We start from the raw sequence: 144,179 nt of genomic DNA, 5'->3' as shown, positions 1-144,179 counted from the left end.
TATAAGAAGAATCTTTACTTTGAAACTCTGTTCTTTACCTTTTTCTCACTATGAAACAGCTTTGTATTCACCTTAAACACTGCTTCAGGGCAAGAGATTGTGTTTTAGACTAAAAGGGAATGCATTATAAGAAGAATCTTTACTTTGAAACTTTGTTCTTTACCTTTTTCTCACTATGAAACAGCTTTGTATTCACCTTAAACACTGTTTCAGGGCAAGAGATTGTGTTTTAGACTAAAATAGACTGCATTATAAGAAGAATCTTTACTTTGAAACTCTGTTCTTTACCTTTTTCACACTATGAAACAGCTTTGTATTCACCTTAAACACTGTTTCAGGGCAAGAGATTGTATTTTAGACTAAAATAGACTGCATTATAAGAAGAATCTTTACTTTGAAACTCTGTTTTTTTACCTTTTTCACACTATGAAACAGCTTTGTATTCACCTTAAACACTGTTTCAGGGCAAGAGATTGTGTTTTAGACTAAAAGGGAATGCATTGTAAGAAGAATCTTTACTTTGAAACTCTGTTCTTTACCTTTTTCACACTATGAAACAGCTTTATATTCGCCTTAAACACTGTTTCAGGGCAAAAGATTGTGTTTTAGACTAAAAGGGAATGCATTATAAGAAGAATCTTTACTTTGAAACTGTTTTTTACCTTTTTCACACTATGAAACAGCTTTGTTTCATGAAACAGCTTTGAAACAGCTTTGTATTCACCTTAAACACTACTTCAGGGCAAGAGATTGTGTTTTAGACTAAAAGGGAATGCATTGTAAGAAGAATCTTTACTTTGAAACTCTGTTCTTTACCTTTTTCTCACTATGAAACAGCTTTGTATTCACCTTAAACACTGTTTCAGGGCAAGAGATTGTGTTTTAGACTAAAATAGACTGCATTATAAAAAGAATCTTTACTTTGAAACTCTGTTCTTTACCGTTTTCTCACTATGAAACAGCTTTGTTTCATGAAACAGCTTTGAAACAGCTTTGTATTCAACTTACTGTTTCAGAGCTAGACATCTTGTTTTTAACCAAACTGAATAACTTACAATATGTTAAGAAAACACATATTTCAAATGAAAAGAGTTTATAACAAGGGGAGATCAAGTTGTTTGTAATATGACCAATTAAAGTAATTGCAACTCTGTTTTTACACCTCTAACCACAAGGAGGCAACGTTTCCACGCATTATAATTGGCTTATACATAGTTTCAGAGTAAGAAATATTGTTTTTAACCAAACTGAACAACTAAAATAGACTGCATTATAAGAAGAATCTTTACTTTGAAACTCTGTTTTTTTACCTTTTTCACACTATGAAACAGCTTTGTATTCACCTTAAACACTGTTTCAGGGCAAGAGATTGTGTTTTAGACTAAAATAGACTGCATTATAAGAAGAATCTTTACTTTGAAACTCTGTTCTTTACCTTTTTCACACTATGAAACAGCTTTGTATTCACCTTAAACACTGTTTCAGGGCAAAAGATTGTGTTTTAGACTAAAAGGGAATGCATTATAAGAAGAATCTTTACTTTGAAACTCTGTTCTTTACCTTTTTCTCACTATGAAACAGCTTTGTATTCACCTTAAACACTGCTTCAGGGCAAGAGATTGTGTTTTAGACTAAAAGGGAATGCATTATAAGAAGAATCTTTACTTTGAAACTCTGTTCTTTACCTTTTTCTCACTATGAAACAGCTTTGTATTCACCTTAAACACTGCTTCAGGGCAAGAGATTGTGTTTTAGACTAAAAGGGAATGCATTATAAGAAGAATCTTTACTTTGAAACATTGTTCTTTACCTTTTTCTCACTATGAAACAGCTTTGTATTCACCTTAAACACTGTTTCAGGGCAAGAGATTGTGTTTTAGACTAAAATAGACTGCATTATAAGAAGAATCTTTACTTTGAAACTCTGTTCTTTACCTTTTTCTCACTATGAAACAGCTTTGTTTCATGAAATAGCTTTGAAACAGCTTTGTATTCAACTTACTGTTTCAGAGCTAGACATCTTGTTTTTAACCAAACTGAATAACTTACAATATGTTAAGAAAACACATATTTCAAATGAAAAGAGTTTATAACAAGGGGAGATCAAGTTGTTTGTAATATGACCAATTAAAGTAATTGCAACTCTGTTTTTACACCTCTAACCACAAGGAGGCAACGTTTCCACGCATTATAATTGGCTTATACATAGTTTCAGAGTAAGAAATATTGTTTTTAACCAAACTGAACAACTAAAATAGACTGCATTATAAGAAGAATCTTTACTTTGAAACTCTGTTTTTTTACCTTTTTCACACTATGAAACAGCTTTGTATTCACCTTAAACACTGTTTCAGGGCAAGAGATTGTGTTTTAGACTAAAATAGACTGCATTATAAGAAGAATCTTTACTTTGAAACTCTGTTCTTTACCTTTTTCACACTATGAAACAGCTTTGTATTCACCTTAAACACTGTTTCAGGGCAAAAGATTGTGTTTTAGACTAAAAGGGAATGCATTATAAGAAGAATCTTTACTTTGAAACTCTGTTCTTTACCTTTTTCTCACTATGAAACAGCTTTGTATTCACCTTAAACACTGCTTCAGGGCAAGAGATTGTGTTTTAGACTAAAAGGGAATGCATTATAAGAAGAATCTTTACTTTGAAACTGTTCTTTACCTTTTTCTCACTATGAAACAGCTTTGTTTCATGAAACAGCTTTGAAACAGCTTTGTATTCACCTTAAACACTGTTTCAGGGCAAGAGATTGTGTTTTAGACTAAAATAGACTGCATTATAAGAAGAATCTTTACTTTGAAACTCTGTTCTTTACCTTTTTCACACTATGAAACAGCTTTATATTCGCCTTTAACACTGTTTCAGGGCAAGAGGTTGTGTTTTAGACTAAAAGGGAATGCATTATAAGAAGAATATTTACTTTGAAACTCTGTTCTTTACCTTTTTCACACTATGAATCAGCTTTGTATTCACCTTAAACACTGTTTCAGGGCAAGAGATTGTGTTTTAGACTAAAATAGACTGCATTATAAGAAGAATCTTTACTTTGAAACTCTGTTCTTTACCTTTTTCACACTATGAAACAGCTTTGTATTCACCTTAAACACTGTTTCAGGGCAAGAGATTGTATTTTAGACTAAAATAGACTGCATTATAAGAAGAATCTTTACTTTGAAACTCTGTTTTTTTACCTTTTTCACACTATGAAACAGCTTTGTATTCACCTTAAACACTGTTTCAGGGCAAGAGATTGTGTTTTAGACTAAAAGGGAATGCATTGTAAGAAGAATCTACTTTGAAACTCTGTTCTTTACCTTTTTCACACTATGAAACAGCTTTATATTCGCCTTAAACACTGTTTCAGGGCAAAAGATTGTGTTTTAGACTAAAAGGGAATGCATTATAAGAAGAATCTTTACTTTGAAACTCTGTTCTTTACCTTTTTCTCACTATGAAACAGCTTTGTTTCATGAAACAGCTTTGTATTCACCTTAAACACTACTTCAGGGCAAGAGATTGTGTTTTAGACTAAAAGGGAATGCATTGTAAGAAGAATCTTTACTTTGAAACTCTGTTCTTTACCTTTTTCTCACTATGAAACAGCTTTGTATTCACCTTAAACACTGTTTCAGGGCAAGAGATTGTGTTTTAGACTAAAATAGACTGCATTATAAAAAGAATCTTTACTTTGAAACTCTGTTCTTTACCGTTTTCTCACTATGAAACAGCTTTGTTTCATGAAACAGCTTTGAAACAGCTTTGTATTCAACTTACTGTTTCAGAGCTAGACATCTTGTTTTTAACCAAACTGAATAACTTACAATATGTTAAGAAAACACATATTTCAAATGAAAAGAGTTTATAACAAGGGGAGATCAAGTTGTTTGTAATATGACCAATTAAAGTAATTGCAACTCTGTTTTTACACCTCTAACCACAAGGAGGCAACGTTTCCACGCATTATAATTGGCTTATACATAGTTTCAGAGTAAGAAATATTGTTTTTAACCAAACTGAACAACTAAAATAGACTGCATTATAAGAAGAATCTTTACTTTGAAACTCTGTTTTTTTACCTTTTTCACACTATGAAACAGCTTTGTATTCACCTTAAACACTGTTTCAGGGCAAGAGATTGTGTTTTAGACTAAAATAGACTGCATTATAAGAAGAATCTTTACTTTGAAACTCTGTTCTTTACCTTTTTCACACTATGAAACAGCTTTGTATTCACCTTAAACACTGTTTCAGGGCAAAAGATTGTGTTTTAGACTAAAAGGGAATGCATTATAAGAAGAATCTTTACTTTGAAACTCTGTTCTTTACCTTTTTCTCACTATGAAACAGCTTTGTATTCACCTTAAACACTGCTTCAGGGCAAGAGATTGTGTTTTAGACTAAAAGGGAATGCATTATAAGAAGAATCTTTACTTTGAAACTGTTCTTTACCTTTTTCTCACTATGAAACAGCTTTGTTTCATGAAACAGCTTTGAAACAGCTTTGTATTCACCTTAAACACTGTTTCAGGGCAAGAGATTGTGTTTTAGACTAAAATAGACTGCATTATAAGAAGAATCTTTACTTTGAAACTCTGTTCTTTACCTTTTTCACACTATGAAACAGCTTTATATGCACCTTAAACACTGTTTCAGGGCAAGAGATTGTATTTTAGACTAAAATAGACTGCATTATAAGAAGAATCTTTACTTTGAAACTCTGTTTTTTACCTTTTTCACACTATGAAACAGCTTTGTATTCAGCTTAAACACTGTTTCAGGGCAAGAGATTGTGTTTTAGACTAAAAGGGAATGCATTGTAAGAAGAATCTTTACTTTGAAACTCTGTTCTTTACCTATTTCACACTATGAAACAGCTTTATATTCGCCTAAACACTGTTTCAGGGTAAAAGATTGTGTTTTAGACTAAAAGGGAATGCATTATAAGAAGAATCTTTACTTTGAAACTCTGTTCTTTACCTTTTTCTCACTATGAAACAGCTTTATATTCGCCTTAAACACTGTTTCAGGGCAAAAGATTGTGTTTTAGACTAAAAGGGAATGCATTATAAGAAGAATCTTTACTTTGAAACTCTGTTCTTTACCTTTTTCTCACTATGAAACAGCTTTGTATTCACCTTAAACACTGCTTCAGGGCAAGAGATTGTGTTTTAGCCTAAAAGGGAATGCATTATAAGAAGAATCTTTACTTTGAAACTTTGTTCTTTACCTTTTTCTCACTATGAAACAGCTTTGTATTCACCTTAAACACTGTTTCAGGGCAAGAGATTGTGTTTTAGACTAAAATAGACTGCATTATAAGAAGAATCTTTACTTTGAAACTCTGTTCTTTACCTTTTTCTCACTATGAAACAGCTTTGTTTCATGAAATAGCTTTGAAACAGCTTTGTATTCAACTTACTGTTTCAGAGCTAGACATCTTGTTTTTAACCAAACTGAATAACTTACAATATGTTAAGAAAACACATATTTCAAATGAAAAGAGTTTATAACAAGGGGAGATCAAGTTGTTTGTAATATGACCAATTAAAGTAATTGCAACTCTGTTTTTACACCTCTAACCACAAGGAGGCAACGTTTCCACGCATTATAATTGGCTTATACATAGTTTCAGAGTAAGAAATATTGTTTTTAACCAAACTGAACAACTAAAATAGACTGCATTATAAGAAGAATCTTTACTTTGAAACTCTGTTTTTTTACCTTTTTCACACTATGAAACAGCTTTGTATTCACCTTAAACACTGTTTCAGGGCAAGAGATTGTGTTTTAGACTAAAATAGACTGCATTATAAGAAGAATCTTTACTTTGAAACTCTGTTCTTTACCTTTTTCACACTATGAAACAGCTTTGTATTCACCTTAAACACTGTTTCAGGGCAAAAGATTGTGTTTTAGACTAAAAGGGAATGCATTATAAGAAGAATCTTTACTTTGAAACTCTGTTCTTTACCTTTTTCTCACTATGAAACAGCTTTGTATTCACCTTAAACACTGCTTCAGGGCAAGACATTGTGTTTTAGACTAAAAGGGAATGCATTATAAGAAGAATCTTTACTTTGAAACTGTTCTTTACCTTTTTCTCACTATGAAACAGCTTTGTTTCATGAAACAGCTTTGAAACAGCTTTGTATTCACCTTAAACACTGTTTCAGGGCAAGAGATTGTGTTTTAGACTAAAATAGACTGCATTATAAGAAGAATCTTTACTTTGAAACTCTGTTCTTTACCTTTTTCACACTATGAAACAGCTTTATATGCACCTTAAACACTGTTTCAGGGCAAGAGATTGTATTTTAGACTAAAATAGACTGCATTATAAGAAGAATCTTTACTTTGAAACTCTGTTTTTTACCTTTTTCACACTATGAAACAGCTTTGTATTCAGCTTAAACACTGTTTCAGGGCAAGAGATTGTGTTTTAGACTATAAGGGAATGCATTCTAAGAAGAATCTTTACTTTGAAACTCTGTTCTTTACCTATTTCACACTATGAAACAGCTTTATATTCGCCTAAACACTGTTTCAGGGTAAAAGATTGTGTTTTAGACTAAAAGGGAATGCATTATAAGAAGAATCTTTACTTTGAAACTCTGTTCTTTACCTTTTTCTCACTATGAAACAGCTTTATATTCGCCTTAAACACTGTTTCAGGGCAAAAGATTGTGTTTTAGACTAAAAGGGAATGCATTATAAGAAGAATCTTTACTTTGAAACTCTGTTCTTTACCTTTTTCTCACTATGAAACAGCTTTGTATTCACCTTAAACACTGCTTCAGGGCAAGAGATTGTGTTTTAGACTAAAAGGGAATGCATTATAAGAAGAATCTTTACTTTGAAACTTTGTTCTTTACCTTTTTCTCACTATGAAACAGCTTTGTATTCACCTTAAACACTGTTTCAGGGCAAGAGATTGTGTTTTAGACTAAAATAGACTGCATTATAAGAAGAATCTTTACTTTGAAACTCTGTTCTTTACCTTTTTCACACTATGAAACAGCTTTGTATTCACCTTAAACACTGTTTCAGGGCAAGAGATTGTATTTTAGACTAAAATAGACTGCATTATAAGAAGAATCTTTACTTTGAAACTCTGTTTTTTTACCTTTTTCACACTATGAAACAGCTTTGTATTCACCTTAAACACTGTTTCAGGGCAAGAGATTGTGTTTTAGAATAAAAGGGAATGCATTGTAAGAAGAATCTTTACTTTGAAACTCTGTTCTTTACCTTTTTCACACTATGAAACAGCTTTATATTCGCCTTAAACACTGTTTCAGGGCAAAAGATTGTGTTTTAGACTAAAAGGGAATGCATTATAAGAAGAATCTTTACTTTGAAACTGTTTTTTACCTTTTTCACACTATGAAACAGCTTTGTTTCATGAAACAGCTTTGAAACAGCTTTGTATTCACCTTAAACACTACTTCAGGGCAAGAGATTGTGTTTTAGACTAAAAGGGAATGCATTGTAAGAAGAATCTTTACTTTGAAACTCTGTTCTTTACCTTTTTCTCACTATGAAACAGCTTTGTATTCACCTTAAACACTGTTTCAGGGCAAGAGATTGTGTTTTAGACTAAAATAGACTGCATTATAAAAAGAATCTTTACTTTGAAACTCTGTTCTTTACCGTTTTCTCACTATGAAACAGCTTTGTTTCATGAAACAGCTTTGAAACAGCTTTGTATTCAACTTACTGTTTCAGAGCTAGACATCTTGTTTTTAACCAAACTGAATAACTTACAATATGTTAAGAAAACACATATTTCAAATGAAAAGAGTTTATAACAAGGGGAGATCAAGTTGTTTGTAATATGACCAATTAAAGTAATTGCAACTCTGTTTTTACACCTCTAACCACAAGGAGGCAACGTTTCCACGCATTATAATTGGCTTATACATAGTTTCAGAGTAAGAAATATTGTTTTTAACCAAACTGAACAACTAAAATAGACTGCATTATAAGAAGAATCTTTACTTTGAAACTCTGTTTTTTTACCTTTTTCACACTATGAAACAGCTTTGTATTCACCTTAAACACTGTTTCAGGGCAAGAGATTGTGTTTTAGACTAAAATAGACTGCATTATAAGAAGAATCTTTACTTTGAAACTCTGTTCTTTACCTTTTTCACACTATGAAACAGCTTTGTATTCACCTTAAACACTGTTTCAGGGCAAAAGATTGTGTTTTAGACTAAAAGGGAATGCATTATAAGAAGAATCTTTACTTTGAAACTCTGTTCTTTACCTTTTTCTCACTATGAAACAGCTTTGTATTCACCTTAAACACTGCTTCAGGGCAAGAGATTGTGTTTTAGACTAAAAGGGAATGCATTATAAGAAGAATCTTTACTTTGAAACTCTGTTCTTTACCTTTTTCTCACTATGAAACAGCTTTGTATTCACCTTAAACACTGCTTCAGGGCAAGAGATTGTGTTTTAGACTAAAAGGGAATGCATTATAAGAAGAATCTTTACTTTGAAACTTTGTTCTTTACCTTTTTCTCACTATGAAACAGCTTTGTATTCACCTTAAACACTGTTTCAGGGCAAGAGATTGTGTTTTAGACTAAAATAGACTGCATTATAAGAAGAATCTTTACTTTGAAACTCTGTTCTTTACCTTTTTCTCACTATGAAACAGCTTTGTTTCATGAAATAGCTTTGAAACAGCTTTGTATTCAACTTACTGTTTCAGAGCTAGACATCTTGTTTTTAACCAAACTGAATAACTTACAATATGTTAAGAAAACACATATTTCAAATGAAAAGAGTTTATAACAAGGGGAGATCAAGTTGTTTGTAATATGACCAATTAAAGTAATTGCAACTCTGTTTTTACACCTCTAACCAAAAAGAAACAGGGCTTCTATGCATTGTAATCAGCTTATACACCATTTCAGAGCAAGACATCTTGTTTTTAACCAAACTGAATAACTTACAATATCCTAAGAAAACACATATTTCAAGTGAAAAGAGTTTATCCAGGGGAGAACAATTTGTTTTAACATGGTTCTAATGTGACCCTTGAAAGTAATTGCAACTCTGTTTTTACACCTCTAACCACAAGGAGGCAACGTTTCCACGCATTATAATTGGCTTATACATAGTTTCAGAGTAAGAAATATTGTTTTTAACCAAACTGAACAACTAAAAGGGAATGCATTATAAGAAGAATGTTTACTTTGAAACTCTGTTCTTTACCTTTTAAACACTATGAAACAGCTTTGTATTCGCCTTAAACACTGTTTCAGGGCAAAAGATTGTGTTTTAGACTAAAAGGGAATGCATTATAAGAAGAATCTTTACTTTGAAACTCTGTTCTTTACCTTTTTCTCACTATGAAACAGCTTTGTTTCATGAAATAGCTTTGAAACAGCTTTGTATTCAACTTACTGTTTCAGAGCTAGACATCTTGTTTTTAACCAAACTGAATAACTTACAATATGTTAAGAAAACACATATTTCAAATGAAAAGAGTTTATAACAAGGGGAGATCAAGTTGTTTGTAATATGACCAATTAAAGTAATTGCAACTCTGTTTTTACACCTCTAACCACAAGGAGGCAACGTTTCCACGCATTATAATTGGCTTATACATAGTTTCAGAGTAAGAAATATTGTTTTTAACCAAACTGAACAACTAAAATAGACTGCATTATAAGAAGAATCTTTACTTTGAAACTCTGTTTTTTTACCTTTTTCACACTATGAAACAGCTTTGTATTCACCTTAAACACTGTTTCAGGGCAAGAGATTGTGTTTTAGACTAAAATAGACTGCATTATAAGAAGAATCTTTACTTTGAAACTCTGTTCTTTACCTTTTTCACACTATGAAACAGCTTTGTATTCACCTTAAACACTGTTTCAGGGCAAAAGATTGTGTTTTAGACTAAAAGGGAATGCATTATAAGAAGAATCTTTACTTTGAAACTCTGTTCTTTACCTTTTTCTCACTATGAAACAGCTTTGTATTCACCTTAAACACTGCTTCAGGGCAAGACATTGTGTTTTAGACTAAAAGGGAATGCATTATAAGAAGAATCTTTACTTTGAAACTGTTCTTTACCTTTTTCTCACTATGAAACAGCTTTGTTTCATGAAACAGCTTTGAAACAGCTTTGTATTCACCTTAAACACTGTTTCAGGGCAAGAGATTGTGTTTTAGACTAAAATAGACTGCATTATAAGAAGAATCTTTACTTTGAAACTCTGTTCTTTACCTTTTTCACACTATGAAACAGCTTTATATGCACCTTAAACACTGTTTCAGGGCAAGAGATTGTATTTTAGACTAAAATAGACTGCATTATAAGAAGAATCTTTACTTTGAAACTCTGTTTTTTACCTTTTTCACACTATGAAACAGCTTTGTATTCAGCTTAAACACTGTTTCAGGGCAAGAGATTGTGTTTTAGACTATAAGGGAATGCATTCTAAGAAGAATCTTTACTTTGAAACTCTGTTCTTTACCTATTTCACACTATGAAACAGCTTTATATTCGCCTAAACACTGTTTCAGGGTAAAAGATTGTGTTTTAGACTAAAAGGGAATGCATTATAAGAAGAATCTTTACTTTGAAACTCTGTTCTTTACCTTTTTCTCACTATGAAACAGCTTTATATTCGCCTTAAACACTGTTTCAGGGCAAAAGATTGTGTTTTAGACTAAAAGGGAATGCATTATAAGAAGAATCTTTACTTTGAAACTCTGTTCTTTACCTTTTTCTCACTATGAAACAGCTTTGTATTCACCTTAAACACTGCTTCAGGGCAAGAGATTGTGTTTTAGACTAAAAGGGAATGCATTATAAGAAGAATCTTTACTTTGAAACTTTGTTCTTTACCTTTTTCTCACTATGAAACAGCTTTGTATTCACCTTAAACACTGTTTCAGGGCAAGAGATTGTGTTTTAGACTAAAATAGACTGCATTATAAGAAGAATCTTTACTTTGAAACTCTGTTCTTTACCTTTTTCACACTATGAAACAGCTTTGTATTCACCTTAAACACTGTTTCAGGGCAAGAGATTGTATTTTAGACTAAAATAGACTGCATTATAAGAAGAATCTTTACTTTGAAACTCTGTTTTTTTACCTTTTTCACACTATGAAACAGCTTTGTATTCACCTTAAACACTGTTTCAGGGCAAGAGATTGTGTTTTAGACTAAAAGGGAATGCATTGTAAGAAGAATCTTTACTTTGAAACTCTGTTCTTTACCTTTTTCACACTATGAAACAGCTTTATATTCGCCTTAAACACTGTTTCAGGGCAAAAGATTGTGTTTTAGACTAAAAGGGAATGCATTATAAGAAGAATCTTTACTTTGAAACTGTTTTTTACCTTTTTCACACTATGAAACAGCTTTGTTTCATGAAACAGCTTTGAAACAGCTTTGTATTCACCTTAAACACTACTTCAGGGCAAGAGATTGTGTTTTAGACTAAAAGGGAATGCATTGTAAGAAGAATCTTTACTTTGAAACTCTGTTCTTTACCTTTTTCTCACTATGAAACAGCTTTGTATTCACCTTAAACACTGTTTCAGGGCAAGAGATTGTGTTTTAGACTAAAATAGACTGCATTATAAAAAGAATCTTTACTTTGAAACTCTGTTCTTTACCGTTTTCTCACTATGAAACAGCTTTGTTTCATGAAACAGCTTTGAAACAGCTTTGTATTCAACTTACTGTTTCAGAGCTAGACATCTTGTTTTTAACCAAACTGAATAACTTACAATATGTTAAGAAAACACATATTTCAAATGAAAAGAGTTTATAACAAGGGGAGATCAAGTTGTTTGTAATATGACCAATTAAAGTAATTGCAACTCTGTTTTTACACCTCTAACCACAAGGAGGCAACGTTTCCACGCATTATAATTGGCTTATACATAGTTTCAGAGTAAGAAATATTGTTTTTAACCAAACTGAACAACTAAAATAGACTGCATTATAAGAAGAATCTTTACTTTGAAACTCTGTTTTTTTACCTTTTTCACACTATGAAACAGCTTTGTATTCACCTTAAACACTGTTTCAGGGCAAGAGATTGTGTTTTAGACTAAAATAGACTGCATTATAAGAAGAATCTTTACTTTGAAACTCTGTTCTTTACCTTTTTCACACTATGAAACAGCTTTGTATTCACCTTAAACACTGTTTCAGGGCAAAAGATTGTGTTTTAGACTAAAAGGGAATGCATTATAAGAAGAATCTTTACTTTGAAACTCTGTTCTTTACCTTTTTCTCACTATGAAACAGCTTTGTATTCACCTTAAACACTGCTTCAGGGCAAGAGATTGTGTTTTAGACTAAAAGGGAATGCATTATAAGAAGAATCTTTACTTTGAAACTCTGTTCTTTACCTTTTTCTCACTATGAAACAGCTTTGTATTCACCTTAAACACTGCTTCAGGGCAAGAGATTGTGTTTTAGACTAAAAGGGAATGCATTATAAGAAGAATCTTTACTTTGAAACTTTGTTCTTTACCTTTTTCTCACTATGAAACAGCTTTGTATTCACCTTAAACACTGTTTCAGGGCAAGAGATTGTGTTTTAGACTAAAATAGACTGCATTATAAGAAGAATCTTTACTTTGAAACTCTGTTCTTTACCTTTTTCTCACTATGAAACAGCTTTGTTTCATGAAATAGCTTTGAAACAGCTTTGTATTCAACTTACTGTTTCAGAGCTAGACATCTTGTTTTTAACCAAACTGAATAACTTACAATATGTTAAGAAAACACATATTTCAAATGAAAAGAGTTTATAACAAGGGGAGATCAAGTTGTTTGTAATATGACCAATTAAAGTAATTGCAACTCTGTTTTTACACCTCTAACCAAAAAGAAACAGGGCTTCTACGCATTGTAATCAGCTTATACACCATTTCAGAGCAAGACATCTTGTTTTTAACCAAACTGAATAACTTACAATATCCTAAGAAAACACATATTTCAAGTGAAAAGAGTTTATCCAGGGGAGAACAATTTGTTTTAACATGGTTCTAATGTGACCCTTGAAAGTAATTGCAACTCTGTTTTTACACCTCTAACCACAAGGAGGCAACGTTTCCACGCATTATAATTGGCTTATACATAGTTTCAGAGTAAGAAATATTGTTTTTAACCAAACTGAACAACTAAAAGGGAATGCATTATAAGAAGAATGTTTACTTTGAAACTCTGTTCTTTACCTTTTAAACACTATGAAACAGCTTTCTATTCGCCTTAAACACTGTTTCAGGGCAAGAGATTGTATGTTAGACTAAAATAGACTGCATTATAAGACGAATCTTTACTTTGAAACTGTTCTTTACCTTTTTCTCACTGTGAACCAGCTTTGTTTCATGAAACAGCTTTGAAACAGCTTTGTATTCACCTTAAACACTGTTTCAGGGCAAGAGATTGTGTTTTAGACTAAAAGGGAATGCATTATAAGAAGAATCTTTACTTTGAAACTCTGTTCTTTACCTTTTTCACACTATGAAACAGCTTTATATTCGCCTTTAACACTGTTTCAGGGCAAGAGGTTGTGTTTTAGACTAAAAGGGAATGCATTATAAGAAGAATATTTACTTTGAAACTCTGTTCTTTACCTTTTTCACACTATGAAACAGCTTTGTATTCACCTTAAACACTGTTTCAGGGCAAGAGATTGTGTTTTAGACTAAAATAGACTGCATTATAAGAAGAATCTTTACTTTGAAACTCTGTTCTTTACCTTTTTCACACTATGAAACAGCTTTGTATTCACCTTAAACACTGTTTCAGGGCAAGAGATTGTATTTTAGACTAAAATAGACTGCATTATAAGAAGAATCTTTACTTTGAAACTCTGTTTTTTTACCTTTTTCACACTATGAAACAGCTTTATATTCACCTTAAACACTGTTTCAGGGCAAGAGATTGTATTTTAGACTAAAATAGACTGCATTATAAGAAGAATCTTTACTTTGAAACTCTGTTCTTTACCTTTTTCACACTATGAAACAGCTTTATATTCGCCTTTAACACTGTTTCAGGGCAAGAGGTTGTGTTTTAGACTAAAAGGGAATGCATTATAAGAAGAATATTTACTTTGAAACTCTGTTCTTTACCTTTTTCACACTATGAAACAGCTTTGTATTCACCTTAAACACTGTTTCAGGGCAAGAGATTGTGTTTTAGACTAAAATAGACTGCATTATAAGAAGAATCTTTACTTTGAAACTCTGTTCTTTACCTTTTTCACACTATGAAACAGCTTTGTATTCACCTTAAACACTGTTTCAGGGCAAGAGATTGTATTTTAGACTAAAATAGACTGCATTATAAGAAGAATCTTTACTTTGAAACTCTGTTTTTTTACCTTTTTCACACTATGAAACAGCTTTGTATTCACCTTAAACACTGTTTCAGGGCAAGAGATTGTGTTTTAGACTAAAAGGGAATGCATTGTAAGAAGAATCTACTTTGAAACTCTGTTCTTTACCTTTTTCACACTATGAAACAGCTTTATATTCGCCTTAAACACTGTTTCAGGGCAAAAGATTGTGTTTTAGACTAAAAGGGAATGCATTATAAGAAGAATCTTTACTTTGAAACTCTGTTCTTTACCTTTTTCTCACTATGAAACAGCTTTGTTTCATGAAACAGCTTTGTATTCACCTTAAACACTACTTCAGGGCAAGAGATTGTGTTTTAGACTAAAAGGGAATGCATTGTAAGAAGAATCTTTACTTTGAAACTGTTCTTTACCTTTTTCTCACTATGAAACAGCTTTGTATTCACCTTAAACACTGTTTCAGGGCAAGAGATTGTGTTTTAGACTAAAATAGACTGCATTATAAGAAGAATCTTTACTTTGAAACTCTGTTCTTTACCTTTTTCTCACTATGAAACAGCTTTGTTTCTTGAAACAGCTTTGTATTCAACTTACTGTTTCAGAGCTAGACATCTTGTTTTTAACCAAACTGAATAACTTACAATATGTTAAGAAAACACATATTTCAAATGAAAAGAGTTTATAACAAGGGGAGATCAAGTTGTTTGTAATATGACCAATTAAAGTAATTGCAACTCTGTTTTTACACCTCTAACCACAAGGAGGCAACGTTTCCACGCATTATAATTGGCTTATACATAGTTTCAGAGTAAGAAATATTGTTTTTAACCAAACTGAACAACTAAAAGGGAATGCATTATAAGAAGAATGTTTACTTTGAAACTCTGTTCTTTACCTTTTAAACACTATGAAACAGCTTTGTATTCGCCTTAAACACTGTTTCAGGGCAAGAGGTTGTGTTTTAGACTAAAAGGGAATACATTATAAGAAGAATCTTTACTTTGAAACTCTGTTCTTTACCTTTTTCTCACTATGAAACAGCTTTGTTTCATGAAACAGCTTTGAAACAGCTTTGTATTCAACTTAAACACTGTTTCAGGGCAAGAGATTGTGTTTTAGACTAAAAGAGACTGCATTATAAGAAGAATCTTTACTTTGAAACTCTGTTCTTTACCTTTTTCACACTATGAAACAGCTTTATATTCACCTTAAACACTGTTTCAGGGCAAGAGATTGTATTTTAGACTAAAATAGACTGCATTATAAGAAGAATCTTTACTTTGAAACTCTGTTCTTTACCTTTTTCTCACTATGAAACAGCTTTGTATTCACCTTAAACACTGCTTCAGGGCAAGAGATTGTGTTTTAGACTAAAAGGGAATGCATTATAAGAAGAATGTATACTTTGAAACTGTTTTTTACCTTTTTCACACTATGAAACAGCTTTGTTTCATGAAACAGCTTTGAAACAGCTTTGTATTCACCTTAAACACTACTTCAGGGCAAGAGATTGTGTTTTAGACTAAAAGGGAATGCATTGTAAGAAGAATCTTTACTTTGAAACTCTGTTCTTTACCTTTTTCTCACTATGAAACAGCTTTGTATTCACCTTAAACACTGTTTCAGGGCAAGAGATTGTGTTTTAGACTAAAATAGACTGCATTATAAGAAGAATCTTTACTTTGAAACTTTGTTCTTTACCTTTTTCTCACTATGAAACAGCTTTGTTTCATGAAACAGATTTGAAACAGCTTTGTATTCAACTTACTGTTTCAGAGCTAGACATCTTGTTTTTAACCAAACTGAATAACTTACAATATGTTAAAAAAACACATATTTCAAATGAAAAGAGTTTATAACAAGGGGAGATCAAGTTGTTTGTAATATGACCAATTAAAGTAATTGCAACTCTGTTTTTACACCTCTAACCACAAGGAGGCAACGTTTCCACGCATTATAATTGGCTTATACATAGTTTCAGAGTAAGAAATATTGTTTTTAACCAAACTGAACAACTAAAAGGGAATGCATTATAAGAAGAATGTTTACTTTGAAACTCTGTTCTTTACCTTTTAAACACTATGAAACAGCTTTGTATTCGCCTTAAACACTGTTTCAGGGCAAAAGATTGTGTTTTAGACTAAAAGGGAATGCATTATAAGAAGAATCTTTACTTTGAAACTCTGTTCTTTACCTTTTTCTCACTATGAAACAGCTTTGTATTCACCTTAAACACTGTTTCAGGGCAAGAGATTGTGTTTTAGACTAAAATAGACTGCATTATAAGAAGAATCTTTACTTTGAAACTCTGTTCTTTACCTTTTTCTCACTATGAAACAGCTTTGTTTCATGAAACAGCTTTGAAACAGCTTTGTATTCAACTTACTGTTTCAGAGCTAGACATCTTGTTTTTAACCAAACTGAATAACTTACAATATGTTAAGAAAACACATATTTCAAATGAAAAGAGTTTATAACAAGGGGAGATCAAGTTGTTTGTAATATGACCAATTAAAGTAATTGCAACTCTGTTTTTACACCTCTAACCACAAGGAGGCAACGTTTCCACGCATTATAATTGGCTTATACATAGTTTCAGAGTAAGAAATATTGTTTTTAACCAAACTGAACAACTAAAAGGGAATGCATTATAAGAAGAATGTTTACTTTGAAACTCTGTTCTTTACCTTTTAAACACTATGAAACAGCTTTGTATTCGCCTTAAACACTGTTTCAGGGCAAAAGATTGTGTTTTAGACTAAAAGGGAATGCATTATAAGAAGAATCTTTACTTTGAAACTCTGTTCTTTACCTTTTTCTCACTATGAAACAGCTTTGTATTCACCTTAAACACTGCTTCAGGGCAAGAGATTGTGTTTTAGACTAAAAGGGAATGCATTATAAGAAGAATCTTTACTTTGAAACTGTTCTTTACCTTTTTCTCACTATGAAACAGCTTTGTTTCATGAAACAGCTTTGAAACAGCTTTGTATTCACCTTAAACACTGTTTCAGGGCAAGAGATTGTGTTTTAGACTAAAATAGACTGCATTATAAGAAGAATCTTTACTTTGAAACTCTGTTCTTTACCTTTTTCACACTATGAAACAGCTTTATATTCACCTTAAACACTGTTTCAGGGCAAGAGATTGTATTTTAGACTAAAATAGACTGCATTATAAGAAGAATCTTTACTTTGAAACTCTGTTTTTTACCTTTTTCACAATATGAAACAGCTTTGTATTCACCTTAAACACTGTTTCAGGGCAAAAGATTGTGTTTTAGACTAAAAGGGAATGCATTATAAGAAGAATCTTTACTTTGAAACTCTATTCTTTACCTTTTTCTCACTATGAAACAGCTTTGTATTCACCTTAAACACTGCTTCAGGGCAAGAGATTGTGTTTTAGACTAAAATAGACTGCATTATAAGAAGAATCTTTACTTTGAAACTCTGTTCTTTACCTTTTTCACACTATGAAACAGCTTTGTATTTACCTTAAACACTGTTTCAGGGCAAGAGATTGTATTTTAGACTAAAATAGACTGCATTATAAGAAGAATCTTTACTTTGAAACTCTGTTCTTTACCTTTTTCTCACTATGAAACAGCTTTATATTCGCCTTCAACACTGTTTCAGGGCAAAAGATTGTGTTTTAGACTAAAAGGGAATGCATTATAAGAAGAATCTTTACTTTGAAACTCTGTTCTTTACCTTTTTCTCACTATGAAACAGCTTTGTATTCACCTTAAACACTGCTTCAGGGCAAGAGATTGTGTTTTAGACTAAAAGGGAATGCATTATAAGAAGAATCTTTACTTTGAAACTGTTTTTTACCTTTTTCACACTATGAAACAGCTTTGTTTCATGAAACAGCTTTGAAACAGCTTTGTATTCACCTTAAACACTACTTCAGGGCAAGAGATTGTGTTTTAGACTAAAAGGGAATGCATTGTAAGAAGAATCTTTACTTTGAAACTCTGTTCTTTACCTTTTTCTCACTATGAAACAGCTTTGTATTCACCTTAAACACTGTTTCAGGGCAAGAGATTGTGTTTTAGACTAAAATAGACTGCATTATAAGAAGAATCTTTACTTTGAAACTCTGTTCTTTACCTTTTTCTCACTATGAAACAGCTTTGTTTCATGAAACAGCTTTGAAACAGCTTTGTATTCAACTTACTGTTTCAGAGCTAGACATCTTGTTTTTAACCAAACTGAATAACTTACAATATGTTAAGAAAACACATATTTCAAATGAAAAGAGTTTATAACAAGGGGAGATCAAGTTGTTTGTAATATGACCAATTAAAGTAATTGCAACTCTGTTTTTACACCTCTAACCACAAGGAGGCAACGTTTCCACGCATTATAATTGGCTTATACATAGTTTCAGAGTAAGAAATATTGTTTTTAACCAAACTGAACAACTAAAAGGGAATGCATTATAAGAAGAATGTTTACTTTGAAACTCTGTTCTTTACCTTTTAAACACTATGAAACAGCTTTGTATTCGCCTTAAACACTGTTTCAGGGCAAAAGATTGTGTTTTAGACTAAAAGGGAATGCATTATAAGAAGAATCTTTACTTTGAAACTCTGTTCTTTACCTTTTTCTCACTATGAAACAGCTTTGTATTCACCTTAAACACTGCTTCAGGGCAAGAGATTGTGTTTTAGACTAAAAGGGAATGCATTATAAGACGAATCTTTACTTTGAAACTGTTCTTTACCTTTTTCTCACTGTGAACCAGCTTTGTTTCATGAAACAGCTTTGAAACAGCTTTGTATTCACCTTAAACACTGTTTCAGGGCAAGAGATTGTGTTTTAGACTAAAAGGGAATGCATTATAAGAAGAATCTTTACTTTGAAACTCTGTTCTTTACCTTTTTCACACTATGAAACAGCTTTATATTCGCCTTTAACACTGTTTCAGGGCAAGAGGTTGTGTTTTAGACTAAAAGGGAATGCATTATAAGAAGAATATTTACTTTGAAACTCTGTTCTTTACCTTTTTCACACTATGAAACAGCTTTGTATTCACCTTAAACACTGTTTCAGGGCAAGAGATTGTGTTTTAGACTAAAATAGACTGCATTATAAGAAGAATCTTTACTTTGAAACTCTGTTCTTTACCTTTTTCACACTATGAAACAGCTTTGTATTCACCTTAAACACTGTTTCAGGGCAAGAGATTGTATTTTAGACTAAAATAGACTGCATTATAAGAAGAATCTTTACTTTGAAACTCTGTTTTTTTACCTTTTTCACACTATGAAACAGCTTTGTATTCACCTTAAACACTGTTTCAGGGCAAGAGATTGTGTTTTAGACTAAAAGGGAATGCATTGTAAGAAGAATCTACTTTGAAACTCTGTTCTTTACCTTTTTCACACTATGAAACAGCTTTATATTCGCCTTAAACACTGTTTCAGGGCAAAAGATTGTGTTTTAGACTAAAAGGGAATGCATTATAAGAAGAATCTTTACTTTGAAACTCTGTTCTTTACCTTTTTCTCACTATGAAACAGCTTTGTTTCATGAAACAGCTTTGAAACAGCTTTGTATTCACCTTAAACACTACTTCAGGGCAAGAGATTGTGTTTTAGACTAAAAGGGAATGCATTGTAAGAAGAATCTTTACTTTGAAACTCTGTTCTTTACCTTTTTCTCACTATGAAACAGCTTTGTATTCACCTTAAACACTGTTTCAGGGCAAGAGATTGTGTTTTAGACTAAAATAGACTGCATTATAAGAAGAATCTTTACTTTGAAACTCTGTTCTTTACCTTTTTCTCACTATGAAACAGCTTTGTTTCATGAAACAGCTTTGAAACAGCTTTGTATTCAACTTACTGTTTCAGAGCTAGACATCTTGTTTTTAACCAAACTGAATAACTTACAATATGTTAAGAAAACACATATTTCAAATGAAAAGAGTTTATAACAAGGGGAGATCAAGTTGTTTGTAATATGACCAATTAAAGTAATTGCAACTCTGTTTTTACACCTCTAACCACAAGGAGGCAACGTTTCCACGCATTATAATTGGCTTATACATAGTTTCAGAGTAAGAAATATTGTTTTTAACCAAACTGAACAACTAAAAGGGAATGCATTATAAGAAGAATGTTTACTTTGAAACTCTGTTCTTTACCTTTTAAACACTATGAAACAGCTTTGTATTCGCCTTAAACACTGTTTCAGGGCAAAAGATTGTGTTTTAGACTAAAAGGGAATGCATTATAAGAAGAATCTTTACTTTGAAACTCTGTTCTTTACCTTTTTCTCACTATGAAACAGCTTTGTATTCACCTTAAACACTGCTTCAGGGCAAGAGATTGTGTTTTAGACTAAAAGGGAATGCATTATAAGAAGAATCTTTACTTTGAAACTGTTCTTTACCTTTTTCTCACTATGAAACAGCTTTGTTTCATGAAACAGCTTTGAAACAGCTTTGTATTCACCTTAAACACTGTTTCAGGGCAAGAGATTGTGTTTTAGACTAAAATAGACTGCATTATAAGAAGAATCTTTACTTTGAAACTCTGTTCTTTACCTTTTTCACACTATGAAACAGCTTTATATTCACCTTAAACACTGTTTCAGGGCAAGAGATTGTATTTTAGACTAAAATAGACTGCATTATAAGAAGAATCTTTACTTTGAAACTCTGTTTTTTACCTTTTTCACACTATGAAACAGCTTTGTATTCACCTTAAACACTGTTTCAGGGCAAGAGATTGTGTTTTAGACTAAAAGGGAATGCATTGTAAGAAGAATCTACTTTGAAACTCTGTTCTTTACCTTTTTCACACTATGAAACAGCTTTATATTCGCCTTAAACACTGTTTCAGGGCAAAAGATTGTGTTTTAGACTAAAAGGGAATGCATTATAAGAAGAATCTTTACTTTGAAACTCTGTTCTTTACCTTTTTCTCACTATGAAACAGCTTTGTATTCACCTTAAACACTGCTTCAGGGCAAGAGATTGTGTTTTAGACTAAAAGGGAATGCATTATAAGAAGAAGCTTTACTTTGAAACTGTTCTTTACCTTTTTCTCACTATGAAACAGCTTTGTTTCATGAAACAGCTTTGAAACAGCTTTGTATTCACCTTAAACACTGTTTCAGGGCAAGAGATTGTGTTTTAGACTAAAATAGACTGCATTATAAGAAGAATCTTTACTTTGAAACTCTGTTCTTTACCTTTTTCACACTATGAAACAGCTTTATATTCACCTTAAACACTGTTTCAGGGCAAGAGATTGTATTTTAGACTAAAATAGACTGCATTATAAGAAGAATCTTTACTTTGAAACTCTGTTCTTTACCTTTTTCTCACTATGAAACAGCTTTATATTCGCCTTCAACACTGTTTCCGGGCAAAAGATTGTGTTTTAGACTAAAAGGGAATGCATTATAAGAAGAATCTTTACTTTGAAACTCTGTTCTTTACCTTTTTCTCACTATGAAACAGCTTTGTATTCACCTTAAACACTGCTTCAGGGCAAGAGATTGTGTTTTAGACTAAAAGGGAATGCATTATAAGAAGAATCTTTACTTTGAAACTGTTCTTTACCTTTTTCTCACTATGAAACAGCTTTGTTTCATGAAACAGCTTTGAAACAGCTTTGTATTCACCTTAAACACTGTTTCAGGGCAAGAGATTGTGTTTTAGACTAAAATAGACTGCATTATAAGAAGAATCTTTACTTTGAAACTCTGTTCTTTACCTTTTTCACACTATGAAACAGCTTTATATTCACCTTAAACACTGTTTCAGGGCAAGAGATTGTATTTTAGACTAAAATAGACTGCATTATAAGAAGAATCTTTACTTTGAAACTCTGTTTTTTACCTTTTTCACACTATGAAACAGCTTTGTATTCACCTTAAACACTGTTTCAGGGCAAGAGATTGTGTTTTAGACTAAAAGGGAATGCATTGTAAGAAGAATCTACTTTGAAACTCTGTTCTTTACCTTTTTCACACTATGAAACAGCTTTATATTCGCCTTAAACACTGTTTCAGGGCAAAAGATTGTGTTTTAGACTAAAAGGGAATGCATTATAAGAAGAATCTTTACTTTGAAACTCTGTTCTTTACCTTTTTCTCACTATGAAACAGCTTTGTATTCACCTTAAACACTGCTTCAGGGCAAGAGATTGTGTTTTAGACTAAAAGGGAATGCATTATAAGAAGAATCTTTACTTTGAAACTGTTCTTTACCTTTTTCTCACTATGAAACAGCTTTGTTTCATGAAACAGCTTTGAAACAGCTTTGTATTCACCTTAAACACTGTTTCAGGGCAAGAGATTGTGTTTTAGACTAAAATAGACTGCATTATAAGAAGAATCTTTACTTTGAAACTCTGTTCTTTACCTTTTTCACACTATGAAACAGCTTTATATTCACCTTAAACACTGTTTCAGGGCAAGAGATTGTATTTTAGACTAAAATAGACTGCATTATAAGAAGAATCTTTACTTTGAAACTATGTTCTTTACCTTTTTCTCACTATGAAACAGCTTTATATTCGCCTTCAACACTGTTTCCGGGCAAAAGATTGTGTTTTAGACTAAAAGGGAATGCATTATAAGAAGAATCTTTACTTTGAAACTCTGTTCTTTACCTTTTTCTCACTATGAAACAGCTTTGTATTCACCTTAAACACTGCTTCAGGGCAAGAGATTGTGTTTTAGACTAAAAGGGAATGCATTATAAGAAGAATCTTTACTTTGAAACTGTTCTTTACCTTTTTCACACTATGAAACAGCTTTGTTTCATGAAACAGCTTTGAACCAGCTTTGTATTCACCTTAAACACTGTTTCAGGGCAAGAGATTGTATTTTAGACTAAAATAGACTGCATTATAAGAAGAATCTTTACTTTGAAACTCTGTTTTTTTACCTTTTTCACACTATGAAACAGCTTTGTATTCACCTTAAACACTGTTTCAGGGCAAGAGATTGTGTTTTAGACTAAAAGGGAATGCATTGTAAGAAGAATCTACTTTGAAACTCTGTTCTTTACCTTTTTCACACTATGAAACAGCTTTATATTCGCCTTAAACACTGTTTCAGGGCAAAAGATTGTGTTTTAGACTAAAAGGGAATGCATTATAAGAAGAATCTTTACTTTGAAACTCTGTTCTTTACCTTTTTCTCACTATGAAACAGCTTTGTTTCATGAAACAGCTTTGAAACAGCTTTGTATTCACCTTAAACACTACTTCAGGGCAAGAGATTGTGTTTTAGACTAAAAGGGAATGCATTGTAAGAAGAATCTTTACTTTGAAACTCTGTTCTTTACCTTTTTCTCACTATGAAACAGCTTTGTTTCATGAAACAGCTTTGAAACAGCTTTGTATTCAACTTACTGTTTCAGAGCTAGACATCTTGTTTTTAACCAAACTGAATAACTTACAATATGTTAAGAAAACACATATTTCAAATGAAAAGAGTTTATAACAAGGGGAGATCAAGTTGTTTGTAATATGACCAATTAAAGTAATTGCAACTCTGTTTTTACACCTCTAACCACAAGGAGGCAACGTTTCCACGCATTATAATTGGCTTATACATAGTTTCAGAGTAAGAAATATTGTTTTTAACCAAACTGAACAACTAAAAGGGAATGCATTATAAGAAGAATGTTTACTTTGAAACTCTGTTCTTTACCTTTTAAACACTATGAAACAGCTTTGTATTCGCCTTAAACACTGTTTCAGGGCAAAAGATTGTGTTTTAGACTAAAAGGGAATGCATTATAAGAAGAATCTTTACTTTGAAACTCTGTTCTTTACCTTTTTCTCACTATGAAACAGCTTTGTATTCACCTTAAACACTGCTTCAGGGCAAGAGATTGTGTTTTAGACTAAAAGGGAATGCATTATAAGAAGAATCTTTACTTTGAAACTGTTCTTTACCTTTTTCTCACTATGAAACAGCTTTGTTTCATGAAACAGCTTTGAAACAGCTTTGTATTCACCTTAAACACTGTTTCAGGGCAAGAGATTGTGTTTTAGACTAAAATAGACTGCATTATAAGAAGAATCTTTACTTTGAAACTCTGTTCTTTACCTTTTTCACACTATGAAACAGCTTTATATTCACCTTAAACACTGTTTCAGGGCAAGAGATTGTATTTTAGACTAAAATAGACTGCATTATAAGAAGAATCTTTACTTTGAAACTCTGTTTTTTACCTTTTTCACACTATGAAACAGCTTTGTATTCACCTTAAACACTGTTTCAGGGCAAGAGATTGTGTTTTAGACTAAAAGGGAATGCATTGTAAGAAGAATCTACTTTGAAACTCTGTTCTTTACCTTTTTCACACTATGAAACAGCTTTATATTCGCCTTAAACACTGTTTCAGGGCAAAAGATTGTGTTTTAGACTAAAAGGGAATGCATTATAAGAAGAATCTTTACTTTGAAACTCTGTTCTTTACCTTTTTCTCACTATGAAACAGCTTTGTATTCACCTTAAACACTGCTTCAGGGCAAGAGATTGTGTTTTAGACTAAAAGGGAATGCATTATAAGAAGAAGCTTTACTTTGAAACTGTTCTTTACCTTTTTCTCACTATGAAACAGCTTTGTTTCATGAAACAGCTTTGAAACAGCTTTGTATTCACCTTAAACACTGTTTCAGGGCAAGAGATTGTGTTTTAGACTAAAATAGACTGCATTATAAGAAGAATCTTTACTTTGAAACTCTGTTCTTTACCTTTTTCACACTATGAAACAGCTTTATATTCACCTTAAACACTGTTTCAGGGCAAGAGATTGTATTTTAGACTAAAATAGACTGCATTATAAGAAGAATCTTTACTTTGAAACTCTGTTCTTTACCTTTTTCTCACTATGAAACAGCTTTATATTCGCCTTCAACACTGTTTCCGGGCAAAAGATTGTGTTTTAGACTAAAAGGGAATGCATTATAAGAAGAATCTTTACTTTGAAACTCTGTTCTTTACCTTTTTCTCACTATGAAACAGCTTTGTATTCACCTTAAACACTGCTTCAGGGCAAGAGATTGTGTTTTAGACTAAAAGGGAATGCATTATAAGAAGAATCTTTACTTTGAAACTGTTCTTTACCTTTTTCTCACTATGAAACAGCTTTGTTTCATGAAACAGCTTTGAAACAGCTTTGTATTCACCTTAAACACTGTTTCAGGGCAAGAGATTGTGTTTTAGACTAAAATAGACTGCATTATAAGAAGAATCTTTACTTTGAAACTCTGTTCTTTACCTTTTTCACACTATGAAACAGCTTTATATTCACCTTAAACACTGTTTCAGGGCAAGAGATTGTATTTTAGACTAAAATAGACTGCATTATAAGAAGAATCTTTACTTTGAAACTCTGTTTTTTACCTTTTTCACACTATGAAACAGCTTTGTATTCACCTTAAACACTGTTTCAGGGCAAGAGATTGTGTTTTAGACTAAAAGGGAATGCATTGTAAGAAGAATCTACTTTGAAACTCTGTTCTTTACCTTTTTCACACTATGAAACAGCTTTATATTCGCCTTAAACACTGTTTCAGGGCAAAAGATTGTGTTTTAGACTAAAAGGGAATGCATTATAAGAAGAATCTTTACTTTGAAACTCTGTTCTTTACCTTTTTCTCACTATGAAACAGCTTTGTATTCACCTTAAACACTGCTTCAGGGCAAGAGATTGTGTTTTAGACTAAAAGGGAATGCATTATAAGAAGAATCTTTACTTTGAAACTGTTCTTTACCTTTTTCTCACTATGAAACAGCTTTGTTTCATGAAACAGCTTTGAAACAGCTTTGTATTCACCTTAAACACTGTTTCAGGGCAAGAGATTGTGTTTTAGACTAAAATAGACTGCATTATAAGAAGAATCTTTACTTTGAAACTCTGTTCTTTACCTTTTTCACACTATGAAACAGCTTTATATTCACCTTAAACACTGTTTCAGGGCAAGAGATTGTATTTTAGACTAAAATAGACTGCATTATAAGAAGAATCTTTACTTTGAAACTATGTTCTTTACCTTTTTCTCACTATGAAACAGCTTTATATTCGCCTTCAACACTGTTTCCGGGCAAAAGATTGTGTTTTAGACTAAAAGGGAATGCATTATAAGAAGAATCTTTACTTTGAAACTCTGTTCTTTACCTTTTTCTCACTATGAAACAGCTTTGTATTCACCTTAAACACTGCTTCAGGGCAAGAGATTGTGTTTTAGACTAAAAGGGAATGCATTATAAGAAGAATCTTTACTTTGAAACTGTTCTTTACCTTTTTCTCACTATGAAACAGCTTTGTTTCATGAAACAGCTTTGAACCAGCTTTGTATTCACCTTAAACACTGTTTCAGGGCAAGAGATTGTGTTTTAGACTAAAATAGACTGCATTATAAGAAGAATCTTTACTTTGAAACTCTGTTCTTTACATTTTTCACACTATGAAACAGCTTTATATTCACCTTAAACACTGTTTCAGGGCAAGAGATTGTATTTTAGACTAAAATAGACTGCATTATAAGAAGAATCTTTACTTTGAAACTCTGTTTTTTACCTTTTTCACACTATGAAACAGCTTTGTATTCAGCTTAAACACTGTTTCAGGGCAAGAGATTGTGTTTTAGACTAAAAGGGAATGCATTGTAAGAAGAATCTTTACTTTGAAACTCTGTTCTTTACCTTTTTCTCACTATGAAAAAGCTTTATATTCGCCTTAAACACTGTTTCAGGGTAAAAGATTGTGTTTTAGACTAAAAGGGAATGCATTATAAGAAGAATCTTTACTTTGAAACTCTGTTCTTTACCTTTTTCTCACTATGAAACAGCTTTGTATTCACCTTAAACACTGCTTCAGGGCAAGAGATTCTGTTTTAGACTAAAAGGGAATGCATTATAAGAAGAATCTTTACTTTGAAACTCTGTTCTTTACCTTTTTCTCACTATGAAACAGCTTTGTTTCATGAAACAGCTTTGAAACAGCTTTGTATTCACCTTAAACACTGTTTCAGGGCAAGAGATTGTGTTTTAGACTAAAATAGACTGCATTATAAGAAGAATCTTTACTTTGAAACTCTGTTCTTTACCTTTTTCACACTATGAAACAGCTTTGTATTCACCTTAAACACTGTTTCAGGGCAAGAGATTGTATTTTAGACTAAAATAGACTGCATTATAAGAAGAATCTTTACTTTGAAACTCTGTTTTTTACCTTTTTCACACTATGAAACAGCTTTGTATTCACCTTAAACACTGTTTCAGGGCAAGAGATTGTGTTTTAGACTAAAAGGGAATGCATTGTAAGAAGAATCTTTACTTTGAAACTCTGTTCTTTACCTTTTTCACACTATGAAACAGCTTTATATTCGCCTTAAACACTGTTTCAGGGCAAAAGATTGTGTTTTAGACTAAAAGGGAATGCATTATAAGAAGAATCTTTACTTTGAAACTCTGTTCTTTACCATTTTCTCACTATGAAACAGCTTTGTATTCACCTTAAACACTGCTTCAGGGCAAGAGATTGTGTTTTAGACTAAAAGGGAATGCATTATAAGAAGAATCTTTACTTTGAAACTCTTTACCTTTTTCACACTATGAAACAGCTTTGTATTGAACTTAAACACTGCTTCAGGGCAAGAGATTGTGTTTTAGACTAAAAGGGAATGCATTATAAGAAGAATCTTTACTTTGAAACTCTGTTCTTTACCTTTTTCACACTATGAAACAGCTTTATATTCGCCTTTAACACTGTTTCAGGGCAAGAGGTTGTGTTTTAGACTAAAAGGGAATGCATTATAAGAAGAATATTTACTTTGAAACTCTGTTCTTTACCTTTTTCACACTATGAAACAGCTTTGTATTCACCTTAAACACTGTTTCAGGGCAAGAGATTGTGTTTTAGACTAAAATAGACTGCATTATAAGAAGAATCTTTACTTTGAAACTCTGTTCTTTACCTTTTTCACACTATGAAACAGCTTTGTATTCACCTTAAACACTGTTTCAGGGCAAGAGATTGTATTTTAGACTAAAAGGGAATGCATTGTAAGAAGGATCTTTACTTTGAAACTCTGTTCTTTACCTTTTTCACACTATGAAACAGCTTTATATTCGCCTTAAACACTGTTTCAGGGCAAAAGATTGTGTTTTAGACTAAAAGGGAATGCATTATAAGAAGAATCTTTACTTTGAAACTGTTTTTTACCTTTTTCACACTATGAAACAGCTTTGTTTCATGAAACAGCTTTGAAACAGCTTTGTATTCACCTTAAACACTACTTCAGGGCAAGAGATTGTGTTTTAGACTAAAAGGGAATGCATTGTAAGAAGAATCTTTACTTTGAAACTCTGTTCTTTACCTTTTTCTCACTATGAAACAGCTTTGTATTCACCTTAAACACTGTTTCAGGGCAAGAGATTGTGTTTTAGACTAAAATAGACTGCATTATAAAAAGAATCTTTACTTTGAAACTCTGTTCTTTACCGTTTTCTCACTATGAAACAGCTTTGTTTCATGAAACAGCTTTGAAACAGCTTTGTATTCAACTTACTGTTTCAGAGCTAGACATCTTGTTTTTAACCAAACTGAATAACTTACAATATGTTAAGAAAACACATATTTCAAATGAAAAGAGTTTATAACAAGGGGAGATCAAGTTGTTTGTAATATGACCAATTAAAGTAATTGCAACTCTGTTTTTACACCTCTAACCACAAGGAGGCAACGTTTCCACGCATTATAATTGGCTTATACATAGTTTCAGAGTAAGAAATATTGTTTTTAACCAAACTGAACAACTAAAATAGACTGCATTATAAGAAGAATCTTTACTTTGAAACTCTGTTTTTTTACCTTTTTCACACTATGAAACAGCTTTGTATTCACCTTAAACACTGTTTCAGGGCAAGAGATTGTGTTTTAGACTAAAATAGACTGCATTATAAGAAGAATCTTTACTTTGAAACTCTGTTCTTTACCTTTTTCACACTATGAACCAGCTTTGTATTCACCTTAAACACTGTTTCAGGGCAAAAGATTGTGTTTTAGACTAAAAGGGAATGCATTATAAGAAGAATCTTTACTTTGAAACTCTGTTCTTTACCTTTTTCTCACTATGAAACAGCTTTGTATTCACCTTAAACACTGCTTCAGGGCAAGAGATTGTGTTTTAGACTAAAAGGGAATGCATTATAAGAAGAATCTTTACTTTGAAACTGTTCTTTACCTTTTTCTCACTATGAAACAGCTTTGTTTCATGAAACAGCTTTGAAACAGCTTTGTATTCACCTTAAACACTGTTTCAGGGCAAGAGATTGTGTTTTAGACTAAAATAGACTGCATTATAAGAAGAATCTTTACTTTGAAACTCTGTTCTTTACCTTTTTCCACACTATGAAACAGCTTTATATGCACCTTAAACACTGTTTCAGGGCAAGAGATTGTATTTTAGACTAAAATAGACTGCATTATAAGAAGAATCTTTACTTTGAAACTCTGTTTTTTACCTTTTTCACACTATGAAACAGCTTTGTATTCAGCTTAAACACTGTTTCAGGGCAAGAGATTGTGTTTTAGACTAAAAGGGAATGCATTGTAAGAAGAATCTTTACTTTGAAACTCTGTTCTTTACCTATTTCACACTATGAAACAGCTTTATATTCGCCTAAACACTGTTTCAGGGTAAAAGATTGTGTTTTAGACTAAAAGGGAATGCATTATAAGAAGAATCTTTACTTTGAAACTCTGTTCTTTACCTTTTTCTCACTATGAAACAGCTTTATATTCGCCTTAAACACTGTTTCAGGGCAAAAGATTGTGTTTTAGACTAAAAGGGAATGCATTATAAGAAGAATCTTTACTTTGAAACTCTGTTCTTTACCTTTTTCTCACTATGAAACAGCTTTGTATTCACCTTAAACACTGCTTCAGGGCAAGAGATTGTGTTTTAGACTAAAAGGGAATGCATTATAAGAAGAATCTTTACTTTGAAACTTTGTTCTTTACCTTTTTCTCACTATGAAACAGCTTTGTATTCACCTTAAACACTGTTTCAGGGCAAGAGATTGTGTTTTAGACTAAAATAGACTGCATTATAAGAAGAATCTTTACTTTGAAACTCTGTTCTTTACCTTTTTCTCACTATGAAACAGCTTTGTTTCATGAAATAGCTTTGAAACAGCTTTGTATTCAACTTACTGTTTCAGAGCTAGACATCTTGTTTTTAACCAAACTGAATAACTTACAATATGTTAAGAAAACACATATTTCAAATGAAAAGAGTTTATAACAAGGGGAGATCAAGTTGTTTGTAATATGACCAATTAAAGTAATTGCAACTCTGTTTGTACACCTCTAACCAAAAAGAAACAGGGCTTCTATGCATTGTAATCAGCTTATACACCATTTCAGAGCAAGACATCTTGTTTTTAACCAAACTGAATAACTTACAATATCCTAAGAAAACACATATTTCAAGTGAAAAGAGTTTATCCAGGGGAGAACAATTTGTTTTAACATGGTTCTAATGTGACCCTTGAAAGTAATTGCAACTCTGTTTTTACACCTCTAACCACAAGGAGGCAACGTTTCCACGCATTATAATTGGCTTATACATAGTTTCAGAGTAAGAAATATTGTTTTTAACCAAACTGAACAACTAAAAGGGAATGCATTATAAGAAGAATGTTTACTTTGAAACTCTGTTCTTTACCTTTTAAACACTATGAAACAGCTTTGTATTCGCCTTAAACACTGTTTCAGGGCAAGAGATTGTATTTTAGACTAAAATAGACTGCATTATAAGACGAATCTTTACTTTGAAACTGTTCTTTACCTTTTTCTCACTGTGAACCAGCTTTGTTTCATGAAACAGCTTTGAAACAGCTTTGTATTCACCTTAAACACTGTTTCAGGGCAAGAGATTGTGTTTTAGACTAAAAGGGAATGCATTATAAGAAGAATCTTTACTTTGAAACTCTGTTCTTTACCTTTTTCACACTATGAAACAGCTTTATATTCGCCTTTAACACTGTTTCAGGGCAAGAGGTTGTGTTTTAGACTAAAAGGGAATGCATTATAAGAAGAATATTTACTTTGAAACTCTGTTCTTTACCTTTTTCACACTATGAAACAGCTTTGTATTCACCTTAAACACTGTTTCAGGGCAAGAGATTGTGTTTTAGACTAAAATAGACTGCATTATAAGAAGAATCTTTACTTTGAAACTCTGTTCTTTACCTTTTTCACACTATGAAACAGCTTTGTATTCACCTTAAACACTGTTTCAGGGCAAGAGATTGTATTTTAGACTAAAATAGACTGCATTATAAGAAGAATCTTTACTTTGAAACTCTGTTTTTTTACCTTTTTCACACTATGAAACAGCTTTGTATTCACCTTAAACACTGTTTCAGGGCAAGAGATTGTGTTTTAGACTAAAAGGGAATGCATTGTAAGAAGAATCTACTTTGAAACTCTGTTCTTTACCTTTTTCACACTATGAAACAGCTTTATATTCGCCTTAAACACTGTTTCAGGGCAAAAGATTGTGTTTTAGACTAAAAGGGAATGCATTATAAGAAGAATCTTTACTTTGAAACTCTGTTCTTTACCTTTTTCTCACTATGAAACAGCTTTGTTTCATGAAACAGCTTTGAAACAGCTTTGTATTCACCTTAAACACTACTTCAGGGCAAGAGATTGTGTTTTAGACTAAAAGGGAATGCATTGTAAGAAGAATCTTTACTTTGAAACTCTGTTCTTTACCTTTTTCTCACTATGAAACAGCTTTGTATTCACCTTAAACACTGTTTCAGGGCAAGAGATTGTGTTTTAGACTAAAATAGACTGCATTATAAGAAGAATCTTTACTTTGAAACTCTGTTCTTTACCTTTTTCTCACTATGAAACAGCTTTGTTTCATGAAACAGCTTTGAAACAGCTTTGTATTCAACTTACTGTTTCAGAGCTAGACATCTTGTTTTTAACCAAACTGAATAACTTACAATATGTTAAGAAAACACATATTTCAAATGAAAAGAGTTTATAACAAGGGGAGATCAAGTTGTTTGTAATATGACCAATTAAAGTAATTGCAACTCTGTTTTTACACCTCTAACCACAAGGAGGCAACGTTTCCACGCATTATAATTGGCTTATACATAGTTTCAGAGTAAGAAATATTGTTTTTAACCAAACTGAACAACTAAAAGGGAATGCATTATAAGAAGAATGTTTACTTTGAAACTCTGTTCTTTACCTTTTAAACACTATGAAACAGCTTTGTATTCGCCTTAAACACTGTTTCAGGGCAAAAGATTGTGTTTTAGACTAAAAGGGAATGCATTATAAGAAGAATCTTTACTTTGAAACTCTGTTCTTTACCTTTTTCTCACTATGAAACAGCTTTGTATTCACCTTAAACACTGCTTCAGGGCAAGAGATTGTGTTTTAGACTAAAAGGGAATGCATTATAAGAAGAATCTTTACTTTGAAACTGTTCTTTACCTTTTTCTCACTATGAAACAGCTTTGTTTCATGAAACAGCTTTGAAACAGCTTTGTATTCACCTTAAACACTGTTTCAGGGCAAGAGATTGTGTTTTAGACTAAAATAGACTGCATTATAAGAAGAATCTTTACTTTGAAACTCTGTTCTTTACCTTTTTCACACTATGAAACAGCTTTATATTCACCTTAAACACTGTTTCAGGGCAAGAGATTGTATTTTAGACTAAAATAGACTGCATTATAAGAAGAATCTTTACTTTGAAACTCTGTTTTTTACCTTTTTCACACTATGAAACAGCTTTGTATTCACCTTAAACACTGTTTCAGGGCAAGAGATTGTGTTTTAGACTAAAAGGGAATGCATTGTAAGAAGAATCTACTTTGAAACTCTGTTCTTTACCTTTTTCACACTATGAAACAGCTTTATATTCGCCTTAAACACTGTTTCAGGGCAAAAGATTGTGTTTTAGACTAAAAGGGAATGCATTATAAGAAGAATCTTTACTTTGAAACTCTGTTCTTTACCTTTTTCTCACTATGAAACAGCTTTGTATTCACCTTAAACACTGCTTCAGGGCAAGAGATTGTGTTTTAGACTAAAAGGGAATGCATTATAAGAAGAATGTTTACTTTGAAACTGTTTTTTACCTTTTTCACACTATGAAACAGCTTTGTTTCATGAAACAGCTTTGAAACAGCTTTGTATTCACCTTAAACACTACTTCAGGGCAAGAGATTGTGTTTTAGACTAAAAGGGAATGCATTGTAAGAAGAATCTTTACTTTGAAACTCTGTTCTTTACCTTTTTCTCACTATGAAACAGCTTTGTATTCACCTTAAACACTGTTTCAGGGCAAGAGATTGTGTTTTAGACTAAAATAGACTGCATTATAAGAAGAATCTTTACTTTGAAACTCTGTTCTTTACCTTTTTCTCACTATGAAACAGCTTTGTTTCATGAAACAGCTTTGAAACAGCTTTGTATTCAACTTACTGTTTCAGAGCTAGACATCTTGTTTTTAACCAAACTGAATAACTTACAATATGTTAAGAAAACACATATTTCAAATGAAAAGAGTTTATAACAAGGGGAGATCAAGTTGTTTGTAATATGACCAATTAAAGTAATTGCAACTCTGTTTTTACACCTCTAACCACAAGGAGGCAACGTTTCCACGCATTATAATTGGCTTATACATAGTTTCAGAGTAAGAAATATTGTTTTTAACCAAACTGAACAACTAAAAGGGAATGCATTATAAGAAGAATGTTTACTTTGAAACTCTGTTCTTTACCTTTTAAACACTATGAAACAGCTTTGTATTCGCCTTAAACACTGTTTCAGGGCAAAAGATTGTGTTTTAGACTAAAAGGGAATGCATTATAAGAAGAATCTTTACTTTGAAACTCTGTTCTTTACCTTTTTCTCACTATGAAACAGCTTTGTATTCACCTTAAACACTGCTTCAGGGCAAGAGATTGTGTTTTAGACTAAAAGGGAATGCATTATAAGAAGAATCTTTACTTTGAAACTGTTCTTTACCTTTTTCTCACTATGAAACAGCTTTGTTTCATGAAACAGCTTTGAAACAGCTTTGTATTCACCTTAAACACTGTTTCAGGGCAAGAGATTGTGTTTTAGACTAAAATAGACTGCATTATAAGAAGAATCTTTACTTTGAAACTCTGTTCTTTACCTTTTTCACACTATGAAACAGCTTTATATTCACCTTAAACACTGTTTCAGGGCAAGAGATTGTATTTTAGACTAAAATAGACTGCATTATAAGAAGAATCTTTACTTTGAAACTCTGTTTTTTACCTTTTTCACACTATGAAACAGCTTTGTATTCACCTTAAACACTGTTTCAGGGCAAAAGATTGTGTTTTAGACTAAAAGGGAATGCATTATAAGAAGAATCTTTACTTTGAAACTCTGTTCTTTACCTTTTTCTCACTATGAAACAGCTTTGTATTCACCTTAAACACTGCTTCAGGGCAAGAGATTGTGTTTTAGACTAAAATAGACTGCATTATAAGAAGAATCTTTACTTTGAAACTCTGTTCTTTACCTTTTTCACACTATGAAACAGCTTTATATTCACCTTAAACACTGTTTCAGGGCAAGAGATTGTATTTTAGACTAAAATAGACTGCATTATAAGAAGAATCTTTACTTTGAAACTCTGTTTTTTACCTTTTTCACACTATGAAACAGCTTTGTATTCACCTTAAACACTGTTTCAGGGCAAGAGATTGTGTTTTAGACTAAAAGGGAATGCATTGTAAGAAGAATCTACTTTGAAACTCTGTTCTTTACCTTTTTCACACTATGAAACAGCTTTATATTCGCCTTAAACACTGTTTCAGGGCAAAAGATTGTGTTTTAGACTAAAAGGGAATGCATTATAAGAAGAATCTTTACTTTGAAACTCTGTTCTTTACCTTTTTCTCACTATGAAACAGCTTTGTATTCACCTTAAACACTGCTTCAGGGCAAGAGATTGTGTTTTAGACTAAAAGGGAATGCATTATAAGAAGAATCTTTACTTTGAAACTGTTCTTTACCTTTTTCTCACTATGAAACAGCTTTGTTTCATGAAACAGCTTTGAAACAGCTTTGTATTCACCTTAAACACTGTTTCAGGGCAAGAGATTGTGTTTTAGACTAAAATAGACTGCATTATAAGAAGAATCTTTACTTTGAAACTCTGTTCTTTACCTTTTTCACACTATGAAACAGCTTTGTATTCACCTTAAACACTGTTTCAGGGCAAGAGGTTGTGTTTTAGACTAAAAGGGAATGCATTATAAGAAGAATATTTACTTTGAAACTCTGTTCTTTACCTTTTTCACACTATGAAACAGCTTTGTATGCACCTTAAACACTGTTTCAGGGCAAGAGATTGTATTTTAGACTAAAATAGACTGCATTATAAGAAGAATCTTTACTTTGAAACTCTGTTTTTTACCTTTTTCACACTATGAAACAGCTTTGTATTCAGCTTAAACACTGTTTCAGGGCAAGAGATTGTGTTTTAGACTAAAAGGGAATGCATTGTAAGAAGAATCTTTACTTTGAAACTCTGTTCTTTACCTATTTCACACTATGAAACAGCTTTATATTCGCCTAAACACTGTTTCAGGGTAAAAGATTGTGTTTTAGACTAAAAGGGAATGCATTATAAGAAGAATCTTTACTTTGAAACTCTGTTCTTTACCTTTTTCTCACTATGAAACAGCTTTATATTCGCCTTAAACACTGTTTCAGGGCAAAGGATTGTGTTTTAGACTAAAAGGGAATGCATTATAAGAAGAATCTTTACTTTGAAACTCTGTTCTTTACCTTTTTCTCACTATGAAACAGCTTTGTATTCACCTTAAACACTGCTTCAGGGCAAGAGATTGTGTTTTAGACTAAAAGGGAATGCATTATAAGAAGAATCTTTACTTTGAAACTCTGTTTTTTTACCTTTTTCACACTATGAAACAGCTTTGTATTCACCTTAAACACTGTTTCAGGGCAAGAGATTGTGTTTTAGACTAAAAGGGAATGCATTGTAAGAAGAATCTTTACTTTGAAACTCTGTTCTTTACCTTTTTCACACTATGAAACAGCTTTATATTCGCCTTAAACACTGTTTCAGGGCAAAAGATTGTGTTTTAGACTAAAAGGGAATGCATTATAAGAAGAATCTTTACTTTGAAACTGTTTTTTACCTTTTTCACACTATGAAACAGCTTTGTTTCATGAAACAGCTTTGAAACAGCTTTGTATTCACCTTAAACACTACTTCAGGGCAAGAGATTGTGTTTTAGACTAAAAGGGAATGCATTGTAAGAAGAATCTTTACTTTGAAACTCTGTTCTTTACCTTTTTCTCACTATGAAACAGCTTTGTATTCACCTTAAACACTGTTTCAGGGCAAGAGATTGTGTTATAGACTGCATTATAAAAAGAATCTTTACTTTGAAAATCTGTTCTTTACCGTTTTCTCACTATGAAACAGCTTTGTTTCATGAAACAGCTTTGAAACAGCTTTGTATTCAACTTACTGTTTCAGAGCTAGACATCTTGTTTTTAACCAAACTGAATAACTTACAATATGTTAAGAAAACACATATTTCAAATGAAAAGAGTTTATAACAAGGGGAGATCAAGTTGTTTGTAATATGACCAATTAAAGTAATTGCAACTCTGTTTTTACACCTCTAACCACAAGGAGGCAACGTTTCCACGCATTATAATTGGCTTATACATAGTTTCAGAGTAAGAAATATTGTTTTTAACCAAACTGAACAACTAAAATAGACTGCATTATAAGAAGAATCTTTACTTTGAAACTCTGTTCTTTACCTATTTCACACTATGAAACAGCTTTATATTCGCCTAAACACTGTTTCAGGGTAAAAGATTGTGTTTTAGACTAAAAGGGAATGCATTATAAGAAGAATCTTTACTTTGAAACTCTGTTCTTTACCTTTTTCTCACTATGAAACAGCTTTATATTCGCCTTAAACACTGTTTCAGGGCAAAGGATTGTGTTTTAGACTAAAAGGGAATGCATTATAAGAAGAATCTTTACTTTGAAACTCTGTTCTTTACCTTTTTCTCACTATGAAACAGCTTTGTATTCACCTTAAACACTGTTTCAGGGCAAGAGATTGTGTTTTAGACTAAAATAGACTGCATTATAAGAAGAATCTTTACTTTGAAACTCTGTTCTTTACCTTTTTCACACTATGAAACAGCTTTGTATTCACCTTAAACACTGTTTCAGGGCAAGAGGTTGTGTTTTAGACTAAAAGGGAATGCATTATAAGAAGAATATTTACTTTGAAACTCTGTTCTTTACCTTTTTCACACTATGAAACAGCTTTGTATGCACCTTAAACACTGTTTCAGGGCAAGAGATTGTATTTTAGACTAAAATAGACTGCATTATAAGAAGAATCTTTACTTTGAAACTCTGTTTTTTACCTTTTTCACACTATGAAACAGCTTTGTATTCAGCTTAAACACTGTTTCAGGGCAAGTGATTGTGTTTTAGACTAAAAGGGAATGCATTGTAAGAAGAATCTTTACTTTGAAACTCTGTTCTTTACCTATTTCACACTATGAAACAGCTTTATATTCGCCTAAACACTGTTTCAGGGTAAAAGATTGTGTTTTAGACTAAAAGGGAATGCATTATAAGAAGAATCTTTACTTTGAAACTCTGTTCTTTACCTTTTTCTCACTATGAAACAGCTTTATATTCGCCTTAAACACTGTTTCAGGGCAAACGATTGTGTTTTAGACTAAAAGGGAATGCATTATAAGAAGAATCTTTACTTTGAAACTCTGTTCTTTACCTTTTTCTCACTATGAAACAGCTTTGTATTCACCTTAAACACTGCTTCAGGGCAAGAGATTGTGTTTTAGACTAAAAGGGAATGCATTATATGAAGAATCTTTACTTTGAAACTTTGTTCTTTACCTTTTTCTCACTATGAAACAGCTTTGTATTCACCTTAAACACTGTTTTAGGGCAAGAGATTGTGTTTTAGACTAAAATAGACTGCATTATAAGAAGAATCTTTACTTTGAAACTCTGTTCTTTACCTTTTTCTCACTATGAAACAGCTTTGTTTCATGAAACAGCTTTGAAACAGCTTTGTATTCACCTTAAACACTGTTTCAGGGCAAGAGATTGTGTTTTAGACTAAAATAGACTGCATTATAAGAAGAATCTTTACTTTGAAACTCTGTTCTTTACCTTTTTCACACTATGAAACAGCTTTGTATTCATCTTAAACACTGTTTCAGGGCAAAAGATTGTGTTTTAGACTAAAAGGGAATGCATTATAAGAAGAATCTTTACTTTGAAACTCTGTTCTTTACCTTTTTCTCACTATGAAACAGCTTTGTATTCACCTTAAACACTGCTTCAGGGCAAGAGATTGTGTTTTAGACTAAAAGGGAATGCATTATAAGAAGAATCTTTACTTTGAAACTGTTCTTTACCTTTTTCTCACTATGAAACAGCTTTGTTTCATGAAACAGCTTTGAAACAGCTTTGTATTCACCTTAAACACTGTTTCAGGGCAAGAGGTTGTGTTTTAGACTAAAAGGGAATGCATTATAAGAAGAATATTTACTTTGAAACTCTGTTCTTTACCTTTTTCTCACTATGAAACAGCTTTGTTTCATGAAATAGCTTTGAAACAGCTTTGTATTCAACTTACTGTTTCAGAGCTAGACATCTTGTTTTTAACCAAACTGAATAACTTACAATATGTTAAGAAAACACATATTTCAAATGAAAAGAGTTTATAACAAGGGGAGATCAAGTTGTTTGTAATATGACCAATTAAAGTAATTGCAACTCTGTTTGTACACCTCTAACCAAAAAGAAACAGGGCTTCTATGCATTGTAATCAGCTTATACACCATTTCAGAGCAAGACATCTTGTTTTTAACCAAACTGAATAACTTACAATATCCTAAGAAAACACATATTTCAAGTGAAAAGAGTTTATCCAGGGGAGAACAATTTGTTTTAACATGGTTCTAATGTGACCCTTGAAAGTAATTGCAACTCTGTTTTTACACCTCTAACCACAAGGAGGCAACGTTTCCACGCATTATAATTGGCTTATACATAGTTTCAGAGTAAGAAATATTGTTTTTAACCAAACTGAACAACTAAAAGGGAATGCATTATAAGAAGAATGTTTACTTTGAAACTCTGTTCTTTACCTTTTAAACACTATGAAACAGCTTTGTATTCGCCTTAAACACTGTTTCAGGGCAAGAGATTGTATTTTAGACTAAAATAGACTGCATTATAAGAAGAATCTTTACTTTGAAACTGTTCTTTACCTTTTTCTCACTGTGAACCAGCTTTGTTTCATGAAACAGCTTTGAAACAGCTTTGTATTCACCTTAAACACTGTTTCAGGGCAAGAGATTGTGTTTTAGACTAAAAGGGAATGCATTATAAGAAGAATCTTTACTTTGAAACTCTGTTCTTTACCTTTTTCACACTATGAAACAGCGTTATATTCGCCTTTAACACTGTTTCAGGGCAAGAGGTTGTGTTTTAGACTAAAAGGGAATGCATTATAAGAAGAATATTTACTTTGAAACTCTGTTCTTTACCTTTTTCACACTATGAAACAGCTTTGTATTCACCTTAAACACTGTTTCAGGGCAAGAGATTGTGTTTTAGACTAAAATAGACTGCATTATAAGAAGAATCTTTACTTTGAAACTCTGTTCTTTACCTTTTTCACACTATGAAACAGCTTTGTATTCACATTAAACACTGTTTCAGGGCAAGAGATTGTGTTTTAGACTAAAAGGGAATGCATTGTAAGAAGAATCTACTTTGAAACTCTGTTCTTTACCTTTTTCACACTATGAAACAGCTTTATATTCGCCTTAAACACTGTTTCAGGGCAAAAGATTGTGTTTTAGACTAAAAGGGAATGCATTATAAGAAGAATCTTTACTTTGAAACTCTGTTCTTTACCTTTTTCTCACTATGAAACAGCTTTGTTTCATGAAACAGCTTTGAAACAGCTTTGTATTCACCTTAAACACTACTTCAGGGCAAGAGATTGTGTTTTAGACTAAAAGGGAATGCATTGTAAGAAGAATCTTTACTTTGAAACTCTGTTCTTTACCTTTTTCTCACTATGAAACAGCTTTGTATTCACCTTAAACACTGTTTCAGGGCAAGAGATTGTGTTTTAGACTAAAATAGACTGCATTATAAGAAGAATCTTTACTTTGAAACTCTGTTCTTTACCTTTTTCTCACTATGAAACAGCTTTGTTTCATGAAACAGCTTTGAAACAGCTTTGTATTCAACTTACTGTTTCAGAGCTAGACATCTTGTTTTTAACCAAACTGAATAACTTACAATATGTTAAGAAAACACATATTTCAAATGAAAAGAGTTTATAACAAGGGGAGATCAAGTTGTTTGTAATATGACCAATTAAAGTAATTGCAACTCTGTTTTTACACCTCTAACCACAAGGAGGCAACGTTTCCACGCATTATAATTGGCTTATACATAGTTTCAGAGTAAGAAATATTGTTTTTAACCAAACTGAACAACTAAAAGGGAATGCATTATAAGAAGAATGTTTACTTTGAAACTCTGTTCTTTACCTTTTAAACACTATGAAACAGCTTTGTATTCGCCTTAAACACTGTTTCAGGGCAAAAGATTGTGTTTTAGACTAAAAGGGAATGCATTATAAGAAGAATCTTTACTTTGAAACTCTGTTCTTTACCTTTTTCTCACTATGAAACAGCTTTGTATTCACCTTAAACACTGCTTCAGGGCAAGAGATTGTGTTTTAGACTAAAAGGGAATGCATTATAAGAAGAATCTTTACTTTGAAACTGTTCTTTACCTTTTTCTCACTATGAAACAGCTTTGTTTCATGAAACAGCTTTGAAACAGCTTTGTATTCACCTTAAACACTGTTTCAGGGCAAGAGATTGTGTTTTAGACTAAAATAGACTGCATTATAAGAAGAATCTTTACTTTGAAACTCTGTTCTTTACCTTTTTCACACTATGAAACAGCTTTATATTCACCTTAAACACTGTTTCAGGGCAAGAGATTGTATTTTAGACTAAAATAGACTGCATTATAAGAAGAATCTTTACTTTGAAACTCTGTTTTTTACCTTTTTCACACTATGAAACAGCTTTGTATTCACCTTAAACACTGTTTCAGGGCAAGAGATTGTGTTTTAGACTAAAAGGGAATGCATTGTAAGAAGAATCTACTTTGAAACTCTGTTCTTTACCTTTTTCACACTATGAAACAGCTTTATATTCGCCTTAAACACTGTTTCAGGGCAAAAGATTGTGTTTTAGACTAAAAGGCAATGCATTATAAGAAGAATCTTTACTTTGAAACTCTGTTCTTTACCTTTTTCTCACTATAAAACAGCTTTGTATTCACCTTAAACACTGCTTCAGGGCAAGAGATTGTGTTTTAGACTAAAAGGGAATGCATTATAAGTAGAATCTTTACTTTGAAACTGTTCTTTACCTTTTTCTCACTATGAAACAGCTTTGTTTCATGAAACAGCTTTGAAACAGCTTTGTATTCACCTTAAACACTGTTTCAGGGCAAGAGATTGTGTTTTAGACTAAAATAGACTGCATTATAAGAAGAATCTTTACTTTGAAACTCTGTTCTTTACCTTTTTCACACTATGAAACAGCTTTATATTCACCTTAAACACTGTTTCAGGGCAAGAGATTGTATTTTAGACTAAAATAGACTGCATTATAAGAAGAATCTTTACTTTGAAACTCTGTTTTTTACCTTTTTCACACTATGAAACAGCTTTGTATTCACCTTAAACACTGTTTCAGGGCAAGAGATTGTGTTTTAGACTAAAAGGGAATGCATTGTAAGAAGAATCTACTTTGAAACTCTGTTCTTTACCTTTTTCACACTATGAAACAGCTTTATATTCGCCTTAAACACTGTTTCAGGGCAAAAGATTGTGTTTTAGACTAAAAGGGAATGCATTATAAGAAGAATCTTTACTTTGAAACTCTGTTCTTTACCTTTTTCTCACTATGAAACAGCTTTGTATTCACCTTAAACACTGCTTCAGGGCAAGAGATTGTGTTTTAGACTAAAAGGGAATGCATTATAAGAAGAATCTTTACTTTGAAACTCTGTTCTTTACCTTTTTCTCACTATGAAACAGCTTTGTTTCATGAAACAGCTTTGAAACAGCTTTGTATTCACCTTAAACACTGTTTCAGGGCAAGAGATTGTGTTTTAGACTAAAATAGACTGCATTATAAGAAGAATCTTTACTTTGAAACTCTGTTCTTTACCTTTTTCACACTATGAAACAGCTTTGTATTCATCTTAAACACTGTTTCAGGGCAAAAGATTGTGTTTTAGACTAAAAGGGAATGCATTATAAGAAGAATCTTTACTTTGAAACTCTGTTCTTTACCTTTTTCTCACTATGAAACAGCTTTGTATTCACCTTAAACACTGCTTCAGGGCAAGAGATTGTGTTTTAGACTAAAAGGGAATGCATTATAAGAAGAATCTTTACTTTGAAACTGTTCTTTACCTTTTTCTCACTATGAAACAGCTTTGTTTCATGAAACAGCTTTGAAACAGCTTTGTATTCACCTTAAACACTGTTTCAGGGCAAGAGGTTGTGTTTTAGACTAAAAGGGAATGCATTATAAGAAGAATATTTACTTTGAAACTCTGTTCTTTACCTTTTTCTCACTATGAAACAGATTTGTTTCATGAAATAGCTTTGAAACAGCTTTGTATTCAACTTACTGTTTCAGAGCTAGACATCTTGTTTTTAACCAAACTGAATAACTTACAATATGTTAAGAAAACACATATTTCAAATGAAAAGAGTTTATAACAAGGGGAGATCAAGTTGTTTGTAATATGACCAATTAAAGTAATTGCAACTCTGTTTGTACACCTCTAACCAAAAAGAAACAGGGCTTCTATGCATTGTAATCAGCTTATACACCATTTCAGAGCAAGACATCTTGTTTTTAACCAAACTGAATAACTTACAATATCCTAAGAAAACACATATTTCAAGTGAAAAGAGTTTATCCAGGGGAGAACAATTTGTTTTAACATGGTTCTAATGTGACCCTTGAAAGTAATTGCAACTCTGTTTTTACACCTCTAACCACAAGGAGGCAACGTTTCCACGCATTATAATTGGCTTATACATAGTTTCAGAGTAAGAAATATTGTTTTTAACCAAACTGAACAACTAAAAGGGAATGCATTATAAGAAGAATGTTTACTTTGAAACTCTGTTCTTTACCTTTTAAACACTATGAAACAGCTTTGTATTCGCCTTAAACACTGTTTCAGGGCAAGAGATTGTATTTTAGACTAAAATAGACTGCATTATAAGAAGAATCTTTACTTTGAAACTGTTCTTTACCTTTTTCTCACTGTGAACCAGCTTTGTTTCATGAAACAGCTTTGAAACAGCTTTGTATTCACCTTAAACACTGTTTCAGGGCAAGAGATTGTGTTTTAGACTAAAAGGGAATGCATTATAAGAAGAATCTTTACTTTGAAACTCTGTTCTTTACCTTTTTCACACTATGAAACAGCTTTATATTCGCCTTTAACACTGTTTCAGGGCAAGAGGTTGTGTTTTAGACTAAAAGGGAATGCATTATAAGAAGAATATTTACTTTGAAACTCTGTTCTTTACCTTTTTCACACTATGAAACAGCTTTGTATTCACCTTAAACACTGTTTCAGGGCAAGAGATTGTGTTTTAGACTAAAATAGACTGCATTATAAGAAGAATCTTTACTTTGAAACTCTGTTCTTTACCTTTTTCACACTATGAAACAGCTTTGTATTCACCTTAAACACTGTTTCAGGGCAAGAGATTGTATTTTAGACTAAAATAGACTGCATTATAAGAAGAATCTTTACTTTGAAACTCTGTTTTTTTACCTTTTTCACACTATGAAACAGCTTTGTATTCACCTTAAACACTGTTTCAGGGCAAGAGATTGTGTTTTAGTCTAAAAGGGAATGCATTGTAAGAAGAATCTACTTTGAAACTCTGTTCTTTACCTTTTTCACACTATGAAACAGCTTTATATTCGCCTTAAACACTGTTTCAGGGCAAAAGATTGTGTTTTAGACTAAAAGGGAATGCATTATAAGAAGAATCTTTACTTTGAAACTCTGTTCTTTACCTTTTTCTCACTATGAAACAGCTTTGTTTCATGAAACAGCTTTGAAACAGCTTTGTATTCACCTTAAACACTACTTCAGGGCAAGAGATTGTGTTTTAGACTAAAAGGGAATGCATTGTAAGAAGAATCTTTACTTTGAAACTCTGTTCTTTACCTTTTTCTCACTATGAAACAGCTTTGTATTCACCTTAAACACTGTTTCAGGGCAAGCGATTGTGTTTTAGACTAAAATAGACTGCATTATAAGAAGAATCTTTACTTTGAAACTGTTCTTTACCTTTTTCTCACTGTGAACCAGCTTTGTTTCATGAAACAGCTTTGAAACAGCTTTGTATTCACCTTAAACACTGTTTCAGGGCAAGAGATTGTGTTTTAGACTAAAAGGGAATGCATTATAAGAAGAATCTTTACTTTGAAACTCTGTTCTTTACCTTTTTCACACTATGAAACAGCTTTATATTCGCCTTTAACACTGTTTCAGGGCAAGAGGTTGTGTTTTAGACTAAAAGGGAATGCATTATAAGAAGAATATTTACTTTGAAACTCTGTTCTTTACCTTTTTCACACTATGAAACAGCTTTGTATTCACCTTAAACACTGTTTCAGGGCAAGAGATTGTGTTTTAGACTAAAATAGACTGCATTATAAGAAGAATCTTTACTTTGAAACTCTGTTCTTTACCTTTTTCACACTATGAAACAGCTTTGTATTCACCTTAAACACTGTTTCAGGGCAAGAGATTGTATTTTAGACTAAAATAGACTGCATTATAAGAAGAATCTTTACTTTGAAACTCTGTTTTTTTACCTTTTTCACACTATGAAACAGCTTTGTATTCACCTTAAACACTGTTTCAGGGCAAGAGATTGTGTTTTAGTCTAAAAGGGAATGCATTGTAAGAAGAATCTACTTTGAAACTCTGTTCTTTACCTTTTTCACACTATGAAACAGCTTTATATTCGCCTTAAACACTGTTTCAGGGCAAAAGATTGTGTTTTAGACTAAAAGGGAATGCATTATAAGAAGAATCTTTACTTTGAAACTCTGTTCTTTACCTTTTTCTCACTATGAAACAGCTTTGTTTCATGAAACAGCTTTGAAACAGCTTTGTATTCACCTTAAACACTACTTCAGGGCAAGAGATTGTGTTTTAGACTAAAAGGGAATGCATTGTAAGAAGAATCTTTACTTTGAAACTCTGTTCTTTACCTTTTTCTCACTATGAAACAGCTTTGTATTCACCTTAAACACTGTTTCAGGGCAAGAGATTGTGTTTTAGACTAAAATAGACTGCATTATAAGAAGAATCTTTACTTTGAAACTCTGTTCTTTACCTTTTTCTCACTATGAAACAGCTTTGTTTCATGAAACAGCTTTGAAACAGCTTTGTATTCAACTTACTGTTTCAGAGCTAGACATCTTGTTTTTAACCAAACTGAATAACTTACAATATGTTAAGAAAACACATATTTCAAATGAAAAGAGTTTATAACAAGGGGAGATCAAGTTGTTTGTAATATGACCAATTAAAGTAATTGCAACTCTGTTTTTACACCTCTAACCACAAGGAGGCAACGTTTCCACGCATTATAATTGGCTTATACATAGTTTCAGAGTAAGAAATATTGTTTTTAACCAAACTGAACAACTAAAAGGGAATGCATTATAAGAAGCATGTTTACTTTGAAACTCTGTTCTTTACCTTTTAAACACTATGAAACAGCTTTGTATTCGCCTTAAACACTGTTTCAGGGCAAAAGATTGTGTTTTAGACTAAAAGGGAATGCATTATAAGAAGAATCTTTACTTTGAAACTCTGTTCTTTACCTTTTTCTCACTATGAAACAGCTTTGTATTCACCTTAAACACTGCTTCAGGGCAAGAGATTGTGTTTTAGACTAAAAGGGAATGCATTATAAGAAGAATCTTTACTTTGAAACTGTTCTTTACCTTTTTCTCACTATGAAACAGCTTTGTTTCATGAAACAGCTTTGAAACAGCTTTGTATTCACCTTAAACACTGTTTCAGGGCAAGAGATTGTGTTTTAGACTAAAATAGACTGCATTATAAGAAGAATCTTTACTTTGAAACTCTGTTCTTTACCTTTTTCACACTATGAAACAGCTTTATATTCACCTTAAACACTGTTTCAGGGCAAGAGATTGTATTTTAGACTAAAATAGACTGCATTATAAGAAGAATCTTTACTTTGAAACTCTGTTTTTTACCTTTTTCACACTATGAAACAGCTTTGTATTCACCTTAAACACTGTTTCAGGGCAAGAGATTGTGTTTTAGACTAAAAGGGAATGCATTGTAAGAAGAATCTACTTTGAAACTCTGTTCTTTACCTTTTTCACACTATGAAACAGCTTTATATTCGCCTTAAACACTGTTTCAGGGCAAAAGATTGTGTTTTAGACTAAAAGGGAATGCATTATAAGAAGAATCTTTACTTTGAAACTCTGTTCTTTACCTTTTTCTCACTATGAAACAGCTTTGTATTCACCTTAAACACTGCTTCAGGGCAAGAGATTGTGTTTTAGACTAAAAGGGAATGCATTATAAGAAGAATCTTTACTTTGAAACTCTGTTCTTTACCTTTTTCTCACTATGAAACAGCTTTGTTTCATGAATCAGCTTTGAAACAGCTTTGTATTCACCTTAAACACTGTTTCAGGGCAAGAGATTGTGTTTTAGACTAAAATAGACTGCATTATAAGAAGAATCTTTACTTTGAAACTCTGTTCTTTACCTTTTTCACACTATGAAACAGCTTTGTATTCATCTTAAACACTGTTTCAGGGCAAAAGATTGTGTTTTAGACTAAAAGGGAATGCATTATAAGAAGAATCTTTACTTTGAAACTCTGTTCTTTACCTTTTTCTCACTATGAACCAGCTTTGTATTCACCTTAAACAGTGCTTCAGGGCAAGAGATTGTGTTTTAGACTAAAAGGGAATGCATTATAAGAAGAATCTTTACTTTGAAACTGTTCTTTACCTTTTTCTCACTATGAAACAGCTTTGTTTCATGAAACAGCTTTGAAACAGCTTTGTATTCACCTTAAACACTGTTTCAGGGCAAGAGATTGTGTTTTAGACTAAAATAGACTGCATTATAAGAAGAATCTTTACTTTGAAACTCTGTTCTTTACCTTTTTCACACTATGAAACAGCTTTATATTCACCTTAAACACTGTTTCAGGGCAAGAGATTGTATTTTAGACTAAAATAGACTGCATTATAAGAAGAATCTTTACTTTGAAACTCTGTTTTTTACCTTTTTCACACTATGAAACAGCTTTGTATTCACCTTAAACACTGTTTCAGGGCAAGAGATTGTGTTTTAGACTAAAAGGGAATGCATTGTAAGAAGAATCTACTTTGAAACTCTGTTCTTTACCTTTTTCACACTATGAAACAGCTTTATATTCGCCTTAAACACTGTTTCAGGGCAAAAGATTGTGTTTTAGACTAAAAGGGAATGCATTATAAGAAGAATCTTTACTTTGAAACTCTGTTCTTTACCTTTTTCTCACTATGAAACAGCTTTGTATTCACCTTAAACACTGCTTCAGGGCAAGAGATTGTGTTTTAGACTAAAAGGGAATGCATTATAAGAAGAATCTTTACTTTGAAACTCTGTTCTTTACCTTTTTCTCACTATGAAACAGCTTTGTTTCATGAATCAGCTTTGAAACAGCTTTGTATTCACCTTAAACACTGTTTCAGGGCAAGAGATTGTGTTTTAGACTAAAATAGACTGCATTATAAGAAGAATCTTTACTTTGAAACTCTGTTCTTTACCTTTTTCACACTATGAAACAGCTTTGTATTCATCTTAAACACTGTTTCAGGGCAAAAGATTGTGTTTTAGACTAAAAGGGAATGCATTATAAGAAGAATCTTTACTTTGAAACTCTGTTCTTTACCTTTTTCTCACTATGAAACAGCTTTGTATTCACCTTAAACACTGCTTCAGGGCAAGAGATTGTGTTTTAGACTAAAAGGGAATGCATTATAAGAAGAATCTTTACTTTGAAACTGTTCTTTACCTTTTTCTCACTATGAAACAGCTTTGTTTCATGAAACAGCTTTGAAACAGCTTTGTATTCACCTTAAACACTGTTTCAGGGCAAGAGGTTGTGTTTTAGACTAAAAGGGAATGCATTATAAGAAGAATATTTACTTTGAAACTCTGTTCTTTACCTTTTTCACACTATGAAACAGCTTTGTATTCACCTTAAACACTGTTTCAGGGCAAGAGATTGTGTTTTAGACTAAAATAGACTGCATTATAAGAAGAATCTTTACTTTGAAACTCTGTTCTTTACCTTTTTCTCACTATGAAACAGCTTTGTTTCATGAAACAGCTTTGAAACAGCTTTGTATTCAACTTACTGTTTCAGAGCTAGACATCTTGTTTTTAACCAAACTGAATAACTTACAATATGTTAAGAAAACACATATTTCAAATGAAAAGAGTTTATAACAAGGGGAGATCAAGTTGTTTGTAATATGACCAATTAAAGTAATTGCAACTCTGTTTTTACACCTCTAACCACAAGGAGGCAACGTTTCCACGCATTATAATTGGCTTATACATAGTTTCAGAGTAAGAAATATTGTTTTTAACCAAACTGAACAACTAAAAGGGAATGCATTATAAGAAGCATGTTTACTTTGAAACTCTGTTCTTTACCTTTTAAACACTATGAAACAGCTTTGTATTCGCCTTAAACACTGTTTCAGGGCAAAAGATTGTGTTTTAGACTAAAAGGGAATGCATTATAAGAAGAATCTTTACTTTGAAACTCTGTTCTTTACCTTTTTCTCACTATGAAACAGCTTTGTATTCACCTTAAACACTGCTTCAGGGCAAGAGATTGTGTTTTAGACTAAAAGGGAATGCATTATAAGAAGAATCTTTACTTTGAAACTGTTCTTTACCTTTTTCTCACTATGAAACAGCTTTGTTTCATGAAACAGCTTTGAAACAGCTTTGTATTCACCTTAAACACTGTTTCAGGGCAAGAGATTGTGTTTTAGACTAAAATAGACTGCATTATAAGAAGAATCTTTACTTTGAAACTCTGTTCTTTACCTTTTTCACACTATGAAACAGCTTTATATTCACCTTAAACACTGTTTCAGGGCAAGAGATTGTATTTTAGACTAAAATAGACTGCATTATAAGAAGAATCTTTACTTTGAAACTCTGTTTTTTACCTTTTTCACACTATGAAACAGCTTTGTATTCACCTTAAACACTGTTTCAGGGCAAGAGATTGTGTTTTAGACTAAAAGGGAATGCATTGTAAGAAGAATCTACTTTGAAACTCTGTTCTTTACCTTTTTCACACTATGAAACAGCTTTATATTCGCCTTAAACACTGTTTCAGGGCAAAAGATTGTGTTTTAGACTAAAAGGGAATGCATTATAAGAAGAATCTTTACTTTGAAACTCTGTTCTTTACCTTTTTCTCACTATGAAACAGCTTTGTATTCACCTTAAACACTGCTTCAGGGCAAGAGATTGTGTTTTAGACTAAAAGGGAATGCATTATAAGAAGAATCTTTACTTTGAAACTCTGTTCTTTACCTTTTTCTCACTATGAAACAGCTTTGTTTCATGAATCAGCTTTGAAACAGCTTTGTATTCACCTTAAACACTGTTTCAGGGCAAGAGATTGTGTTTTAGACTAAAATAGACTGCATTATAAGAAGAATCTTTACTTTGAAACTCTGTTCTTTACCTTTTTCACACTATGAAACAGCTTTGTATTCATCTTAAACACTGTTTCAGGGCAAAAGATTGTGTTTTAGACTAAAAGGGAATGCATTATAAGAAGAATCTTTACTTTGAAACTCTGTTCTTTACCTTTTTCTCACTATGAAACAGCTTTGTATTCACCTTAAACACTGCTTCAGGGCAAGAGATTGTGTTTTAGACTAAAAGGGAATGCATTATAAGAAGAATCTTTACTTTGAAACTGTTCTTTACCTTTTTCTCACTATGAAACAGCTTTGTTTCATGAAACAGCTTTGAAACAGCTTTGTATTCACCTTAAACACTGTTTCAGGGCAAGAGATTGTGTTTTAGACTAAAATAGACTGCATTATAAGAAGAATCTTTACTTTGAAACTCTGTTCTTTACCTTTTTCACACTATGAAACAGCTTTATATTCACCTTAAACACTGTTTCAGGGCAAGAGATTGTATTTTAGACTAAAATAGACTGCATTATAAGAAGAATCTTTACTTTGAAACTCTGTTTTTTACCTTTTTCACACTATGAAACAGCTTTGTATTCACCTTAAACACTGTTTCAGGGCAAGAGATTGTGTTTTAGACTAAAAGGGAATGCATTGTAAGAAGAATCTACTTTGAAACTCTGTTCTTTACCTTTTTCACACTATGAAACAGCTTTATATTCGCCTTAAACACTGTTTCAGGGCAAAAGATTGTGTTTTAGACTAAAAGGGAATGCATTATAAGAAGAATCTTTACTTTGAAACTCTGTTCTTTACCTTTTTCTCACTATGAAACAGCTTTGTATTCACCTTAAACACTGCTTCAGGGCAAGAGATTGTGTTTTAGACTAAAAGGGAATGCATTATAAGAAGAATCTTTACTTTGAAACTCTGTTCTTTACCTTTTTCTCACTATGAAACAGCTTTGTTTCATGAATCAGCTTTGAAACAGCTTTGTATTCACCTTAAACACTGTTTCAGGGCAAGAGATTGTGTTTTAGACTAAAATAGACTGCATTATAAGAAGAATCTTTACTTTGAAACTCTGTTCTTTACCTTTTTCACACTATGAAACAGCTTTGTATTCATCTTAAACACTGTTTCAGGGCAAAAGATTGTGTTTTAGACTAAAAGGGAATGCATTATAAGAAGAATCTTTACTTTGAAACTCTGTTCTTTACCTTTTTCTCACTATGAAACAGCTTTGTATTCACCTTAAACACTGCTTCAGGGCAAGAGATTGTGTTTTAGACTAAAAGGGAATGCATTATAAGAAGAATCTTTACTTTGAAACTGTTCTTTACCTTTTTCTCACTATGAAACAGCTTTGTTTCATGAAACAGCTTTGAAACAGCTTTGTATTCACCTTAAACACTGTTTCAGGGCAAGAGGTTGTGTTTTAGACTAAAAGGGAATGCATTATAAGAAGAATATTTACTTTGAAACTCTGTTCTTTACCTTTTTCACACTATGAAACAGCTTTGTATTCACCTTAAACACTGTTTCAGGGCAAGAGATTGTGTTTTAGACTAAAATAGACTGCATTATAAGAAGAATCTTTACTTTGAAACTCTGTTCTTTACCTTTTTCACACTATGAAACAGCTTTGTATTCACCTTAAACACTGTTTCAGGGCAAGAGATTGTATTTTAGACTAAAATAGACTGCATTATAAGAAGAATCTTTACTTTGAAACTCTGTTTTTTACCTTTTTCACACTATGAAACAGCTTTGTATTCACCTTAAACACTGTTTCAGGGCAAGAGATTGTGTTTTAGACTAAAAGGGAATGCATTGTAAGAAGAATCTTTACTTTGAAACTCTGTTCTTTACCTTTTTCACACTATGAAACAGCTTTGTATTCACCTTAAACACTGCTTCAGGGCAAGAGATTGTGTTTTAGACTAAAAGGGAATGCATTATAAGAAGAATCTTTACTTTGAAACTGTTTTTTACCTTTTTCACACTATGAAACAGCTTTGTTTCATGAAACAGCTTTGAAACAGCTTTGTATTCACCTTAAACACTACTTCAGGGCAAGAGATTGTGTTTTAGACTAAAAGGGAATGCATTGTAAGAAGAATCTTTACTTTGAAACTCTGTTCTTTACCTTTTTCTCACTATGAAACAGCTTTGTATTCACCTTAAACACTGTTTCAGGGCAAGAGATTGTGTTTTAGACTAAAATAGACTGCATTATAAGAAGAATCTTTACTTTGAAACTCTGTTCTTTACCTTTTTCTCACTATGAAACAGCTTTGTTTCATGAAACAGCTTTGAAACAGCTTTGTATTCAACTTACTGTTTCAGAGCTAGACATCTTGTTTTTAACCAAACTGAATAACTTACAATATGTTAAGAAAACACATATTTCAAATGAAAAGAGTTTATAACAAGGGGAGATCAAGTTGTTTGTAATATGACCAATTAAAGTAATTGCAACTCTGTTTGTACACCTCTAACCAAAAAGAAACAGGGCTTCTATGCATTGTAATCAGCTTATACACCATTTCAGAGCAAGACATCTTGTTTTTAACCAAACTGAATAACTTACAATATCCTAAGAAAACACATATTTCAAGTGAAAAGAGTTTATCCAGGGGAGAACAATTTGTTTTAACATGGTTCTAATGTGACCCTTGAAAGTAATTGCAACTCTGTTTTTACACCTCTAACCACAAGGAGGCAACGTTTCCACGCATTATAATTGGCTTATACATAGTTTCAGAGTAAGAAATATTGTTTTTAACCAAACTGAACAACTAAAAGGGAATGCATTATAAGAAGAATGTTTACTTTGAAACTCTGTTCTTTACCTTTTAAACACTATGAAACAGCTTTGTATTCGCCTTAAACACTGTTTCAGGGCAAGAGATTGTATTTTAGACTAAAATAGACTGCATTATAAGAAGAATCTTTACTTTGAAACTGTTCTTTACCTTTTTCTCACTGTGAACCAGCTTTGTTTCATGAAACAGCTTTGAAACAGCTTTGTATTCACCTTAAACACTGTTTCAGGGCAAGAGATTGTGTTTTAGACTAAAAGGGAATGCATTGTAAGAAGAATCTTTACTTTGAAACTCTGTTCTTTACCTTTTTCTCACTATGAAACAGCTTTGTATTCACCTTAAACACTGCTTCAGGGCAAGAGATTGTGTTTTAGACTAAAAGGGAATGCATTATAAGAAGAATATTTACTTTGAAACTCTGTTCTTTACCTTTTTCTCACTATGAAACAGCTTTATATTCAACTTAAACACTGCATCAGGACAAGAGATTGTGTTTTAGACTAAAAGGGAATGCATTGTAAGAAGAATCTTTACTTTGAAACTCTGTTCTTTACCTTTTTCTCACTATGAAACAGCTTTATATTCGCCTTAAACACTGTTTCAGGGCAAAAGATTGTGTTTTAGACTAAAAGGGAATGCATTATAAGAAGAATCTTTACTTTGAAACTCTGTTCTTTACCTTTTTCTCACTATGAAACAGCTTTGTATTCACCTTAAACACTGCTTCAGGGCAAGAGATTGTGTTTTAGACTAAAAGGGAATGCATTATAAGAAGAATCTTTACTTTGAAACTGTTCTTTACCTTTTTCTCACTATGAAACAGCTTTGTTTCATGAAACAGCTTTGAAACAGCTTTGTATTCACCTTAAACACTGTTTCAGGGCAAGAGATTGTGTTTTAGACTAAAATAGACTGCATTATAAGAAGAATCTTTACTTTGAAACTCTGTTCTTTACCTTTTTCACACTATGAAACAGCTTTGTATTCACCTTAAACACTGTTTCAGGGCAAGAGATTGTATTTTAGACTAAAATAGACTGCATTATAAGAAGAATCTTTACTTTGAAACTCTGTTTTTTTACCTTTTTCACACTATGAAACAGCTTTGTATTCACCTTAAACACTGTTTCAGGGCAAGAGATTGTGTTTTAGACTAAAAGGGAATGCATTGTAAGAAGAATCTACTTTGAAACTCTGTTCTTTACCTTTTTCACACTATGAAACAGCTTTATATTCGCCTTAAACACTGTTTCAGGGCAAAAGATTGTGTTTTAGACTAAAAGGGAATGCATTATAAGAAGAATCTTTACTTTGAAACTCTGTTCTTTACCTTTTTCTCACTATGAAACAGCTTTGTTTCATGAAACAGCTTTGAAACAGCTTTGTATTCACCTTAAACACTACTTCAGGGCAAGAGATTGTGTTTTAGACTAAAAGGGAATGCATTGTAAGAAGAATCTTTACTTTGAAACTCTGTTCTTTACCTTTTTCTCACTATGAAACAGCTTTGTATTCACCTTAAACACTGTTTCAGGGCAAGAGATTGTGTTTTAGACTAAAATAGACTGCATTATAAGAAGAATCTTTACTTTGAAACTCTGTTCTTTACCTTTTTCTCACTATGAAACAGCTTTGTTTCATGAAACAGCTTTGAAACAGCTTTGTATTCAACTTACTGTTTCAGAGCTAGACATCTTGTTTTTAACCAAACTGAATAACTTACAATATGTTAAGAAAACACATATTTCAAATGAAAAGAGTTTATAACAAGGGGAGATCAAGTTGTTTGTAATATGACCAATTAAAGTAATTGCAACTCTGTTTTTACACCTCTAACCACAAGGAGGCAACGTTTCCACGCATTATAATTGGCTTATACATAGTTTCAGAGTAAGAAATATTGTTTTTAACCAAACTGAACAACTAAAAGGGAATGCATTATAAGAAGAATGTTTACTTTGAAACTCTGTTCTTTACCTTTTAAACACTATGAAACAGCTTTGTATTCGCCTTAAACACTGTTTCAGGGCAAAAGATTGTGTTTTAGACTAAAAGGGAATGCATTATAAGAAGAATCTTTACTTTGAAACTCTGTTCTTTACCTTTTTCTCACTATGAAACAGCTTTGTATTCACCTTAAACACTGCTTCAGGGCAAGAGATTGTGTTTTAGACTAAAAGGGAATGCATTATAAGAAGAATCTTTACTTTGAAACTGTTCTTTACCTTTTTCTCACTATGAAACAGCTTTGTTTCATGAAACAGCTTTGAAACAGCTTTGTATTCACCTTAAACACTGTTTCAGGGCAAGAGATTGTGTTTTAGACTAAAATAGACTGCATTATAAGAAGAATCTTTACTTTGAAACTCTGTTCTTTACCTTTTTCACACTATGAAACAGCTTTGTATTCACCTTAAACACTGTTTCAGGGCAAGAGATTGTGTTTTAGACTAAAAGGGAATGCATTGTAAGAAGAATCTACTTTGAAACTCTGTTCTTTACCTTTTTCACACTATGAAACAGCTTTATATTCGCCTTAAACACTGTTTCAGGGCAAAAGATTGTGTTTTAGACTAAAAGGGAATGCATTATAAGAAGAATCTTTACTTTGAAACTCTGTTCTTTACCTTTTTCTCACTATGAAACAGCTTTGTATTCACCTTAAACACTGCTTCAGGGCAAGAGATTGTGTTTTAGACTAAAAGGGAATGCATTATAAGAAGAATCTTTACTTTGAAACTGTTCTTTACCTTTTTCTCACTATGAAACAGCTTTGTTTCATGAAACAGCTTTGAAACAGCTTTGTATTCACCTTAAACACTGTTTCAGGGCAAGAGATTGTGTTTTAGACTAAAATAGACTGCATTATAAGAAGAATCTTTACTTTGAAACTCTGTTCTTTACCTTTTTCACACTATGAAACAGCTTTATATTCACCTTAAACACTGTTTCAGGGCAAGAGATTGTATTTTAGACTAAAATAGACTGCATTATAAGAAGAATCTTTACTTTGAAACTCTGTTTTTTACCTTTTTCACACTATGAAACAGCTTTGTATTCACCTTAAACACTGTTTCAGGGCAAGAGATTGTGTTTTAGACTAAAAGGGAATGCATTGTAAGAAGAATCTACTTTGAAACTCTGTTCTTTACCTTTTTCACACTATGAAACAGCTTTATATTCGCCTTAAACACTGTTTCAGGGCAAAAGATTGTGTTTTAGACTAAAAGGGAATGCATTATAAGAAGAATCTTTACTTTGAAACTCTGTTCTTTACCTTTTTCTCACTATGAAACAGCTTTGTATTCACCTTAAACACTGCTTCAGGGCAAGAGATTGTGTTTTAGACTAAAAGGGAATGCATTATAAGAAGAATCTTTACTTTGAAACTCTGTTCTTTACCTTTTTCTCACTATGAAACAGCTTTGTTTCATGAAACAGCTTTGAAACAGCTTTGTATTCACCTTAAACACTGTTTCAGGGCAAGAGATTGTGTTTTAGACTAAAATAGACTGCATTATAAGAAGAATCTTTACTTTGAAACTCTGTTCTTTACCTTTTTCACACTATGAAACAGCTTTGTATTCATCTTAAACACTGTTTCAGGGCAAAAGATTGTGTTTTAGACTAAAAGGGAATGCATTATAAGAAGAATCTTTACTTTGAAACTCTGTTCTTTACCTTTTTCTCACTATGAAACAGCTTTGTATTCACCTTAAACACTGCTTCAGGGCAAGAGATTGTGTTTTAGACTAAAAGGGAATGCATTATAAGAAGAATCTTTACTTTGAAACTGTTCTTTACCTTTTTCTCACTATGAAACAGCTTTGTTTCATGAAACAGCTTTGAAACAGCTTTGTATTCACCTTACTGTTTCAGAGCTAGACATCTTGTTTTTAACCAAACTGAATAACTTACAATATGTTAAGAAAACACATATTTCAAATGAAAAGAGTTTATAACAAGGGGAGATCAAGTTGTTTGTAATATGACCAATTAAAGTAATTGCAACTCTGTTTGTACACCTCTAACCAAAAAGAAACAGGGCTTCTATGCATTGTAATCAGCTTATACACCATTTCAGAGCAAGACATCTTGTTTTTAACCAAACTGAATAACTTACAATATCCTAAGAAAACACATATTTCAAGTGAAAAGAGTTTATCCAGGGGAGAACAATTTGTTTTAACATGGTTCTAATGTGACCCTTGAAAGTAATTGCAACTCTGTTTTTACACCTCTAACCACAAGGAGGCAACGTTTCCACGCATTATAATTGGCTTATACATAGTTTCAGAGTAAGAAATATTGTTTTTAACCAAACTGAACAACTAAAAGGGAATGCATTATAAGAAGAATGTTTACTTTGAAACTCTGTTCTTTACCTTTTAAACACTATGAAACAGCTTTGTATTCGCCTTAAACACTGTTTCAGGGCAAAAGATTGTATTTTAGACTAAAATAGACTGCATTATAAGAAGAATCTTTACTTTGAAACTGTTCTTTACCTTTTTCTCACTGTGAACCAGCTTTGTTTCATGAAACAGCTTTGAAACAGCTTTGTATTCACCTTAAACACTGTTTCAGGGCAAGAGATTGTGTTTTAGACTAAAAGGGAATGCATTATAAGAAGAATCTTTACTTTGAAACTCTGTTCTTTACCTTTTTCACACTATGAAACAGCTTTATATTCGCCTTTAACACTGTTTCAGGGCAAGAGGTTGTGTTTTAGACTAAAAGGGAATGCATTATAAGAAGAATATTTACTTTGAAACTCTGTTCTTTACCTTTTTCACACTATGAAACAGCTTTGTATTCACCTTAAACACTGTTTCAGGGCAAGAGATTGTGTTTTAGACTAAAATAGACTGCATTATAAGAAGAATCTTTACTTTGAAACTCTGTTCTTTACCTTTTTCACACTATGAAACAGCTTTGTATTCACCTTAAACACTGTTTCAGGGCAAGAGATTGTATTTTAGACTAAAATAGACTGCATTATAAGAAGAATCTTTACTTTGAAACTCTGTTTTTTTACCTTTTTCACACTATGAAACAGCTTTGTATTCACCTTAAACACTGTTTCAGGGCAAGAGATTGTGTTTTAGTCTAAAAGGGAATGCATTGTAAGAAGAATCTACTTTGAAACTCTGTTCTTTACCTTTTTCACACTATGAAACAGCTTTATATTCGCCTTAAACACTGTTTCAGGGCAAAAGATTGTGTTTTAGACTAAAAGGGAATGCATTATAAGAAGAATCTTTACTTTGAAACTCTGTTCTTTACCTTTTTCTCACTATGAAACAGCTTTGTTTCATGAAACAGCTTTGAAACAGCTTTGTATTCACCTTAAACACTACTTCAGGGCAAGAGATTGTGTTTTAGACTAAAAGGGAATGCATTGTAAGAAGAATCTTTACTTTGAAACTCTGTTCTTTACCTTTTTCTCACTATGAAACAGCTTTGTATTCACCTTAAACACTGTTTCAGGGCAAGAGATTGTGTTTTAGACTAAAATAGACTGCATTATAAGAAGAATCTTTACTTTGAAACTCTGTTCTTTACCTTTTTCTCACTATGAAACAGCTTTGTTTCATGAAACAGCTTTGAAACAGCTTTGTATTCAACTTACTGTTTCAGAGCTAGACATCTTGTTTTTAACCAAACTGAATAACTTACAATATGTTAAGAAAACACATATTTCAAATGAAAAGAGTTTATAACAAGGGGAGATCAAGTTGTTTGTAATATGACCAATTAAAGTAATTGCAACTCTGTTTTTACACCTCTAACCACAAGGAGGCAACGTTTCCACGCATTATAATTGGCTTATACATAGTTTCAGAGTAAGAAATATTGTTTTTAACCAAACTGAACAACTAAAAGGGAATGCATTATAAGAAGAATGTTTACTTTGAAACTCTGTTCTTTACCTTTTAAACACTATGAAACAGCTTTGTATTCGCCTTAAACACTGCTTCAGGGCAAGAGATTGTGTTTTAGACTAAAAGGGAATACATTGTAAGAAGAATCTTTACTTTGAAACTCTGTTCTTTACCTTTTTCTCACTATGAAACAGCTTTGTTTCATGAAACAGCTTTGAAACAGCTTTGTATTCACCTTAAACACTGTTTCAGGGCAAGAGATTGTGTTTTAGACTAAAATAGACTGCATTATAAGAAGAATCTTTACTTTGAAACTCTGTTCTTTACCTTTTTCACACTATGAAACAGCTTTGTATTCATCTTAAACACTGTTTCAGGGCAAAAGATTGTGTTTTAGACTAAAAGGGAATGCATTATAAGAAGAATCTTTACTTTGAAACTCTGTTCTTTACCTTTTTCTCACTATGAAACAGCTTTGTATTCACCTTAAACACTGCTTCAGGGCAAGAGATTGTGTTTTAGACTAAAAGGGAATGCATTATAAGAAGAATCTTTACTTTGAAACTGTTCTTTACCTTTTTCTCACTATGAAACAGCTTTGTTTCATGAAACAGCTTTGAAACAGCTTTGTATTCACCTTAAACACTGTTTCAGGGCAAGAGGTTGTGTTTTAGACTAAAAGGGAATGCATTATAAGAAGAATATTTACTTTGAAACTCTGTTCTTTACCTTTTTCACACTATGAAACAGCTTTGTATTCACCTTAAACACTGTTTCAGGGCAAGAGATTGTGTTTTAGACTAAAATAGACTGCATTATAAGAAGAATCTTTACTTTGAAACTCTGTTCTTTACCTTTTTCACACTATGAAACAGCTTTGTATTCACCTTAAACACTGTTTCAGGGCAAGAGATTGTATTTTAGACTAAAATAGACTGCATTATAAGAAGAATCTTTACTTTGAAACTCTGTTTTTTACCTTTTTCACACTATGAAACAGCTTTGTATTCACCTTAAACACTGTTTCAGGGCAAGAGATTGTGTTTTAGACTAAAAGGGAATGCATTGTAAGAAGAATCTTTACTTTGAAACTCTGTTCTTTACCTTTTTCACACTATGAAACAGCTTTGTATTCACCTTAAACACTGCTTCAGGGCAAGAGATTGTGTTTTAGACTAAAAGGGAATGCATTATAAGAAGAATCTTTACTTTGAAACTGTTTTTTACCTTTTTCACACTATGAAACAGCTTTGTTTCATGAAACAGCTTTGAAACAGCTTTGTATTCACCTTAAACACTACTTCAGGGCAAGAGATTGTGTTTTAGACTAAAAGGGAATGCATTGTAAGAAGAATCTTTACTTTGAAACTCTGTTCTTTACCTTTTTCTCACTATGAAACAGCTTTGTATTCACCTTAAACACTGTTTCAGGGCAAGAGATTGTGTTTTAGACTAAAATAGACTGCATTATAAGAAGAATCTTTACTTTGAAACTCTGTTCTTTACCTTTTTCTCACTATGAAACAGCTTTGTTTCATGAAACAGCTTTGTATTCAACTTACTGTTTCAGAGCTAGACATCTTGTTTTTAACCAAACTGAATAACTTACAATATGTTAAGAAAACACATATTTCAAATGAAAAGAGTTTATAACAAGGGGAGATCAAGTTGTTTGTAATATGACCAATTAAAGTAATTGCAACTCTGTTTGTACACCTCTAACCAAAAAGAAACAGGGCTTCTATGCATTGTAATCAGCTTATACACCATTTCAGAGCAAGACATCTTGTTTTTAACCAAACTGAATAACTTACAATATCCTAAGAAAACACATATTTCAAGTGAAAAGAGTTTATCCAGGGGAGAACAATTTGTTTTAACATGGTTCTAATGTGACCCTTGAAAGTAATTGCAACTCTGTTTTTACACCTCTAACCACAAGGAGGCAACGTTTCCACGCATTATAATTGGCTTATACATAGTTTCAGAGTAAGAAATATTGTTTTTAACCAAACTGAACAACTAAAAGGGAATGCATTATAAGAAGAATGTTTACTTTGAAACTCTGTTCTTTACCTTTTAAACACTATGAAACAGCTTTGTATTCGCCTTAAACACTGTTTCAGGGCAAGAGATTGTATTTTAGACTAAAATAGACTGCATTATAAGAAGAATCTTTACTTTGAAACTGTTCTTTACCTTTTTCTCACTGTGAACCAGCTTTGTTTCATGAAACAGCTTTGAAACAGCTTTGTATTCACCTTAAACACTGTTTCAGGGCAAGAGATTGTGTTTTAGACTAAAAGGGAATGCATTGTAAGAAGAATCTTTACTTTGAAACTCTGTTCTTTACCTTTTTCTCACTATGAAACAGCTTTGTATTCACCTTAAACACTGCTTCAGGGCAAGAGATTGTGTTTTAGACTAAAAGGGAATGCATTATAAGAAGAATCTTTACTTTGAAACTCTGTTCTTTACCTTTTTCTCACTATGAAACAGCTTTATATTCAACTTAAACACTGCATCAGGACAAGAGATTGTGTTTTAGACTAAAAGGGAATGCATTGTAAGAAGAATCTTTACTTTGAAACTCTGTTCTTTACCTTTTTCTCACTATGAAACAGCTTTATATTCGCCTTAAACACTGTTTCAGGGCAAAAGATTGTGTTTTAGACTAAAAGGGAATGCATTATAAGAAGAATCTTTACTTTGAAACTCTGTTCTTTACCTTTTTCTCACTATGAAACAGCTTTGTATTCACCTTAAACACTGCTTCAGGGCAAGAGATTGTGTTTTAGACTAAAAGGGAATGCATTATAAGAAGAATCTTTACTTTGAAACTGTTCTTTACCTTTTTCTCACTATGAAACAGCTTTGTTTCATGAAACAGCTTTGAAACAGCTTTGTATTCACCTTAAACACTGTTTCAGGGCAAGAGATTGTGTTTTAGACTAAAATAGACTGCATTATAAGAAGAATCTTTACTTTGAAACTCTGTTCTTTACCTTTTTCACACTATGAAACAGCTTTATATTCACCTTAAACACTGTTTCAGGGCAAGAGATTGTATTTTAGACTAAAATAGACTGCATTATAAGAAGAATCTTTACTTTGAAACTCTGTTTTTTACCTTTTTCACACTATGAAACAGCTTTGTATTCACCATAAACACTGTTTCAGGGCAAGAGATTGTGTTTTAGACTAAAAGGGAATGCATTATAAGAAGAATCTTTACTTTGAAACTCTGTTCTTTACCTTTTTCTCACTATGAAACAGCTTTGTTTCATGAAACAGCTTTGAAACAGCTTTGTATTCACCTTAAACACTGTTTCAGGGCAAGAGATTGTGTTTTAGACTAAAATAGACTGCATTATAAGAAGAATCTTTACTTTGAAACTCTGTTCTTTACCTTTTTCACACTATGAAACAGCTTTGTATTCATCTTAAACACTGTTTCAGGGCAAAAGATTGTGTTTTAGACTAAAAGGGAATGCATTATAAGAAGAATCTTTACTTTGAAACTCAGTTCTTTACCTTTTTCTCACTATGAAACACCTTTGTATTCACCTTAAACACTGCTTCAGGGCAAGAGATTGTGTTTTAGACTAAAAGGGAATGCATTATAAGAAGAATCTTTACTTTGAAACTCTGTTCTTTACCTTTTTCTCACTATGAAACAGCTTTGTTTCATGAAACAGCTTTGAAACAGCTTTGTATTCACCTTAAACACTGTTTCAGGGCAAGAGATTGTGTTTTAGACTAAAATAGACTGCATTATAAGAAGAATCTTTACTTTGAAACTCTGTTCTTTACCTTTTTCTCACTATGAAACAGCTTTATATTCGCCTTAAACACTGTTTCAGGGCAAAAGATTGTGTTTTAGACTAAAAGGGAATGCATTATAAGAAGAATCTTTACTTTGAAACTCTGTTCTTTACCTTTTTCTCACTATGAAACAGCTTTGTATTCACCTTAAACACTGCTTCAGGGCAAGAGATTGTGTTTTAGACTAAAAGGGAATGCATTATAAGAAGAATCTTTACTTTGAAACTGTTCTTTACCTTTTTCTCACTATGAAACAGCTTTGTTTCATGAAACAGCTTTGAAACAGCTTTGTATTCACCTTAAACACTGTTTCAGGGCAAGAGATTGTGTTTTAGACTAAAATAGACTGCATTATAAGAAGAATCTTTACTTTGAAACTCTGTTCTTTACCTTTTTCACACTATGAAACAGCTTTATATTCACCTTAAACACTGTTTCAGGGCAAGAGATTGTATTTTAGACTAAAATAGACTGCATTATAAGAAGAATCTTTACTTTGAAACTCTGTTTTTTACCTTTTTCACACTATGAAACAGCTTTGTATTCACCATAAACACTGTTTCAGGGCAAGAGATTGTGTTTTAGACTAAAAGGGAATGCATTATAAGAAGAATCTTTACTTTGAAACTCTGTTCTTTACCTTTTTCTCACTATGAAACAGCTTTGTTTCATGAAACAGCTTTGAAACAGCTTTGTATTCACCTTAAACACTGTTTCAGGGCAAGAGATTGTGTTTTAGACTAAAATAGACTGCATTATAAGAAGAATCTTTACTTTGAAACTCTGTTCTTTACCTTTTTCACACTATGAAACAGCTTTGTATTCATCTTAAACACTGTTTCAGGGCAAAAGATTGTGTTTTAGACTAAAAGGGAATGCATTATAAGAAGAATCTTTACTTTGAAACTCTGTTCTTTACCTTTTTCACACTATGAAACAGCTTTATATTCGCCTTAAACACTGTTTCAGGGTAAGAGGTTGTGTTTTAGACTAAAATAGACTGCATTATAAGAAGAATCTTTACTTTGAAACTCTGTTCTTTACCTTTTTCTCACTATGAAACAGCTTTGTTTCATGAAACAGCTTTGAAACAGCTTTGTATTCACCTTAAACACTGTTTCAGGGCAAGAGATTGTGTTTTAGACTAAAATAGACTGCATTATAAGAAGAATCTTTACTTTGAAACTCTGTTCTTTACCTTTTTCTCACTATGAAACAGCTTTGTATTCACCTTAAACACTGCTTCAGGGCAAGAGATTGTGTTTTAGACTAAAAGGGAATGCATTATAAGAAGAATCTTTACTTTGAAACTGTTCTTTACCTTTTTCTCACTATGAAACAGCTTTGTTTCATGAAACAGCTTTGAAACAGCTTTGTATTCACCTTAAACACTGTTTCAGGGCAAGAGATTGTGTTTTAGACTAAAATAGACTGCATTATAAGAAGAATCTTTACTTTGAAACTCTGTTCTTTACCTTTTTCACACTATGAAACAGCTTTATATTCACCTTAAACACTGTTTCAGGGCAAGAGATTGTATTTTAGACTAAAATAGACTGCATTATAAGAAGAATCTTTACTTTGAAACTCTGTTTTTTACCTTTTTCACACTATGAAACAGCTTTGTATTCAGCTTAAACACTGTTTCAGGGCAAGAGATTGTGTTTTAGACTAAAAGGGAATGCATTGTAAGAAGAATCTTTACTTTGAAACTCTGTTCTTTACCTTTTTCACACTATGAAACAGCTTTATATTCGCCTTAAACACTGTTTCAGGGTAAAAGATTGTGTTTTAGACTAAAAGGGAATGCATTATAAGAAGAATCTTTACTTTGAAACTCTGTTCTTTACCTTTTTCTCACTATGAAACAGCTTTGTTTCATGAAACAGCTTTGAAACAGCTTTGTATTCACCTTAAACACTGTTTCAGGGCAAGAGATTGTGTTTTAGACTAAAATAGACTGCATTATAAGAAGAATCTTTACTTTGAAACTCTGTTCTTTACCTTTTTCACACTATGAAACAGCTTTGTATTCACCTTAAACACTGTTTCAGGGCAAGAGATTGTATTTTAGACTAAAATAGACTGCATTATAAGAAGAATCTTTACTTTGAAACTCTGTTGTTTACCTTTTTCTCACTATGAAACAGCTTTGTATTCACCTTAAACACTGCTTCAGGGCAAGAGATTGTGTTTTAGACTAAAAGGGAATGCATTATAAGAAGAATCTTTACTTTGAAACTCTGTTCTTTACCTTTTTCTCACTATGAAACAGCTTTGTTTCAAGAAACAGCTTTGTATTCACCTTAAACACTGTTTCAGGGCAAGAGATTGTGTTTTAGACTAAAAGGGAATGCATTGTAAGAAGAATCTTTACTTTGAAACTCTGTTCTTTACCTTTTTCACACTATGAAACAGCTTTATATTCGCCTTTAACACTGTTTCAGGGCAAGAGGTTGTGTTTTAGACTAAAAGGGAATGCATTATAAGAAGAATATTTACTTTGAAACTCTGTTCTTTACCTTTTTCACACTATGAAACAGCTTTGTATTCACCTTAAACACTGTTTCAGGGCAAGAGATTGTGTTTTAGACTAAAATAGACTGCATTATAAGAAGAATCTTTACTTTGAAACTTTGTTCTTTACCTTTTTCACACTATGAAACAGCTTTGTATTCACCTTAAACACTGTTTCAGGGCAAGAGATTGTATTTTAGACTAAAATAGACTGCATTATAAGAAGAATCTTTACTTTGAAACTCTGTTTTTTTACCTTTTTCACACTATGAAACAGCTTTGTATTCACCTTAAACACTGTTTCAGGGCAAGAGATTGTGTTTTAGTCTAAAAGGGAATGCATTGTAAGAAGAATCTACTTTGAAACTCTGTTCTTTACCTTTTTCACACTATGAAACAGCTTTATATTCGCCTTAAACACTGTTTCAGGGCAAAAGATTGTGTTTTAGACTAAAAGGGAATGCATTATAAGAAGAATCTTTACTTTGAAACTCTGTTCTTTACCTTTTTCTCACTATGAAACAGCTTTGTTTCATGAAACAGCTTTGAAACAGCTTTGTATTCACCTTAAACACTACTTCAGGGCAAGAGATTGTGTTTTAGACTAAAAGGGAATGCATTGTAAGAAGAATCTTTACTTTGAAACTCTGTTCTTTACCTTTTTCTCACTATGAAACAGCTTTGTATTCACCTTAAACACTGTTTCAGGGCAAGAGATTGTGTTTTAGACTAAAATAGACTGCATTATAAGAAGAATCTTTACTTTGAAACTCTGTTCTTTACCTTTTTCTCACTATGAAACAGCTTTGTTTCATGAAACAGCTTTGAAACAGCTTTGTATTCAACTTACTGTTTCAGAGCTAGACATCTTGTTTTTAACCAAACTGAATAACTTACAATATGTTAAGAAAACACATATTTCAAATGAAAAGAGTTTATAACAAGGGGAGATCAAGTTGTTTGTAATATGACCAATTAAAGTAATTGCAACTCTGTTTTTACACCTCTAACCACAAGGAGGCAACGTTTCCACGCATTATAATTGGCTTATACATAGTTTCAGAGTAAGAAATATTGTTTTTAACCAAACTGAACAACTAAAAGGGAATGCATTATAAGAAGAATGTTTACTTTGAAACTCTGTTCTTTACCTTTTAAACACTATGAAACAGCTTTGTATTCGCCTTAAACACTGTTTCAGGGCAAAAGATTGTGTTTTAGACTAAAAGGGAATGCATTATAAGAAGAATCTTTACTTTGAAACTCTGTTCTTTACCTTTTTCTCACTATGAAACAGCTTTGTATTCACCTTAAACACTGCTTCAGGGCAAGAGATTGTGTTTTAGACTAAAAGGGAATGCATTATAAGAAGAATCTTTACTTTGAAACTGTTCTTTACCTTTTTCTCACTATGAAACAGCTTTGTTTCATGAAACAGCTTTGAAACAGCTTTGTATTCACCTTAAACACTGTTTCAGGGCAAGAGATTGTGTTTTAGACTAAAATAGACTGCATTATAAGAAGAATCTTTACTTTGAAACTCTGTTCTTTACCTTTTTCACACTATGAAACAGCTTTATATTCACCTTAAACACTGTTTCAGGGCAAGAGACTGTATTTTAGACTAAAATAGACTGCATTATAAGAAGAATCTTTACTTTGAAACTCTGTTTTTTACCTTTTTCACACTATGAAACAGCTTTGTATTCACCTTAAACACTGTTTCAGGGCAAGAGATTGTGTTTTAGACTAAAAGGGAATGCATTGTAAGAAGAATCTACTTTGAAACTCTGTTCTTTACCTTTTTCACACTATGAAACAGCTTTATATTCGCCTTAAACACTGTTTCAGGGCAAAAGATTGTGTTTTAGACTAAAAGGGAATGCATTATAAGAAGAATCTTTACTTTGAAACTCTGTTCTTTACCTTTTTCTCACTATGAAACAGCTTTGTATTCACCTTAAACACTGCTTCAGGGCAAGAGATTGTGTTTTAGACTAAAAGGGAATGCATTATAAGAAGAATCTTTACTTTGAAACTCTGTTCTTTACCTTTTTCTCACTATGAAACAGCTTTGTTTCATGAAACAGCTTTGAAACAGCTTTGTATTCACCTTAAACACTGTTTCAGGGCAAGAGATTGTGTTTTAGACTAAAATAGACTGCATTATAAGAAGAATCTTTACTTTGAAACTCTGTTCTTTACCTTTTTCACACTATGAAACAGCTTTGTATTCATCTTAAACACTGTTTCAGGGCAAAAGATTGTGTTTTAGACTAAAAGGGAATGCATTATAAGAAGAATCTTTACTTTGAAACTCTGTTCTTTACCTTTTTCTCACTATGAAACAGCTTTGTATTCACCTTAAACACTGCTTCAGGGCAAGAGATTGTGTTTTAGACTAAAAGGGAATGCATTATAAGAAGAATCTTTACTTTGAAACTGTTCTTTACCTTTTTCTCACTATGAAACAGCTTTGTTTCATGAAACAGCTTTGAAACAGCTTTGTATTCACCTTAAACACTGTTTCAGGGCAAGAGGTTGTGTTTTAGACTAAAAGGGAATGCATTATAAGAAGAATCTTTACTTTGAAACTCTGTTCTTTACCTTTTTCACACTATGAAACAGCTTTGTATTCACCTTAAACACTGTTTCAGGGCAAGAGATTGTATTTTAGACTAAAATAGACTGCATTATAAGAAGAATCTTTACTTTGAAACTCTGTTTTTTACCTTTTTCACACTATGAAACAGCTTTGTATTCACCTTAAACACTGTTTCAGGGCAAGAGATTGTGTTTTAGACTAAAAGGGAATGCATTGTAAGAAGAATATTTACTTTGAAACTCTGTTCTTTACCTTTTTCACACTATGAAACAGCTTTGTATTCACCTTAAACACTGCTTCAGGGCAAGAGATTGTGTTTTAGACTAAAAGGGAATGCATTATAAGAAGAATCTTTACTTTGAAACTGTTTTTTACCTTTTTCACACTATGAAACAGCTTTGTTTCATGAAACAGCTTTGAAACAGCTTTGTATTCACCTTAAACACTACTTCAGGGCAAGAGATTGTGTTTTAGACTAAAAGGGAATGCATTGTAAGAAGAATCTTTACTTTGAAACTCTGTTCTTTACCTTTTTCTCACTATGAAACAGCTTTGTATTCACCTTAAACACTGTTTCAGGGCAAGAGATTGTGTTTTAGACTAAAATAGACTGCATTATAAGAAGAATCTTTACTTTGAAACTCTGTTCTTTACCTTTTTCTCACTATGAAACAGCTTTGTTTCATGAAACAGCTTTGTATTCAACTTACTGTTTCAGAGCTAGACATCTTGTTTTTAACCAAACTGAATAACTTACAATATGTTAAGAAAACACATATTTCAAATGAAAAGAGTTTATAACAAGGGGAGATCAAGTTGTTTGTAATATGACCAATTAAAGTAATTGCAACTCTGTTTGTACACCTCTAACCAAAAAGAAACAGGGCTTCTATGCATTGTAATCAGCTTATACACCATTTCAGAGCAAGACATCTTGTTTTTAACCAAACTGAATAACTTACAATATCCTAAGAAAACACATATTTCAAGTGAAAAGAGTTTATCCAGGGGAGAACAATTTGTTTTAACATGGTTCTAATGTGACCCTTGAAAGTAATTGCAACTCTGTTTTTACACCTCTAACCACAAGGAGGCAACGTTTCCACGCATTATAATTGGCTTATACATAGTTTCAGAGTAAGAAATATTGTTTTTAACCAAACTGAACAACTAAAAGGGAATGCATTATAAGAAGAATGTTTACTTTGAAACTCTGTTCTTTACCTTTTAAACACTATGAAACAGCTTTGTATTCGCCTTAAACACTGTTTCAGGGCAAGAGATTGTATTTTAGACTAAAATAGACTGCATTATAAGAAGAATCTTTACTTTGAAACTGTTCTTTACCTTTTTCTCACTGTGAACCAGCTTTGTTTCATGAAACAGCTTTGAAACAGCTTTGTATTCACCTTAAAGACTGTTTCAGGGCAAGAGATTGTGTTTTAGACTAAAAGGGAATGCATTGTAAGAAGAATCTTTACTTTGAAACTCTGTTCTTTACCTTTTTCTCACTATGAAACAGCTTTGTATTCACCTTAAACACTGCTTCAGGGCAAGAGATTGTGTTTTAGACTAAAAGGGAATGCATTATAAGAAGAATCTTTACTTTGAAACTCTGTTCTTTACCTTTTTCTCACTATGAAACAGCTTTATATTCAACTTAAACACTGCATCAGGACAAGAGATTGTGTTTTAGACTAAAAGGGAATGCATTGTAAGAAGAATCTTTACTTTGAAACTCTGTTCTTTACCTTTTTCTCACTATGAAACAGCTTTATATTCGCCTTAAACACTGTTTCAGGGCAAAAGATTGTGTTTTAGACTAAAAGGGAATGCATTATAAGAAGAATCTTTACTTTGAAACTCTGTTCTTTACCTTTTTCTCACTATGAAACAGCTTTGTATTCACCTTAAACACTGCTTCAGGGCAAGAGATTGTGTTTTAGACTAAAAGGGAATGCATTATAAGAAGAATCTTTACTTTGAAACTGTTCTTTACCTTTTTCTCACTATGAAACAGCTTTGTTTCATGAAACAGCTTTGAAACAGCTTTGTATTCACCTTAAACACTGTTTCAGGGCAAGAGATTGTGTTTTAGACTAAAATAGACTGCATTATAAGAAGAATCTTTACTTTGAAACTCTGTTCTTTACCTTTTTCACACTATGAAACAGCTTTATATTCACCTTAAACACTGTTTCAGGGCAAGAGATTGTATTTTAGACTAAAATAGACTGCATTATAAGAAGAATCTTTACTTTGAAACTCTGTTTTTTACCTTTTTCACACTATGAAACAGCTTTGTATTCACCATAAACACTGTTTCAGGGCAAGAGATTGTGTTTTAGACTAAAAGGGAATGCATTATAAGAAGAATCTTTACTTTGAAACTCTGTTCTTTACCTTTTTCTCACTATGAAACAGCTTTGTTTCATGAAACAGCTTTGAAACAGCTTTGTATTCACCTTAAACACTGTTTCAGGGCAAGAGATTGTGTTTTAGACTAAAATAGACTGCATTATAAGAAGAATCTTTACTTTGAAACTCTGTTCTTTACCTTTTTCACACTATGAAACAGCTTTGTATTCATCTTAAACACTGTTTCAGGGCAAAAGATTGTGTTTTAGACTAAAAGGGAATGCATTATAAGAAGAATCTTTACTTTGAAACTCAGTTCTTTACCTTTTTCTCACTATGAAACACCTTTGTATTCACCTTAAACACTGCTTCAGGGCAAGAGATTGTGTTTTAGACTAAAAGGGAATGCATTATAAGAAGAATCTTTACTTTGAAACTCTGTTCTTTACCTTTTTCTCACTATGAAACAGCTTTGTTTCATGAAACAGCTTTGAAACAGCTTTGTATTCACCTTAAACACTGTTTCAGGGCAAGAGATTGTGTTTTAGACTAAAATAGACTGCATTATAAGAAGAATCTTTACTTTGAAACTCTGTTCTTTACCTTTTTCTCACTATGAAACAGCTTTATATTCGCCTTAAACACTGTTTCAGGGCAAAAGATTGTGTTTTAGACTAAAAGGGAATGCATTATAAGAAGAATCTTTACTTTGAAACTCTGTTCTTTACCTTTTTCTCACTATGAAACAGCTTTGTATTCACCTTAAACACTGCTTCAGGGCAAGAGATTGTGTTTTAGACTAAAAGGGAATGCATTATAAGAAGAATCTTTACTTTGAAACTGTTCTTTACCTTTTTCTCACTATGAAACAGCTTTGTTTCATGAAACAGCTTTGTATTCACCTTAAACACTGTTTCAGGGCAAGAGATTGTGTTTTAGACTAAAATAGACTGCATTATAAGAAGAATCTTTACTTTGAAACTCTGTTCTTTACCTTTTTCACACTATGAAACAGCTTTATATTCACCTTAAACACTGTTTCAGGGCAAGAGATTGTATTTTAGACTAAAATAGACTGCATTATAAGAAGAATCTTTACTTTGAAACTCTGTTTTTTACCTTTTTCACACTATGAAACAGCTTTGTATTCAGCTTAAACACTGTTTCAGGGCAAGAGATTGTGTTTTAGACTAAAAGGGAATGCATTGTAAGAAGAATCTTTACTTTGAAACTCTGTTCTTTACCTTTTTCACACTATGAAACAGCTTTATATTCGCCTTAAACACTGTTTCAGGGTAAAAGATTGTGTTTTAGACTAAAAGGGAATGCATTATAAGAAGAATCTTTACTTTGAAACTCTGTTCTTTACCTTTTTCTCACTATGAAACAGCTTTGTTTCATGAAACAGCTTTGAAACAGCTTTGTATTCACCTTAAACACTGTTTCAGGGCAAGAGATTGTGTTTTAGACTAAAATAGACTGCATTATAAGAAGAATCTTTACTTTGAAACTCTGTTCTTTACCTTTTTCACACTATGAAACAGCTTTGTATTCACCTTAAACACTGTTTCAGGGCAAGAGATTGTATTTTAGACTAAAATAGACTGCATTATAAGAAGAATCTTTACTTTGAAACTCTGTTGTTTACCTTTTTCTCACTATGAAACAGCTTTGTATTCACCTTAAACACTGCTTCAGGGCAAGAGATTGTGTTTTAGACTAAAAGGGAATGCATTATAAGAAGAATCTTTACTTTGAAACTCTGTTCTTTACCTTTTTCTCACTATGAAACAGCTTTGTTTCAAGAAACAGCTTTGAAACAGCTTTGTATTCACCTTAAACACTGTTTCAGGGCAAGAGATTGTGTTTTAGACTAAAAGGGAATGCATTGTAAGAAGAATCTTTACTTTGAAACTCTGTTCTTTACCTTTTTCTCATTATGAAACAGCTTTGTATTCACCTTAAACACTGCTTCAGGGCAAGAGATTGTGTTTTAGACTAAAAGGGAATGCATTATAAGAAGAATATTTACTTTGAAACTCTGTTCTTTACCTTTTTCACACTATGAAACAGCTTTGTATTCACCTTAAACACTGTTTCAGGGCAAGAGATTGTGTTTTAGACTAAAAGGGAATGCATTATAAGAAGAATCTTTACTTTGAAACTCTGTTCTTTACCTTTTTCTCACTATGAAACAGCTTTGTTTCAAGAAACAGCTTTGAAACAGCTTTGTATTCACCTTAAACACTGTTTCAGGGCAAGAGATTCTGTTTTAGACTAAAAGGGAATGCATTATAAGAAGAATCTTTACTTTGAAACTCTGTTCTTTACCTTTTTCACACTATGAAACAGCTTTGTATTCACCTTAAACACTGTTTCAGGGCAAGAGATTGTATTTTAGACTAAAATAGACTGCATTATGAGAAGAATCTTTACTTTGAAACTCTGTTCTTTACCTTTTTCTCACTATGAACCAGCTTTGTTTCATGAAACAGCTTTGAAACAGCTTTGTATTCACCTTAAACACTGCTTCAGGGCAAGAGATTGTGTTTTAGACTAAAAGGGAATGCATTGTAAGAAGAATCTTTACTTTGAAACTCTGTTCTTTACCTTTTTCACTCTATGAAACAGCTTTATATTCGCCTTAAACACTGTTTCAGGGTAAGAGGTTGTGTTTTAGACTAAAATAGACTGCATTATAAGAAGATTCTTTACTTTGAAACTCTGTTCTTTACCTTTTTCTCACTATGAACCAGCTTTGTTTCATGAAACAGCTTTGAAACAGCTTTGTATTCACCTTAAACACTGTTTCAGGGCAAGAGATTGTGTTTTAGACTAAAAGGGAATGCATTGTAAGAAGAATCTTTACTTTGAAACTCTGTTCTTTACCTTTTTCTCACTATTAAACAGCTTTGTATTCACCTTAAACACTGCTTCAGGGCAAGAGATTGTGTTTTAGACTAAAAGGGAATGCATTATAAGAAGAATCTTTACTTTGAAACTCTGTTTTTTACCTTTTTCTCACTATGAAACAGCTTTATATTCAACTTAAACACTGCTTCAGGGCAAGAGATTGTGTTTTAGACTAAAATAGACTGCATTATAAGAAGAATCTTTACTTTGAAACTCTGTTCTTTACCTTTTTCTCACTATGAAACAGCTTTGTTTCATGAAACAGCTTTGAAACAGCTTTGTATTCACCTTAAACACTGTTTCAGGGCAAGAGATTGTGTTTTAGACTAAAATAGACTGCATTATAAGAAGAATCTTTACTTTGAAACTCTGTTCTTTACCTTTTTCACACTATGAAACAGCTTTATATTCACCTTAAACACTGTTTCAGGGCAAGAGATTGTATTTTAGACTAAAATAGACTGCATTATAAGAAGAATCTTTACTTTGAAACTCTGTTTTTTACCTTTTTCACACTATGAAACAGCTTTGTATTCACCATAAACACTGTTTCAGGGCAAGAGATTGTGTTTTAGACTAAAAGAGAATGCATTATAAGAAGAATCTTTACTTTGAAACTCTGTTCTTTACCTTTTTCTCACTATGAAACAGCTTTGTTTCATGAAACAGCTTTGAAACAGCTTTGTATTCACCTTAAACACTGTTTCAGGGCAAGAGATTGTGTTTTAGACTAAAATAGACTGCATTATAAGAAGAATCTTTACTTTGAAACTCTGTTCTTTACCTTTTTCACACTATGAAACAGCTTTGTATTCATCTTAAACACTGTTTCAGGGCAAAAGATTGTGTTTTAGACTAAAAGGGAATGCATTATAAGAAGAATCTTTACTTTGAAACTCAGTTCTTTACCTTTTTCTCACTATGAAACACCTTTGTATTCACCTTAAACACTGCTTCAGGGCAAGAGATTGTGTTTTAGACTAAAAGGGAATGCATTATAAGAAGAATCTTTACTTTGAAACTCTGTTCTTTACCTTTTTCTCACTATGAAACAGCTTTGTTTCATGAAACAGCTTTGAAACAGCTTTGTATTCACCTTAAACACTGTTTCAGGGCAAGAGATTGTGTTTTAGACTAAAATAGACTGCATTATAAGAAGAATCTTTACTTTGAAACTCTGTTCTTTACCTTTTTCTCACTATGAAACAGCTTTATATTCGCCTTAAACACTGTTTCAGGGCAAAAGATTGTGTTTTAGACTAAAAGGGAATGCATTATAAGAAGAATCTTTACTTTGAAACTCTGTTCTTTACCTTTTTCTCACTATGAAACAGCTTTGTATTCACCTTAAACACTGCTTCAGGGCAAGAGATTGTGTTTTAGACTAAAAGGGAATGCATTATAAGAAGAATCTTTACTTTGAAACTGTTCTTTACCTTTTTCTCACTATGAAACAGCTTTGTTTCATGAAACAGCTTTGAAACAGCTTTGTATTCACCTTAAACACTGTTTCAGGGCAAGAGATTGTGTTTTAGACTAAAATAGACTGCATTATAAGAAGAATCTTTACTTTGAAACTCTGTTCTTTACCTTTTTCACACTATGAAACAGCTTTATATTCACCTTAAACACTGTTTCAGGGCAAGAGATTGTATTTTAGACTAAAATAGACTGCATTATAAGAAGAATCTTTACTTTGAAACTCTGTTTTTTACCTTTTTCACACTATGAAACAGCTTTGTATTCAGCTTAAACACTGTTTCAGGGCAAGAGATTGTGTTTTAGACTAAAAGGGAATGCATTGTAAGAAGAATCTTTACTTTGAAACTCTGTTCTTTACCTTTTTCACACTATGAAACAGCTTTATATTCGCCTTAAACACTGTTTCAGGGTAAAAGATTGTGTTTTAGACTAAAAGGGAATGCATTATAAGAAGAATCTTTACTTTGAAACTCTGTTCTTTACCTTTCTCTCACTATGAAACAGCTTTGTTTCATGAAACAGCTTTGAAACAGCTTTGTATTCACCTTAAACACTGTTTCAGGGCAAGAGATTGTGTTTTAGACTAAAATAGACTGCATTATAAGAAGAATCTTTACTTTGAAACTCTGTTCTTTACCTTTTTCACACTATGAAACAGCTTTGTATTCACCTTAAACACTGTTTCAGGGCAAGAGATTGTATTTTAGACTAAAATAGACTGCATTATAAGAAGAATCTTTACTTTGAAACTCTGTTGTTTACCTTTTTCTCACTATGAAACAGCTTTGTATTCACCTTAAACACTGCTTCAGGGCAAGAGATTGTGTTTTAGACTAAAAGGGAATGCATTATAAGAAGAATCTTTACTTTGAAACTCTGTTCTTTACCTTTTTCTCACTATGAAACAGCTTTGTTTCAAGAAACAGCTTTGAAACAGCTTTGTATTCACCTTAAACACTGTTTCAGGGCAAGAGATTGTGTTTTAGACTAAAAGGGAATGCATTGTAAGAAGAATCTTTACTTTGAAACTCTGTTCTTTACCTTTTTCTCACTATGAAACAGCTTTGTATTCACCTTAAACACTGCTTCAGGGCAAGAGATTGTGTTTTAGACTAAAAGGGAATGCATTATAAGAAGAATATTTACTTTGAAACTCTGTTCTTTACCTTTTTCACACTATGAAACAGCTTTGTATTCACCTTAAACACTGTTTCAGGGCAAGAGATTGTGTTTTAGACTAAAAGGGAATGCATTATAAGAAGAATCTTTACTTTGAAACTCTGTTCTTTACCTTTTTCTCACTATGAAACAGCTTTGTTTCAAGAAACAGCTTTGAAACAGCTTTGTATTCACCTTAAACACTGTTTCAGGGCAAGAGATTCTGTTTTAGACTAAAAGGGAATGCATTATAAGAAGAATCTTTACTTTGAAACTCTGTTCTTTACCTTTTTCACACTATGAAACAGCTTTGTATTCACCTTAAACACTGTTTCAGGGCAAGAGATTGTATTTTAGACTAAAATAGACTGCATTATGAGAAGAATCTTTACTTTGAAACTCTGTTCTTTACCTTTTTCTCACTATGAACCAGCTTTGTTTCATGAAACAGCTTTGAAACAGCTTTGTATTCACCTTAAACACTGCTTCAGGGCAAGAGATTGTGTTTTAGACTAAAAGGGAATGCATTGTAAGAAGAATCTTTACTTTGAAACTCTGTTCTTTACCTTTTTCACACTATGAAACAGCTTTATATTCGCCTTAAACACTGTTTCAGGGTAAGAGGTTGTGTTTTAGACTAAAATAGACTGCATTATAAGAAGATTCTTTACTTTGAAACTCTGTTCTTTACCTTTTTCTCACTATGAACCAGCTTTGTTTCATGAAACAGCTTTGAAACAGCTTTGTATTCACCTTAAACACTGTTTCAGGGCAAGAGATTGTGTTTTAGACTAAAAGGGAATGCATTGTAAGAAGAATCTTTACTTTGAAACTCTGTTCTTTACCTTTTTCTCACTATTAAACAGCTTTGTATTCACCTTAAACACTGCTTCAGGGCAAGAGATTGTGTTTTAGACTAAAAGGGAATGCATTATAAGAAGAATCTTTACTTTGAAACTGTTTTTTACCTTTTTCTCACTATGAAACAGCTTTATATTCAACTTAAACACTGCTTCAGGGCAAGAGATTGTGTTTTAGACTAAAATAGACTGCATTATAAGAAGAATCTTTACTTTGAAACTCTGTTCTTTACCTTTTTCTCACTATGAAACAGCTTTGTTTCATGAAACAGCTTTGAAACAGCTTTGTATTCACCTTAAACACTGCTTCAGGGCAAGAGATTGTGTTTTAGACTAAAAGGGAATGCATTATAAGAAGAATCTTTACTTTGAAACTCTGTGCTTTACCTTTTTCTCACTATGAAACAGCTTTGTTTCAAGAAACAGCTTTGAAACAGCTTTGTATTCACCTTAAACACTGTTTCAGGGCAAGAGATTGTGTTTTAGACTAAAAGGGAATGCATTGTAAGAAGAATCTTTACTTTGAAACTCTGTTCTTTACCTTTTTCTCACTATGAAACAGCTTTGTATTCACCTTAAACACTGCTTCAGGGCAAGAGATTGTGTTTTAGACTAAAAGGGAATGCATTATAAGAAGAATATTTACTTTGAAACTCTGTTCTTTACCTTTTTCACACTATGAAACAGCTTTGTATTCACCTTAAACACTGTTTCAGGGCAAGAGATTGTGTTTTAGACTAAAAGGGAATGCATTATAAGAAGAATCTTTACTTTGAAACTCTGTTCTTTACCTTTTTCACACTATGAAACAGCTTTGTATTCACCTTAAACACTGCTTCAGGGCAAGAGATTGTGTTTTAGACTAAAAGGGAATGCATTATAAGAAGAATCTTTACTTTGAAACTCTGTTCTTTACCTTTTTCTCACTATGAAACAGCTTTGTATTCACCTTAAACACTGCTTCAGGGCAAGAGATTGTGTTTTAGACTAAAAGGGAATGCATTATAAGAATAATCTTTACTTTGAAACTCTGTTCTTTACCTTTTTCACACTATGAAACAGCTTTGTATTCACCTTAAACACTGCTTTAGGGCAAGAGATTGTGTTTTAGACTAAAAGGGAATGCATTATAAGAAGAATCTTTACTTTGAAACTCTGTTTTTTACCTTTTTCTCACTATGAAACAGCTTTGTATTCACCTTAAACACTGTTTCAGGGCAAGAGTTTGTGTTTTAGACTAAAATAGACTGCATTATAAGAAGAATCTTTACTTTGAAACTCTGTTCTTTACCTTTTTCTCACTATGAAACAGCTTTGTATTCAGCTTAAACACTGCTTCAGGGCAAGAGATTGTGTTTTAGACTAAAAGGGAATGCATTATAAGAAGAATCTTTACTTTGAAACTCTGTTCTTTACCTTTTTCTCACTATGAAACAGCTTTGTATTCACCTTAAACACTGCTTCAGGGCAAGAGATTGTGTTTTAGACTAAAATAGACTGCATTATAAGAAGAATCTTTACTTTGAAACTCTGTTCTTTACCTTTTTCTCACTATGAAACAGCTTTGTTTCATGAAACAGCTTTGAAACAGCTTTGTATTCACCTTAAACACTGTTTCAGGGCAAGAGATTGTGTTTTAGACTAAAATAGACTGCATTATAAGAAGAATCTTTACTTTGAAACTCTGTTCTTTACCTTTTTCACACTATGAAACAGCTTTGTATTCATCTTAAACACTGTTTCAGGGCAAAAGATTGTGTTTTAGACTAAAAGGGAATGCATTATAAGAAGAATCTTTACTTTGAAACTCAGTTCTTTACCTTTTTCTCACTATGAAACACCTTTGTATTCACCTTAAACACTGCTTCAGGGCAAGAGATTGTGTTTTAGACTAAAAGGGAATGCATTATAAGAAGAATCTTTACTTTGAAACTCTGTTCTTTACCTTTTTCTCACTATGAAACAGCTTTGTTTCATGAAACAGCTTTGAAACAGCTTTGTATTCACCTTAAACACTGTTTCAGGGCAAGAGATTGTGTTTTAGACTAAAATAGACTGCATTATAAGAAGAATCTTTACTTTGAAACTCTGTTCTTTACCTTTTTCTCACTATGAAACAGCTTTATATTCGCCTTAAACACTGTTTCAGGGCAAAAGATTGTGTTTTAGACTAAAAGGGAATGCATTATAAGAAGAATCTTTACTTTGAAACTCTGTTCTTTACCTTTTTCTCACTATGAAACAGCTTTGTATTCACCTTAAACACTGTTTCAGGGCAAGAGTTTGTGTTTTAGACTAAAATAGACTGCATTATAAGAAGAATCTTTACTTTGAAACTCTGTTCTTTACCTTTTTCTCACTATGAAACAGCTTTGTATTCACCTTAAACACTGCTTCAGGGCAAGAGATTGTGTTTTAGACTAAAAGGGAATGCATTATAAGAAGAATCTTTACTTTGAAACTCTGTTCTTTACCTTTTTCACACTATGAAACAGCTTTATATTCGCCTTAAACACTGTTTCAGGGTAAGAGGTTGTGTTTTAGACTAAAATAGACTGCATTATAAGAAGAATCTTTACTTTGAAACTCTGTTCTTTACCTTTTTCTCACTATGAAACAGCTTTGTTTCATGAAACAGCTTTGAAACAGCTTTGTATTCACCTTAAACACTGTTTCAGGGCAAGAGATTGTGTTTTAGACTAAAATAGACTGCATTATAAGAAGAATCTTTACTTTGAAACTCTGTTCTTTACCTTTTTCACACTATGAAACAGCTTTGTATTCATCTTAAACACTGTTTCAGGGCAAAAGATTGTGTTTTAGACTAAAAGGGAATGCATTATAAGAAGAATCTTTACTTTGAAACTCAGTTCTTTACCTTTTTCTCACTATGAAACACCTTTGTGTTCACCTTAAACACTGCTTCAGGGCAAGAGATTGTGTTTTAGACTAAAAGGGAATGCATTATAAGAAGAATCTTTACTTTGAAACTCTGTTCTTTACCTTTTTCTCACTATGAAACAGCTTTGTTTCATGAAACAGCTTTGAAACAGCTTTGTATTCACCTTAAACACTGTTTCAGGGCAAGAGATTGTGTTTTAGACAAAAATAGACTGCATTATAAGAAGAATCTTTACTTTGAAACTCTGTTCTTTACCTTTTTCACACTATGAAACAGCTTTATATTCACCTTAAACACTGTTTCAGGGCAAGAGATTGTATTTTAGACTAAAATAGACTGCATTATAAGAAGAATCTTTACTTTGAAACTCTGTTTTTTACCTTTTTCACACTATGAAACAGCTTTGTATTCAGCTTAAACACTGTTTCAGGGCAAGAGATTGTGTTTTAGACTAAAAGAGAATGCATTGTAAGAAGAATCTTTACTTTGAAACTCTGTTCTTTACCTTTTTCACACTATGAAACAGCTTTATATTCGCCTTAAACACTGTTTCAGGGTAAAAGATTGTGTTTTAGACTAAAAGGGAATGCATTATAAGAAGAATCTTTACTTTGAAACTCTGTTCTTTACCTTTTTCTCACTATGAAACAGCTTTGTTTCATGAAACAGCTTTGAAACAGCTTTGTATTCACCTTAAACACTGTTTCAGGGCAAGAGATTGTGTTTTAGACTAAAATAGACTGCATTATAAGAAGAATCTTTACTTTGAAACTCTGTTCTTTACCTTTTTCACGCTATGAAACAGCTTTGTATTCACCTTAAACACTGTTTCAGGGCAAGAGATTGTATTTTAGACTAAAATAGACTGCATTATAAGAAGAATCTTTACTTTGAAACTCTGTTGTTTACCTTTTTCTCACTATGAAACAGCTTTGTATTCACCTTAAACACTGCTTCAGGGCAAGAGATTGTGTTTTAGACTAAAAGGGAATGCATTATAAGAAGAATCTTTACTTTGAAACTCTGTTCTTTACCTTTTTCTCACTATGAAACAGCTTTGTTTCAAGAAACAGCTTTGAAACAGCTTTGTATTCACCTTAAACACTGTTTCAGGGCAAGAGATTGTGTTTTAGACTAAAAGGGAATGCATTGTAAGAAGAATCTTTACTTTGAAACTCTGTTCTTTACCTTTTTCTCACTATGAAACAGCTTTGTATTCACCTTAAACACTGCTTCAGGGCAAGAGATTGTGTTTTAGACTAAAAGGGAATGCATTATAAGAAGAATATTGACTTTGAAACTCTGTTCTTTACCTTTTTCACACTATGAAACAGCTTTGTATTCACCTTAAACACTGTTTCAGGGCAAGAGATTGTGTTTTAGACTAAAAGGGAATGCATTATAAGAAGAATCTTTACTTTGAAACTCTGTTCTTTACCTTTTTCTCACTATGAAACAGCTTTGTTTCAAGAAACAGCTTTGAAACAGCTTTGTATTCACCTTAAACACTGTTTCAGGGCAAGAGATTCTGTTTTAGACTAAAAGGGAATGCATTATAAGAAGAATCTTTACTTTGAAACTCTGTTCTTTACCTTTTTCACACTATGAAACAGCTTTGTATTCACCTTAAACACTGTTTCAGGGCAAGAGATTGTATTTTAGACTAAAATAGACTGCATTATGAGAAGAATCTTTACTTTGAAACTCTGTTCTTTACCTTTTTCTCACTATGAACCAGCTTTGTTTCATGAAACAGCTTTGAAACAGCTTTGTATTCACCTTAAACACTGCTTCAGGGCAAGAGATTGTGTTTTAGACTAAAAGGGAATGCATTGTAAGAAGAATCTTTACTTTGAAACTCTGTTCTTTACCTTTTTCACACTATGAAACAGCTTTATATTCGCCTTAAACACTGTTTCAGGGTAAGAGGTTGTGTTTTAGACTAAAATAGACTGCATTATAAGAAGATTCTTTACTTTGAAACTCTGTTCTTTACCTTTTTCTCACTATGAACCAGCTTTGTTTCATGAAACAGCTTTGAAACAGCTTTGTATTCACCTTAAACACTGCTTCAGGGCAAGAGATTGTGTTTTAGACTAAAAGGGAATGCATTATAAGAAGAATCTTTACTTTGAAACTCTGTTCTTTACCTTTTTCTCACTATGAAACAGCTTTGTTTCAAGAAACAGCTTTGAAACAGCTTTGTATTCACCTTAAACACTGTTTCAGGGCAAGAGATTGTGTTTTAGACTAAAAGGGAATGCATTGTAAGAAGAATCTTTACTTTGAAACTCTGTTCTTTACCTTTTTCTCACTATGAAACAGCTTTGTATTCACCTTAAACACTGCTTCAGGGCAAGAGATTGTGTTTTAGACTAAAAGGGAATCCATTATAAGAAGAATATTTACTTTGAAACTCTGTTCTTTACCTTTTTCACACTATGAAACAGCTTTGTATTCACCTTAAACACTGTTTCAGGGCAAGAGATTGTGTTTTAGACTAAAAGGGAATGCATTATAAGAAGAATCTTTACTTTGAAACTCTGTTCTTTACCTTTTTCACACTATGAAACAGCTTTGTATTCACCTTAAACACTGCTTCAGGGCAAGAGATTGTGTTTTAGACTAAAAGGGAATGCATTATAAGAAGAATCTTTACTTTGAAACTCTGTTCTTTACCTTTTTCTCACTATGAAACAGCTTTGTATTCACCTTAAACACTGCTTCAGGGCAAGAGATTGTGTTTTAGACTAAAAGGGAATGCATTATAAGAATAATCTTTACTTTGAAACTCTGTTCTTTACCTTTTTCACACTATGAAACAGCTTTGTATTCACCTTAAACACTGCTTCAGGGCAAGAGATTGTGTTTTAGACTAAAAGGGAATGCATTATAAGAAGAATCTTTACTTTGAAACTCTGTTTTTTACCTTTTTCTCACTATGAAACAGCTTTGTATTCACCTTAAACACTGTTTCAGGGCAAGAGATTGTGTTTTAGACTAAAAGGGAATGCATTGTAAGAAGAATCTTTACTTTGAAACTCTGTTCTTTACCTTTTTCTCACTATGAAACAGCTTTGTATTCACCTTAAACACTGCTTCAGGGCAAGAGATTGTGTTTTAGACTAAAAGGGAATGCATTATAAGAAGAATATTGACTTTGAAACTCTGTTCTTTACCTTTTTCACACTATGAAACAGCTTTGTATTCACCTTAAACACTGTTTCAGGGCAAGAGATTGTGTTTTAGACTAAAAGGGAATGCATTATAAGAAGAATCTTTACTTTGAAACTCTGTTCTTTACCTTTTTCTCACTATGAAACAGCTTTGTTTCAAGAAACAGCTTTGAAACAGCTTTGTATTCACCTTAAACACTGTTTCAGGGCAAGAGATTCTGTTTTAGACTAAAAGGGAATGCATTATAAGAAGAATCTTTACTTTGAAACTCTGTTCTTTACCTTTTTCACACTATGAAACAGCTTTGTATTCACCTTAAACACTGTTTCAGGGCAAGAGATTGTATTTTAGACTAAAATAGACTGCATTATGAGAAGAATCTTTACTTTGAAACTCTGTTCTTTACCTTTTTCTCACTATGAACCAGCTTTGTTTCATGAAACAGCTTTGAAACAGCTTTGTATTCACCTTAAACACTGCTTCAGGGCAAGAGATTGTGTTTTAGACTAAAAGGGAATGCATTGTAAGAAGAATCTTTACTTTGAAACTCTGTTCTTTACCTTTTTCACACTATGAAACAGCTTTATATTCGCCTTAAACACTGTTTCAGGGTAAGAGGTTGTGTTTTAGACTAAAATAGACTGCATTATAAGAAGATTCTTTACTTTGAAACTCTGTTCTTTACCTTTTTCTCACTATGAACCAGCTTTGTTTCATGAAACAGCTTTGAAACAGCTTTGTATTCACCTTAAACACTGTTTCAGGGCAAGAGATTGTGTTTTAGACTAAAAGGGAATGCATTGTAAGAAGAATCTTTACTTTGAAACTCTGTTCTTTACCTTTTTCTCACTATTAAACAGCTTTGTATTCACCTTAAACACTGCTTCAGGGCAAGAGATTGTGTTTTAGACTAAAAGGGAATGCATTATAAGAAGAATCTTTACTTTGAAACTCTGTTTTTTACCTTTTTCTCACTATGAAACAGCTTTATATTCAACTTAAACACTGCTTCAGGGCAAGAGATTGTGTTTTAGACTAAAATAGACTGCATTATAAGAAGAATCTTTACTTTGAAACTCTGTTCTTTACCTTTTTCTCACTATGAAACAGCTGTGTTTCATGAAACAGCTTTGAAACAGCTTTGTATTCACCTTAAACACTGCTTCAGGGCAAGAGATTGTGTTTTAGACTAAAAGGGAATGCATTATAAGAAGAATCTTTACTTTGAAACTCTGTTCTTTACCTTTTTCTCACTATGAAACAGCTTTGTTTCAAGAAACAGCTTTGAAACAGCTTTGTATTCACCTTAAACACTGTTTCAGGGCAAGAGATTGTGTTTTAGACTAAAATAGACTGCATTATAAGAAGAATCTTTACTTTGAAACTCTGTTCTTTACCTTTTTCACACTATGAAACAGCTTTGTATTCACCTTAAACACTGCTTCAGGGCAAGAGATTGTGTTTTAGACTAAAAGGGAATGCATTATAAGAAGAATCTTTACTTTGAAACTCTGTTCTTTACCTTTTTCTCACTATGAAACAGCTTTGTATTCACCTTAAACACTGCTTCAGGGCAAGAGATTGTGTTTTAGACTAAAAGGGAATGCATTATAAGAATAATCTTTACTTTGAAACTCTGTTCTTTACCTTTTTCACACTATGAAACAGCTTTGTATTCACCTTAAACACTGCTTCAGGGCAAGAGATTGTGTTTTAGACTAAAAGGGAATGCATTATAAGAAGAATCTTTACTTTGAAACTCTGTTTTTTACCTTTTTCTCACTATGAAACAGCTTTGTATTCACCTTAAACACTGTTTCAGGGCAAGAGTTTGTGTTTTAGACTAAAATAGACTGCATTATAAGAAGAATCTTTACTTTGAAACTCTGTTCTTTACCTTTTTCTCACTATGAAACAGCTTTGTATTCACCTTAAACACTGCTTCAGGGCAAGAGATTGTGTTTTAGACTAAAAGGGAATGCATTATAAGAAGAATCTTTACTTTGAAACTCTGTTCTTTACCTTTTTCTCACTATGAACCAGCTTTGTTTCATGAAACAGCTTTGAAACAGCTTTGTATTCACCTTAAACACTGTTTCAGGGCAAGAGATTGTGTTTTAGACTAAAAGGGAATGCATTGTAAGAAGAATCTTTACTTTGAAACTCTGTTCTTTACCTTTTTCACACTATTAAACAGCTTTGTATTCACCTTAAACACTGCTTCAGGGCAAGAGATTGTGTTTTAGACTAAAAGGGAATGCATTATAAGAAGAATCTTTACTTTGAAACTCTGTTTTTTACCTTTTTCTCACTATGAAACAGCTTTATATTCAACTTAAACACTGCTTCAGGGCAAGAGATTGTGTTTTAGACTAAAATAGACTGCATTATAAGAAGAATCTTTACTTTGAAACTCTGTTCTTTACCTTTTTCTCACTATGAAACAGCTTTGTTTCTTGAAACAGCTTTGTATTCACCTTAAACACTGCTTCAGGGCAAGAGATTGTGTTTTAGACTAAAAGGGAATGCATTGTAAGAAGAATCTTTACTTTGAAACTCTGTTCTTTACCTTTTTCTCACTATGAAACAGCTTTGTATTCACCTTAAACACTGCTTCAGGGCAAGAGATTGTGTTTTAGACTAAAAGGGAATGCATTATAAGAAGAATATTTACTTTGAAACTCTGTTCTTTACCTTTTTCACACTATGAAACAGCTTTGTATTCACCTTAAACACTGTTTCAGGGCAAGAGATTGTGTTTTAGACTAAAAGGGAATGCATTATAAGAAGAATCTTTACTTTGAAACTCTGTTCTTTACCTTTTTCACACTATGAAACAGCTTTGTATTCACCTTAAACACTGCTTCAGGGCAAGAGATTGTGTTTTAGACTAAAAGGGAATGCATTATAAGAAGAATCTTTACTTTGAAACTCTGTTCTTTACCTTTTTCTCACTATGAAACAGCTTTGTATTCACCTTAAACACTGCTTCAGGGCAAGAGATTGTGTTTTAGACTAAAAGGGAATGCATTATAAGAATAATCTTTACTTTGAAACTCTGTTCTTTACCTTTTTCACACTATGAAACAGCTTTGTATTCACCTTAAACACTGCTTCAGGGTAAGAGATTGTGTTTTAGACTAAAAGGGAATGCATTATAAGAAGAATCTTTACTTTGAAAGTCTGTTTTTTACCTTTTTCTCACTATGAAACAGCTTTGTATTCACCTTAAACACTGTTTCAGGGCAAGAGTTTGTGTTTTAGACTAAAATAGACTGCATTATAAGAAGAATCTTTACTTTGAAACTCTGTTCTTTACCTTTTTCTCACTATGAAACAGCTTTGTTTCATGAAACAGCTTTGAAACAGCTTTGTATTCACCTTAAACACTGCTTCAGGGCAAGAGATTGTGTTTTAGACTAAAAGGGAATGCATTATAAGAAGAATCTTTACTTTGAAACTCTGTTCTTTACCTTTTTCTCACTATGAAACAGCTTTGTTTCAAGAAACAGCTTTGAAACAGCTTTGTATTCACCTTAAACACTGTTTCAGGGCAAGAGATTGTGTTTTAGACTAAAAGGGAATGCATTGTAAGAAGAATCTTTACTTTGAAACTCTGTTCTTTACCTTTTTCTCACTATGAAACAGCTTTGTATTCACCTTAAACACTGCTTCAGGGCAAGAGATTGTGTTTTAGACTAAAAGGGAATGCATTATAAGAAGAATTTTTACTTTGAAACTCTGTTCTTTACCTTTTTCACACTATGAAACAGCTTTGTATTCACCTTAAACACTGTTTCAGGGCAAGAGATTGTGTTTTAGACTAAAAGGGAATGCATTATAAGAAGAATCTTTACTTTGAAACTCTGTTCTTTACCTTTTTCACACTATGAAACAGCTTTGTATTCACCTTAAACACTGCTTCAGGGCAAGAGATTGTGTTTTAGACTAAAAGGGAATGCATTATAAGAAGAATCTTTACTTTGAAACTCTGTTCTTTACCTTTTTCTCACTATGAAACAGCTTTGTATTCACCTTAAACACTGCTTCAGGGCAAGAGATTGTGTTTTAGACTAAAAGGGAATGCATTATAAGAATAATCTTTACTTTGAAACTCTGTTCTTTACCTTTTTCACACTATGAAACAGCTTTGTATTCACCTTAAACACTGCTTCAGGGCAAGAGATTGTGTTTTAGACTAAAAGGGAATGCATTATAAGAAGAATCTTTACTTTGAAACTCTGTTTTTTACCTTTTTCTCACTATGAAACAGCTTTGTATTCACCTTAAACACTGTTTCAGGGCAAGAGTTTGTGTTTTAGACTAAAATAGACTGCATTATAAGAAGAATCTTTACTTTGAAACTCTGTTCTTTACCTTTTTCTCACTATGAAACAGCTTTGTATTCACCTTAAACACTGCTTCAGGGCAAGAGATTGTGTTTTAGATTAAAAGGGAATGCATTATAAGAAGAATTTTTACTTTGAAACTCTGTTCTTTACCTTTTTCACACTATGAAACAGCTTTATATTCGCCTTAAACACTGTTTCAGGGTAAGAGGTTGTGTTTTAGACTAAAATAGACTGCATTATAAGAAGATTCTTTACTTTGAAACTCTGTTCTTTACCTTTTTCTCACTATGAACCAGCTTTGTTTCATGAAACAGCTTTGAAACAGCTTTGTATTCACCTTAAACACTGTTTCAGGGCAAGAGATTGTGTTTTAGACTAAAAGGGAATGCATTGTAAGAAGAATCTTTACTTTGAAACTCTGTTCTTTACCTTTTTCTCACTATTAAACAGCTTTGTATTCACCTTAAACACTGCTTCAGGGCAAGAGATTGTGTTTTAGACTAAAAGGGAATGCATTATAAGAAGAATCTTTACTTTGAAACTCTGTTTTTTACCTTTTTCTCACTATGAAACAGCTTTATATTCAACTTAAACACTGCTTCAGGGCAAGAGATTGTGTTTTAGACTAAAATAGACTGCATTATAAGAAGAATCTTTACTTTGAAACTCTGTTCTTTACCTTTTTCTCACTATGAAACAGCTTTGTTTCATGAAACAGCTTTGAAACAGCTTTGTATTCACCTTAAACACTGCTTCAGGGCAAGAGATTGTGTTTTAGACTAAAAGGGACTGCATTATAAGAAGAATCTTTACTTTGAAACTCTGTTCTTTACCTTTTTCTCACTATGAAACAGCTTTGTTTCAAGAAACAGCTTTGAAACAGCTTTGTATTCACCTTAAACACTGTTTCAGGGCAAGAGATTGTGTTTTAGACTAAAAGGGAATGCATTGTAAGAAGAATCTTTACTTTGAAACTCTGTTCTTTACCTTTTTATCACTATGAAACAGCTTTGTATTCACCTTAAACACTGCTTCAGGGCAAGAGATTGTGTTTTAGACTAAAAGGGAATGCATTATAAGAAGAATATTTACTTTGAAACTCTGTTCTTTACCTTTTTCACACTATGAAACAGCTTTGTATTCACCTTAAACACTGTTTCAGGGCAAGAGATTGTGTTTTAGACTAAAAGGGAATGCATTATAAGAAGAATCTTTACTTTGAAACTCTGTTCTTTACCTTTTTCACACTATGAAACAGCTTTGTATTCACCTTAAACACTGCTTCAGGGCAAGAGATTGTGTTTTAGACTAAAAGGGAATGCATTATAAGAAGAATCTTTACTTTGAAACTCTGTTCTTTACCTTTTTCTCACTATGAAACAGCTTTGTATTCACCTTAAACACTGCTTCAGGGCAAGAGATTGTGTTTTAGACTAAAAGGGAATGCATTATAAGAATAATCTTTACTTTGAAACTCTGTTCTTTACCTTTTTCACACTATGAAACAGCTTTGTATTCACCTTAAACACTGCTTCAGGGCAAGAGATTGTGTTTTAGACTAAAAGGGAATGCATTATAAGAAGAATCTTTACTTTGAAACTCTGTTCTTTACCTTTTTCTCACTATGAAACAGCTTTGTTTCAAGAAACAGCTTTGTATTCACCTTAAACACTGTTTCAGGGCAAGAGATTGTGTTTTAGACTAAAAGGGAATGCATTGTAAGAAGAATCTTTACTTTGAAACTCTGTTCTTTACCTTTTTCTCACTATGAAACAGCTTTGTATTCACCTTAAACACTGCTTCAGGGCAAGAGATTGTGTTTTAGACTAAAAGGGAATGCATTATAAGAAGAATATTTACTTTGAAACTCTGTTCTTTACCTTTTTCACACTATGAAACAGCTTTGTATTCACCTTAAACACTGTTTCAGGGCAAGAGATTGTGTTTTAGACTAAAAGGGAATGCATTATAAGAAGAATCTTTACTTTGAAACTCTGTTCTTTACCTTTTTCACACTATGAAACAGCTTTGTATTCACCTTAAACACTGCTTCAGGGCAAGAGATTGTGTTTTAGACTAAAAGGGAATGCATTATAAGAAGAATCTTTACTTTGAAACTCTGTTCTTTACCTTTTTCTCACTATGAAACAGCTTTGTATTCACCTTAAACACTGCTTCAGGGCAAGAGATTGTGTTTTAGACTAAAAGGGAATGCATTATAAGAATAATCTTTACTTTGAAACTCTGTTCTTTACCTTTTTCACACTATGAAACAGCTTTGTATTCACCTTAAACACTGCTTCAGGGTAAGAGATTGTGTTTTAGACTAAAAGGGAATGCATTATAAGAAGAATCTTTACTTTGAAAGTCTGTTTTTTACCTTTTTCTCACTATGAAACAGCTTTGTATTCACCTTAAACACTGTTTCAGGGCAAGAGTTTGTGTTTTAGACTAAAATAGACTGCATTATAAGAAGAATCTTTACTTTGAAACTCTGTTCTTTACCTTTTTCTCACTATGAAACAGCTTTGTTTCATGAAACAGCTTTGAAACAGCTTTGTATTCACCTTAAACACTGCTTCAGGGCAAGAGATTGTGTTTTAGACTAAAAGGGAATGCATTATAAGAAGAATCTTTACTTTGAAACTCTGTTCTTTACCTTTTTCTCACTATGAAACAGCTTTGTTTCAAGAAACAGCTTTGAAACAGCTTTGTATTCACCTTAAACACTGTTTCAGGGCAAGAGATTGTGTTTTAGACTAAAAGGGAATGCATTGTAAGAAGAATCTTTACTTTGAAACTCTGTTCTTTACCTTTTTCTCACTATGAAACAGCTTTGTATTCACCTTAAACACTGCTTCAGGGCAAGAGATTGTGTTTTAGACTAAAAGGGAATGCATTATAAGAAGAATATTTACTTTGAAACTCTGTTCTTTACCTTTTTCACACTATGAAACAGCTTTGTATTCACCTTAAACACTGTTTCAGGGCAAGAGATTGTGTTTTAGACTAAAAGGGAATGCATTATAAGAAGAATCTTTACTTTGAAACTCTGTTCTTTACCTTTTTCACACTATGAAACAGCTTTGTATTCACCTTAAACACTGCTTCAGGGCAAGAGATTGTGTTTTAGACTAAAAGGGAATGCATTATAAGAAGAATCTTTACTTTGAAACTCTGTTCTTTACCTTTTTCTCACTATGAAACAGCTTTGTATTCACCTTAAACACTGCTTCAGGGCAAGAGATTGTGTTTTAGACTAAAAGGGAATGCATTATAAGAATAATCTTTACTTTGAAACTCTGTTCTTTACCTTTTTCACACTATGAAACAGCTTTGTATTCACCTTAAACACTGCTTCAGGGCAAGAGATTGTGTTTTAGACTAAAAGGGAATGCATTATAAGAAGAATCTTTACTTTGAAACTCTGTTTTTTACCTTTTTCTCACTATGAAACAGCTTTGTATTCACCTTAAACACTGTTTCAGGGCAAGAGTTTGTGTTTTAGACTAAAATAGACTGCATTATAAGAAGAATCTTTACTTTGAAACTCTGTTCTTTACCTTTTTCTCACTATGAAACAGCTTTGTATTCACCTTAAACACTGCTTCAGGGCAAGAGATTGTGTTTTAGATTAAAAGGGAATGCATTATAAGAAGAATTTTTACTTTGAAACTCTGTTCTTTACCTTTTTCACACTATGAAACAGCTTTATATTCGCCTTAAACACTGTTTCAGGGTAAGAGGTTGTGTTTTAGACTAAAATAGACTGCATTATAAGAAGATTCTTTACTTTGAAACTCTGTTCTTTACCTTTTTCTCACTATGAACCAGCTTTGTTTCATGAAACAGCTTTGAAACAGCTTTGTATTCACCTTAAACACTGTTTCAGGGCAAGAGATTGTGTTTTAGACTAAAAGGGAATGCATTGTAAGAAGAATCTTTACTTTGAAACTCTGTTCTTTACCTTTTTCTCACTATTAAACAGCTTTGTATTCACCTTAAACACTGCTTCAGGGCAAGAGATTGTGTTTTAGACTAAAAGGGAATGCATTATAAGAAGAATCTTTACTTTGAAACTCTGTTTTTTACCTTTTTCTCACTATGAAACAGCTTTATATTCAACTTAAACACTGCTTCAGGGCAAGAGATTGTGTTTTAGACTAAAATAGACTGCATTATAAGAAGAATCTTTACTTTGAAACTCTGTTCTTTACCTTTTTCTCACTATGAAACAGCTTTGTTTCATGAAACAGCTTTGAAACAGCTTTGTATTCACCTTAAACACTGCTTCAGGGCAAGAGATTGTGTTTTAGACTAAAAGGGACTGCATTATAAGAAGAATCTTTACTTTGAAACTCTGTTCTTTACCTTTTTCTCACTATGAAACAGCTTTGTTTCAAGAAACAGCTTTGAAACAGCTTTGTATTCACCTTAAACACTGTTTCAGGGCAAGAGATTGTGTTTTAGACTAAAAGGGAATGCATTGTAAGAAGAATCTTTACTTTGAAACTCTGTTCTTTACCTTTTTATCACTATGAAACAGCTTTGTATTCACCTTAAACACTGCTTCAGGGCAAGAGATTGTGTTTTAGACTAAAAGGGAATGCATTATAAGAAGAATATTTACTTTGAAACTCTGTTCTTTACCTTTTTCACACTATGAAACAGCTTTGTATTCACCTTAAACACTGTTTCAGGGCAAGAGATTGTGTTTTAGACTAAAAGGGAATGCATTATAAGAAGAATCTTTACTTTGAAACTCTGTTCTTTACCTTTTTCACACTATGAAACAGCTTTGTATTCACCTTAAACACTGCTTCAGGGCAAGAGATTGTGTTTTAGACTAAAAGGGAATGCATTATAAGAAGAATCTTTACTTTGAAACTCTGTTCTTTACCTTTTTCTCACTATGAAACAGCTTTGTATTCACCTTAAACACTGCTTCAGGGCAAGAGATTGTGTTTTAGACTAAAAGGGAATGCATTATAAGAATAATCTTTACTTTGAAACTCTGTTCTTTACCTTTTTCACACTATGAAACAGCTTTGTATTCACCTTAAACACTGCTTCAGGGCAAGAGATTGTGTTTTAGACTAAAAGGGAATGCATTATAAGAAGAATCTTTACTTTGAAACTCTGTTTTTTACCTTTTTCTCACTATGAAACAGCTTTGTATTCACCTTAAACACTGTTTCAGGGCAAGAGTTTGTGTTTTAGACTAAAATAGACTGCATTATAAGAAGAATCTTTACTTTGAAACTCTGTTCTTTACCTTTTTCTCACTATGAAACAGCTTTGTTTCATGAAACAGCTTTGAAACAGCTTTGTATTCACCTTAAACACTGCTTCAGGGCAAGAGATTGTGTTTTAGACTAAAAGGGAATGCATTATAAGAAGAATCTTTACTTTGAAACTCTGTTCTTTACCTTTTTCTCACTATGAAACAGCTTTGTTTCAAGAAACAGCTTTGTATTCACCTTAAACACTGTTTCAGGGCAAGAGATTGTGTTTTAGACTAAAAGGGAATGCATTGTAAGAAGAATCTTTACTTTGAAACTCTGTTCTTTACCTTTTTCTCACTATGAAACAGCTTTGTATTCACCTTAAACACTGCTTCAGGGCAAGAGATTGTGTTTTAGACTTAAAGGGAATGCATTATAAGAAGAATATTTACTTTGAAACTCTGTTCTTTACCTTTTTCACACTATGAAACAGCTTTGTATTCACCTTAAACACTGTTTCAGGGCAAGAGATTGTGTTTTAGACTAAAAGGGAATGCATTATAAGAAGAATCTTTACTTTGAAACTCTGTTCTTTACCTTTTTCACACTATGAAACAGCTTTGTATTCACCTTAAACACTGCTTCAGGGCAAGAGATTGTGTTTTAGACTAAAAGGGAATGCATTATAAGAAGAATCTTTACTTTGAAACTCTGTTCTTTACCTTTTTCTCACTATGAAACAGCTTTGTATTCACCTTAAACACTGCTTCAGGGCAAGAGATTGTGTTTTAGACTAAAAGGGAATGCATTATAAGAATAATCTTTACTTTGAAACTCTGTTCTTTACCTTTTTCACACTATGAAACAGCTTTGTATTCACCTTAAACACTGCTTCAGGGCAAGAGATTGTGTTTTAGACTAAAAGGGAATGCATTATAAGAAGAATCTTTACTTTGAAACTCTGTTTTTTACCTTTTTCTCACTATGAAACAGCTTTGTATTCACCTTAAACACTGTTTCAGGGCAAGAGTTTGTGTTTTAGACTAAAATAGACTGCATTATAAGAAGAATCTTTACTTTGAAACTCTGTTCTTTACCTTTTTCTCACTATGAAACAGCTTTGTATTCACCTTAAACACTGCTTCAGGGCAAGAGATTGTGTTTTAGACTAAAAGGGAATGCATTATAAGAAGAATCTTTACTTTGAAACTCTGTTCTTTACCTTTTTCACACTATGAAACAGCTTTATATTCGCCTTAAACACTGTTTCAGGGTAAGAGGTTGTGTTTTAGACTAAAATAGACTGCATTATAAGAAGATTCTTTACTTTGAAACTCTGTTCTTTACCTTTTTCTCACTATGAACCAGCTTTGTTTCATGAAACAGCTTTGAAACAGCTTTGTATTCACCTTAAACACTGTTTCAGGGCAAGAGATTGTGTTTTAGACTAAAAGGGAATGCATTGTAAGAAGAATCTTTACTTTGAAACTCTGTTCTTTACCTTTTTCTCACTATTAAACAGCTTTGTATTCACCTTAAACACTGCTTCAGGGCAAGAGATTGTGTTTTAGACTAAAAGGGAATGCATTATAAGAAGAATCTTTACTTTGAAACTCTGTTTTTTACCTTTTTCTCACTATGAAACAGCTTTATATTCAACTTAAACACTGCTTCAGGGCAAGAGATTGTGTTTTAGACTAAAATAGACTGCATTATAAGAAGAATCTTTACTTTGAAACTCTGTTCTTTACCTTTTTCTCACTATGAAACAGCTTTGTTTCATGAAACAGCTTTGAAACAACTTTGTATTCACCTTAAACACTGCTTCAGGGCAAGAGATTGTGTTTTAGACTAAAATAGACTGCATTATAAGAAGAATCTTTACTTTGAAACTCTGTTCTTTACCTTTTTCACACTATGAAACAGCTTTATATTCACCTTAAACACTGTTTCAGGGCAAGAGATTGTATTTTAGACTAAAATAGACTGCATTATAAGAAGAATCTTTACTTTGAAACTCTGTTTTTTACCTTTTTCACACTATGAAACAGCTTTGTATTCACCATAAACACTGTTTCAGGGCAAGAGATTGTGTTTTAGACTAAAATAGACTGCATTATAAGAAGAATCTTTACTTTGAAACTCTGTTCTTTACCTTTTTCACACTATGAAACAGCTTTATATTCACCTTAAACACTGTTTCAGGGTAAGAGATTGTATTTTAGACTAAAATAGACTGCATTATAAGAAGAATCTTTACTTTGAAACTCTGTTTTTTACCTTTTTCACACTATGAAACAGCTTTGTATTCACCTTAAACACTGTTTCAGGGCAAAAGATTGTGTTTTAGACTAAAAGGGAATGCATTATAAGAAGAATCTTTACTTTGAAACTCTGTTCTTTACCTTTTTCTCACTATGAAACAGCTTTGTATTCACCTTAAACACTGCTTCAGGGCAAGTGATTGTGTTTTAGACTAAAAGGGAATGCATTATAAGAAGAATCTTTACTTTGAAACTGTTCTTTACCTTTTTCTCACTATGAAACAGCTTTGTTTCATGAAACAGCTTTGAAACAGCTTTGTATTCACCTTAAACACTGTTTCAGGGCAAGAGATTGTGTTTTAGACTAAAATAGACTGCATTATAAGAAGAATCTTTACTTTGAAACTCTGTTCTTTACCTTTTTCACACTATGAAACAGCTTTATATTCACCTTAAACACTGTTTCAGGGCAAGAGATTGTATTTTAGACTAAAATAGACTGCATTATAAGAAGAATCTTTACTTTGAAACTCTGTTTTTTACCTTTTTCACACTATGAAACAGCTTTGTATTCACCATAAACACTGTTTCAGGGCAAGAGATTGTGTTTTAGACTAAAAGGGAATGCATTATAAGAAGAATCTTTACTTTGAAACTCTGTTCTTTACCTTTTTCTCACTATGAAACAGCTTTGTTTCATGAAACAGCTTTGAAACAGCTTTGTATTCACCTTAAACACTGTTTCAGGGCAAGAGATTGTGTTTTAGACTAAAATAGACTGCATTATAAGAAGAATCTTTACTTTGAAACTCTGTTCTTTACCTTTTTCACACTATGAAACAGCTTTGTATTCATCTTAAACACTGTTTCAGGGCAAAAGATTGTGTTTTAGACTAAAAGGGAATGCATTATAAGAAGAATCTTTACTTTGAAACTCAGTTCTTTACCTTTTTCTCACTATGAAACACCTTTGTATTCACCTTAAACACTGCTTCAGGGCAAGAGATTGTGTTTTAGACTAAAAGGGAATGCATTATAAGAAGAATCTTTACTTTGAAACTCTGTTCTTTACCTTTTTCTCACTATGAAACAGCTTTGTTTCATGAAACAGCTTTGAAACAGCTTTGTATTCACCTTAAACACTGTTTCAGGGCAAGAGATTGTGTTTTAGACTAAAATAGACTGCATTATAAGAAGAATCTTTACTTTGAAACTCTGTTCTTTACCTTTTTCACACTATGAAACAGCTTTGTATTCACCTTAAACACTGTTTCAGGGCAAGAGATTGTATTTTAGACTAAAATAGACTGCATTATAAGAAGAATCTTTACTTTGAAACTCTGTTTTTTTACCTTTTTCACACTATGAAACAGCTTTGTATTCACCTTAAACACTGTTTCAGGGCAAGAGATTGTGTTTTAGACTAAAAGGGAATGCATTGTAAGAAGAATCTACTTTGAAACTCTGTTCTTTACCTTTTTCTCACTATGAAACAGCTTTGTTTCATGAAACAGCTTTGAAACAGCTTTGTATTCACCTTAAACACTGTTTCAGGGCAAGAGATTGTGTTTTAGACTAAAATAGACTGCATTATAAGAAGAATCTTTACTTTGAAACTCTGTTCTTTACCTTTTTCACACTATGAAACAGCTTTATATTCACCTTAAACACTGTTTCAGGGCAAGAGATTGTGTTTTAGACTAAAAGGGAATGCATTATAAGAAGAATATTTACTTTGAAACTCTGTTCTTTACCTTTTTCACACTATGAAACAGCTTTGTATTCACCTTAAACACTGTTTCAGGGCAAGAGATTGTGTTTTAGACTAAAAGGGAATGCATTATAAGAAGAATCTTTACTTTGAAACTCTGTTCTTTACCTTTTTCACACTATGAAACAGCTTTGTATTCACCTTAAACACTGCTTCAGGGCAAGAGATTGTGTTTTAGACTAAAAGGGAATGCATTATAAGAAGAATCTTTACTTTGAAACTCTGTTCTTTACCTTTTTCTCACTATGAAACAGATTTGTATTCACCTTAAACACTGCTTCAGGGCAAGAGATTGTGTTTTAGACTAAAATAGACTGCATTATAAGAAGAATCTTTACTTTGAAACTCTGTTCTTTACCTTTTTCACACTATGAAACAGCTTTGTATTTACCTTAAACACTGTTTCAGGGCAAGAGATTGTATTTTAGACTAAAATAGACTGCATTATAAGAAGAATCTTTACTTTGAAACTCTGTTCTTTACCTTTTTCTCACTATGAAACAGCTTTATATTCGCCTTCAACACTGTTTCAGGGCAAAAGATTGTGTTTTAGACTAAAAGGGAATGCATTATAAGAAGAATCTTTACTTTGAAACTCTGTTCTTTACCTTTTTCTCACTATGAAACAGCTTTGTTTCATGAAACAGCTTTGAAACAGCTTTGTATTCACCTTAAACACTACTTCAGGGCAAGAGATTGTGTTTTAGACTAAAAGGGAATGCATTGTAAGAAGAATCTTTACTTTGAAACTCTGTTCTTTACCTTTTTCTCACTATGAAACAGCTTTGTATTCACCTTAAACACTGTTTCAGGGCAAGAGATTGTGTTTTAGACTAAAATAGACTGCATTATAAGAAGAATCTTTACTTTGAAACTCTGTTCTTTACCTTTTTCTCACTGTGAACCAGCTTTGTTTCATGAAACAGCTTTGAAACAGCTTTGTATTCACCTTAAACACTGTTTCAGGGCAAGAGATTGTGTTTTAGACTAAAAGGGAATGCATTGTAAGAAGAATCTTTACTTTGAAACTCTGTTCTTTACCTTTTTCTCACTATGAAACAGCTTTGTATTCACCTTAAACACTGCTTCAGGGCAAGATATTGTGTTTTAGACTAAAAGGGAATGCATTATAAGAAGAATCTTTACTTTGAAACTCTGTTCTTTACCTTTTTCTCACTATGAAACAGCTTTATATTCAACTTAAACACTGCATCAGGACAAGAGATTGTGTTTTAGACTAAAAGGGAATGCATTGTAAGAAGAATCTTTACTTTGAAACTCTGTTCTTTACCTTTTTCACACTATGAAACAGCTTTATATTCACCTTAAACACTGTTTCAGGGCAAGAGATTGTATTTTAGACTAAAATAGACTGCATTATAAGAAGAATCTTTACTTTGAAACTCTGTTTTTTACCTTTTTCACACTATGAAACAGCTTTGTATTCACCATAAACACTGTTTCAGGGCAAGAGATTGTGTTTTAGACTAAAAGGGAATGCATTATAAGAAGAATCTTTACTTTGAAACTCTGTTCTTTACCTTTTTCTCACTATGAAACAGCTTTGTTTCATGAAACAGCTTTGAAACAGCTTTGTATTCACCTTAAACACTGTTTCAGGGCAAGAGATTGTGTTTTAGACTAAAATAGACTGCATTATAAGAAGAATCTTTACTTTGAAACTCTGTTCTTTACCTTTTTCACACTATGAAACAGCTTTGTATTCACCTTAAACACTGTTTCAGGGCAAGAGATTGTGTTTTAGACTAAAAGGGAATGCATTATAAGAAGAATCTTTACTTTGAAACTCTGTTCTTTACCTTTTTCACACTATGAAACAGCTTTGTATTCACCTTAAACACTGCTTCAGGGCAAGAGATTGTGTTTTAGACTAAAAGGGAATGCATTATAAGAAGAATCTTTACTTTGAAACTCTGTTCTTTACCTTTTTCTCACTATGAAACAGCTTTGTATTCACCTTAAACACTGCTTCAGGGCAAGAGATTGTGTTTTAGACTAAAAGGGAATGCATTATAAGAATAATCTTTACTTTGAAACTCTGTTCTTTACCTTTTTCACACTATGAAACAGCTTTGTATTCACCTTAAACACTGCTTCAGGGCAAGAGATTGTGTTTTAGACTAAAAGGGAATGCATTATAAGAAGAATCTTTACTTTGAAACTCTGTTTTTTACCTTTTTCTCACTATGAAACAGCTTTGTATTCACCTTAAACACTGTTTCAGGGCAAGAGTTTGTGTTTTAGACTAAAATAGACTGCATTATAAGAAGAATCTTTACTTTGAAACTCTGTTCTTTACCTTTTTCTCACTATGAAACAGCTTTGTATTCACCTTAAACACTGCTTCAGGGCAAGAGATTGTGTTTTAGACTAAAAGGGAATGCATTATAAGAAGAATCTTTACTTTGAAACTCTGTTCTTTACCTTTTTCACACTATGAAACAGCTTTATATTCGCCTTAAACACTGTTTCAGGGTAAGAGGTTGTGTTTTAGACTAAAATAGACTGCATTATAAGAAGATTCTTTACTTTGAAACTCTGTTCTTTACCTTTTTCTCACTATGAACCAGCTTTGTTTCATGAAACAGCTTTGAAACAGCTTTGTATTCACCTTAAACACTGTTTCAGGGCAAGAGATTGTGTTTTAGACTAAAAGGGAATGCATTGTAAGAAGAATCTTTACTTTGAAACTCTGTTCTTTACCTTTTTCTCACTATTAAACAGCTTTGTATTCACCTTAAACACTGCTTCAGGGCAAGAGATTGTGTTTTAGACTAAAAGGGAATGCATTATAAGAAGAATCTTTACTTTGAAACTCTGTTTTTTACCTTTTTCTCACTATGAAACAGCTTTATATTCAACTTAAACACTGCTTCAGGGCAAGAGATTGTGTTTTAGACTAAAATAGACTGCATTATAAGAAGAATCTTTACTTTGAAACTCTGTTCTTTACCTTTTTCTCACTATGAAACAGCTTTGTTTCATGAAACAGCTTTGAAACAACTTTGTATTCACCTTAAACACTGCTTCAGGGCAAGAGATTGTGTTTTAGACTAAAATAGACTGCATTATAAGAAGAATCTTTACTTTGAAACTCTGTTCTTTACCTTTTTCACACTATGAAACAGCTTTATATTCACCTTAAACACTGTTTCAGGGCAAGAGATTGTATTTTAGACTAAAATAGACTGCATTATAAGAAGAATCTTTACTTTGAAACTCTGTTTTTTACCTTTTTCACACTATGAAACAGCTTTGTATTCACCATAAACACTGTTTCAGGGCAAGAGATTGTGTTTTAGACTAAAATAGACTGCATTATAAGAAGAATCTTTACTTTGAAACTCTGTTCTTTACCTTTTTCACACTATGAAACAGCTTTATATTCACCTTAAACACTGTTTCAGGGTAAGAGATTGTATTTTAGACTAAAATAGACTGCATTATAAGAAGAATCTTTACTTTGAAACTCTGTTTTTTACCTTTTTCACACTATGAAACAGCTTTGTATTCACCTTAAACACTGTTTCAGGGCAAAAGATTGTGTTTTAGACTAAAAGGGAATGCATTATAAGAAGAATCTTTACTTTGAAACTCTGTTCTTTACCTTTTTCTCACTATGAAACAGCTTTGTATTCACCTTAAACACTGCTTCAGGGCAAGTGATTGTGTTTTAGACTAAAAGGGAATGCATTATAAGAAGAATCTTTACTTTGAAACTGTTCTTTACCTTTTTCTCACTATGAAACAGCTTTGTTTCATGAAACAGCTTTGAAACAGCTTTGTATTCACCTTAAACACTGTTTCAGGGCAAGAGATTGTGTTTTAGACTAAAATAGACTGCATTATAAGAAGAATCTTTACTTTGAAACTCTGTTCTTTACCTTTTTCACACTATGAAACAGCTTTATATTCACCTTAAACACTGTTTCAGGGCAAGAGATTGTATTTTAGACTAAAATAGACTGCATTATAAGAAGAATCTTTACTTTGAAACTCTGTTTTTTACCTTTTTCACACTATGAAACAGCTTTGTATTCACCATAAACACTGTTTCAGGGCAAGAGATTGTGTTTTAGACTAAAAGGGAATGCATTATAAGAAGAATCTTTACTTTGAAACTCTGTTCTTTACCTTTTTCTCACTATGAAACAGCTTTGTTTCATGAAACAGCTTTGAAACAGCTTTGTATTCACCTTAAACACTGTTTCAGGGCAAGAGATTGTGTTTTAGACTAAAATAGACTGCATTATAAGAAGAATCTTTACTTTGAAACTGTTCTTTACCTTTTTCACACTATGAAACAGCTTTGTATTCATCTTAAACACTGTTTCAGGGCAAAAGATTGTGTTTTAGACTAAAAGGGAATGCATTATAAGAAGAATCTTTACTTTGAAACTCAGTTCTTTACCTTTTTCTCACTATGAAACACCTTTGTATTCACCTTAAACACTGCTTCAGGGCAAGAGATTGTGTTTTAGACTAAAAGGGAATGCATTATAAGAAGAATCTTTACTTTGAAACTCTGTTCTTTACCTTTTTCTCACTATGAAACAGCTTTGTTTCATGAAACAGCTTTGAAACAGCTTTGTATTCACCTTAAACACTGTTTCAGGGCAAGAGATTGTGTTTTAGACTAAAATAGACTGCATTATAAGAAGAATCTTTACTTTGAAACTCTGTTCTTTACCTTTTTCACACTATGAAACAGCTTTGTATTCACCTTAAACACTGTTTCAGGGCAAGAGATTGTATTTTAGACTAAAATAGACTGCATTATAAGAAGAATCTTTACTTTGAAACTCTGTTTTTTTACCTTTTTCACACTATGAAACAGCTTTGTATTCACCTTAAACACTGTTTCAGGGCAAGAGATTGTGTTTTAGACTAAAAGGGAATGCATTGTAAGAAGAATCTACTTTGAAACTCTGTTCTTTACCTTTTTCTCACTATGAAACAGCTTTGTTTCATGAAACAGCTTTGAAACAGCTTTGTATTCACCTTAAACACTGTTTCAGGGCAAGAGATTGTGTTTTAGACTAAAATAGACTGCATTATAAGAAGAATCTTTACTTTGAAACTCTGTTCTTTACCTTTTTCACACTATGAAACAGCTTTATATTCACCTTAAACACTGTTTCAGGGCAAGAGATTGTGTTTTAGACTAAAAGGGAATGCATTATAAGAAGAATATTTACTTTGAAACTCTGTTCTTTACCTTTTTCACACTATGAAACAGCTTTGTATTCACCTTAAACACTGTTTCAGGGCAAGAGATTGTGTTTTAGACTAAAAGGGAATGCATTATAAGAAGAATCTTTACTTTGAAACTCTGTTCTTTACCTTTTTCACACTATGAAACAGCTTTGTATTCACCTTAAACACTGCTTCAGGGCAAGAGATTGTGTTTTAGACTAAAAGGGAATGCATTATAAGAAGAATCTTTACTTTGAAACTCTGTTCTTTACCTTTTTCTCACTATGAAACAGATTTGTATTCACCTTAAACACTGCTTCAGGGCAAGAGATTGTGTTTTAGACTAAAATAGACTGCATTATAAGAAGAATCTTTACTTTGAAACTCTGTTCTTTACCTTTTTCACACTATGAAACAGCTTTGTATTTACCTTAAACACTGTTTCAGGGCAAGAGATTGTATTTTAGACTAAAATAGACTGCATTATAAGAAGAATCTTTACTTTGAAACTCTGTTCTTTACCTTTTTCTCACTATGAAACAGCTTTATATTCGCCTTCAACACTGTTTCAGGGCAAAAGATTGTGTTTTAGACTAAAAGGGAATGCATTATAAGAAGAATCTTTACTTTGAAACTCTGTTCTTTACCTTTTTCTCACTATGAAACAGCTTTGTTTCATGAAACAGCTTTGAAACAGCTTTGTATTCACCTTAAACACTACTTCAGGGCAAGAGATTGTGTTTTAGACTAAAAGGGAATGCATTGTAAGAAGAATCTTTACTTTGAAACTCTGTTCTTTACCTTTTTCTCACTATGAAACAGCTTTGTATTCACCTTAAACACTGTTTCAGGGCAAGAGATTGTGTTTTAGACTAAAATAGACTGCATTATAAGAAGAATCTTTACTTTGAAACTCTGTTCTTTACCTTTTTCTCACTGTGAACCAGCTTTGTTTCATGAAACAGCTTTGAAACAGCTTTGTATTCACCTTAAACACTGTTTCAGGGCAAGAGATTGTGTTTTAGACTAAAAGGGAATGCATTGTAAGAAGAATCTTTACTTTGAAACTCTGTTCTTTACCTTTTTCTCACTATGAAACAGCTTTGTATTCACCTTAAACACTGCTTCAGGGCAAGATATTGTGTTTTAGACTAAAAGGGAATGCATTATAAGAAGAATCTTTACTTTGAAACTCTGTTCTTTACCTTTTTCTCACTATGAAACAGCTTTATATTCAACTTAAACACTGCATCAGGACAAGAGATTGTGTTTTAGACTAAAAGGGAATGCATTGTAAGAAGAATCTTTACTTTGAAACTCTGTTCTTTACCTTTTTCACACTATGAAACAGCTTTATATTCACCTTAAACACTGTTTCAGGGCAAGAGATTGTATTTTAGACTAAAATAGACTGCATTATAAGAAGAATCTTTACTTTGAAACTCTGTTTTTTACCTTTTTCACACTATGAAACAGCTTTGTATTCACCATAAACACTGTTTCAGGGCAAGAGATTGTGTTTTAGACTAAAAGGGAATGCATTATAAGAAGAATCTTTACTTTGAAACTCTGTTCTTTACCTTTTTCTCACTATGAAACAGCTTTGTTTCATGAAACAGCTTTGAAACAGCTTTGTATTCACCTTAAACACTGTTTCAGGGCAAGAGATTGTGTTTTAGACTAAAATAGACTGCATTATAAGAAGAATCTTTACTTTGAAACTCTGTTCTTTACCTTTTTCACACTATGAAACAGCTTTGTATTCACCTTAAACACTGTTTCAGGGCAAAAGATTGTGTTTTAGACTAAAAGGGAATGCATTATAAGAAGAATCTTTACTTTGAAACTCTGTTCTTTACCTTTTTCTCACTATGAAACAGCTTTGTATTCACCTTAAACACTGCTTCAGGGCAAGAGATTGTGTTTTAGACTAAAAGGGAATGCATTATAAGAAGAATCTTTACTTTGAAACTGTTCTTTACCTTTTTCTCACTATGAAACAGCTTTGTTTCATGAAACAGCTTTGAAACAGCTTTGTATTCACCTTAAACACTGTTTCAGGGCAAGAGATTGTGTTTTAGACTAAAATAGACTGCATTATAAGAAGAATCTTTACTTTGAAACTCTGTTCTTTACCTTTTTCACACTATGAAACAGCTTTATATTCACCTTAAACACTGTTTCAGGGCAAGAGATTGTATTTTAGACTAAAATAGACTGCATTATAAGAAGAATCTTTACTTTGAAACTCTGTTTTTTACCTTTTTCACACTATGAAACAGCTTTGTATTCACCATAAACACTGTTTCAGGGCAAGAGATTGTGTTTTAGACTAAAAGGGAATGCATTATAAGAAGAATCTTTACTTTGAAACTCTGTTCTTTACCTTTTTCTCACTATGAAACAGCTTTGTTTCATGAAACAGCTTTGAAACAGCTTTGTATTCACCTTAAACACTGTTTCAGGGCAAGAGATTGTGTTTTAGACTAAAATAGACTGCATTATAAGAAGAATCTTTACTTTGAAACTCTGTTCTTTACCTTTTTCACACTATGAAACAGCTTTGTATTCATCTTAAACACTGTTTCAGGGCAAAAGATTGTGTTTTAGACTAAAAGGGAATGCATTATAAGAAGAATCTTTACTTTGAAACTCAGTTCTTTACCTTTTTCTCACTATGAAACACCTTTGTATTCACCTTAAACACTGCTTCAGGGCAAGAGATTGTGTTTTAGACTAAAAGGGAATGCATTGTAAGAAGAATCTTTACTTTGAAACTCTGTTCTTTACCTTTTTCTCACTATGAAACAGCTTTGTTTCAAGAAACAGCTTTGAAACAGCTTTGTATTCACCTTAAACACTGTTTCAGGGCAAGAGATTGTGTTTTAGACTAAAAGGGAATGCATTGTAAGAAGAATCTTTACTTTGAAACTCTGTTCTTTACCTTTTTCTCACTATGAAACAGCTTTGTATTCACCTTAAACACTGCTTCAGGGCAAGAGATTGTGTTTTAGACTAAAAGGGAATGCATTATAAGAAGAATATTTACTTTGAAACTCTGTTCTTTACCTTTTTCACACTATGAAACAGCTTTGTATTCACCTTAAACACTGTTTCAGGGCAAGAGATTGTGTTTTAGACTAAAAGGGAATGCATTATAAGAAGAATCTTTACTTTGAAACTCTGTTCTTTACCTTTTTCACACTATGAAACAGCTTTGTATTCACCTTAAACACTGCTTCAGGGCAAGAGATTGTGTTTTAGACTAAAAGGGAATGCATTATAAGAAGAATCTTTACTTTGAAACTCTGTTCTTTACCTTTTTCTCACTATGAAACAGCTTTGTATTCACCTTAAACACTGCTTCAGGGCAAGAGATTGTGTTTTAGACTAAAAGGGAATGCATTATAAGAATAATCTTTACTTTGAAACTCTGTTCTTTACCTTTTTCACACTATGAAACAGCTTTGTATTCACCTTAAACACTGCTTCAGGGCAAGAGATTGTGTTTTAGACTAAAAGGGAATGCATTATAAGAAGAATCTTTACTTTGAAACTCTGTTTTTTACCTTTTTCTCACTATGAAACAGCTTTGTATTCACCTTAAACACTGTTTCAGGGCAAGAGTTTGTGTTTTAGACTAAAATAGACTGCATTATAAGAAGAATCTTTACTTTGAAACTCTGTTCTTTACATTTTTCTCACTATGAAACAGCTTTGTATTCACCTTAAACACTGCTTCAGGGCAAGAGATTGTGTTTTAGATTAAAAGGGAATGCATTATAAGAAGAATTTTTACTTTGAAACTCTGTTCTTTACCTTTTTCACACTATGAAACAGCTTTATATTCGCCTTAAACACTGTTTCAGGGTAAGAGGTTGTGTTTTATACTAAAATAGACTGCATTATAAGAAGATTCTTTACTTTGAAACTCTGTTCTTTACCTTTTTCTCACTATGAACCAGCTTTGTTTCATGAAACAGCTTTGAAACAGCTTTGTATTCACCTTAAACACTGTTTCAGGGCAAGAGATTGTGTTTTAGACTAAAAGGGAATGCATTGTAAGAAGAATCTTTACTTTGAAACTCTGTTCTTTACCTTTTTCTCACTATTAAACAGCTTTGTATTCACCTTAAACACTGCTTCAGGGCAAGAGATTGTGTTTTAGACTAAAAGGGAATGCATTATAAGAAGAATCTTTACTTTGAAACTCTGTTTTTTACCTTTTTCTCACTATGAAACAGCTTTATATTCAACTTAAACACTGCTTCAGGGCAAGAGATTGTGTTTTAGACTAAAATAGACTGCATTATAAGAAGAATCTTTACTTTGAAACTCTGTTCTTTACCTTTTTCTCACTATGAAACAGCTTTGTTTCATGAAACAGCTTTGAAACAGCTTTGTATTCACCTTAAACACTGCTTCAGGGCAAGAGATTGTGTTTTAGACTAAAAGGGAATGCATTATAAGAAGAATCTTTACTTTGAAACTCTGTTCTTTACCTTTTTCTCACTATGAAACAGCTTTGTTTCAAGAAACAGCTTTGAAACATCTTTGTATTCACCTTAAACACTGTTTCAGGGCAAGAGATTGTGTTTTAGACTAAAAGGGAATGCATTGTAAGAAGAATCTTTACTTTGAAACTCTGTTCTTTACCTTTTTCTCACTATGAAACAGCTTTGTATTCACCTTAAACACTGCTTCAGGGCAAGAGATTGTGTTTTAGACTAAAAGGGAATGCATTATAAGAAGAATATTTACTTTGAAACTCTGTTCTTTACCTTTTTCACACTATGAAACAGCTTTGTATTCACCTTAAACACTGTTTCAGGGCAAGAGATTGTGTTTTAGACTAAAAGGGAATGCATTATAAGAAGAATCTTTACTTTGAAACTCTGTTCTTTACCTTTTTCACACTATGAAACAGCTTTGTATTCACCTTAAACACTGCTTCAGGGCAAGAGATTGTGTTTTAGACTAAAAGGGAATGCATTATAAGAAGAATCTTTACTTTGAAACTCTGTTCTTTACCTTTTTCTCACTATGAAACAGCTTTGTATTCACCTTAAACACTGCTTCAGGGCAAGAGATTGTGTTTTAGACTAAAAGGGAATGCATTATAAGAATAATCTTTACTTTGAAACTCTGTTCTTTACCTTTTTCACACTATGAAACAGCTTTGTATTCACCTTAAACACTGCTTCAGGGCAAGAGATTGTGTTTTAGACTAAAAGGGAATGCATTATAAGAAGAATCTTTACTTTGAAACTCTGTTTTTTACCTTTTTCTCACTATGAAACAGCTTTGTATTCACCTTAAACACTGTTTCAGGGCAAGAGTTTGTGTTTTAGACTAAAATAGACTGCATTATAAGAAGAATCTTTACTTTGAAACTCTGTTCTTTACCTTTTTCTCACTATGAAACAGCTTTGTTTCATGAAACAGCTTTGAAACAGCTTTGTATTCACCTTAAACACTGCTTCAGGGCAAGAGATTGTGTTTTAGACTAAAAGGGAATGCATTATAAGAAGAATCTTTACTTTGAAACTCTGTTCTTTACCTTTTTCTCACTATGAAACAGCTTTGTTTCAAGAAACAGCTTTGTATTCACCTTAAACACTGTTTCAGGGCAAGAGATTGTGTTTTAGACTAAAAGGGAATGCATTGTAAGAAGAATCTTTACTTTGAAACTCTGTTCTTTACCTTTTTCTCACTATGAAACAGCTTTGTATTCACCTTAAACACTGCTTCAGGGCAAGAGATTGTGTTTTAGACTTAAAGGGAATGCATTATAAGAAGAATATTTACTTTGAAACTCTGTTCTTTACCTTTTTCACACTATGAAACAGCTTTGTATTCACCTTAAACACTGTTTCAGGGCAAGAGATTGTGTTTTAGACTAAAAGGGAATGCATTATAAGAAGAATCTTTACTTTGAAACTCTGTTCTTTACCTTTTTCACACTATGAAACAGCTTTGTATTCACCTTAAACACTGCTTCAGGGCAAGAGATTGTGTTTTAGACTAAAAGGGAATGCATTATAAGAAGAATCTTTACTTTGAAACTCTGTTCTTTACCTTTTTCTCACTATGAAACAGCTTTGTATTCACCTTAAACACTGCTTCAGGGCAAGAGATTGTGTTTTAGACTAAAAGGGAATGCATTATAAGAATAATCTTTACTTTGAAACTCTGTTCTTTACCTTTTTCACACTATGAAACAGCTTTGTATTCACCTTAAACACTGCTTCAGGGCAAGAGATTGTGTTTTAGACTAAAAGGGAATGCATTATAAGAAGAATCTTTACTTTGAAACTCTGTTTTTTACCTTTTTCTCACTATGAAACAGCTTTGTATTCACCTTAAACACTGTTTCAGGGCAAGAGTTTGTGTTTTAGACTAAAATAGACTGCATTATAAGAAGAATCTTTACTTTGAAACTCTGTTCTTTACCTTTTTCTCACTATGAAACAGCTTTGTATTCACCTTAAACACTGCTTCAGGGCAAGAGATTGTGTTTTAGACTAAAAGGGAATGCATTATAAGAAGAATCTTTACTTTGAAACTCTGTTCTTTACCTTTTTCACACTATGAAACAGCTTTATATTCGCCTTAAACACTGTTTCAGGGTAAGAGGTTGTGTTTTAGACTAAAATAGACTGCATTATAAGAAGATTCTTTACTTTGAAACTCTGTTCTTTACCTTTTTCTCACTATGAACCAGCTTTGTTTCATGAAACAGCTTTGAAACAGCTTTGTATTCACCTTAAACACTGTTTCAGGGCAAGAGATTGTGTTTTAGACTAAAAGGGAATGCATTGTAAGAAGAATCTTTACTTTGAAACTCTGTTCTTTACCTTTTTCTCACTATTAAACAGCTTTGTATTCACCTTAAACACTGCTTCAGGGCAAGAGATTGTGTTTTAGACTAAAAGGGAATGCATTATAAGAAGAATCTTTACTTTGAAACTCTGTTTTTTACCTTTTTCTCACTATGAAACAGCTTTATATTCAACTTAAACACTGCTTCAGGGCAAGAGATTGTGTTTTAGACTAAAATAGACTGCATTATAAGAAGAATCTTTACTTTGAAACTCTGTTCTTTACCTTTTTCTCACTATGAAACAGCTTTGTTTCATGAAACAGCTTTGAAACAACTTTGTATTCACCTTAAACACTGCTTCAGGGCAAGAGATTGTGTTTTAGACTAAAATAGACTGCATTATAAGAAGAATCTTTACTTTGAAACTCTGTTCTTTACCTTTTTCACACTATGAAACAGCTTTATATTCACCTTAAACACTGTTTCAGGGCAAGAGATTGTATTTTAGACTAAAATAGACTGCATTATAAGAAGAATCTTTACTTTGAAACTCTGTTTTTTACCTTTTTCACACTATGAGACAGCTTTGTATTCACCATAAACACTGTTTCAGGGCAAGAGATTGTGTTTTAGACTAAAATAGACTGCATTATAAGAAGAATCTTTACTTTGAAACTCTGTTCTTTACCTTTTTCACACTATGAAACAGCTTTATATTCACCTTAAACACTGTTTCAGGGTAAGAGATTGTATTTTAGACTAAAATAGACTGCATTATAAGAAGAATCTTTACTTTGAAACTCTGTTTTTTACCTTTTTCACACTATGAAACAGCTTTGTATTCACCTTAAACACTGTTTCAGGGCAAAAGATTGTGTTTTAGACTAAAAGGGAATGCATTATAAGAAGAATCTTTACTTTGAAACTCTGTTCTTTACCTTTTTCTCACTATGAAACAGCTTTGTATTCACCTTAAACACTGCTTCAGGGCAAGTGATTGTGTTTTAGACTAAAAGGGAATGCATTATAAGAAGAATCTTTACTTTGAAACTGTTCTTTACCTTTTTCTCACTATGAAACAGCTTTGTTTCATGAAACAGCTTTGAAACAGCTTTGTATTCACCTTAAACACTGTTTCAGGGCAAGAGATTGTGTTTTAGACTAAAATAGACTGCATTATAAGAAGAATCTTTACTTTGAAACTCTGTTCTTTACCTTTTTCACACTATGAAACAGCTTTATATTCACCTTAAACACTGTTTCAGGGCAAGAGATTGTATTTTAGACTAAAATAGACTGCATTATAAGAAGAATCTTTACTTTGAAACTCTGTTTTTTACCTTTTTCACACTATGAAACAGCTTTGTATTCACCATAAACACTGTTTCAGGGCAAGAGATTGTGTTTTAGACTAAAAGGGAATGCATTATAAGAAGAATCTTTACTTTGAAACTCTGTTCTTTACCTTTTTCTCACTATGAAACAGCTTTGTTTCATGAAACAGCTTTGAAACAGCTTTGTATTCACCTTAAACACTGTTTCAGGGCAAGAGATTGTGTTTTAGACTAAAATAGACTGCATTATAAGAAGAATCTTTACTTTGAAACTCTGTTCTTTACCTTTTTCACACTATGAAACAGCTTTGTATTCATCTTAAACACTGTTTCAGGGCAAAAGATTGTGTTTTAGACTAAAAGGGAATGCATTGTAAGAAGAATCTTTACTTTGAAACTCTGTTCTTTACCTATTTCACACTATGAAACAGCTTTATATTCGCCTAAACACTGTTTCAGGGTAAAAGATTGTGTTTTAGACTAAAAGGGAATGCATTATAAGAAGAATCTTTACTTTGAAACTCTGTTCTTTACCTTTTTCTCACTATGAAACAGCTTTGTATTCACCTTAAACACTGCTTCAGGGCAAGAGATTGTGTTTTAGACTAAAAGGGAATGCATTATAAGAATAATCTTTACTTTGAAACTCTGTTCTTTACCTTTTTCACACTATGAAACAGCTTTGTATTCACCTTAAACACTGCTTCAGGGCAAGAGATTGTGTTTTAGACTAAAAGGGAATGCATTATAAGAAGAATCTTTACTTTGAAACTCTGTTTTTTACCTTTTTCTCACTATGAAACAGCTTTGTATTCACCTTAAACACTGTTTCAGGGCAAGAGTTTGTGTTTTAGACTAAAATAGACTGCATTATAAGAAGAATCTTTACTTTGAAACTCTGTTCTTTACCTTTTTCTCACTATGAAACAGCTTTGTATTCACCTTAAACACTGCTTCAGGGCAAGAGATTGTGTTTTAGATTAAAAGGGAATGCATTATAAGAAGAATTTTTACTTTGAAACTCTGTTCTTTACCTTTTTCACACTATGAAACAGCTTTATATTCGCCTTAAACACTGTTTCAGGGTAAGAGGTTGTGTTTTAGACTAAAATAGACTGCATTATAAGAAGATTCTTTACTTTGAAACTCTGTTCTTTACCTTTTTCTCACTATGAACCAGCTTTGTTTCATGAAACAGCTTTGAAACAGCTTTGTATTCACCTTAAACACTGTTTCAGGGCAAGAGATTGTGTTTTAGACTAAAAGGGAATGCATTGTAAGAAGAATCTTTACTTTGAAACTCTGTTCTTTACCTTTTTCTCACTATTAAACAGCTTTGTATTCACCTTAAACACTGCTTCAGGGCAAGAGATTGTGTTTTAGACTAAAAGGGAATGCATTATAAGAAGAATCTTTACTTTGAAACTCTGTTTTTTACCTTTTTCTCACTATGAAACAGCTTTATATTCAACTTAAACACTGCTTCAGGGCAAGAGATTGTGTTTTAGACTAAAATAGACTGCATTATAAGAAGAATCTTTACTTTGAAACTCTGTTCTTTACCTTTTTCTCACTATGAAACAGCTTTGTTTCATGAAACAGCTTTGAAACAGCTTTGTATTCACCTTAAACACTGCTTCAGGGCAAGAGATTGTGTTTTAGACTAAAAGGGAATGCATTATAAGAAGAATCTTTACTTTGAAACTCTGTTCTTTACCTTTTTCTCACTATGAAACAGCTTTGTTTCAAGAAACAGCTTTGAAACAGCTTTGTATTCACCTTAAACACTGTTTCAGGGCAAGAGATTGTGTTTTAGACTAAAAGGGAATGCATTGTAAGAAGAATCTTTACTTTGAAACTCTGTTCTTTACCTTTTTCTCACTATGAAACAGCTTTGTATTCACCTTAAACACTGCTTCAGGGCAAGAGATTGTGTTTTAGACTAAAAGGGAATGCATTATAAGAAGAATATTTACTTTGAAACTCTGTTCTTTACCTTTTTCACACTATGAAACAGCTTTGTATTCACCTTAAACACTGTTTCAGGGCAAGAGATTGTGTTTTAGACTAAAAGGGAATGCATTATAAGAAGAATCTTTACTTTGAAACTCTGTTCTTTACCTTTTTCACACTATGAAACAGCTTTGTATTCACCTTAAACACTGCTTCAGGGCAAGAGATTGTGTTTTAGACTAAAAGGGAATGCATTATAAGAAGAATCTTTACTTTGAAACTCTGTTCTTTACCTTTTTCTCACTATGAAACAGCTTTGTATTCACCTTAAACACTGCTTCAGGGCAAGAGATTGTGTTTTAGACTAAAAGGGAATGCATTATAAGAATAATCTTTACTTTGAAACTCTGTTCTTTACCTTTTTCACACTATGAAACAGCTTTGTATTCACCTTAAACACTGCTTCAGGGCAAGAGATTGTGTTTTAGACTAAAAGGGAATGCATTATAAGAAGAATCTTTACTTTGAAACTCTGTTTTTTACCTTTTTCTCACTATGAAACAGCTTTGTATTCACCTTAAACACTGTTTCAGGGCAAGAGTTTGTGTTTTAGACTAAAATAGACTGCATTATAAGAAGAATCTTTACTTTGAAACTCTGTTCTTTACCTTTTTCTCACTATGAAACAGCTTTGTTTCATGAAACAGCTTTGAAACAGCTTTGTATTCACCTTAAACACTGCTTCAGGGCAAGAGATTGTGTTTTAGACTAAAAGGGAATGCATTATAAGAAGAATCTTTACTTTGAAACTCTGTTCTTTACCTTTTTCTCACTATGAAACAGCTTTGTTTCAAGAAACAGCTTTGTATTCACCTTAAACACTGTTTCAGGGCAAGAGATTGTGTTTTAGACTAAAAGGGAATGCATTGTAAGAAGAATCTTTACTTTGAAACTCTGTTCTTTACCTTTTTCTCACTATGAAACAGCTTTGTATTCACCTTAAACACTGCTTCAGGGCAAGAGATTGTGTTTTAGACTTAAAGGGAATGCATTATAAGAAGAATATTTACTTTGAAACTCTGTTCTTTACCTTTTTCACACTATGAAACAGCTTTGTATTCACCTTAAACACTGTTTCAGGGCAAGAGATTGTGTTTTAGACTAAAAGGGAATGCATTATAAGAAGAATCTTTACTTTGAAACTCTGTTCTTTACCTTTTTCACACTATGAAACAGCTTTGTATTCACCTTAAACACTGCTTCAGGGCAAGAGATTGTGTTTTAGACTAAAAGGGAATGCATTATAAGAAGAATCTTTACTTTGAAACTCTGTTCTTTACCTTTTTCTCACTATGAAACAGCTTTGTATTCACCTTAAACACTGCTTCAGGGCAAGAGATTGTGTTTTAGACTAAAAGGGAATGCATTATAAGAATAATCTTTACTTTGAAACTCTGTTCTTTACCTTTTTCACACTATGAAACAGCTTTGTATTCACCTTAAACACTGCTTCAGGGCAAGAGATTGTGTTTTAGACTAAAAGGGAATGCATTATAAGAAGAATCTTTACTTTGAAACTCTGTTTTTTACCTTTTTCTCACTATGAAACAGCTTTGTATTCACCTTAAACACTGTTTCAGGGCAAGAGTTTGTGTTTTAGACTAAAATAGACTGCATTATAAGAAGAATCTTTACTTTGAAACTCTGTTCTTTACCTTTTTCTCACTATGAAACAGCTTTGTATTCACCTTAAACACTGCTTCAGGGCAAGAGATTGTGTTTTAGACTAAAAGGGAATGCATTATAAGAAGAATCTTTACTTTGAAACTCTGTTCTTTACCTTTTTCACACTATGAAACAGCTTTATATTCGCCTTAAACACTGTTTCAGGGTAAGAGGTTGTGTTTTAGACTAAAATAGACTGCATTATAAGAAGATTCTTTACTTTGAAACTCTGTTCTTTACCTTTTTCTCACTATGAACCAGCTTTGTTTCATGAAACAGCTTTGAAACAGCTTTGTATTCACCTTAAACACTGTTTCAGGGCAAGAGATTGTGTTTTAGACTAAAAGGGAATGCATTGTAAGAAGAATCTTTACTTTGAAACTCTGTTCTTTACCTTTTTCTCACTATTAAACAGCTTTGTATTCACCTTAAACACTGCTTCAGGGCAAGAGATTGTGTTTTAGACTAAAAGGGAATGCATTATAAGAAGAATCTTTACTTTGAAACTCTGTTTTTTACCTTTTTCTCACTATGAAACAGCTTTATATTCAACTTAAACACTGCTTCAGGGCAAGAGATTGTGTTTTAGACTAAAATAGACTGCATTATAAGAAGAATCTTTACTTTGAAACTCTGTTCTTTACCTTTTTCTCACTATGAAACAGCTTTGTTTCATGAAACAGCTTTGAAACAACTTTGTATTCACCTTAAACACTGCTTCAGGGCAAGAGATTGTGTTTTAGACTAAAATAGACTGCATTATAAGAAGAATCTTTACTTTGAAACTCTGTTCTTTACCTTTTTCACACTATGAAACAGCTTTATATTCACCTTAAACACTGTTTCAGGGCAAGAGATTGTATTTTAGACTAAAATAGACTGCATTATAAGAAGAATCTTTACTTTGAAACTCTGTTTTTTACCTTTTTCACACTATGAGACAGCTTTGTATTCACCATAAACACTGTTTCAGGGCAAGAGATTGTGTTTTAGACTAAAATAGACTGCATTATAAGAAGAATCTTTACTTTGAAACTCTGTTCTTTACCTTTTTCACACTATGAAACAGCTTTATATTCACCTTAAACACTGTTTCAGGGTAAGAGATTGTATTTTAGACTAAAATAGACTGCATTATAAGAAGAATCTTTACTTTGAAACTCTGTTTTTTACCTTTTTCACACTATGAAACAGCTTTGTATTCACCTTAAACACTGTTTCAGGGCAAAAGATTGTGTTTTAGACTAAAAGGGAATGCATTATAAGAAGAATCTTTACTTTGAAACTCTGTTCTTTACCTTTTTCTCACTATGAAACAGCTTTGTATTCACCTTAAACACTGCTTCAGGGCAAGTGATTGTGTTTTAGACTAAAAGGGAATGCATTATAAGAAGAATCTTTACTTTGAAACTGTTCTTTACCTTTTTCTCACTATGAAACAGCTTTGTTTCATGAAACAGCTTTGAAACAGCTTTGTATTCACCTTAAACACTGTTTCAGGGCAAGAGATTGTGTTTTAGACTAAAATAGACTGCATTATAAGAAGAATCTTTACTTTGAAACTCTGTTCTTTACCTTTTTCACACTATGAAACAGCTTTATATTCACCTTAAACACTGTTTCAGGGCAAGAGATTGTATTTTAGACTAAAATAGACTGCATTATAAGAAGAATCTTTACTTTGAAACTCTGTTTTTTACCTTTTTCACACTATGAAACAGCTTTGTATTCACCATAAACACTGTTTCAGGGCAAGAGATTGTGTTTTAGACTAAAAGGGAATGCATTATAAGAAGAATCTTTACTTTGAAACTCTGTTCTTTACCTTTTTCTCACTATGAAACAGCTTTGTTTCATGAAACAGCTTTGAAACAGCTTTGTATTCACCTTAAACACTGTTTCAGGGCAAGAGATTGTGTTTTAGACTAAAATAGACTGCATTATAAGAAGAATCTTTACTTTGAAACTCTGTTCTTTACCTTTTTCACACTATGAAACAGCTTTGTATTCATCTTAAACACTGTTTCAGGGCAAAAGATTGTGTTTTAGACTAAAAGGGAATGCATTGTAAGAAGAATCTTTACTTTGAAACTCTGTTCTTTACCTATTTCACACTATGAAACAGCTTTATATTCGCCTAAACACTGTTTCAGGGTAAAAGATTGTGTTTTAGACTAAAAGGGAATGCATTATAAGAAGAATCTTTACTTTGAAACTCTGTTCTTTACCTTTTTCTCACTATGAAACAGCTTTGTATTCACCTTAAACACTGCTTCAGGGCAAGAGATTGTGTTTTAGACTAAAAGGGAATGCATTATAAGAATAATCTTTACTTTGAAACTCTGTTCTTTACCTTTTTCACACTATGAAACAGCTTTGTATTCACCTTAAACACTGCTTCAGGGCAAGAGATTGTGTTTTAGACTAAAAGGGAATGCATTATAAGAAGAATCTTTACTTTGAAACTCTGTTTTTTACCTTTTTCTCACTATGAAACAGCTTTGTATTCACCTTAAACACTGTTTCAGGGCAAGAGTTTGTGTTTTAGACTAAAATAGACTGCATTATAAGAAGAATCTTTACTTTGAAACTCTGTTCTTTACCTTTTTCTCACTATGAAACAGCTTTGTATTCACCTTAAACACTGCTTCAGGGCAAGAGATTGTGTTTTAGATTAAAAGGGAATGCATTATAAGAAGAATTTTTACTTTGAAACTCTGTTCTTTACCTTTTTCACACTATGAAACAGCTTTATATTCGCCTTAAACACTGTTTCAGGGTAAGAGGTTGTGTTTTAGACTAAAATAGACTGCATTATAAGAAGATTCTTTACTTTGAAACTCTGTTCTTTACCTTTTTCTCACTATGAACCAGCTTTGTTTCATGAAACAGCTTTGAAACAGCTTTGTATTCACCTTAAACACTGTTTCAGGGCAAGAGATTGTGTTTTAGACTAAAAGGGAATGCATTGTAAGAAGAATCTTTACTTTGAAACTCTGTTCTTTACCTTTTTCTCACTATTAAACAGCTTTGTATTCACCTTAAACACTGCTTCAGGGCAAGAGATTGTGTTTTAGACTAAAAGGGAATGCATTATAAGAAGAATCTTTACTTTGAAACTCTGTTTTTTACCTTTTTCTCACTATGAAACAGCTTTATATTCAACTTAAACACTGCTTCAGGGCAAGAGATTGTGTTTTAGACTAAAATAGACTGCATTATAAGAAGAATCTTTACTTTGAAACTCTGTTCTTTACCTTTTTCTCACTATGAAACAGCTTTGTTTCATGAAACAGCTTTGAAACAGCTTTGTATTCACCTTAAACACTGCTTCAGGGCAAGAGATTGTGTTTTAGACTAAAAGGGAATGCATTATAAGAAGAATCTTTACTTTGAAACTCTGTTCTTTACCTTTTTCTCACTATGAAACAGCTTTGTTTCAAGAAACAGCTTTGAAACAGCTTTGTATTCACCTTAAACACTGTTTCAGGGCAAGAGATTGTGTTTTAGACTAAAAGGGAATGCATTGTAAGAAGAATCTTTACTTTGAAACTCTGTTCTTTACCTTTTTCTCACTATGAAACAGCTTTGTATTCACCTTAAACACTGCTTCAGGGCAAGAGATTGTGTTTTAGACTAAAAGGGAATGCATTATAAGAAGAATATTTACTTTGAAACTCTGTTCTTTACCTTTTTCACACTATGAAACAGCTTTGTATTCACCTTAAACACTGTTTCAGGGCAAGAGATTGTGTTTTAGACTAAAAGGGAATGCATTATAAGAAGAATCTTTACTTTGAAACTCTGTTCTTTACCTTTTTCACACTATGAAACAGCTTTGTATTCACCTTAAACACTGCTTCAGGGCAAGAGATTGTGTTTTAGACTAAAAGGGAATGCATTATAAGAAGAATCTTTACTTTGAAACTCTGTTCTTTACCTTTTTCTCACTATGAAACAGCTTTGTATTCACCTTAAACACTGCTTCAGGGCAAGAGATTGTGTTTTAGACTAAAAGGGAATGCATTATAAGAATAATCTTTACTTTGAAACTCTGTTCTTTACCTTTTTCACACTATGAAACAGCTTTGTATTCACCTTAAACACTGCTTCAGGGCAAGAGATTGTGTTTTAGACTAAAAGGGAATGCATTATAAGAAGAATCTTTACTTTGAAACTCTGTTTTTTACCTTTTTCTCACTATGAAACAGCTTTGTATTCACCTTAAACACTGTTTCAGGGCAAGAGTTTGTGTTTTAGACTAAAATAGACTGCATTATAAGAAGAATCTTTACTTTGAAACTCTGTTCTTTACCTTTTTCTCACTATGAAACAGCTTTGTTTCATGAAACAGCTTTGAAACAGCATTGTATTCACCTTAAACACTGCTTCAGGGCAAGAGATTGTGTTTTAGACTAAAAGGGAATGCATTATAAGAAGAATCTTTACTTTGAAACTCTGTTCTTTACCTTTTTCTCACTATGAAACAGCTTTGTTTCAAGAAACAGCTTTGTATTCACCTTAAACACTGTTTCAGGGCAAGAGATTGTGTTTTAGACTAAAAGGGAATGCATTGTAAGAAGAATCTTTACTTTGAAACTCTGTTCTTTACCTTTTTCTCACTATAAAACAGCTTTGTATTCACCTTAAACACTGCTTCAGGGCAAGAGATTGTGTTTTAGACTTAAAGGGAATGCATTATAAGAAGAATATTTACTTTGAAACTCTGTTCTTTACCTTTTTCACACTATGAAACAGCTTTGTATTCACCTTAAACACTGTTTCAGGGCAAGAGATTGTGTTTTAGACTAAAAGGGAATGCATTATAAGAAGAATCTTTACTTTGAAACTCTGTTCTTTACCTTTTTCACACTATGAAACAGCTTTGTATTCACCTTAAACACTGCTTCAGGGCAAGAGATTGTGTTTTAGACTAAAAGGGAATGCATTATAAGAAGAATCTTTACTTTGAAACTCTGTTCTTTACCTTTTTCTCACTATGAAACAGCTTTGTATTCACCTTAAACACTGCTTCAGGGCAAGAGATTGTGTTTTAGACTAAAAGGGAATGCATTATAAGAATAATCTTTACTTTGAAACTCTGTTCTTTACCTTTTTCACACTATGAAACAGCTTTGTATTCACCTTAAACACTGCTTCAGGGCAAGAGATTGTGTTTTAGACTAAAAGGGAATGCATTATAAGAAGAATCTTTACTTTGAAACTCTGTTTTTTACCTTTTTCTCACTATGAAACAGCTTTGTATTCACCTTAAACACTGTTTCAGGGCAAGAGTTTGTGTTTTAGACTAAAATAGACTGCATTATAAGAAGAATCTTTACTTTGAAACTCTGTTCTTTACCTTTTTCTCACTATGAAACAGCTTTGTATTCACCTTAAACACTGCTTCAGGGCAAGAGATTGTGTTTTAGACTAAAAGGGAATGCATTATAAGAAGAATCTTTACTTTGAAACTCTGTTCTTTACCTTTTTCACACTATGAAACAGCTTTATATTCGCCTTAAACACTGTTTCAGGGTAAGAGGTTGTGTTTTAGACTAAAATAGACTGCATTATAAGAAGATTCTTTACTTTGAAACTCTGTTCTTTACCTTTTTCTCACTATGAACCAGCTTTGTTTCATGAAACAGCTTTGAAACAGCTTTGTATTCACCTTAAACACTGTTTCAGGGCAAGAGATTGTGTTTTAGACTAAAAGGGAATGCATTGTAAGAAGAATCTTTACTTTGAAACTCTGTTCTTTACCTTTTTCTCACTATTAAACAGCTTTGTATTCACCTTAAACACTGCTTCAGGGCAAGAGATTGTGTTTTAGACTAAAAGGGAATGCATTATAAGAAGAATCTTTACTTTGAAACTCTGTTTTTTACCTTTTTCTCACTATGAAACAGCTTTATATTCAACTTAAACACTGCTTCAGGGCAAGAGATTGTGTTTTAGACTAAAATAGACTGCATTATAAGAAGAATCTTTACTTTGAAACTCTGTTCTTTACCTTTTTCTCACTATGAAACAGCTTTGTTTCATGAAACAGCTTTGAAACAACTTTGTATTCACCTTAAACACTGCTTCAGGGCAAGAGATTGTGTTTTAGACTAAAATAGACTGCATTATAAGAAGAATCTTTACTTTGAAACTCTGTTCTTTACCTTTTTCACACTATGAAACAGCTTTGTATTCACCATAAACACTGTTTCAGGGCAAGAGATTGTGTTTTAGACTAAAATAGACTGCATTATAAGAAGAATCTTTACTTTGAAACTCTGTTCTTTACCTTTTTCACACTATGAAACAGCTTTATATTCACCTTAAACACTGTTTCAGGGCAAGAGATTGTATTTTAGACTAAAATAGACTGCATTATAAGAAGAATCTTTACTTTGAAACTCTGTTTTTTACCTTTTTCACACTATGAAACAGCTTTGTATTCACCATAAACACTGTTTCAGGGCAAGAGATTGTGTTTTAGACTAAAATAGACTGCATTATAAGAAGAATCTTTACTTTGAAACTCTGTTCTTTACCTTTTTCACACTATGAAACAGCTTTATATTCACCTTAAACACTGTTTCAGGGTAAGAGATTGTATTTTAGACTAAAATAGACTGCATTATAAGAAGAATCTTTACTTTGAAACTCTGTTTTTTACCTTTTTCACACTATGAAACAGCTTTGTATTCACCTTAAACACTGTTTCAGGGCAAAAGATTGTGTTTTAGACTAAAAGGGAATGCATTATAAGAAGAATCTTTACTTTGAAACTCTGTTCTTTACCTTTTTCTCACTATGAAACAGCTTTGTATTCACCTTAAACACTGCTTCAGGGCAAGTGATTGTGTTTTAGACTAAAAGGGAATGCATTATAAGAAGAATCTTTACTTTGAAACTGTTCTTTACCTTTTTCTCACTATGAAACAGCTTTGTTTCATGAAACAGCTTTGAAACAGCTTTGTATTCACCTTAAACACTGTTTCAGGGCAAGAGATTGTGTTTTAGACTAAAATAGACTGCATTATAAGAAGAATCTTTACTTTGAAACTCTGTTCTTTACCTTTTTCACACTATGAAACAGCTTTATATTCACCTTAAACACTGTTTCAGGGCAAGAGATTGTATTTTAGACTAAAATAGACTGCATTATAAGAAGAATCTTTACTTTGAAACTCTGTTTTTTACCTTTTTCACACTATGAAACAGCTTTGTATTCACCATAAACACTGTTTCAGGGCAAGAGATTGTGTTTTAGACTAAAAGGGAATGCATTATAAGAAGAATCTTTACTTTGAAACTCTGTTCTTTACCTTTTTCTCACTATGAAACAGCTTTGTTTCATGAAACAGCTTTGAAACAGCTTTGTATTCACCTTAAACACTGTTTCAGGGCAAGAGATTGTGTTTTAGACTAAAATAGACTGCATTATAAGAAGAATCTTTACTTTGAAACTCTGTTCTTTACCTTTTTCACACTATGAAACAGCTTTGTATTCATCTTAAACACTGTTTCAGGGCAAAAGATTGTGTTTTAGACTAAAAGGGAATGCATTATAAGAAGAATCTTTACTTTGAAACTCAGTTCTTTACCTTTTTCTCACTATGAAACACCTTTGTATTCACCTTAAACACTGCTTCAGGGCAAGAGATTGTGTTTTAGACTAAAAGGGAATGCATTATAAGAAGAATCTTTACTTTGAAACTCTGTTCTTTACCTTTTTCTCACTATGAAACAGCTTTGTTTCATGAAACAGCTTTGAAACAGCTTTGTATTCACCTTAAACACTGTTTCAGGGCAAGAGATTGTGTTTTAGACTAAAATAGACTGCATTATAAGAAGAATCTTTACTTTGAAACTCTGTTCTTTACCTTTTTCACACTATGAAACAGCTTTGTATTCACCTTAAACACTGTTTCAGGGCAAGAGATTGTATTTTAGACTAAAATAGACTGCATTATAAGAAGAATCTTTACTTTGAAACTCTGTTTTTTTACCTTTTTCACACTATGAAACAGCTTTGTATTCACCTTAAACACTGTTTCAGGGCAAGAGATTGTGTTTTAGACTAAAAGGGAATGCATTGTAAGAAGAATCTACTTTGAAACTCTGTTCTTTACCTTTTTCTCACTATGAAACAGCTTTGTTTCATGAAACAGCTTTGAAACAGCTTTGTATTCACCTTAAACACTGTTTCAGGGCAAGAGATTGTGTTTTAGACTAAAATAGACTGCATTATAAGAAGAATCTTTACTTTGAAACTCTGTTCTTTACCTTTTTCACACTATGAAACAGCTTTATATTCACCTTAAACACTGTTTCAGGGCAAGAGATTGTGTTTTAGACTAAAAGGGAATGCATTATAAGAAGAATATTTACTTTGAAACTCTGTTCTTTACCTTTTTCACACTATGAAACAGCTTTGTATTCACCTTAAACACTGTTTCAGGGCAAGAGATTGTGTTTTAGACTAAAAGGGAATGCATTATAAGAAGAATCTTTACTTTGAAACTCTGTTCTTTACCTTTTTCACACTATGAAACAGCTTTGTATTCACCTTAAACACTGCTTCAGGGCAAGAGATTGTGTTTTAGACTAAAAGGGAATGCATTATAAGAAGAATCTTTACTTTGAAACTCTGTTCTTTACCTTTTTCTCACTATGAAACAGATTTGTATTCACCTTAAACACTGCTTCAGGGCAAGAGATTGTGTTTTAGACTAAAATAGACTGCATTATAAGAAGAATCTTTACTTTGAAACTCTGTTCTTTACCTTTTTCACACTATGAAACAGCTTTGTATTTACCTTAAACACTGTTTCAGGGCAAGAGATTGTATTTTAGACTAAAATAGACTGCATTATAAGAAGAATCTTTACTTTGAAACTCTGTTCTTTACCTTTTTCTCACTATGAAACAGCTTTATATTCGCCTTCAACACTGTTTCAGGGCAAAAGATTGTGTTTTAGACTAAAAGGGAATGCATTATAAGAAGAATCTTTACTTTGAAACTCTGTTCTTTACCTTTTTCTCACTATGAAACAGCTTTGTTTCATGAAACAGCTTTGAAACAGCTTTGTATTCACCTTAAACACTACTTCAGGGCAAGAGATTGTGTTTTAGACTAAAAGGGAATGCATTGTAAGAAGAATCTTTACTTTGAAACTCTGTTCTTTACCTTTTTCTCACTATGAAACAGCTTTGTATTCACCTTAAACACTGTTTCAGGGCAAGAGATTGTGTTTTAGACTAAAATAGACTGCATTATAAGAAGAATCTTTACTTTGAAACTCTGTTCTTTACCTTTTTCTCACTGTGAACCAGCTTTGTTTCATCAAACAGCTTTGAAACAGCTTTGTATTCACCTTAAACACTGTTTCAGGGCAAGAGATTGTGTTTTAGACTAAAAGGGAATGCATTGTAAGAAGAATCTTTACTTTGAAACTCTGTTCTTTACCTTTTTCTCACTATGAAACAGCTTTGTATTCACCTTAAACACTGCTTCAGGGCAAGAGATTGTGTTTTAGACTAAAAGGGAATGCATTATAAGAAGAATCTTTACTTTGAAACTCTGTTCTTTACCTTTTTCTCACTATGAAACAGCTTTATATTCAACTTAAACACTGCATCAGGACAAGAGATTGTGTTTTAGACTAAAAGGGAATGCATTGTAAGAAGAATCTTTACTTTGAAACTCTGTTCTTTACCTTTTTCACACTATGAAACAGCTTTATATTCACCTTAAACACTGTTTCAGGGCAAGAGATTGTATTTTAGACTAAAATAGACTGCATTATAAGAAGAATCTTTACTTTGAAACTCTGTTTTTTACCTTTTTCACACTATGAAACAGCTTTGTATTCACCATAAACACTGTTTCAGGGCAAGAGATTGTGTTTTAGACTAAAAGGGAATGCATTATAAGAAGAATCTTTACTTTGAAACTCTGTTCTTTACCTTTTTCACACTATGAAACAGCTTTGTATTCACCTTAAACACTGCTTCAGGGCAAGAGATTGTGTTTTAGACTAAAAGGGAATGCATTATAAGAAGAATCTTTACTTTGAAACTCTGTTCTTTACCTTTTTCTCACTATGAAACAGCTTTGTATTCACCTTAAACACTGCTTCAGGGCAAGAGATTGTGTTTTAGACTAAAAGGGAATGCATTATAAGAATAATCTTTACTTTGAAACTCTGTTCTTTACCTTTTTCACACTATGAAACAGCTTTGTATTCACCTTAAACACTGCTTCAGGGCAAGAGATTGTGTTTTAGACTAAAAGGGAATGCATTATAAGAAGAATCTTTACTTTGAAACTCTGTTTTTTACCTTTTTCTCACTATGAAACAGCTTTGTATTCACCTTAAACACTGTTTCAGGGCAAGAGTTTGTGTTTTAGACTAAAATAGACTGCATTATAAGAAGAATCTTTACTTTGAAACTCTGTTCTTTACCTTTTTCTCACTATGAAACAGCTTTGTATTCACCTTAAACACTGCTTCAGGGCAAGAGATTGTGTTTTAGACTAAAAGGGAATGCATTATAAGAAGAATCTTTACTTTGAAACTCTGTTCTTTACCTTTTTCACACTATGAAACAGCTTTATATTCGCCTTAAACACTGTTTCAGGGTAAGAGGTTGTGTTTTAGACTAAAATAGACTGCATTATAAGAAGATTCTTTACTTTGAAACTCTGTTCTTTACCTTTTTCTCACTATGAACCAGCTTTGTTTCATGAAACAGCTTTGAAACAGCTTTGTATTCACCTTAAACACTGTTTCAGGGCAAGAGATTGTGTTTTAGACTAAAAGGGAATGCATTGTAAGAAGAATCTTTACTTTGAAACTCTGTTCTTTACCTTTTTCTCACTATTAAACAGCTTTGTATTCACCTTAAACACTGCTTCAGGGCAAGAGATTGTGTTTTAGACTAAAAGGGAATGCATTATAAGAAGAATCTTTACTTTGAAACTCTGTTTTTTACCTTTTTCTCACTATGAAACAGCTTTATATTCAACTTAAACACTGCTTCAGGGCAAGAGATTGTGTTTTAGACTAAAATAGACTGCATTATAAGAAGAATCTTTACTTTGAAACTCTGTTCTTTACCTTTTTCACACTATGAAACAGCTTTATATTCACCTTAAACACTGTTTCAGGGCAAGAGATTGTATTTTAGACTAAAATAGACTGCATTATAAGAAGAATCTTTACTTTGAAACTCTGTTTTTTACCTTTTTCACACTATGAAACAGCTTTGTATTCACCATAAACACTGTTTCAGGGCAAGAGATTGTGTTTTAGACTAAAATAGACTGCATTATAAGAAGAATCTTTACTTTGAAACTCTGTTCTTTACCTTTTTCACACTATGAAACAGCTTTATATTCACCTTAAACACTGTTTCAGGGTAAGAGATTGTATTTTAGACTAAAATAGACTGCATTATAAGAAGAATCTTTACTTTGAAACTCTGTTTTTTACCTTTTTCACACTATGAAACAGCTTTGTATTCACCTTAAACACTGTTTCAGGGCAAAAGATTGTGTTTTAGACTAAAAGGGAATGCATTATAAGAAGAATCTTTACTTTGAAACTCTGTTCTTTACCTTTTTCTCACTATGAAACAGCTTTGTATTCACCTTAAACACTGCTTCAGGGCAAGTGATTGTGTTTTAGACTAAAAGGGAATGCATTATAAGAAGAATCTTTACTTTGAAACTGTTCTTTACCTTTTTCTCACTATGAAACAGCTTTGTTTCATGAAACAGCTTTGAAACAGCTTTGTATTCACCTTAAACACTGTTTCAGGGCAAGAGATTGTGTTTTAGACTAAAATAGACTGCATTATAAGAAGAATCTTTACTTTGAAACTCTGTTCTTTACCTTTTTCACACTATGAAACAGCTTTATATTCACCTTAAACACTGTTTCAGGGCAAGAGATTGTATTTTAGACTAAAATAGACTGCATTATAAGAAGAATCTTTACTTTGAAACTCTGTTTTTTACCTTTTTCACACTATGAAACAGCTTTGTATTCACCATAAACACTGTTTCAGGGCAAGAGATTGTGTTTTAGACTAAAAGGGAATGCATTATAAGAAGAATCTTTACTTTGAAACTCTGTTCTTTACCTTTTTCTCACTATGAAACAGCTTTGTTTCATGAAACAGCTTTGAAACAGCTTTGTATTCACCTTAAACACTGTTTCAGGGCAAGAGATTGTGTTTTAGACTAAAATAGACTGCATTATAAGAAGAATCTTTACTTTGAAACTCTGTTCTTTACCTTTTTCACACTATGAAACAGCTTTGTATTCATCTTAAACACTGTTTCAGGGCAAAAGATTGTGTTTTAGACTAAAAGGGAATGCATTATAAGAAGAATCTTTACTTTGAAACTCAGTTCTTTACCTTTTTCTCACTATGAAACACCTTTGTATTCACCTTAAACACTGCTTCAGGGCAAGAGATTGTGTTTTAGACTAAAAGGGAATGCATTATAAGAAGAATCTTTACTTTGAAACTCTGTTCTTTACCTTTTTCTCACTATGAAACAGCTTTGTTTCATGAAACAGCTTTGAAACAGCTTTGTATTCACCTTAAACACTGTTTCAGGGCAAGAGATTGTGTTTTAGACTAAAATAGACTGCATTATAAGAAGAATCTTTACTTTGAAACTCTGTTCTTTACCTTTTTCACACTATGAAACAGCTTTGTATTCACCTTAAACACTGTTTCAGGGCAAGAGATTGTATTTTAGACTAAAATAGACTGCATTATAAGAAGAATCTTTACTTTGAAACTCTGTTTTTTTACCTTTTTCACACTATGAAACAGCTTTGTATTCACCTTAAACACTGTTTCAGGGCAAGAGATTGTGTTTTAGACTAAAAGGGAATGCATTGTAAGAAGAATCTACTTTGAAACTCTGTTCTTTACCTTTTTCTCACTATGAAACAGCTTTGTTTCATGAAACAGCTTTGAAACAGCTTTGTATTCACCTTAAACACTGTTTCAGGGCAAGAGATTGTGTTTTAGACTAAAATAGACTGCATTATAAGAAGAATCTTTACTTTGAAACTCTGTTCTTTACCTTTTTCACACTATGAAACAGCTTTATATTCACCTTAAACACTGTTTCAGGGCAAGAGATTGTGTTTTAGACTAAAAGGGAATGCATTATAAGAAGAATATTTACTTTGAAACTCTGTTCTTTACCTTTTTCACACTATGAAACAGCTTTGTATTCACCTTAAACACTGTTTCAGGGCAAGAGATTGTGTTTTAGACTAAAAGGGAATGCATTATAAGAAGAATCTTTACTTTGAAACTCTGTTCTTTACCTTTTTCACACTATGAAACAGCTTTGTATTCACCTTAAACACTGCTTCAGGGCAAGAGATTGTGTTTTAGACTAAAAGGGAATGCATTATAAGAAGAATCTTTACTTTGAAACTCTGTTCTTTACCTTTTTCTCACTATGAAACAGATTTGTATTCACCTTAAACACTGCTTCAGGGCAAGAGATTGTGTTTTAGACTAAAATAGACTGCATTATAAGAAGAATCTTTACTTTGAAACTCTGTTCTTTACCTTTTTCACACTATGAAACAGCTTTGTATTTACCTTAAACACTGTTTCAGGGCAAGAGATTGTATTTTAGACTAAAATAGACTGCATTATAAGAAGAATCTTTACTTTGAAACTCTGTTCTTTACCTTTTTCTCACTATGAAACAGCTTTATATTCGCCTTCAACACTGTTTCAGGGCAAAAGATTGTGTTTTAGACTAAAAGGGAATGCATTATAAGAAGAATCTTTACTTTGAAACTCTGTTCTTTACCTTTTTCTCACTATGAAACAGCTTTGTTTCATGAAACAGCTTTGAAACAGCTTTGTATTCACCTTAAACACTACTTCAGGGCAAGAGATTGTGTTTTAGACTAAAAGGGAATGCATTGTAAGAAGAATCTTTACTTTGAAACTCTGTTCTTTACCTTTTTCTCACTATGAAACAGCTTTGTATTCACCTTAAACACTGTTTCAGGGCAAGAGATTGTGTTTTAGACTAAAATAGACTGCATTATAAGAAGAATCTTTACTTTGAAACTCTGTTCTTTACCTTTTTCTCACTGTGAACCAGCTTTGTTTCATCAAACAGCTTTGAAACAGCTTTGTATTCACCTTAAACACTGTTTCAGGGCAAGAGATTGTGTTTTAGACTAAAAGGGAATGCATTGTAAGAAGAATCTTTACTTTGAAACTCTGTTCTTTACCTTTTTCTCACTATGAAACAGCTTTGTATTCACCTTAAACACTGCTTCAGGGCAAGAGATTGTGTTTTAGACTAAAAGGGAATGCATTATAAGAAGAATCTTTACTTTGAAACTCTGTTCTTTACCTTTTTCTCACTATGAAACAGCTTTATATTCAACTTAAACACTGCATCAGGACAAGAGATTGTGTTTTAGACTAAAAGGGAATGCATTGTAAGAAGAATCTTTACTTTGAAACTCTGTTCTTTACCTTTTTCACACTATGAAACAGCTTTATATTCACCTTAAACACTGTTTCAGGGCAAGAGATTGTATTTTAGACTAAAATAGACTGCATTATAAGAAGAATCTTTACTTTGAAACTCTGTTTTTTACCTTTTTCACACTATGAAACAGCTTTGTATTCACCATAAACACTGTTTCAGGGCAAGAGATTGTGTTTTAGACTAAAAGGGAATGCATTATAAGAAGAATCTTTACTTTGAAACTCTGTTCTTTACCTTTTTCACACTATGAAACAGCTTTGTATTCACCTTAAACACTGCTTCAGGGCAAGAGATTGTGTTTTAGACTAAAAGGGAATGCATTATAAGAAGAATCTTTACTTTGAAACTCTGTTCTTTACCTTTTTCTCACTATGAAACAGCTTTGTATTCACCTTAAACACTGCTTCAGGGCAAGAGATTGTGTTTTAGACTAAAAGGGAATGCATTATAAGAATAATCTTTACTTTGAAACTCTGTTCTTTACCTTTTTCACACTATGAAACAGCTTTGTATTCACCTTAAACACTGCTTCAGGGCAAGAGATTGTGTTTTAGACTAAAAGGGAATGCATTATAAGAAGAATCTTTACTTTGAAACTCTGTTTTTTACCTTTTTCTCACTATGAAACAGCTTTGTATTCACCTTAAACACTGTTTCAGGGCAAGAGTTTGTGTTTTAGACTAAAATAGACTGCATTATAAGAAGAATCTTTACTTTGAAACTCTGTTCTTTACCTTTTTCTCACTATGAAACAGCTTTGTATTCACCTTAAACACTGCTTCAGGGCAAGAGATTGTGTTTTAGACTAAAAGGGAATGCATTATAAGAAGAATCTTTACTTTGAAACTCTGTTCTTTACCTTTTTCACACTATGAAACAGCTTTATATTCGCCTTAAACACTGTTTCAGGGTAAGAGGTTGTGTTTTAGACTAAAATAGACTGCATTATAAGAAGATTCTTTACTTTGAAACTCTGTTCTTTACCTTTTTCTCACTATGAACCAGCTTTGTTTCATGAAACAGCTTTGAAACAGCTTTGTATTCACCTTAAACACTGTTTCAGGGCAAGAGATTGTGTTTTAGACTAAAAGGGAATGCATTGTAAGAAGAATCTTTACTTTGAAACTCTGTTCTTTACCTTTTTCTCACTATTAAACAGCTTTGTATTCACCTTAAACACTGCTTCAGGGCAAGAGATTGTGTTTTAGACTAAAAGGGAATGCATTATAAGAAGAATCTTTACTTTGAAACTCTGTTTTTTACCTTTTTCTCACTATGAAACAGCTTTATATTCAACTTAAACACTGCTTCAGGGCAAGAGATTGTGTTTTAGACTAAAATAGACTGCATTATAAGAAGAATCTTTACTTTGAAACTCTGTTCTTTACCTTTTTCTCACTATGAAACAGCTTTGTTTCATGAAACAGCTTTGAAACAACTTTGTATTCACCTTAAACACTGCTTCAGGGCAAGAGATTGTGTTTTAGACTAAAATAGACTGCATTATAAGAAGAATCTTTACTTTGAAACTCTGTTCTTTACCTTTTTCACACTATGAAACAGCTTTATATTCACCTTAAACACTGTTTCAGGGCAAGAGATTGTATTTTAGACTAAAATAGACTGCATTATAAGAAGAATCTTTACTTTGAAACTCTGTTTTTTACCTTTTTCACACTATGAAACAGCTTTGTATTCACCATAAACACTGTTTCAGGGCAAGAGATTGTGTTTTAGACTAAAATAGACTGCATTATAAGAAGAATCTTTACTTTGAAACTCTGTTCTTTACCTTTTTCACACTATGAAACAGCTTTATATTCACCTTAAACACTGTTTCAGGGTAAGAGATTGTATTTTAGACTAAAATAGACTGCATTATAAGAAGAATCTTTACTTTGAAACTCTGTTTTTTACCTTTTTCACACTATGAAACAGCTTTGTATTCACCTTAAACACTGTTTCAGGGCAAAAGATTGTGTTTTAGACTAAAAGGGAATGCATTATAAGAAGAATCTTTACTTTGAAACTCTGTTCTTTACCTTTTTCTCACTATGAAACAGCTTTGTATTCACCTTAAACACTGCTTCAGGGCAAGTGATTGTGTTTTAGACTAAAAGGGAATGCATTATAAGAAGAATCTTTACTTTGAAACTGTTCTTTACCTTTTTCTCACTATGAAACAGCTTTGTTTCATGAAACAGCTTTGAAACAGCTTTGTATTCACCTTAAACACTGTTTCAGGGCAAGAGATTGTGTTTTAGACTAAAATAGACTGCATTATAAGAAGAATCTTTACTTTGAAACTCTGTTCTTTACCTTTTTCACACTATGAAACAGCTTTATATTCACCTTAAACACTGTTTCAGGGCAAGAGATTGTATTTTAGACTAAAATAGACTGCATTATAAGAAGAATCTTTACTTTGAAACTCTGTTTTTTACCTTTTTCACACTATGAAACAGCTTTGTATTCACCATAAACACTGTTTCAGGGCAAGAGATTGTGTTTTAGACTAAAAGGGAATGCATTATAAGAAGAATCTTTACTTTGAAACTCTGTTCTTTACCTTTTTCTCACTATGAAACAGCTTTGTTTCATGAAACAGCTTTGAAACAGCTTTGTATTCACCTTAAACACTGTTTCAGGGCAAGAGATTGTGTTTTAGACTAAAATAGACTGCATTATAAGAAGAATCTTTACTTTGAAACTCTGTTCTTTACCTTTTTCACACTATGAAACAGCTTTGTATTCATCTTAAACACTGTTTCAGGGCAAAAGATTGTGTTTTAGACTAAAAGGGAATGCATTATAAGAAGAATCTTTACTTTGAAACTCAGTTCTTTACCTTTTTCTCACTATGAAACACCTTTGTATTCACCTTAAACACTGCTTCAGGGCAAGAGATTGTGTTTTAGACTAAAAGGGAATGCATTATAAGAAGAATCTTTACTTTGAAACTCTGTTCTTTACCTTTTTCTCACTATGAAACAGCTTTGTTTCATGAAACAGCTTTGAAACAGCTTTGTATTCACCTTAAACACTGTTTCAGGGCAAGAGATTGTGTTTTAGACTAAAATAGACTGCATTATAAGAAGAATCTTTACTTTGAAACTCTGTTCTTTACCTTTTTCACACTATGAAACAGCTTTGTATTCACCTTAAACACTGTTTCAGGGCAAGAGATTGTATTTTAGACTAAAATAGACTGCATTATAAGAAGAATCTTTACTTTGAAACTCTGTTTTTTTACCTTTTTCACACTATGAAACAGCTTTGTATTCACCTTAAACACTGTTTCAGGGCAAGAGATTGTGTTTTAGACTAAAAGGGAATGCATTGTAAGAAGAATCTACTTTGAAACTCTGTTCTTTACCTTTTTCTCACTATGAAACAGCTTTGTTTCATGAAACAGCTTTGAAACAGCTTTGTATTCACCTTAAACACTGTTTCAGGGCAAGAGATTGTGTTTTAGACTAAAATAGACTGCATTATAAGAAGAATCTTTACTTTGAAACTCTGTTCTTTACCTTTTTCACACTATGAAACAGCTTTATATTCACCTTAAACACTGTTTCAGGGCAAGAGATTGTGTTTTAGACTAAAAGGGAATGCATTATAAGAAGAATATTTACTTTGAAACTCTGTTCTTTACCTTTTTCACACTATGAAACAGCTTTGTATTCACCTTAAACACTGTTTCAGGGCAAGAGATTGTGTTTTAGACTAAAAGGGAATGCATTATAAGAAGAATCTTTACTTTGAAACTCTGTTCTTTACCTTTTTCACACTATGAAACAGCTTTGTATTCACCTTAAACACTGCTTCAGGGCAAGAGATTGTGTTTTAGACTAAAAGGGAATGCATTATAAGAAGAATCTTTACTTTGAAACTCTGTTCTTTACCTTTTTCTCACTATGAAACAGATTTGTATTCACCTTAAACACTGCTTCAGGGCAAGAGATTGTGTTTTAGACTAAAATAGACTGCATTATAAGAAGAATCTTTACTTTGAAACTCTGTTCTTTACCTTTTTCACACTATGAAACAGCTTTGTATTTACCTTAAACACTGTTTCAGGGCAAGAGATTGTATTTTAGACTAAAATAGACTGCATTATAAGAAGAATCTTTACTTTGAAACTCTGTTCTTTACCTTTTTCTCACTATGAAACAGCTTTATATTCGCCTTCAACACTGTTTCAGGGCAAAAGATTGTGTTTTAGACTAAAAGGGAATGCATTATAAGAAGAATCTTTACTTTGAAACTCTGTTCTTTACCTTTTTCTCACTATGAAACAGCTTTGTTTCATGAAACAGCTTTGAAACAGCTTTGTATTCACCTTAAACACTACTTCAGGGCAAGAGATTGTGTTTTAGACTAAAAGGGAATGCATTGTAAGAAGAATCTTTACTTTGAAACTCTGTTCTTTACCTTTTTCTCACTATGAAACAGCTTTGTATTCACCTTAAACACTGTTTCAGGGCAAGAGATTGTGTTTTAGACTAAAATAGACTGCATTATAAGAAGAATCTTTACTTTGAAACTCTGTTCTTTACCTTTTTCTCACTGTGAACCAGCTTTGTTTCATGAAACAGCTTTGAAACAGCTTTGTATTCACCTTAAACACTGTTTCAGGGCAAGAGATTGTGTTTTAGACTAAAAGGGAATGCATTGTAAGAAGAATCTTTACTTTGAAACTCTGTTCTTTACCTTTTTCTCACTATGAAACAGCTTTGTATTCACCTTAAACACTGCTTCAGGGCAAGAGATTGTGTTTTAGACTAAAAGGGAATGCATTATAAGAAGAATCTTTACTTTGAAACTCTGTTCTTTACCTTTTTCTCACTATGAAACAGCTTTATATTCAACTTAAACACTGCATCAGGACAAGAGATTGTGTTTTAGACTAAAAGGGAATGCATTGTAAGAAGAATCTTTACTTTGAAACTCTGTTCTTTACCTTTTTCACACTATGAAACAGCTTTATATTCACCTTAAACACTGTTTCAGGGCAAGAGATTGTATTTTAGACTAAAATAGACTGCATTATAAGAAGAATCTTTACTTTGAAACTCTGTTTTTTACCTTTTTCACACTATGAAACAGCTTTGTATTCACCATAAACACTGTTTCAGGGCAAGAGATTGTGTTTTAGACTAAAAGGGAATGCATTATAAGAAGAATCTTTACTTTGAAACTCTGTTCTTTACCTTTTTCTCACTATGAAACAGCTTTGTTTCATGAAACAGCTTTGAAACAGCTTTGTATTCACCTTAAACACTGTTTCAGGGCAAGAGATTGTGTTTTAGACTAAAATAGACTGCATTATAAGAAGAATCTTTACTTTGAAACTCTGTTCTTTACCTTTTTCACACTATGAAACAGCTTTATATTCACCTTAAACACTGTTTCAGGGTAAGAGATTGTATTTTAGACTAAAATAGACTGCATTATAAGAAGAATCTTTACTTTGAAACTCTGTTTTTTACCTTTTTCACACTATGAAACAGCTTTGTATTCACCTTAAACACTGTTTCAGGGCAAAAGATTGTGTTTTAGACTAAAAGGGAATGCATTATAAGAAGAATCTTTACTTTGAAACTCTGTTCTTTACCTTTTTCTCACTATGAAACAGCTTTGTATTCACCTTAAACACTGCTTCAGGGCAAGAGATTGTGTTTTAGACTAAAAGGGAATGCATTATAAGAAGAATCTTTACTTTGAAACTGTTCTTTACCTTTTTCTCACTATGAAACAGCTTTGTTTCATGAAACAGCTTTGAAACAGCTTTGTATTCACCTTAAACACTGTTTCAGGGCAAGAGATTGTGTTTTAGACTAAAATAGACTGCATTATAAGAAGAATCTTTACTTTGAAACTCTGTTCTTTACCTTTTTCACACTATGAAACAGCTTTATATTCACCTTAAACACTGTTTCAGGGCAAGAGATTGTATTTTAGACTAAAATAGACTGCATTATAAGAAGAATCTTTACTTTGAAACTCTGTTTTTTACCTTTTTCACACTATGAAACAGCTTTGTATTCACCATAAACACTGTTTCAGGGCAAGAGATTGTGTTTTAGACTAAAAGGGAATGCATTATAAGAAGAATCTTTACTTTGAAACTCTGTTCTTTACCTTTTTCTCACTATGAAACAGCTTTGTTTCATGAAACAGCTTTGAAACAGCTTTGTATTCACCTTAAACACTGTTTCAGGGCAAGAGATTGTGTTTTAGACTAAAATAGACTGCATTATAAGAAGAATCTTTACTTTGAAACTCTGTTCTTTACCTTTTTCACACTATGAAACAGCTTTGTATTCATCTTAAACACTGTTTCAGGGCAAAAGATTGTGTTTTAGACTAAAAGGGAATGCATTATAAGAAGAATCTTTACTTTGAAACTCAGTTCTTTACCTTTTTCTCACTATGAAACACCTTTGTATTCACCTTAAACACTGCTTCAGGGCAAGAGATTGTGTTTTAGACTAAAAGGGAATGCATTGTAAGAAGAATCTTTACTTTGAAACTCTGTTCTTTACCTTTTTCTCACTATGAAACAGCTTTGTTTCAAGAAACAGCTTTGAAACAGCTTTGTATTCACCTTAAACACTGTTTCAGGGCAAGAGATTGTGTTTTAGACTAAAAGGGAATGCATTGTAAGAAGAATCTTTACTTTGAAACTCTGTTCTTTACCTTTTTCTCACTATGAAACAGCTTTGTATTCACCTTAAACACTGCTTCAGGGCAAGAGATTGTGTTTTAGACTAAAAGGGAATGCATTATAAGAAGAATATTTACTTTGAAACTCTGTTCTTTACCTTTTTCACACTATGAAACAGCTTTGTATTCACCTTAAACACTGTTTCAGGGCAAGAGATTGTGTTTTAGAGTAAAAGGGAATGCATTATAAGAAGAATCTTTACTTTGAAACTCTGTTCTTTACCTTTTTCACACTATGAAACAGCTTTGTATTCACCTTAAACACTGCTTCAGGGCAAGAGATTGTGTTTTAGACTAAAAGGGAATGCATTATAAGAAGAATCTTTACTTTGAAACTCTGTTCTTTACCTTTTTCTCACTATGAAACAGCTTTGTATTCACCTTAAACACTGCTTCAGGGCAAGAGATTGTGTTTTAGACTAAAAGGGAATGCATTATAAGAATAATCTTTACTTTGAAACTCTGTTCTTTACCTTTTTCACACTATGAAACAGCTTTGTATTCACCTTAAACACTGCTTCAGGGCAAGAGATTGTGTTTTAGACTAAAAGGGAATGCATTATAAGAAGAATCTTTACTTTGAAACTCTGTTTTTTACCTTTTTCTCACTATGAAACAGCTTTGTATTCACCTTAAACACTGTTTCAGGGCAAGAGTTTGTGTTTTAGACTAAAATAGACTGCATTATAAGAAGAATCTTTACTTTGAAACTCTGTTCTTTACCTTTTTCTCACTATGAAACAGCTTTGTATTCACCTTAAACACTGCTTCAGGGCAAGAGATTGTGTTTTAGATTAAAAGGGAATGCATTATAAGAAGAATTTTTACTTTGAAACTCTGTTCTTTACCTTTTTCACACTATGAAACAGCTTTATATTCGCCTTAAACACTGTTTCAGGGTAAGAGGTTGTGTTTTAGACTAAAATAGACTGCATTATAAGAAGATTCTTTACTTTGAAACTCTGTTCTTTACCTTTTTCTCACTATGAACCAGCTTTGTTTCATGAAACAGCTTTGAAACAGCTTTGTATTCACCTTAAACACTGTTTCAGGGCAAGAGATTGTGTTTTAGACTAAAAGGGAATGCATTGTAAGAAGAATCTTTACTTTGAAACTCTGTTCTTTACCTTTTTCTCACTATTAAACAGCTTTGTATTCACCTTAAACACTGCTTCAGGGCAAGAGATTGTGTTTTAGACTAAAAGGGAATGCATTATAAGAAGAATCTTTACTTTGAAACTCTGTTTTTTACCTTTTTCTCACTATGAAACAGCTTTATATTCAACTTAAACACTGCTTCAGGGCAAGAGATTGTGTTTTAGACTAAAATAGACTGCATTATAAGAAGAATCTTTACTTTGAAACTCTGTTCTTTACCTTTTTCTCACTATGAAACAGCTTTGTTTCATGAAACAGCTTTGAAACAGCTTTGTATTCACCTTAAACACTGCTTCAGGGCAAGAGATTGTGTTTTAGACTAAAAGGGAATGCATTATAAGAAGAATCTTTACTTTGAAACTCTGTTCTTTACCTTTTTCTCACTATGAAACAGCTTTGTTTCAAGAAACAGCTTTGAAACAGCTTTGTATTCACCTTAAACACTGTTTCAGGGCAAGAGATTGTGTTTTAGACTAAAAGGGAATGCATTCTAAGAAGAATCTTTACTTTGAAACTCTGTTCTTTACCTTTTTCTCACTATGAAACAGCTTTGTATTCACCTTAAACACTGCTTCAGGGCAAGAGATTGTGTTTTAGACTAAAAGGGAATGCATTATAAGAAGAATATTTACTTTGAAACTCTGTTCTTTACCTTTTTCACACTATGAAACAGCTTTGTATTCACCTTAAACACTGTTTCAGGGCAAGAGATTGTGTTTTAGACTAAAAGGGAATGCATTATAAGAAGAATCTTTACTTTGAAACTCTGTTCTTTACCTTTTTCACACTATGAAACAGCTTTGTATTCACCTTAAACACTGCTTCAGGGCAAGAGATTGTGTTTTAGACTAAAAGGGAATGCATTATAAGAAGAATCTTTACTTTGAAACTCTGTTCTTTACCTTTTTCTCACTATGAAACAGCTTTGTATTCACCTTAAACACTGCTTCAGGGCAAGAGATTGTGTTTTAGACTAAAAGGGAATGCATTATAAGAATAATCTTTACTTTGAAACTCTGTTCTTTACCTTTTTCACACTATGAAACAGCTTTGTATTCACCTTAAACACTGCTTCAGGGCAAGAGATTGTGTTTTAGACTAAAAGGGAATGCATTATAAGAAGAATCTTTACTTTGAAACTCTGTTTTTTACCTTTTTCTCACTATGAAACAGCTTTGTATTCACCTTAAACACTGTTTCAGGGCAAGAGTTTGTGTTTTAGACTAAAATAGACTGCATTATAAGAAGAATCTTTACTTTGAAACTCTGTTCTTTACCTTTTTCTCACTATGAAACAGCTTTGTTTCATGAAACAGCTTTGAAACAGCTTTGTATTCACCTTAAACACTGCTTCAGGGCAAGAGATTGTGTTTTAGACTAAAAGGGAATGCATTATAAGAAGAATCTTTACTTTGAAACTCTGTTCTTTACCTTTTTCTCACTATGAAACAGCTTTGTTTCAAGAAACAGCTTTGTATTCACCTTAAACACTGTTTCAGGGCAAGAGATTGTGTTTTAGACTAAAAGGGAATGCATTGTAAGAAGAATCTTTACTTTGAAACTCTGTTCTTTACCTTTTTCTCACTATGAAACAGCTTTGTATTCACCTTAAACACTGCTTCAGGGCAAGAGATTGTGTTTTAGACTTAAAGGGAATGCATTATAAGAAGAATATTTACTTTGAAACTCTGTTCTTTACCTTTTTCACACTATGAAACAGCTTTGTATTCACCTTAAACACTGTTTCAGGGCAAGAGATTGTGTTTTAGACTAAAAGGGAATGCATTATAAGAAGAATCTTTACTTTGAAACTCTGTTCTTTACCTTTTTCACACTATGAAACAGCTTTGTATTCACCTTAAACACTGCTTCAGGGCAAGAGATTGTGTTTTAGACTAAAAGGGAATGCATTATAAGAAGAATCTTTACTTTGAAACTCTGTTCTTTACCTTTTTCTCACTATGAAACAGCTTTGTATTCACCTTAAACACTGCTTCAGGGCAAGAGATTGTGTTTTAGACTAAAAGGGAATGCATTATAAGAATAATCTTTACTTTGAAACTCTGTTCTTTACCTTTTTCACACTATGAAACAGCTTTGTATTCACCTTAAACACTGCTTCAGGGCAAGAGATTGTGTTTTAGACTAAAAGGGAATGCATTATAAGAAGAATCTTTACTTTGAAACTCTGTTTTTTACCTTTTTCTCACTATGAAACAGCTTTGTATTCACCTTAAACACTGTTTCAGGGCAAGAGTTTGTGTTTTAGACTAAAATAGACTGCATTATAAGAAGAATCTTTACTTTGAAACTCTGTTCTTTACCTTTTTCTCACTATGAAACAGCTTTGTATTCACCTTAAACACTGCTTCAGGGCAAGAGATTGTGTTTTAGACTAAAAGGGAATGCATTATAAGAAGAATCTTTACTTTGAAACTCTGTTCTTTACCTTTTTCACACTATGAAACAGCTTTATATTCGCCTTAAACACTGTTTCAGGGTAAGAGGTTGTGTTTTAGACTAAAATAGACTGCATTATAAGAAGATTCTTTAGTTTGAAACTCTGTTCTTTACCTTTTTCTCACTATGAACCAGCTTTGTTTCATGAAACAGCTTTGAAACAGCTTTGTATTCACCTTAAACACTGTTTCAGGGCAAGAGATTGTGTTTTAGACTAAAAGGGAATGCATTGTAAGAAGAATCTTTACTTTGAAACTCTGTTCTTTACCTTTTTCTCACTATTAAACAGCTTTGTATTCACCTTAAACACTGCTTCAGGGCAAGAGATTGTGTTTTAGACTAAAAGGGAATGCATTATAAGAAGAATCTTTACTTTGAAACTCTGTTTTTTACCTTTTTCTCACTATGAAACAGCTTTATATTCAACTTAAACACTGCTTCAGGGCAAGAGATTGTGTTTTAGACTAAAATAGACTGCATTATAAGAAGAATCTTTACTTTGAAACTCTGTTCTTTACCTTTTTCTCACTATGAAACAGCTTTGTTTCATGAAACAGCTTTGAAACAACTTTGTATTCACCTTAAACACTGCTTCAGGGCAAGAGATTGTGTTTTAGACTAAAATAGACTGCATTATAAGAAGAATCTTTACTTTGAAACTCTGTTCTTTACCTTTTTCACACTATGAAACAGCTTTATATTCACCTTAAACACTGTTTCAGGGCAAGAGATTGTATTTTAGACTAAAATAGACTGCATTATAAGAAGAATCTTTACTTTGAAACTCTGTTTTTTACCTTTTTCACACTATGAAACAGCTTTGTATTCACCATAAACACTGTTTCAGGGCAAGAGATTGTGTTTTAGACTAAAATAGACTGCATTATAAGAAGAATCTTTACTTTGAAACTCTGTTCTTTACCTTTTTCACACTATGAAACAGCTTTATATTCACCTTAAACACTGTTTCAGGGTAAGAGATTGTATTTTAGACTAAAATAGACTGCATTATAAGAAGAATCTTTACTTTGAAACTCTGTTTTTTACCTTTTTCACACTATGAAACAGCTTTGTATTCACCTTAAACACTGTTTCAGGGCAAAAGATTGTGTTTTAGACTAAAAGGGAATGCATTATAAGAAGAATCTTTACTTTGAAACTCTGTTCTTTACCTTTTTCTCACTATGAAACAGCTTTGTATTCACCTTAAACACTGCTTCAGGGCAAGTGATTGTGTTTTAGACTAAAAGGGAATGCATTATAAGAAGAATCTTTACTTTGAAACTGTTCTTTACCTTTTTCTCACTATGAAACAGCTTTGTTTCATGAAACAGCTTTGAAACAGCTTTGTATTCACCTTAAACACTGTTTCAGGGCAAGAGATTGTGTTTTAGACTAAAATAGACTGCATTATAAGAAGAATCTTTACTTTGAAACTCTGTTCTTTACCTTTTTCACACTATGAAACAGCTTTATATTCACCTTAAACACTGTTTCAGGGCAAGAGATTGTATTTTAGACTAAAATAGACTGCATTATAAGAAGAATCTTTACTTTGAAACTCTGTTTTTTACCTTTTTCACACTATGAAACAGCTTTGTATTCACCATAAACACTGTTTCAGGGCAAGAGATTGTGTTTTAGACTAAAAGGGAATGCATTATAAGAAGAATCTTTACTTTGAAACTCTGTTCTTTACCTTTTTCTCACTATGAAACAGCTTTGTTTCATGAAACAGCTTTGAAACAGCTTTGTATTCACCTTAAACACTGTTTCAGGGCAAGAGATTGTGTTTTAGACTAAAATAGACTGCATTATAAGAAGAATCTTTACTTTGAAACTCTGTTCTTTACCTTTTTCACACTATGAAACAGCTTTGTATTCATCTTAAACACTGTTTCAGGGCAAAAGATTGTGTTTTAGACTAAAAGGGAATGCATTATAAGAAGAATCTTTACTTTGAAACTCAGTTCTTTACCTTTTTCTCACTATGAAACACCTTTGTATTCACCTTAAACACTGCTTCAGGGCAAGAGATTGTGTTTTAGACTAAAAGGGAATGCATTATAAGAAGAATCTTTACTTTGAAACTCTGTTCTTTACCTTTTTCTCACTATGAAACAGCTTTGTTTCATGAAACAGCTTTGAAACAGCTTTGTATTCACCTTAAACACTGTTTCAGGGCAAGAGATTGTGTTTTAGACTAAAATAGACTGCATTATAAGAAGAATCTTTACTTTGAAACTCTGTTCTTTACCTTTTTCACACTATGAAACAGCTTTGTATTCACCTTAAACACTGTTTCAGGGCAAGAGATTGTATTTTAGACTAAAATAGACTGCATTATAAGAAGAATCTTTACTTTGAAACTCTGTTTTTTTACCTTTTTCACACTATGAAACAGCTTTGTATTCACCTTAAACACTGTTTCAGGGCAAGAGATTGTGTTTTAGACTAAAAGGGAATGCATTGTAAGAAGAATCTACTTTGAAACTCTGTTCTTTACCTTTTTCTCACTATGAAACAGCTTTGTTTCATGAAACAGCTTTGAAACAGCTTTGTATTCACCTTAAACACTGTTTCAGGGCAAGAGATTGTGTTTTAGACTAAAATAGACTGCATTATAAGAAGAATCTTTACTTTGAAACTCTGTTCTTTACCTTTTTCACACTATGAAACAGCTTTATATTCACCTTAAACACTGTTTCAGGGCAAGAGATTGTGTTTTAGACTAAAAGGGAATGCATTATAAGAAGAATATTTACTTTGAAACTCTGTTCTTTACCTTTTTCACACTATGAAACAGCTTTGTATTCACCTTAAACACTGTTTCAGGGCAAGAGATTGTGTTTTAGACTAAAAGGGAATGCATTATAAGAAGAATCTTTACTTTGAAACTCTGTTCTTTACCTTTTTCACACTATGAAACAGCTTTGTATTCACCTTAAACACTGCTTCAGGGCAAGAGATTGTGTTTTAGACTAAAAGGGAATGCATTATAAGAAGAATCTTTACTTTGAAACTCTGTTCTTTACCTTTTTCTCACTATGAAACAGATTTGTATTCACCTTAAACACTGCTTCAGGGCAAGAGATTGTGTTTTAGACTAAAATAGACTGCATTATAAGAAGAATCTTTACTTTGAAACTCTGTTCTTTACCTTTTTCACACTATGAAACAGCTTTGTATTTACCTTAAACACTGTTTCAGGGCAAGAGATTGTATTTTAGACTAAAATAGACTGCATTATAAGAAGAATCTTTACTTTGAAACTCTGTTCTTTACCTTTTTCTCACTATGAAACAGCTTTATATTCGCCTTCAACACTGTTTCAGGGCAAAAGATTGTGTTTTAGACTAAAAGGGAATGCATTATAAGAAGAATCTTTACTTTGAAACTCTGTTCTTTACCTTTTTCTCACTATGAAACAGCTTTGTTTCATGAAACAGCTTTGAAACAGCTTTGTATTCACCTTAAACACTACTTCAGGGCAAGAGATTGTGTTTTAGACTAAAAGGGAATGCATTGTAAGAAGAATCTTTACTTTGAAACTCTGTTCTTTACCTTTTTCTCACTATGAAACAGCTTTGTATTCACCTTAAACACTGTTTCAGGGCAAGAGATTGTGTTTTAGACTAAAATAGACTGCATTATAAGAAGAATCTTTACTTTGAAACTCTGTTCTTTACCTTTTTCTCACTGTGAACCAGCTTTGTTTCATGAAACAGCTTTGAAACAGCTTTGTATTCACCTTAAACACTGTTTCAGGGCAAGAGATTGTGTTTTAGACTAAAAGGGAATGCATTGTAAGAAGAATCTTTACTTTGAAACTCTGTTCTTTACCTTTTTCTCACTATGAAACAGCTTTGTATTCACCTTAAACACTGCTTCAGGGCAAGAGATTGTGTTTTAGACTAAAAGGGAATGCATTATAAGAAGAATCTTTACTTTGAAACTCTGTTCTTTACCTTTTTCTCACTATGAAACAGCTTTATATTCAACTTAAACACTGCATCAGGACAAGAGATTGTGTTTTAGACTAAAAGGGAATGCATTGTAAGAAGAATCTTTACTTTGAAACTCTGTTCTTTACCTTTTTCACACTATGAAACAGCTTTATATTCACCTTAAACACTGTTTCAGGGCAAGAGATTGTATTTTAGACTAAAATAGACTGCATTATAAGAAGAATCTTTACTTTGAAACTCTGTTTTTTACCTTTTTCACACTATGAAACAGCTTTGTATTCACCATAAACACTGTTTCAGGGCAAGAGATTGTGTTTTAGACTAAAAGGGAATGCATTATAAGAAGAATCTTTACTTTGAAACTCTGTTCTTTACCTTTTTCTCACTATGAAACAGCTTTGTTTCATGAAACAGCTTTGAAACAGCTTTGTATTCACCTTAAACACTGTTTCAGGGCAAGAGATTGTGTTTTAGACTAAAATAGACTGCATTATAAGAAGAATCTTTACTTTGAAACTCTGTTCTTTACCTTTTTCACACTATGAAACAGCTTTATATTCACCTTAAACACTGTTTCAGGGTAAGAGATTGTATTTTAGACTAAAATAGACTGCATTATAAGAAGAATCTTTACTTTGAAACTCTGTTTTTTACCTTTTTCACACTATGAAACAGCTTTGTATTCACCTTAAACACTGTTTCAGGGCAAAAGATTGTGTTTTAGACTAAAAGGGAATGCATTATAAGAAGAATCTTTACTTTGAAACTCTGTTCTTTACCTTTTTCTCACTATGAAACAGCTTTGTATTCACCTTAAACACTGCTTCAGGGCAAGAGATTGTGTTTTAGACTAAAAGGGAATGCATTATAAGAAGAATCTTTACTTTGAAACTGTTCTTTACCTTTTTCTCACTATGAAACAGCTTTGTTTCATGAAACAGCTTTGAAACAGCTTTGTATTCACCTTAAACACTGTTTCAGGGCAAGAGATTGTGTTTTAGACTAAAATAGACTGCATTATAAGAAGAATCTTTACTTTGAAACTCTGTTCTTTACCTTTTTCACACTATGAAACAGCTTTATATTCACCTTAAACACTGTTTCAGGGCAAGAGATTGTATTTTAGACTAAAATAGACTGCATTATAAGAAGAATCTTTACTTTGAAACTCTGTTTTTTACCTTTTTCACACTATGAAACAGCTTTGTATTCACCATAAACACTGTTTCAGGGCAAGAGATTGTGTTTTAGACTAAAAGGGAATGCATTATAAGAAGAATCTTTACTTTGAAACTCTGTTCTTTACCTTTTTCTCACTATGAAACAGCTTTGTTTCATGAAACAGCTTTGAAACAGCTTTGTATTCACCTTAAACACTGTTTCAGGGCAAGAGATTGTGTTTTAGACTAAAATAGACTGCATTATAAGAAGAATCTTTACTTTGAAACTCTGTTCTTTACCTTTTTCACACTATGAAACAGCTTTGTATTCATCTTAAACACTGTTTCAGGGCAAAAGATTGTGTTTTAGACTAAAAGGGAATGCATTATAAGAAGAATCTTTACTTTGAAACTCAGTTCTTTACCTTTTTCTCACTATGAAACACCTTTGTATTCACCTTAAACACTGCTTCAGGGCAAGAGATTGTGTTTTAGACTAAAAGGGAATGCATTATAAGAAGAATCTTTACTTTGAAACTCTGTTCTTTACCTTTTTCTCACTATGAAACAGCTTTGTTTCATGAAACAGCTTTGAAACAGCTTTGTATTCACCTTAAA

The sequence above is a fragment of the Electrophorus electricus genome, chromosome 8 (genome assembly GCF_041902795.1).
Source record: "Electrophorus electricus isolate QZ-2024a chromosome 8, ASM4190279v1, whole genome shotgun sequence".
Taxonomy (NCBI): domain Eukaryota; kingdom Metazoa; phylum Chordata; class Actinopteri; order Gymnotiformes; family Gymnotidae; genus Electrophorus; species Electrophorus electricus.
Note: the sequence above shows the minus strand (reverse complement) of the source record.